The sequence below is a fragment of the Felis catus genome, chromosome X (genome assembly GCF_018350175.1).
Source record: "Felis catus isolate Fca126 chromosome X, F.catus_Fca126_mat1.0, whole genome shotgun sequence".
Taxonomy (NCBI): domain Eukaryota; kingdom Metazoa; phylum Chordata; class Mammalia; order Carnivora; family Felidae; genus Felis; species Felis catus.
In genome coordinates this window covers 98,081,144-98,224,486 of record NC_058386.1, presented here as the reverse complement: position 1 = coordinate 98,224,486, position 143,343 = coordinate 98,081,144, and the positions used below count along the sequence as shown (strand labels likewise).

At 45.8% G+C, this 143,343-nt stretch overlaps 3 protein-coding genes and 1 long non-coding RNA gene across 8 annotated transcripts in view; 2 read left to right on the top strand and 2 right to left on the bottom strand.

Annotated features, from left to right (window-relative positions):
• ATP1B4 (ATPase Na+/K+ transporting family member beta 4) overlaps positions 1–1,029 on the bottom strand; it is a 22,147-nt gene extending 21,118 nt beyond the window's left edge. For 2 of the 3 annotated variants that reach the window (XM_045050963.1, XM_006943972.5), the window contains exon 1: positions 843–1,028. In XM_045050963.1, the coding sequence (XP_044906898.1) occupies positions 843–905 (63 nt within the window). In that variant the 5' untranslated portion in view covers positions 906–1,028. Of the gene's footprint in view, positions 1–842 lie in introns of all 3 variants that reach the window. The other variant, XM_045050964.1, reaches the window with a different exon arrangement.
• Positions 1,030–49,922: 48,893 nt separating this feature from the next.
• TMEM255A (transmembrane protein 255A) lies at positions 49,923–106,346 on the top strand. Of its 2 annotated transcripts, XM_004000841.4 has the most exons (10): positions 49,923–50,117; positions 56,735–56,877; positions 66,783–66,845; positions 69,434–69,523; positions 75,336–75,404; positions 76,691–76,762; positions 77,180–77,268; positions 86,763–86,925; positions 94,392–94,535; positions 103,959–106,346. In XM_004000841.4, exons 1-10 carry the CDS (start codon positions 50,060–50,062, stop codon positions 104,115–104,117), a joined length of 1,050 nt encoding a protein of 349 aa, XP_004000890.1. In that variant the 5' UTR covers positions 49,923–50,059; the 3' UTR covers positions 104,118–106,346. The 2 variants fall into 2 exon arrangements, with proteins under 2 accessions (XP_004000890.1, XP_004000891.1); XM_004000842.4 differs by lacking the exon at positions 76,691–76,762 and having other exon boundaries at positions 49,925–50,117.
• Positions 106,347–107,205: 859 nt separating this feature from the next.
• ZBTB33 (zinc finger and BTB domain containing 33) lies at positions 107,206–114,789 on the bottom strand. The gene is made up of 2 exons (XM_023248941.2): positions 114,652–114,789; positions 107,206–112,184 (listed from the first exon to the last, which is right to left on the bottom strand). The coding sequence occupies exon 2, from the start codon at positions 112,180–112,182 to the stop codon at positions 110,164–110,166; it is 2,019 nt and encodes a 672-aa protein (XP_023104709.1). The 5' UTR covers positions 112,183–112,184; positions 114,652–114,789; the 3' UTR covers positions 107,206–110,163.
• A 5,580-nt stretch (positions 114,790–120,369) lies between these two features.
• LOC105259670 lies at positions 120,370–142,109 on the top strand. Of its 2 annotated transcripts, XR_002152741.3 has the most exons (4): positions 120,370–120,872; positions 125,370–125,471; positions 140,884–140,958; positions 141,974–142,109. It is a non-coding gene; the product is annotated as an uncharacterized LOC105259670 (long non-coding RNA). The 2 variants fall into 2 exon arrangements; XR_889850.4 differs by lacking the exon at positions 125,370–125,471 and having other exon boundaries at positions 120,374–120,872.
• Positions 142,110–143,343: the final 1,234 nt, after the last annotated feature.

Here is a 143,343-nt window from a genome sequence, read left to right as displayed (position 1 = left end):
TCTGGGTTCAAAGAACTCTGTAATGCACCCTGGAGATAAATGGCAACTAGAGGGAGGTGTGTGTGCACATGTGTGTGTGTGCCCGTGCATGGGCGCGCGTGTGTGTGTGTGTGTGTGTGTGTTGGGCAGGGTGGGGTGGCACGCAGGGTGGTGGCGGGTGGCGGAGGATCAGGGGGCTAGGGAGTTGCACACTGCACGTGTAACAGAGAGACCACAAGATTAGAAGTGGGGAAACTTGCATTCTCACTGTGGCTCTCCTGCTAACTTGTGAGTCACTCGTGCGCTCTGAGCCCCGGCAGCCTCCTTTCTACACCGAGGGCTTCTGGAGAGATGATGTCTGAGATTACTCCCAGCTTCTAGCAACGATTCTGTGATTTTAGCGCTAGTTTGGAATTTCTGCTCTAGGAAAAGAGCAGCCGGGTTCCTGAGAAGCTCCCACCCGAAGGGACCAAGACAGCTGGGTCTGTGGTTTCCTCTTTCCCCTTCCCTCTCCCCTGGCTGAATTTCCTGCTATGGGAATGAAATCTCTACTCTCAGACTCCAAAAGGTCTGTTTAAATTCTAGACTCCCCCCTTCCCCCAATGTTAGAAGGCCGCTTCTTCTCTGGCATCTTTCCCCTCCCTTATCTTTGTTCCCCAGGAAGAGGGGCTTCCTCCCTCAATGCAGCAATGTAGAGGGTTCAGTGGGGTGCCAGGAGTCGCTGCTCGATCTTGAAACTCTAGGCTTCCATAAACCTCACTGTTCCTGCCCATGCCGAGGAGAAGCAGCCATAAGCCAAGATCTACGCACACCACAACCCCACTAACAAGGGACAGCAAAATAGTCTGCTCCCTGGGACTCACAAGTCTGTAGCGATAACCGTAAGGAGAGGCCGGAGCCCTTCTGGACCGGAGCTGCCTTCTCATGGCTGGTCAGTGGGCAAAGACGCGGCAGAGGCAGGCAAGGGGGTGAGAGTTCCCGAGCTTCTGCTGGTACAGGAGACACTGGTTGCTGGGGACACTTGTCGCCTAGTAAAAGTGCACCCTCCTGGCACGAGCCCTTCCCCAAAATAATCTAACATGCCCCTTTCTCATTGGTTGGCCCATTCCCTGAATCAAAGGAAAGCCCTTCTGGAAAAGCAAGCTCATCATCACAGGGAGGGGGGGATATTCTGGGTCACGAGGATGAGTGACTCCCCATCCCCCTCACCTCATGCTCTACCCGCCCTCTGCTCTCCTCCAGCGCCCAAGATACTACGGGCCCAATGGAAAGCTCAAGTCTTGCTCTTCTCAATTGAGAGCTGAGTATCAGCGTGTGCAGGGGGTGGGCGTGGGTGGGAGTTGGGGGTGAGGGGACATGGCCAAGAATAACTTTCTTTTTTCATGAGGCTGATCTCATGCAAAAGGATCCAGGGTGTCAGGAAAGATTCTCTTTGCTCTGCCCACCCCCCCAACACACACCGAGCCACCTACAATATTCCTTATTTGTGTCGACCCATGAGCCCCTTGAAATGTGGGTTATGTGTTCTGATTTTAGGGGCCAGGCTCCTGCTTTGCCCCTCCCCTCCCCAAAGAGGGTCTGGGACATAAAGAAGCTTTTCTGTAGCCCACACGTCGGAATAGCCTGAACAGTCACTGCCCCTCACGCACACACCCCTTGGAATCCTGGCCACATTTCTGTAGTGGTTGAGATCTATATTTATCCCTTAGCATCAGGGCAGGGAACAAGCCAGAACTTTGCAGTGTCAGTTTCCCAGACATATATAACTCCTGAAGCCAATGTGAGATCCAACAAAAGGAAAATTAGTAGAAAGAGCCAAAAACATTGTATAGCAGTTTTGGTCTGTTCGGTCCACCCCACTGGAGCCTGGGTGGCTAAAAGGCCTGCGAGGAGTCTGTGATCCTTCATAAATCACACCCCCATTACACCCAGGTGGCTGAGAATGTTGGAGATAATGAGATTCTGGGCATATGCATAACCAAGAAAACTAGCACAATAGCTTAGAGAGATTGACTTATTCGTAATTCCAAGCCCAGGCTATTCTAATGAAGACAGCTTTAATAGTGGTTAATTAAAATTTTTTTAATGTTTATTTATTTTTGAGAGAAAGGGGGAGAGAGAGAGACAGCATGAGCAGGGGAGGGGCAGAGAGAGAGGGAGGCACAGAATCCGAAGCAGGCTCCAGGCTCTGAGCTGTCAGCAGAGAGCCCAATGTGGGGCTTTAACTCACAAACTGTGAGATCAGGAGCTGAGCTGAAGTTGGATACTTAACTGACCAAGCCGCCCAGGTGCCCCAATAGTGGTTAATTTAAAATAAAGATTCCATTTACCAGAATGTCACTAATTAGGACTCTTCCTTGACAAGAGTCCCCGACCCCGACCATACACTAATTTGAAGAGAGAGAGGCCACTGATGAAAAAAGGGAAGCTCACACCTCTAGGATTTTAATAAAAGCAAAATATATTCCAAGGGATAGATAATCTGGTCTCTTACACTTTCTCCAGTCGAGTACTTTGTGTGATTCCTTTTTTTAAAAAAATTTTAATGTTTACTTATTTGAGAAAGAGAGAGAGAGAGAGGGCTCATGCAAGTGGGGGAGGGGAAGAGAGAGAGGGAGACACAGAATCCCAAGCAGGCTCCAGGCTCTGAACTGTCAGCACAGAGCCCAACCCAGGGCTCGAACTCATGAACTGTGAGATCATGCCCTGAGCCGAAGTCAGATGCTTAACCAACTGAGTCACCCAGGTGCCCCTGATTCCTAGTGTTAAATATGGGAATCCTGAAATCCTTTGCAAGCCTCAAAAACCGGAAGATAGGTTAACGGGACAAGATTTCAAAAACAAGAGTGGGAGGCAGCATTATTCACAGTACGCAAGATATGGAAGCAAACAAAGTGTCTATCAGTGGATGAATAAGGAAATTGTGATACACACACACACACACACACAGAGGAATATTATTTAGCTATGACAAAGGAAATCCTGCCATTAGCAACAACATGGATGGACCTTGAAGGCATTATGCCAAGTGAAATAAGTCAGTGAAAGACAAATACCATGTGCTCTCATTTAAGTGGGATCTAAAAAAACTGAACTCGGGGCACCTGGATGGCTCAGTCAGTCAAGTGCCCGACTTCAGCTCGGGTCATGATCTTGCGGTTCGTGAGTTTGAGCCCCACATCGGACTCTGTGCTGACAGCTCAGAGCCCGGAGGCTGCTTCAGATTCCGTGTCTCCCTCTCTCTCTGCCCCTCCCCTGCTCACACACTTTCTCACACACAAAAATAAATAAACATTAAACAATGAATAAAATAAAACAAAAACTGAATTCATAGAAACACAGTGGAGTAGTGGTTGCCAGGGGCTGGGGTAGGGGGATTGGGGAGATGTTGGTCAAAGGGTACAAACTTGCAGTTATAGGGTGGATAAGTTCTGGGGATCTAATGCATAGCGTGGTGACGATAGTTAATAACACTGTATCATATGCTTGAAAGTTAAGAGAGTCGATCTTAAGTGTTCTCGCCATAGCAAAGAAATGGCAATCATGTGATGTGATGAAGGGTTTCTTGGCTAACACTCTGGTGATAATCATTTTCAAATATAGAAGTGGATTCACCTTGTTCACCTTAAACTTATACTATGTTATATGTCAGTATATCTCAATAAAGCTGGGGGAAAACCCCAAGAGTGGGAAGACAAAAGGAGATTTGGAGTAATGTGACCTCAGGCAACAAAATATTCCATTCTCCAGAATCTCTCACGCCCTAGCATTCTGGGTAACTTGGGGTTTGGTATATACTTTATATATTTGCGACATATTTGGACTATAGCTCAGGCTGCCTTCTGGAATGCCAGCTGTTGGGTGGGGTAAAATAACAAAATCCCATAGGGTCTCAAAGACAGAAATCGGTGTGAGTTCACACCCAGGAGACTCTAGCTACAGGAGAAACCATTCCTGCTGATTTGGGGGAGGAAAAAAGCAATCTGCTAAACGGTACCGCAGACTGGAGCCAGAAGTGGCTAATGGGCTGCAAAAGAACGGTGACTACAGATGCAAGAGAGGAGGGAGAAAGGAGAGGCTTTGACAGCAGATTCAACGGCAAATGACTCAAGTCTCTCAGACCGAATGCCCCGTCCTTGGGCGCAGGTGTTAGCACCTGCTTCTCTAAGCCTCCTTTCCTGCTTGCCTGCTCCGGTAAAACCACGTGGTTGCTGGGTTGCCGATGGGGAACAGAAGCCCATAGACTGGGTCCTCGTGTCCTCAAAGGAAGGAAGAGATGGTGGCATTCTTCAGAGAGGTTTTGCCTCTACCATGAGATGGGCTAGTTTATGACATCTGTTCCTGTGGGTCACTTCCCACAATTGTATGTGTGTGTGTGGGGGGGGGGAGGGTGGAGTGTGTCCCAGAGCCATCAAAGAGCGGTTGTGTGCTTTCCTTACCTATGGATTGGCTAAATCTCCAGGGATCCTCTGGGAGATCATGTGCATGGAGCTTAAGAGTTGTTTGCCACTGGAGTCACCCGGGCAGTGCTGGGCACACTCTAGAAGCCCAGACCCATCCAGCAGTAGTGACCTGTGGACTCTGAAGTCACGGGTGAGGAAGCTCCAGGCCAGCCTAGGGCCTGAAGATGCCCGTGAATACTGCCAGCACAAGGTGTCGTCTTCAGAGTGTGTGGAGGAGGGGGAACTTATTTGGGGCTGCAGAGATCAGGGAAGGCTTCCCAGAGTGGGCGGGGCTTGGGTTGGACCTTGAAGGGCAGTCCTTCAAGCTGGGACAGCTATTGCCCGACTCTGATGATGCCAGGATGGTCCCTGGTGCCCGAAATTCCCCCTCCCGAACAGCTAGCCTCTGAGTAGTGGCCAGCAAGCGTAGCCAGCAGGCTCACTGGCTAAGGCCAGAGGGTTTCCTTGACCTGAATGGTCCAGATAATGGCCCGAGATCCCTACTTTGCTGGGTTCCAGGAAGAACCCTTAGCGCATCACATTCCTGAGCAGAGTTTCCATCTGTCGAGTACAGTCCTACAGTGAGAGATGTTTTCATTTCGAGGGACTGAGGGCCATGGGTTTGTGACTGTATAAGTCTCGACCCCTAGGGGGAAGACACGAAGGCTGGGGAAATTGTGAGGTCCTTGTGGGGATTCCAGCCTATTTCCAGTGGCTAAAAGGCACTAATTGAGTATAATGCAGGCAAGAGACGTTGGTTCAAACAAACAACTAATTGGAATTAAGAGAAGAAGTGTGCAGAGGCCCCTAATGAATGGATATGCTAATTGGTCTTCTTTGCTAGCCCCGTGGGCTTTGGCTGTGACATAGACTAGCCTCTCAGATGCCTGGTCTGTAATAGCTGCTGAACGCTGGGGCCCTTGTTGCCATGGTAACATTGATGTCTAGAGTCTAGCTGAGCCCCGGATCTCTTAATTTACTACTCAGGCGGCTACAATTCTTTGCGTTTTATTATTCTTCGTGCCCCGGGTGCCAGAGTGGCAGTGAATCATGCTTATTCATCCTCTGCACCGCCCACGGTGTCTTTGAATAAGTCAGGGTGTCTCTTACTGTGTGTGATGAGCAGATTATTAAGTTAGAGCCTATTTCTGCCTTAGCTAGGCTGGTGCCGCTCAGAAACCCAATGCACCTCTCTAACTGCTCGCCTACCTGCTCCATCAAATGGCTTTTGGCAAGCAGAGTGATGGCATTGCGGTGGGCCCGCAGAGGCCCGGCTTCCCTGGAGCCCTGTGCGTGCTGGGTGGGCCGGGAGGAGCAGAGCGATGTAGGTCGGGCAGCACCAGCCAGGGAATGGGCCTCAGAGACACATGCCACCAAAGGGAGCCGTCGAAGGGGAAGAGTCATTGCGGACAGGGTTCTGGCTAGGGGGAAGGGCCTGGGTGCAAAAGGAGGTCCCTTGTTTTGAGGGGCCCCAGAGGAAGGAAGTCGGCCCCAACGGCTAGCAGGTAACGGGAGAATGGATTTCACCTTATTTTCTAAAAGACCTTTGTTGAAAAGCTGGTCACAGAGGCCGGCTGCCTCTGGAAGCTAGTGAGCAACCTGTCCCTGGAGTGGCCCAAACTTTGGTATCCCGGCCAGGGGGTGATGAGTAGGATGGAGGGCTTTGCTGGAGGGCCTCTCAGGATTCTTCCAACTTTGAAATCCTCTGGGTCTATATATGACGCCGCTTAATTTATCAGGACATACCCTGAACTTGGATGATACTTTATATGTACATGGGCTTGCTTCAACAGTGCAGAAGCTAAAATTGGGATGATACTCTATATGTGTTTGTCTGTGTCTATCTCCAGCCGCGGCTGAAACTTTGCAACAGGTGCAGAGATATTTGTCTGACACCTCGGTCGCTAGGAAATGGGCAGCCTGAAACTAAAGATAAATTGGGCAATAACCCCCCAAATTACAAGTGGCTGCAAGCAGGGGACAGTCTTGCTTTCCCGCGGGGCGGTTTGTGGGGTCGCTTTCCTTTCACTGCAGTGGTGGCGCGGGCGTTCTCCCGGAGAATTGATAGACTAGGGTAAACTGTGGGCCGCACGAACTTGGAGCACCTTTACAAGGCTTGTTTTCAGTTTATTGGGGATGGGGTGTGGAGGGGGGGCGGCGAGAGGTTTTCTTGAGCTAACTAGAATCTGAGAGGTAGCATTTTTCCCCGAGACAGGCTGGACAGAGAGCTGTAAACCTAAAGACAGTCCATCACGTGTGCCAAGCACAGAAGGGGCTGTGAGGCAACATTGGTCTTTTCCACCAAACCCTGCAAACCTGTTTATTATCGAGCAGCAGCATTCCCCCCCCCGACAAAGGACAGTGATATTAATCCAACCTGAACCCACTCTGGATTCAGCAAGCACCAGTCAGAAATCACAGTGGCTCTCAGCTGCCTCTTAAATCAAAATCAAATTCATAAGCAAGAGCTTAAGGTCTCTCCATCAACAGCCCCGCTCGGTTACTCACTTGCCGTAAGACCACAGGAGTGCCTATTGATTTCTGTGTTGCACCGTCTCTCCGCCTTGAAAGAGAATAAGTCCAGCGCCCCTGCTTCCTTACTCTTGGGAATGCTGAGGGCCTAGAAGGCTTCAGAAGACGATGGTGACGGAATTCTGCAGTCAGGTGAATTGAGGGCTCTTGAGGGAGGACAGCATAATACCTAAAGGCATGGGCTCTACAACTGAAACTGCATTTGAATCCAGTACCCACTCTATTTAATGGCTGTGGAAACTTAGGGAAGTTACCTCACCTCTCTGAACCTCAATTTTCCCATCTATACAGCCAGTGGATCGGTATAAGGATCAGATGATATCATTTATACAAGTGCTTTGCGTATTTCACTTAAAAAGGATTGTTACTGTTGATAGTAATACAAACCAGTGAGCCAACCAAACAAAAATACCTTGTCTTTTTTTTAATGTTTATTTATTTACTTTGAGAGAGACAGAGACAGACAGACAGAATGTGGGGGAGGGGCAGAGAGTGAGGAAGAGAGAATGCCAAGCAGGCTTTGTGCTATCAGCGTGCAGCCCAAAGCGGGGCTCGAACCCATGAACCATGAGATCATAATCTGAGGGAAATCAAGACTCTGATGCTTAACTGACTGAGCCATGAGAGGGCCCCTCATGGGTGAAGGCCCCAATGGGCCCTCATGGGCCCCAATGGTGAAGACATTCTAAGCCCGGGGTGAGTCCGTATTTGGGAAGTGGATAAGGCCTTTGAGGACCTTCTTTCACATCACGACATGGAAAACAGTGTTTCAAACTTCAGGGAACTCAAGAATCAACATAAGAGCTTGTTCAATATGCACATTCCTAATTACTCCACAGATCACTTGTTAATTTCAAAGAAAAAAAAAGTACCTTTACAATAAAGAGTTCTGGAAGACACACGTTATATAAGTGATCAAATTTAGCATCGCCAGTAATAGGGCAATGGCACGTGATGCAACGTGAAGTAGGCAATATTACTTCTGTAGTATTTTTGCCAAAGGTGTTGAATATGGGGGCGCCGGCGGGGGCCTCAGTCGGTTGAGCGTCTGACTCTTGATTTCGGCTCAGGTCATGATCTCATGGTTCATGGGATCGAGCCCTACATCAGGCTCTGAGCTGACGGCTCAGGGCCTGCTTGGGATTCTCCCTTTCCCTCTCCCTGTCCCTTTCCTCCTCGTACACATACTCTCTCTCAAAATAAATAAACTTTTTATTTATTTATTTTTTAAAAAGAGGGGTGCCTGGCTGGCTCAGCCCATTAAGTGTCCGACTTTGGCTCAGGTCATGATCTAGCAGTTCTTGAGTTCGAGCAGTGCATCCGGCTCAGAGCCCGGAGCCTCCTTCGGATTCCGTGTCTCCCTCTCTCTCTGCCCCTCCCCTGCTCGTGCTCTGTCTCTGTCTCTCTCAAAAATAAATACACATTAGAAAAATTTAAAAAAAGGAAAAGGTGTTGAATATGGATCTAATCATGAAGAAACAATCAGACAAATCCAGATTACAAATAGGACAGCTGACCTGGACTCTTCAAAAATATCAGTACCTTTAAGAAAAATAGCCAAGGTACTGTTCTAGGATCTAGATTACAGACTAAAACAAAACAACAACCAAAACCAAATTAAGTGAAATCCATGATTCTTTTTTTTTAATTTTAATTTATTTTTGAGAGACAGAGAGACAGAGCACAAGCAGGGGAGGGCCAGAGAGAGAGAGGGAGACACAGAATCCAAAGCAGGCTCCAGGCTCCGAGCTGTCAGCACAGAGCCCAACGTGGAGCTCGAACCCACGAACCGTGAGATCACGACCTGAGCCGAAGTCGGACGCTCAACTGACTGAGCCACCCAGGCACCTCCATGATTCTTTTTTTAAAATATATTTTTAAGCCCTAAGGTGAATCTGGTGCAGAGGTCTGAGGACCATGACTTGGGACACACTGACGTGAGCAGCTGCCTAGTTCACTTACATAGAGAACTGGCCCTGTCTGTCTCCCGGTCAGCTGAATCTGTCATAGGTGAATTGTCACTAAGGCTGACGTAAACCTTCGGAAGAAAGCCCTCTGTACTAGACCCGTGAGTCATGGCACCTGCCATGTCCAATACTCTGCTCACTGCTTCCCGCTCGGGAAGGCAAATCCAGCTAGTTGTGGCACATAACTGTACCAGGAATGGGCCCCACAATTTGGTGACAGATAACACAGCCAGGGACAAAGGGCTCTGCTCAATAGGATTATAGTAATAAGCTAAGGCGATGGGACCAGCACCCTGTGGAACTGTTTCTATAGAGTCTGGAGAGAATTTTCCAGAGTGCTGAGGGGAGAACAGAGCAGACTTCTAGTGTGAAGCAGGGACATTATACAAGAGAAAGGACACAAGATGCTGATACTGGAGGAGCTTTGGAATCTAGTTGTTTCCGGGCTATGTGTATCCTCACATAATGTTCCTTTTCTTGAGGCATCCTAAGTGGATTGATAACCTTAAGATAAAGGGGTTACATTAATGCACCTTCTGTGAGGTTCCCTGTTTTAGAGAATGCCTAATGCCCATACTAAGAAAAGAAAGTGTCCTTGGGGCATGTTGCGGCTCACCTGAGGAGCGGGCAGGACAGAAATAAGCCGATTGTTCCCTCGTTTCCTGTCTCTTGTCTCTTTAAGTAAACACGCAAGTCAAGAAAAGACACCCCGAGCCCACTTTCTCGAGACCCTTTCTATGTTATACATGCCTGTGTCTCAAGGCCTCCCTTTCCGATCCCCGGTCCTCCTTGCTCGGTTCAGGATGGTGGAAACCCCAACTTGTGTAGTCCTTTTATGCACCGGTTTCTTCCCACCACCTCTGGCTGCGATGCAAGCAGAGCTCAGCTTGGTAAATCTATGCCCAGAAGTCAAGAAGTGAAACAATCGTCCTCTGTTCGGACAAGGGCAACAGCTGCTGGGGGGGGAGGGGGGAGGGGAACGGGGGAGGGGGGGAAGGGCCAGCCGAAGGCCGTGGGGAGCTCATTTCCACTGCCAGAAACCCTGCCAGTGGGCCATTCGGCCAGAGGGACCAGCCACCGGGCTGGACTCCAGGAGGGAAAGACTAACCATCTCAGGCCACGAGACCCCTACCCATTGCAGATTTGGGACGCAGGGAAAAAGAAAAAGTCATGGTCCAGGCAGACGCGGGGGATTCTCGGTCCCTGGCTCTTTGCAGTACACCAGTGCCTTGTGCCAGTCTTCCACCCTGCCTTTGTGGGAGGAAGCGCCACTCGGCTTGGCATGGACTCTGCCCCGCCCTGCGTCTCCTGAGGTTCGGTCTTCCGGGCAGGATGACCGGATGCTGTCAAAAGGAAGGGATTCATCCCGATGTTCCTGCTCGTCCTCCTCTAGAAACCAGAGCACTCTCCTCTGAGCTCGCTAAGTATCTGCAGCAGGGAAAGGACTGCTGGCCCCAGACCGGCTATAAATGCACAGTCTGCTGTTGGAATAGACCCTTAAGACCCCGGTTTTCTCAAAGGGCTGTTAGGAGGAGAGCGGGCAATCGCTCTGGGGGAAGCGCTGGGCAAATCATCAGGCCTTCTGGTAGAGCCGTCCTCCGGGGACGTGCCGAGTAGGAGTGGCCTCACTCCTCCACAGCCTCCCGTTTCTCCTCTTCACCGCCCCGTGCTGGCAGCTGTTGCTTCAGTGAACAGAGAAAATGATTGCCTAACATCCCGACATTGCTGAAGATAAAGAGATTGTAAACGACGCCAGCAAAAGACCTGTATTAAACAAAAGGGCTACTTGAGATCCCTGAGATTAGAAGTCTTTACTGACACCACTTTATACAATATATCTGGGGGTTAGGAAGAGACAGGAATGAGCCTGGGTGGCTCAGTCGGTTGAGCATCTGACTCTTGATCTCCGGTCAGGTCACGAGTTCACGGTTCCTGGGATCCAGTCCCTCATCGGGCTCTGTGCTGTCGGCACAGAGCCCGCTTGGGATTCTCTCTCTCTCTCTCTCCCTCTCTCTCTCTCTGTCAAAATAAATAAACATTAAAAAAAAGAAATATACAAGAATGTGATATTGGGATCTCACCACTGTATGGTATCCTCCAAAGAGCTAAAACTAGCTGGTTATTTATGAAGTATCTAAGGTACTCCAGCTGTTATGTCCTCTGGGAATTCCTGCCCATCAATACGAATCTGCCTGACAAAAGCCTGACTCCGAGGTCAGTGATGAGGGACTTTATTTGTCACAGCAATAGTAGTAGCCAGAGTATAAAGATTTTCTTGGGTCAATTCCCTTTGTGTCCAGATTTCACAGGAGCTCCTCACAAAGGGCCAGGGGACACCCAACACCTGCTGTGACTTGTGCTGCAGGAGAGCAACACTGAGCTGCCTGAACCTGAGTCTTTCACGGTGGGTGATAAGTGTGCCTTTCCTTTGCTCCAGAGGGAGACCCCGGGTCTTCCAAAGCCGTTCAAGCCACAAATCCCCTTGAAAAGCTACTCCAGAACAGTGTCAGTCAGCTCAGAACTGCACAGGAGCATGAGAGATCCGTGGGAAACGACGGCCTCAACACTACTTAGTGATCATGAACAAGCTCCAACCTGAGTCTCATCTTGTTTTCATCAGTAACACGTACAGTAAGACCTCGGATTGGGAGTAACTTGCTCTGCGAGTGTTCCGCAAGACGAGCAAACATTTCTAATAAATTTTAACTTGATAAACGAGTGATGTCTTGCAATATGAGTAGCACAAGATGCCAAATATCATATGGTCACAACTGAGCCAATGGTTCTTCTCTCTCTCTCTCTCTCTCACTGCAGGATTATGGGTGATCACCTCTCATGCTCGGATGCTTGGTCTCAAGCCACGGTGTTTGGCAGAAATCAGTGATTTTTCAGAACGCTGGAAGGTGCCCATAACTGGCACTAGTGTAGTTTTTTGTACCTTCGAAGCACCTCTGGACAGTCCTTTGCTTCTCCAGACAAGAGGAAGCATCGGAATGCTTTGCTTCATTCTAGGTCAGGCTGCCGGCAGATATAGCCCTTTCCTCTGCTGCCTTATTGCCAGTTACATTAAATACAGCATAAGACAAGAGTATTAACACTGTACTGTAGTCAACATCCGTGTGAACGTCTACAATGGCCCTCATGCGGAACAAGATTCCATTGAGCCAACAGATAGCAGTGATTCCGTTAGTGATAGTGAAAGTCGTCCTACACAATAACCCTCTTCTCTCTGGTCTCCCTCACACCAGCCACGAAAGTTTTCAAAGTGCAGGTTAATTTATTTTTCTTTATATTTTGCATTTTCTTTATTATTCTGTATTACATTATAGTATTGTAATCATTTTTATATGAATATTTTTAGGATATGGAATGAATCATCTGAGTTTCCATTATTTCTTATGGGGAAATTTGCTTTGATATAAGTGCTTTGGATGACGGGCATGTTTCCGGAATGAATCATGCTCGCAAACCAAGGTTTTGCTGTATATTGAATGGTACCTCCGCCCTGGCGTGGTGAAGGGTAAATGAGTTCTGACGTGTTAAAGCACCAGACGCCTAGAAGATGCTCAACAAATGTTAGTTTCGTCGCCCTCGCCCTCACTTCCCAACCACTACCACTAGCCTGTCCTGCTGCTTGCCACGGTCACTTCTGTCCCCGCAGTCATCCCACGGCTGCCAGTGAAGACCTCAGTTGATTGCTCACCCCTTTTGCTAGTCTCCAGCCACATCCTGTCAGGATTTAGGTCTCAGTTAATTCATTAATTTTTCATTCATTTACAAACATTTATAGGACACTTACCATGTGTCAGATACGATGCTAGGGGCCAGGGATCTGGCAGAGCACGAACAAGGCATGGCCACCACTGTCATACAGCTTGCCCTTTAGTTGGGGAGATGGACATGAAACAAACAGATACAAAATTATTGGTCACCAGGAGAAGATAATATACGGAAGAGAGGATTTTCCCCATTTCCCTCATTCGACCTGCACTGCCTCACAGAGAGACGCTGTCCGCATAGGATCCTATCTCTTACCACTTTTCCTTGATGGAATCACACTTCACTCCTGGGCCCTAACTAGGTGAAAGGTCGACCTAAACTTGTGAACCGGCTAGGATGTAGAACGCCGTCCAAAGAGCGGAGTCCTATTACATTCCAAGACAGGCCGAGACACTGGTGATAGAAAGGAGGGTCAGGGAAATAAGGCTTCTAGAATCTGCTGAGAACTTGAAAGAACAGATCCCAGTTGACATCAGCAGAGCCGTTCTTTAAGACAAAACACAGCTGCCAAAAGAGCGTTTGTAAGCTAATCCGTTAGCCTTCACTCTTAAGGAACCTACGGAGTGCCCTCATTTTTCATGATTAATTAGCTACAAAACCTTCCTCCCTTTCTTCAAAGGTCAGCCTCACCTCTGGCGTGTAAAGAAATGATCACGGTCTCCAAACCAGTGAGGTGTTTCACGGGTTTGCCACCGCCCGTTCTCATCCTAGCTGAATGTTTTTTCTCTCCAATAAGGATGTAAGAACCTTGAAGGCGGAGCCCGCACCTTACTTATAACTCACCGCCACTCCTTCCCCTCCCAGCAAAGCTTGCATCTACTCAGGGACACAAACAATCTGTTCTCAAAAAGAAATACATGAATAAATACATAGCTAAAAAAAAAAAGAGAGAAGAAGAAGAAGAAGAAGAAATGACACTGTGGAATGGTGTGTTTACAAAGCAGATTCATGGTTGTTTTATTTATATTTTATTTTAATTTTTTTTCAACGTTTATTTATTTTTGGGACAGAGAGAGACAGAGCATGAACGGGGGAGGGGCAGAGAGAGAGGGAGACACAGAATCGGAAACAGGCTCCAGGCTCTGAGCCATCAGCCCAGAGCCCGACGCGGGGCTCGAACTCACAGACCGCGAGATCGTGACCTGGCTGAAGTCGGACGCTTAACCGACTGCGCCACCCAGGCGCCCCATGGTTGTTTTATTTATAAAAATTCTCAGACTTCTCTGGTCAGTCACTCTTACGGCATCAACAAAAATATTTTTCCCCAAGTATTTTGTGAGCCCAAACAGATTGGCCTCCCTAGTTTCACAAATCAGAAAGTCAGGCGTTTATCCAAACCAATCCCCTGCTGGTACCGTACTGCTAGGAATAGAAGCGAGAGAACTTCATCCCTAACTCTCCTTTTAATCATTAGCTCGGCCTCTTTCTTAGTCTAATCCCCTTGATCACGAGTCCGAGACCTTTCCAATGGTATGTCAAGTCTTCTGTCAATGTCCCTCCCCGGGGCAGGGGGCAAATGGCGATCAGCTTCAGGGGAAGGCACGAGGGAAGAGGTCATTACCTGTCAGCTATTGCAACAGGTCAAGGGAACAGAATAACCCTTTGGAGAGAGTGAGATTTGGAAGGAACTTTCAAACATGGCAGCAGGGAGACTCTCACAAGAAGGGAAGAGGAAGAAGCTATGACGACTGCGAACATGAGTCCAGGCACCGTATCTGGCTGTTCACTTCTCAGGACTGGATCCAGGAGGCCTTGGGAAGTCAACAATTCCTAACTTGATTCTAGAGGGGAAGGATGACGTAATGGAAAAGCATAGAATTTGGACTTTGGGGGCACCGGGGTGGCTCAGTCGGTTAAGTGTCTGACTTCGGTTCAGGTCATGACCTCGCAGTTTGTGGGTTCGAGCCCCACAGCAGGCTCTGCACTGACAACTCAGAGCCTGGAGCCTGCTTCAGATTCTGTGTCTCCCTCTCTGCCCCTCCACCACTTGTGTTCTCTCTCTCTCTCAAAAATAAATAAACATAAATAAGTAAATAAATAAAATTTAAAAAAGAATTTGGACATTGACAGTACAGTGTACTTAACTAAGTCTAAAATGAATATATTGACATGACTCCTAAAAACAGTGAGAAACTTAGAGCACTAGAACTACAGTCACTCCTTTCTAGATACTTCTCCATTTCTAAAAGTTGTGAAATATTCTTACAGATTTTTAAATAGATTATTTTTTAGGCTCACAGCAAAATTGGATGGAAAATACAGAAAGTTCCCATATATCCCCTGCCCACTCCCCCACTATCAACATCCCACACCACAGCGGTATGTTTGTCACAATCGGTGGACCTACACTGACATATCATTATCACCCAAAGTCCATGGTTCAGTTTACACTAGGGTTCACTTTTGGTGCTGGACATTCTATGCATTTTGACAAGTGTATAATGCTGTGTATCCACCATTAGCGAAATAATTTCACTGCCCTAAAAATCCTCTGTCTCCCTCTATTTATCCCCACCCCATCCCTAACACTTGGCAACCACTGACCTTTTCACTGTAGCCATAGTTTCACATTTTCCAGAATGTTACATAGTTGGAGTCATACAGTATATAACCTTTTCAGATTGGCATCTCTAAGCACATTCATTCATTTAAGGGTCCTCTCGTGGCATGAGAGCTTATTTCTTTTTAGTACTGATGACAAATTTGATGCATAGAATATTATTGTGTAGTCTAATGAAAAATGTTAAAAAGCTAACACCATAGGGAAACCACTGTGGTAGGGTCCCCTCCCTACATGGAAAGGAAAAAAAAAAAAAAAACCTCAAGGCAACCTGGTTTTATGCATACGTGACAACATCCCTCATGACCTTGTAACATGGGACCACTTAATCAGACTGCATGTTTGTATGTTACCATAAATGGGAGACAAGGAAGTAAAACATATATTTAAAAAAACTACGCCAAGTGGCGTTCGGGGCTCAGTTCTTCGGGTACAAATCCAACTGAGTGGTGCCGGCACGAATAAAGTTGCTTCCTGGAAAGAAAAGCCTCGGGGTCACGACTCTTTGTGCAAGAACCCTGCTACACCACTGCGGAGGTCAAGAAATAGAAGATTGACAGCACTCAAGAAATAACCTTCTCCCCATGTGAACTTCTAAAAGACACTAGCTGGAATCTTCAAAATATCAATAACAAGAAAAGAAAAGTTGGGAGGCGCCTGGGTAGCTCAGTTGGTTAGGCGTCCGACTCTTGGTTTCGGCTCAGGTCATGATCTCATGGTTTTGTGAGTTCGAGCCCCGAGTCGGGCTCTGCGCTGGTAGCATGGAGCCTGCTTGGGATTCTCTCTCTCTCTGCCCCTACCCCACTTGCACTGTCTCTGTCTCTCTCTAAATAAATAAATAAATAAAGTTGAAAGGTTTGTTTGAAAATTTTTTCATGTTTATTTATTTTTGGGAGACAGAGAGAGCAGGGGAGGGGCAGAGAGAGAGAGGGAGACACAGAATCCAAAGCAGGCTCCAGACTCTGAGCTCTCAGCCCAGAGTCCGACACGGGGCTTGAACTCACAAACTGTAAGTTTCGGTGCCCCGAAAGGTTTGTTTTAAATTAAAGAACTCTGGGGCACCTGGGTGGCTCAGTGGTTAAGCGTTCAACTTCAGCTCAGGTCGTGATCTTGCAGTCCGTGGTTTCGGAGCCCTTATGGGGCTCTGTGCTGACAGCTCAGAGCCTGGAGCCTGCTTCGGATTCTGTATCTCCTTTTCTCTCTCTGCCCCTCCTCCGCTCACACTTGGTCTCTGTCTCTCAAAAATAAACATTAAAAAATTTAAAAATAATAGTAAATTCAAGAAGTCTAAAGGGACAAAGCAACAAAATGCAACATGCGAACCTTGTTTTGTTATTGTCTCTACTCACCCCCCAAAAAAGATTAATAAAAGACATTCTTAGAGAAATTTGAATATGGCATGTTTATTAGGCGATACTATAGAATTATGTTAATTTATTCAAGAATGATAATAGTATTGTCATTATGTAGGAGAATGTCCTCAATTTGGGGAGACGCATGCTGAAGTATTTAGGGATAAAGCTTCCTGATGTCTGCAACTTATTTTGAGATGGCGCAGCAAAAAATATATATAGGCGTTCCACTTCCAGCATGACAATGTGAGGAGCTCTGTGGACCGGCTCTCTGATGAAACTGCGGAAAATTATGGAAAATATACATGCAGTCATTAAATCTCTCTAGAAATGATCCCAAGGACATACAACAAATTAAGAAGCATCTATTCAAGAAAGTCTACTAAAATTTGGTGAGAACATGGAGTATCTATAGTATTTGAGCCACGACCCATTCCCTCCATCTCCCTTTCTTTTTTTTTAAGTTTATTTATTTATTTTGAGAGAGACAGAGCACACGGTGGGGGAGGGGCAGAGAGAGAGAGGGAGAGAGAAAATCCCAAGCAGGCTCAGCGCTGTCGGCGCAGAGTCCGACGTAGGGCTCGAACTCACAAAAGGGTGAGATCATGACCTGAGCCCAAACCAAGAGTTAGAGCCTTAACTGACTGAGCCACCCAGGCGAACTTTCATCTCCCTTTGTTAGCTCCGTGAGGACAGAACTCCACCCCAGATTGGTGCAGCTGAGGACATAGGTCTCCCCCTTCTCCTAGTTCCCCGTTGGAGGGCTGTTTTCTCCGGAGGGGCAAGAGGTGAGTGTTTCTCATCTGGCCCTTAGCTACCTGTTTCTGAGGCTAGGATCCAACGAGTGTGGAAAGGTACAGGCTTCCTTCTTCCATCTACCCCCCACGTGTGGGGTGGAGGCCTCTATCTTGGGCATGGTACCACTGAGAAATATGGAGATCCCACTCACCCCTGCGCTGGCTTGTGAGGTGGTGCTTCTGTGCTGGGAAAAGCAAGCCTAGAAAACCTGAGGTTGTCGCTCCCTGTTCCACTGAACACTAAGCTTCTAGAATGGAGGTGCCACTCAGAGAAAAGTGCACCATTATCTCCACCCCCAGCTCCAGAGCCGTGGATCAGAGATTTTGCTCGGGGGAGAGAAGCAGGCCATAAACAGAGGGCTCTGAATGTCTTCCCAAAGGAACTGACTTCATTTGCAACAGTGTAGAGAAGTTCTAGTTTGAAGGAGCTCTCAAAGATAGTGGAGGTTGTTGGAGCGCCTAGATGGCTCAGGTTGAGACCAGAACAGGAAATGAAAGAAATACGAAACAAGGAACATATAAAGAACTCTTACAAGTCAATAATACAAAGACAAATAACCCAATTAAAAATTGGGCAAGGGGTTTGAATAAATATTTCTCCAAAGAACAAATACGAATAGCCAATAAACACATTAAAAAAGATGCTTGACATCATGATTGATCAAAGAAATACAAATCGAAACTACAATGAGATGTCACTCATAAAAATGAGGATGACTATACGGAAAACTCAGAGGGGCTCCTGTCGGTTGAGTGTCCAACTTCAGCTCAGGTCACCATCTCACAGTTTGTGAGTTTGAGCACCACAAAGGGCTCGCTGCTGTCAGCACAGAGCCTGTTTCGGATCCTCTGTCCCCTTCTCTCTCTGCCCCTCCCCTGCTTGCACGTTCTCTCTTTCAAAAATAAAATAAAGCAAAACATTTTAAAAAATTAAAAATAAAAAATAAAAGGGCACCTGGGTGGTTCAGTCAGTTAAGCATCTGTGAGGTCGTGAACTCCCGGCTTGTGAGTTCGAGCCCCGAGCTGGGCTCTGTGCTGACAGCTCAGAGCCTGGAGCCTGCTTCTGATTCTGTGTTTCTCTCTCTCTCTGCCCCTCCCCTGCTCACATTCTGTCTGTCTCTCTCTCAAAAATAAATAAACATTTAAAAATTTTTAAATAAAAGTTAACAAGTCAGATAACAATTGTCAAAGAATTGGTAAAACTGGAACACATGTGCATTGCTGGTGGGAATGTAAGAGGGTGCAGCCGCTTCAGAAAACAGTCTGACAAAAAAATGGAAAAAGATTCCATGCTCCTGGAGAGGAAGAACAAATATTGTTAAAATGTCAATACTATACAAAGCTATCTACATATTCAATGCAATCCCTATCAAAATAACACCAGCATTCTTCACAGAGCCAGAACAAACAATCTTAAAATTTGAAAAGACCCCAAATAGCCAAAGCAATCGTGAAAAAGAAAACCAAAGCTGGAGGCATCACAATCCTGGGCTTCGAGCTGTATTACAAAGTTGTAATCATCAAGACAGTATGGTACTGGCACAAGAACAGACACTCAGATCAACGGAACAGAATAGAGAACCCAGAAATGGACCCACAAATGTATGGCCAACTAATCCTTGACAAAGCAGAAAAGAATATCCAACGAAATAAAGGCAGTCTCTTCAGCAAGCGGTGCTGGGAAAACTGGACGGCAACATGCAGAAGAATGAACCTGGACCACTCTCTTACACCATACACAAAAATAAACTCAAAATGGATGAAAGACCTAAATGCAAGACAGGAAGCCATCAAAATCCTCAAGGAGAAAGCAGGCAAAAACCTCTTTGACCTTGACTGCAGCAACTTCTTACTCAACACGTCTCCAGAGGCAAGAGAAACAAAAGCAAAAATGAACTATTGGGACCTCCTCAAAATAAAAAGCTTCTGCACAGCGAAGGAAACAATCAGCAAAACTAAAATGTAACCAATGGAATGAGAGAAGATATTTTCAAATAACATATCAAAGGGTTAGTATCCAAAATCTATAAAGAACCTGTCAAACTCAACACCCAAAAAAACAAATAATCCAGTGAAGAAATGGGCAAAAGACATGAATAGACACTTCCAGATAAAGGGTCAGTATCCAAAATCTATAAAGAACTTATCAAACTCAACACTCAAAAAACCCCCAAATAATCCAGTGAAGAAATGGACAAAAGACATGAATAGACACTTCTCCAAAGAAGATATCCAGATGGCCGACCGACACATGAAAAAATATGCAACATCACTCATCATCAGGGAAGCACAGATCAAAACCACGATGAGATACCACCTCACACCTGTCAGAATGGCTAACATTCACAATTCAGGCAACAGCAGATGTTGGCGAGGATGGGGAGAGAGAGGATCTCTTTTGGTGTTGGTGGGAATGCAAACTGGTATAGCCACTCTGGAAAACAGTATGGAGGTTCCTCAAAAAGCTAAAAATAGAACTACCCTATGACTCAGCAATTGCACTACTAAGTATTTATCCACGGGATACAGGCAGCTGTTTCAAAGGGGCACATGCACCCCAATGTTTCCAGCGGCACTACCAACAATAGCCAAAGTATGGAAAGAGCCCAAATGTCCATCAACGAATGAATGGATAAAGAAGATGTGGTATATATACACAATAGAGTATTACTCGACAATCAAAAAAGAATGAAATCTTGCCATTTGCAACTACACGGATGGAACTAGAGGGTATTATGCTAAGGGAAATTAGTCAGAGAAAGACAAATATCATGACTTCACTCATATGAGGACTTTAAGAGACAAAACAGATGAACATAAGGGAAGGGAAGCAAAAATAATATAAAAACAGGGAGGGGGACAAAACATAAGAGACTTTTAAATATGGAGAACAAACAGAGGGTTACTGGGGGGGGTTGTGGGAGGGGGGATGGGGTAAATGGGTCAGGGGCACTAAGGAATCTACTCCTGAAATCATTGTTGCACTATATGCTAACTAACTTGGATGTAAATTAAAAAATAATTTTTTTAAAAAAGAAGAGAAAACAGTTTGTCAGTTCCTCAAATGGCTAAACATAGAGTTACCACATGAACCAGCCATTCAACTCCTAGGGATACACCCGGGAGAAATGAACACACATGTCGACACATGAACTTGTACACCACTGTTTATGGTAGCAGTATTCATAATAGATAAAAGGTGGAAAAAACCCAAATGTCTATCAACTGATGAATAGATACACAAAATGTGATATATCTATATAATGGAATATCATTCAGTCACAAATAGGAATGCTGTACTGTTACAGACTGAATTGTGTCCCCCCAAAAATGTGTATGTTGAAAACCCTGACCTCCAATGGGACTGTATTTGGACACAGAGCCTTTAAGGAGGTAATAAAGATTAAATAAGGTCAGAATGGTGGTGCCTTAGTCTGATAGGACTGGCAGCCTTATAAGAAGAGGAAGAGATACCAGAGAAACCTCTCTCTCTCTCTCTCTCTCTCTGCAGGCACGCAGAGCAAAGGCCATGTGAGGACCCAGCAAAAATGCAGCCATCTGCAAGCTGAGGAGAGAGGCCTCACCAGAAACCAAACCTGCTGGCACCTTGATCTTGGACCTCCAGTTTCCATAACTGTTTGAGCCACCCAGTGCGTGGCATTTTGTTATGGCAGCCCAAACAGACTAATGCAAGGTCTGACACATGCTACAACATATATGAAACTTGAAAACATTATTCTAAGTGAAAGAAGCTAATTGCAAAAACAACCATGTATATGATTCCATGTATATGAAATGTCCAGAATAGGCAAATCTACAGAGACAGAAAGTATATTCGTGCTTGCTTAGGGCTGGGAGGATGGAGGGATGGGGAGTTAATAGCTGAAAGTATGGAATTTATTTCTGACGTGATGAAAATGTTCGAAAATTGAATACGGTGATGGCTGCATGTATCTGTGACGATACTAGAAACCATCAGTTGTAGACTAAAAATGGGTAAACTGTATGGGCTGTTAATTGTGTGTCAATAAAGTTGTTAAAATATATATATGTAGGGGTGCCTGGGTGGCTCGGTCGGTTGAGTGTCCGACTCCTGATTTCGGCTTGGGTCGTGATTCCAGGGTTGTGGGTTTGAGCCCCACATTGGGCTCTGTGCTGAGCGTGGAGCCTGCTTGAGATTCTCTCTCTCTCTCTCTCTCTCTCTCTCTCTCTCTCTCTCTTTCTGTTTTGCCCTCTGGCCCTCTACCCACTCATGATCTCTCTCCCTCTCTCTCTTTAAAAATTAAAAAAAAATAGGGGTGCCTGGGTGGCTTAGTCAGTTAAGCTTCCAACTTCAGCTCAGGCCATGATCTCACGGTCCGTGAGTTTGAGCCCTGCGTTGGGCTCTGTGCTCAGTTTAGAGCCTGGAGCCTGCTTCAGATTCTGTGTCGCCCTCTCTCTCTGCCCCTCCCCCACTCACACTCTGTCTCTCTCTGTGTCTCAAAAAATGAATAAACGTTAACAAAATTTAAAAATTAAAAAAATATATATGCATGTATGTATACACAGAAGGATATAAAACAAATACCAAAATGTTACCAATTATTACATCTAACTGGAGAGTGCGTATTAATTGTGTTATTTTTTTTCAATTTTTCCTATGTCTGTGAAAATATCCATAATAAAAAATTGGAAAAAGTAGAAAAAGTCCTCCCATGTGTGCCTTCCTCATTGCTCCCACCTTTCCTCTTCCAAGAAATAACCAACATCCTAGCTTTTGGATTAATCATGCCCTTACTCTGCTTTATAGTTCTACCACCTATATATGATTCCTTAAACAATGTTTTTCAACTTTACTTGTTTTTCAACTATATATACGTGGGGTCATACGGTATGTAATATAATTGACCCTTCAACAACACAGGGGTTGGGATGCTGATCCCCTGTGCAGTCAAAAAATCCACCTGTAACTTTTGACTCCTCCAAAACTTAACTACTAATAGCCTACTGTTGGTTGGAAGCCTTATCAATAACCAGAACAGTCAATGAACACATATTTTGTATGTCATGTGAATGATATACTGTCTTCTCATAATTAAGGTAGAGAAAAGAAAATGTTATTAAGAAAGTCATAAGGAAGAGAAAATACACTCACAGTCCTATACTGTATTTATTGAAAAAATCTGCATAGAAGTGGACCCGTGCAGCTGAAACTCATGTTGTTCAGGGGTCGACTGTATTTGTTCTTGTCTTGTTTATATCATTCTTATGTTTGTAAGGTTCATTCATGTTGTTGAACGGAACTGTAGTTCGTTAATTTTCATTTCTGAATAGTATTCCATTGTATGGATATATTACAATTTTTCATCTTTTCTACTGCCTGCTGACCAACATTTTGGGTGACTCAAGTGTAAGGTCTGTTAATGCTGCCAAAAAACTCTCATACGTGCCTTTTTTAAAAATTTTTTTTTAACATTTATTTATTTTTGAGACAGAGAGAGACAGAGCATGAACGGGGGAGGGGCAGAGAGAGAGGGAGACACAGAATCGGAAGCAGGCTCCAGGCTCTGAGCCATCAGCCCAGAGCCCGACGCGGGGCTCAAACTCACGGACCGTGAGATCGTGACCTGAGCTGAAGTTGGAGGCTTAACCGACTGAGCTACCCAGGCGCCCCTCGTACGTGCCTTTTGATGAACACACGTACACATTTCTGTTGGGTGTATAACTAGAAGTGAAATTGCTGGGTCACAAAATGTATTCGCTTCAAATCTCCAAGATAGTGGCAAGCTTCTTCAAAGTGTTTCAATCAAATTATATGGCTCAGTCGGTTAAGTGGCTGAATCTTGGTTTCAGCTCAGTTCATGAACTCACGGTTCATTGTGTTTGAGCCCCATGTCGGCCTCTGCACTGCTTGGGATTCTCTCTCTCCCTCTTTCTCTCTTGCCCTCCCCTGTTTGTGTGCTCTCTCTCTGTCTCACTCAAAAAGTAAATAAATAAACTTAAAAAAAAACATATTTAAAATGTAGCCATTCTAGTGAATGTGTGGTAATGTCACATAATGGTTTTAATATGCATTTCCCTGAAAAAGTTGAGGACATTTTTATATGTTTATTGGTCATTTGGATTTCCACTTCTGCGGAATAACTGTCTGTGACTTTTGGCCCATTTTTCTCATTTTCTTATTGTTTTCCAGCAATTCTGTAAACGTTTTAGGTCCTCGAACTTTATTTGCTACATATATATCGCAAATACCTTCTGCTACCCTGCGGTTCAGTTTTTAATTCTCTTAATGGTGTCTTTTGATGAACTGTTTAATTTTATCGTGATCAAGTTATCAATCTTTTCCCTCTATGGCTAGCAGTTGTATGTATTGTGTAAGAAGTTCTTCACTATCCCAAAGTTGTCAACATAATCACGTACATTTTATTTTATTTTTTTGAGAGAGAGAGAGAGGGCGCAAGTGAGTGAGGGGCAGAGAGGGAATCTCAGGAGGGGCAGAGAGAGGTAGAGAGAGAGAGAGAAAGAGAAGCAGTGTTCACCCGAAGCAGGGCTCGAGCTCACCCGATTTGGGACTCGATCTCACGAGCCCTGAGATCATGACCTGAGCTGGAGTCAGATGCTTAACATCTGAGCCACCCAGGTGCCCCATCATGTACATTTTAAAAGCATAATTGTGCCCTTTAAATTTAGGTGTATAATCTACTTGTAACTAATTTGAGCATATTAATTGAAGGGCCCGATTTATTTCAGTGTTTCCATGCGGGTACCCAATCATCTCCCCGCCATTTTTGAAAATAACCATCTGTGCCTCTTGGCTATTCTTTGAAGAAGAACTCGCCATCCAGCTGCCAAGAGAGCAGTTAGCGGTCAGCCTCAAGCTGCAGCCCATTGGAGATCTGCTAAAGCATTTAAGCAGAAGCCAGGCTCCTCCCAGGCAGCCCCTGGCCAGTGACTGCGTGGGGAGGCGTACTAAGACCTGATCCCTTTCGCCCAGTGAGCAATTTCTCTAATGGGTTCTTCCAGATGCCAACACGTTCACAATTCGAGGTTCTCTATGCCCCATCCTCCTTTCTCTTCCTTTTTAAAAAATTTTTTTAAATGTTCATTTATTTTTGAGAGAGAGAGAGAGACAGAGCATGAGTGAGGGAGGGGCAGAGAGAGAGAGAGAGAGACGGAGGGAGGAAGACACAGAGCCCAATGCGGGGCTCGAACCCATGAACTGGGAGATCATGACCTGAGCCCAAGTTGGATGCTTAACCAACTGAACCACCCAGGTGCCCCTGGAAGCCAGAATTTTGAGCTCAGGGTGCCAGTATGGTCTGGGTGAGGGTCCTCTTCTGGGTTTCAGACATCTAGCTGTGTCCTCACCTGATAGGAGGGGCTCGGGAGCTCTGAGGGGTCTCTTTTATAAGAGCACCAACTCCATCATGACGGCTCCATTCTCATGACCTAATCACCCTAAAGACCCCACCTTCTAATATCATCACATTGGGCATGAGGATTTCAACATATGAATTGGGGTGGGGGTTATAAACGTTCAGATCGTAGCAGATCCCCAGACAAGCATTGCCAGATTTAGCAAATAAGGATGACAAATAAAAAAATGTTTTGGGGCAGGGTACCTGCGTGGCTCAGTCGGTTGAGCATCTGACTCTTGATTTCGTCTCAGGTCATGATCCCAGGGTCATGGGATCAAGCCCTGAGTTGGGCTCCATGCTGAGCGTGGAGCCTGCTTAAGATTCTCTCCATCTCTCTCTCTCTCTCTCTCTTTCTCTCCTTCTGCCCCTCTCCCCAACTCATATTCTCTCTCTCTCTAAAATAAAAATGAAAAAAGGTTTCATGGGATATACTTCCACTAACAATTTATCCGAAATTCTAATTTAACTGGGCATCCCACTGATTATCTATACCCCAACCCTGGACCTCTCTGCACCCTTAGAACCTGCACAAGTGCCCCACCCCTTCCCTGACTCGGGGAGTCAAGAGGATCAATACAGTATGGTCCCTAGGGCGCCTGGGTGGCTTGGCCAGTTAAGCATCTGACTCTTGATTCCTGCTCAGGTCATGACCTCACAGTCGTGAGACAGAGCCCCATGTTGGGCTTCGTGCTGGGTAGGGAGGCTGCTTAAGATTCTCTCTCTCCTTCTGCCATTCCCCTGTGCATGTGCTCGCTCTCTCTCAAAAGTAAAAAAATTAAAAGAAATGCAGTATGGTCCCTAGGGCCAAATAGATGGACAGCCAACAAAGAGATAAAAATATTATATATTTATATGTACACAGGAGTCTGAGCAAACTATGATCCCTTGCATCCCGGAGTTGAGTCCCTGGACCAGAGTCAGTTTTCAGAGCTAGAACCCCTTGTCCGCAGAGGTGGGAAGTTCCCCAGAAGGAAGGACCCTAAATCACTATGGATATTATACACCATGGTCTCAGCTCTTCACCAAAGGGATTAGGGCCATTTATGTGGGTGACTGTACACTGGGGAAAGGGGAGCCATTTCAAGGACTATTGGACACTAATACTCAGCTCCACTGGACCTGTAGACCTACCAGGTGGTCATTTCTCTGGTCACTGAGTCTTCATGAGGGTTGACATACTTAGCAGCTGGAGTAACCTCCACATTAGGTCTTTGTCCTGTGGCATAAGAGCTACGATAGTAAAAAGGCCAAGTCCATGACTCTGAAGCTGCAGCCTACAGCTGAGATAGTAAACCAAAATGAATGCTCCATCCCCTGCCCCGGAATGGGGTGTAGCATAGATTGGTGCCACCCTTAAGGATCTCAGTGATGAAGCGACGGTGTTCCCCATTTGATACACCAGTATAGACCCTGAAGAAACTGACTAGGACTTGAACGATAACTGGAGATGACTACAAGTTCAAGCAGGTAGAAGCCAATCACAGCTTCTATGACAGTCATGGTACCTTTACTAGAGCAAATGAATTTGGCTTCAGGTACACGATAGATGGCCATTGATGTGGCAAATGTGTTCTTTGCTATCTCAATCAAGAGAGAGAATCAGAGAGACCTCGCATTCACGCAGAATGTATAACAATATGCATTTACAGTTTTGTTTGGGAACATGTTATTTCTCCTGCCTTCTGTCATAACACAGTTCAAAAGAGATCTGGCCTCTCTGCACATCCGCAGAACATCACTCTGATCCATTGCATCAGTGACCTCACTGTGCTGATTGAGCGGGATGAGCGAGAGATGGCTAGCACTCTGGAGGCCTTGGTAAGACACATGTGCTCCAGGTTGTAGGAGATAAAGCCTATAAACATTTAATGAAGTTTTTAAGAATCCAGTGGTCAGGAGCACACAGGGAAATCCCTGCCAAAGTAGACGACAAATTGTGGGGTCTTGTAAAACAAAGCACAGCACTAGGACGGACCATTTGGATTTTAGAGCAAACCACTCCATACCTGGGAATACAGATCCACTCACTCGGCGCAGTCAGGGGCATGGAAGTCTACCACTTTTGAGTAAGTCACAGGGCGGTAAAAGCAGCCCTGATGCTTAACTCGCACGATCCAGCAGACCCCGTGGAGTGGGCAGAGTAAGGCGTGAGAACACACGCACTGGAGAGTTCCTGGCAAGTCCCGGGTACAAAACACGGACTGCTGTTACAGAATACGGACAGGGCGAGATAGGGAGGGAGCTTACGTAATCCATTTGGACCCTTCTTGGTACTCTTTTGCCTTGCTCCGTTTTAATTGTGAATAGGCGAGTACAGCAGCCCCAAACTGAGATATGTATGGTTGGTTACTGGGGCTCAGGTTTCTCAGCAATGAGGGTTTTACCCACTTCACCATGTAAGCCCCCGGGACCAGCAGAGGTGATAGCCGGGGGCAGGAGGAATTTAGGATGGAGACAATTAGGGAGGAGATAAGGGATTCCTGTTGTAGTTCTGAGACCACCTGCGGCAGTGGGAGCTGCAGTTTTTTTTTTTTCCCCACTAGCCTCTCCCTCTTCTGTCACTCGGGAAGAGAGGCCTATGGGAAAACGACAAAAACTTGTCCCCAAATATGCACAGAGAAACTGATGTGCTCAGCACAAGAGATGGATTGTGGCAGCCACGGAGGACCTCCCCGTGAGAAAAAACTCCCCATTCAACGCGGAGTGAGTGCTACATCCTGGCAATTCTGCCCGAGGTGGGACTTCTCTACCCGGTAATCTTTGCTCTAGAGCTCCCTGTTGCACTGGCCAAAAATTTAGCAAGTCTGAGGCTCCTACTACACAATCCTGCTTCCTTCCCTTTTATCTTTCACAGGTGATACCCACCCCACTCCCAATAAATCTCCTGCATTTCTAGCCCCATTTCAACTTCTGTTTATCAGAGGTCTTAAAACGACACACCATCCTCTCTCCATTTCCCCGCACCATCTCTGTCATACAACAAGTCTCCATATACATGGATTGTTCTAGGGCTCTCTTTTGTCTCTCTGTGCCAATATTATACCATCCTGTTTACTATAGCTTTATAATATGTCTGATATTTGGTTAAGTAAGTCCTCTCACTTCTGCCTCTGCTTCTTTATTTTGTTTATTTTTTTTTCAACGTTTATTTATTTTTGGGACAGAGAGAGAGCATGAACGGGCGAGGGGCAGAGAGAGAGGGAGACACAGAATCGGAAACAGGCTCCAGGCTCTGAGCCATCAGCCCAGAGCCAGACGCGGGGCTCGAACTCACCGACTGCGAGATCGTGACCTGGCTGAAGTCGGACGCTTAACCGACTGCGCCACCCAGGCGCCCCTGCCTCTGCTTCTTTAAAAGTGTCTACGATACCTCTTGTATTTTTCTACGCATTTAAAATTTAAGGCGTGCCTGGGTGGCTCAGTCGGTTGAGAGTCACTGCTGTCAGCACAGAGCCTGCTTCGGATCCTCTGTCTCCCTCTCTGCCCTCCCCTGCTTGTGCTCTCTCAAAAATAAACATTTTAGGGGCGCCTGGGTGGCTCAGTCGGTTAAACTCCAACTTTGTCTCAGGTCATGATCTCACTGTTTGTGGGTTCAAGCCCCATGTTGGCCTCTGTGCTGGCAGCTCGGAGCCTAAAGCCTGCTTCAGATTCTGTGTGTGTGTGTGTGTCTCTCTCTCTTTGCCCCTCCCCCGCTCGTGCTCTCTTTCAAAAATAAACATTAAAAAATAAAAAACAAAAATAAATATTTTAAATAAACATTATAAATAAATAAATAAATAAAATTTAGCTTTTAAGTCTCTCTCTCTCTCTGTCTCTCTTGTCTCTCTCTCTCTCTCTCTCTCTCTCAAACACATACACACACAACATTGGGGGGGTCGTGACTGCAATTTCATTGAGTCTGTATTTAAGCAAATTAACATCTTTACAATATAAGTTTTCTAATTTATGAATAATGTATATCCCTTCTATATATCTACGATGTCTCTCAGGAAAGTATTATAGTTTTCCATATAGAGGTCTTGCACACATTTATTAGATTTTTTCCTAGGAATTTTTAAAATGTTTTATTTTGAAATAATATCAGTCTTACAGAAAAATTGCACGGGTACACTCTGTACCCTTCACAGACACAGATTGCCCAACTGTTAACGATTTATAACATTTGCTTTCTGTTCCCCTATATATGTTGCTGAAACATTTAAAATTAAGTTGCGGGCTTGATGTTCCTTTACCTCAAAATAGGCATTTCTTATAAACAGAACTTCTCATATATAACTACAGAACAATTATCAAAATCAGAAATTAACATTAATAACAGACTATTATCAAATGTACTCATCTTAAATTTAAATTCACCAATTGTCACACTAGTTATCTTTAGGGCAAAAAGAAAAAAATCTGGTCCAGGATGCAACCTAGGATCACACATTGCATTTAATTGTCTTTTTAGTCTCCTTTTAGCCTTGCATAGTTCCTCATTCTTTTTCTGGACCTTGACTTGTTTTTAGAATTTATGTATTTATTTTGAGAGGGAGGGAGGGAGAGGGAGGAAGAGAAAAAGGGAGAGAGAGAGAGAGAGAACCAGTGGGGGAGGGGCAAAGAGAGAGGGGACAGAGGATCTGAAGCAGGCTTTTCACTGACAGCAGACAGCCGGATGCAGGGCTTGAACTCACGAACTGTGAGATCATGATCTGAGCTGAAGTCAGAGACTTAATGGACTGAGCCACCCAGGTGTCCCTGGACCTTGACTTTTTAGAGAGTACAGGCCATTTATCTTATAAAATGTCCCTTAATTTAGATTTTTCTGATGATTTCTCATTATTGGATTTAGGTTATTCATTTTTGGCAGGAATACCAAAGAGTGATGCTGTGTCTTTTATAGTGCATCACATCAGAGATACATGATATTGCTTTGTGCTTTCGCTCATAATGTTAATTAACTTCAACCATTTGGTGAAGGTGGTCCCTCACAGGCTTCTTTAATGTAAAGTTACATTTTACTCTCTGTAATTAATACAGATCTTATGGAAAGATACTTCAATACTATATAGATATTCTTTTTCTGATTATATTCTCATCCATTGATGATTCTTGCCTGAAATAAGCACAGAGCCTGCTTGGGATTCTCTCTCTTCCTCTCTCTATGCCCCTCCCCACTCATGCTCTCTCTCTTTCTCTGTCTCTATCTCAAAACAAATAAATAAACTTAATAAATTATAAAACAAATGAAATAGAAAGTACAAAGTTAAAAAGGACAATAAGAAAATGACAAATTCAACAAAGGGGCTTGACAACAGAATAGAGCAGGCAGAAGAAAGAATCCATGAATTTGAGAATAAGGTAGTTGAGATTTTTGAATCTGAGGGGCCGAAAGCAAAGTGATCAGAGCCTCTGGGACCCGTTGGACACAACCAAGCATAAACACAATGAGACACCCAGAAGGAGAGGAGAGAGTGAATGGGGCAAGAGGTACAGATGAAGAAATAATGTCAGAAACTTCCTACATTTCGTAAAAAAAGAAAACGTGAATCTACGCACCCAGAAGCCAAACAAAGGAGATTTTCCAAGTAGGAAAAACTCAAAAAAGATCCACACCTAAGACACATCATAATCAAACTGTCAAAAGACAAAGACAGAGAGATCATCTTGAAAGCAGCAAGAGAGAAGTGACTCATTAGATAAAAGCGTCACGCAAAGAAGATTAACAGCTAATTTCTCATCAGAAACCAGGGTGCCAGAAGGCAGTTAGATGACTCATTAAAAGTGATGAAAGAAAAAGACTGTCAACTAAGAATTCTATATCCAGCAAAAGTTTTCTTGAAAAATAAAGGAGAAACCAAGACATTCCCAGATAAACAAAAACTAAGAGAATTCATTGCTGGCAGCCCTGACCTATAAGAAATGCTACAGGGAACTTCTCAGGCTTAAGTGAAAGGACACTAACTTGAATCCACATTAAAAGAAAAAAACCTGATAAACTTAATTGCATAGGTAAATATAAAAGACAATGTAAGTGTGGTTTTTTTCTTTGTAACTCCTTGCTTTAATCACCTCCTCTTCAACGCTTTGGTGAAGAATAGATTCCCCAATGTAGAATGATGGGGATGGCCAAACACATGACATCTGACACTGCGTAGAAGAGAAAGCCAGTGGTCTACTAGTCACATACGCTCACAGGCCAGGGGAGGAGGGCACCACATGCCGTGCAGAGAAACAAGGTGTTTGCACTTGAGCACAGAGTGAACAAACAGGGTCTGTGGGAGGCAGACTTTCTAGTGTCAAAAGGGTGAGGTGAATCTTGGTTCCCACAGAAGGGTGTGATTGGCTTTTTTGAATAATTCTATAGGCTGGCAGGAAACTGAGGCCTGCTGGTCAGGGATGAGCAAGAACTAACTGTGCCAGGTCCCCATGATCAGAAGTTGTTTTGTTTTGTTTTGTTTTGTTTTGTTTTGTTGTTTTGTCTAGGGGAACTTATCCATGGAAGCAGAGTGGAGAGGTGAACTTGTGGTTAGTCTATTTGAGGCTCTCCTGATTTTACCAGCTGTCAAGGCAGCACTTAATATTAATTTTAGGACTGGCATCACACATGACCCCTTGAATGTCTTATCGGTTTCAATCTTGGTTATGACTGAGATTTTTAGAGAGTAGATGCCTCCCTAGGAAGTGAAGTAAGTACTTGACCAGGAGGAAAAGGGCCACATGGTGAAATGATAGTTTTCAAAAACTTGAACTTTAGAGATGCCCCCCTTTATGGCCAAAAAAGGCATTTGAGGGACCTGTGTGGCACTAATGCAGGGAGTGCATGTCTCCAGGGGCCATGAATTTAGACTAATCAATGCCTGTAGCAATAGTGACACCCAGTGGGGGGGCCCATTTGCCACTCTGTAACTTAAATAAGAGTTATCTGAGGAGCCCATTCATTATGCCTTTCAATTAAACCAACTTCCTGGATCCTAGAGGGAAAATTCCACTGAAAGTCTTCTTTTTTTAAATGTTTATTTACTTTTGAGAGAGGGAGAGAGAGAGAGAGACAGAGAGAGAGAGAGAGAGAATGAGCAGGAGAGGGGCAGAGAGAGAGGGAGACACAGAACCCGAAGCAGATCATGACCTGAGCTGAAGTTGGATGCTTAACCGACTAAGCCACCCAGATGCCTCTGAAAGCCTTCTTTAAGAGCCTTCATTGTGTATTCTGAGAAGTGAAATGAATGTCCTTGTCACTGGCAATAATGTAACTACAAAGGTGATCAGGAATATCCTGGTAGGGCCTTGTATTGTGTGTGGCCTTAGTATACGTAGAGACATGTGACCTTCATTCATATTTTGGATATCTGTGAGGCAAGAGATTCCCAGAGTTCTTCACTCCAAAAGGGGGCGACTCTTGGGCAATGGCCCAAGGGTTTCTTAAAAATGTGCAAATGATACTATTCGTTGGCCAGTTATCCAGTGTTAAAATGACTACCTAAAGTATGTCCAATTGTGCTGACTCTTCAGTGCCATGCTTTTCAGGGACATTCTGGTTAAGGGAGGAAACCCAGCAACATTCTACTGAACTCCATCATGTATGACGGTGCAACGCCATCTATAAAGTGTATGAACTCCCATTGTTGGTCACTCAGTTGATCCTAAAGGGGTCTCTAGGTAGCCAGGGGTCTGGGAGAGGGTTGACCTCCTCGAGCATCATGGCATCTGGCAAGTGACAGAGGATAGAGAAGGTCATCCTTCTGTATGTGGGATCTACTAAAGGGCCCAGGTTTAGCTCTATCCTGTAACAAGGAGGTCTCAGTGGCTGTAATGTGCTTATGGAGTGCTGCTTCCATGACCCAAAGCATAATGGGCAGCTGGGTATAGAAGGCCACAGGCTTAGGGACTGTGAGAGCCTTGATTTTCAGGCTCACTATGTGGCCAGCAGTTGTTGCCCTAATAGTACATAGTGCAGGGCTATGAAGGGCAATTTCTTATATTAGAGGCCTATAGACCACTTATGGTCATCATAGGTGGCCCAGAGATTCCAGGAAGCATGGAAGGATGTTGCTAAAGCTACAGTGACGGAGTCTCTGAGGACACTCTTAGAGTGCTTGTTGATTTCAATTTGGACAGATTCTGGAGCTTTGTGTTGGAGACCGATTCAAGGCAAAATGATTTGAATGTAACAGCATCAGTGAGATTAAGTAAAATCTGTGAATGAAGGCTATGGTCGGGGCACTTGGGTGGTTCAGTTGGTTAAGCATCCAACTCTTGGTTTTGGCTCAGGTCATGATCTCATGGTTTCGTGAGTTCGAGTCCTGCATTAGGCTCTGTGCTAACAGGGCGGAGCCTGCTTAGGATTCTCTCTGTCTCCCTCTCTCTCTGCCTTTCTCCCATTCTCTCTCTCTCTCTCTCTCTCTCTCTCAAAATAAATAAATAAATAAAGTTAAAAAAAAAAAAGAAGACTATGGTATTTCCAAAACAACAACAAAATACTAGAGGATGTTGGACTTGTATTAACATTGTGGGTGCCGAAAGGGTCAGCAGCTGTTTTCTTAACTGCCGGAGATGGAGTAGCCCTCAGTATACCAAAGAGTTTTCAGGAATGTAACAGAGGTGGTGGAGCCTTGACTACGTGTGTGGCAATGGTCTGTCCCCTTTTTGTGAGTTCCTTTATCAGTATTTGCGTGTCGTTAATAAATGTGTCACATGAATCTCCTTGGAGGAGGGTGTCATGCATGTCATGTCATATCTGTGTTTCTAGACAGAGGTGGATGCTGTTAGGATCCCGGATCTTGCCGGCAAAGATGGTGCATAATGGCAAGGCTGCTGAGGTATCCCATGGGTAGCCTGGTAAAAGATGTATTGTTTCCTTTCAGAGAGGAAAGCAAACAGCAGTTGAGAGACTGTTGAAACAGACACCGAGCAGGATATATTATTCAAATCTATAATAGCAAAATATCTGCCAGTTGCTGAGTGGATGGAGTCACTAATTCCAATAGTCAGTGTTGGATATGGGGGTCTTAATGGCTGGGACCACAGCACTGACGTACGGTGATTCACTGTGAGGCACCGATCATTCTCCTCAGGTTTAAGACCAGGCCAAACTGGGATGTTAAATGAAGAAGCAGTGGGGATACTCACCCCCTCACTAATTAGATCTCATATCATAACTTTGAATCCTTCAGGGCCCTGTTTTGAGTTACACTGGCCCATTAACTTTTTAAACTGGGGAATCCATGGCATCTCATTTAGTCAAGCCAATTTATAAGGGCTGAAGACTTTATATAATTTTAATTTATTACTCAATTGGGTCAGAATGTTTGTGCCCCCTGGAGGATAGTTTAGGGTCATGGGTGCAATGACCATGGGAAATTTTGGCAAAATACTAATTCTGATCGTTAAGGTGAGGCATACCTATCTGTCCTTTATTTTATATTCAGTAACTCCCTTAAGATTATAGAGAGTACCTTGTTTAAGTTTAATGGGTCCCCAGGTATAACTGTAATTTGAGTCCCACTATTGATCAAGTCCATGTAGGTTTGCCAATTGGTGCATTTAAGCAAATGTGGACGTTAATTCAGAACCTGGGTTGTAGAGGCTCAAAAGTCAATCAGTGCCCTTTAGTCTTTTTGCTGTATAAATTCTTTTAGGAAATTTTGGATTTCCAGTAGTATCAAAGTGCATGCCTTTGTCTTGATTTAAGTTTTTTCCTTGCAACCCTGAGGGGTGAGTTCTTTGTTGCAAAGGAGGCATAGCAGAATGGCATAGCAGGAGAGCACTGGGTCCACAATTCTGGTATGGCCCGACTTTTTTCCCCACAAGGGCTTTCCTTTCCCCCCCTATTTTTCTCTCTGTAAAAATTCTCTCACAGTAATTTAGATTTCCAGCCAAGCAAAGCCTCCAATTTTAGTTTCTGTTTCTGTCCAATCACCCGTGATATGGACCTTCTTGGTGGTTAGGGGGAAAGGTTCAGGGGCCCTGGGGCCTGCCTCATGGGCAGCTGTCTCTTCCTCCAGGGGATGCCAGTCAATCTTTCCAGGGTTGAGGTCCACAACCAATAAAATCATTCTGTCTGTGACCTGAATGGGATCCATCAAGTCCCATGACTGCAAGATTAGCCCTTGGGCCTCCTGGTGGGCGGCAGGGCTAGGCAAAGCTCAGGCACACTGGCTAGGGATTGTGCATGGGGAAAGCAATTAAGTACAAAATACTCCTTCCCATTTGTAAAAGTCATCAGTACCTGGGCCGTGGGTCACCATGGATGTGCACCTCGGTATCTTTGGGGGGGTCAGGAGATCATATGCTACAGTAGCAAGGGAGGTAGCAGCACAGGAGAGAGAAGCAAAGATACTACCCTTGTCTAAACAACAATGACTATTAGGCAACCGGGGTGCCATGCTTAGTTCTCCCCAGGACGGCAGTCTCCTTCCTTTCCACAAACCTCACAGAGAGGTGTCCCCAGGCCCATCCTGGCAGCGCACAATCATAAACAGGTTTGCACGGCTGCCCAAGCAGCCGGTGACAATAACCAGGCTAGACACAGTAACCAGAGAGCGATAGCTCCACTCTTGGTAGTCAAGTGCCAAGTGATTAGGATACTGTGTGTGCTGTCTTCACGGGCAGGAGGCCCAGCACCCACCTGCCAAACCCAGACCAAACCCAATGACACGTCAATTAGCAACAATTCTTGTTGTGAGGATTAGAGCATTTAAACTTTTTTAATGTTTATTTATTTTGAGAGAGTGAGAGAGCATGAGAGCGTGCACAAACGGGGGAGGGGCAGAGAGAAGGAGACACAGAATCCCAAGCAGGCTCCACACCATCAGTAGAGCCCGACGCAGGGCTCCAACCCATGAACTGTGAGATCATGACCTGAGCCGAGATCAAGAGTCAGACGCTTAACCCACTGAGCCACCCAGGTGCCCCAGGATTAGAACATTTAGAGTAAGAGCTACCGATACGTGGCAAAGACCACACAGTGCCCTGTAAGCCAAAGAGCAAGTCCATTAGCAACTGACAACTCGGTCCCAGACAGCATCCGCCATATCATGGAATCTGTTAATTAGCCATAAGCAGTGAATTAAAACTAACCAGGTGTCCTTGGTCATGGTTGGTCTATCCTCTTCATGATGCCAATTGTTTTGATCACCTCTTCTTCACCCTACTGATGAGGGAGGGATTCCTCCCTAGAATTATGGGGATGACTGAACACCCAACACCCAACACTGGACACGTGAGCTTGGCAGCAGTTTATTAGCCGCATATACTGACAGCCTGAGGGAGGAGGAGGACACTGCATGTCACATAGAGCCACAGGCGGTTTGCACTTGGGATCGGGATGTACAACCAAGCATTGTGAAGGGCAGGCTTTGTAGTATCAAGAAGATGGGGTGATCCCTGGTTCCCATAAGAGGATGTGATTGGCTTGTTGAAGTAATTCTATGGGCTGGCAGGGAACAGAAACCCACTACTCAGGGATAAGCAGGAACTGTGCCTGGTGTCCGTGATAAGGAGGGTTGTTCGGCGAGGGGACCTTATCCATGGAAGCAGAGTGGGGGAGGAGAATTTGCAGTTAGGTCACTGGAGGCCTTCCCAATTTTACCAGATGTCAAAGCAACATGTAATATTAATTTTAGACTGTGTGCCACGTTCCTTTTTTCCCTTTCTGACTCAAAAGACAACTGCATAAAACAATCATGATAAATCTGTGTACATGGACATACAGCATAAAGATGTAACTTGTATGATAATAACAGCACAAAGGATGGAGGAGGGAATGGAGCTATCTTGGAGCACAATTCTTACATAATATTGGCATTAATTTCAACTTGATTTTTATAGGTGAATGTATTAATTGCAGTCCTCAGGGAGACCACTAAGAAAATAACTGAAAATATGGTAAAAGAAATGATAAGGTAATCAAAATGGTAGACCAGAAAATAATGCATTTAATACAAAGTAAGGCAGTAGTGGAGGATTTGATGAACACAAAAGACATGAAATAGAAAAAACAAATAGCAAAAGAGCAGACGTAAAATTTACCTTTTTGGTAATTAAGTTAAATCCAAATAGATTAAACACTACTATCAAAGGGCAGAGATCGGAAGAATGGATAAAAAAGCATGATCCAATTATATGCTGTCTACAGGAGACATGCTTTGGATTCAAAGATACAATTAAGTTGAAAGTAAAAGGATGGAAAAGATGTATCATGAAAACGGTAACCAGACGAGAGTTGGAATGGATAAACTAATACCAGACAAATTAGACTTTAAGACAGAAGTTGTTAGTAGAGGCAAGGAAGAAGATTTGATAATAACAGTGAGGTCAGCAATTCAGGGGGATACGACAATTATAAATATATACACACCTAAAAACAGCCCAGCCCCATATATGTGAAGCAAACTCTGTCAGAATTGCAAGGAGAAATAGACAATTCAACAACAATAGTTGGGGACGTTACCGCCAACATTATAGAGATTTTTTTTTTTAAAGAAGTGCTATAAACAATTGCATGCCAACAAAATTAGACAAACCAGATGAAATGGAGAAATTTGTAGGAAGACACAAGCTGCCAACGCTGACTGAAGGGGAAATAGAAAGTCTGAAAAGACAGGTACAAGCAAAAACATAGAATCAGTGGTCAAAATTCCCACCAGAACAAAGCCCAGGACCAGAAAGCTTCGCTGGTGAATTCAACCAAAAGTTTAAAGAAGAATTAACACAATCCTCCTCTTCTCAAGCCAGAAACCTAGAAACCTTCCTTGATTCTTCCCTTTCCGTCACCCCTCCTCCAAGTCTCCCAAGTGCTTAGCACAATGCTTGGCACACAGTAGGCATGTATTCATCTATTCAATGAATACTGAGCTACCATGTTCCAGGTACTGTTCTAGGCATTGGACCTACAGCAGTGAACAAAATAAGTCCCTGACTTCACGGGCCTTACATCGTAGAGAATGGATGAAGGAGTCAATCTTGTAAAACTTAAATCAGGCACCACTTCCCCCATCTCTCCTGCTTGCGTTAGGAAACCCTTCCCAGTCCTTTCTCAGAATCCAGCATACACTTTTACCACTGCATTTAGTTTTCTGTGCTGAAATTATCTTTTCTTTCTTTCTTCCTTCCTTTTTCTCTTTCTTTCTTTTCTTTCTTTCTTTCTTTCTTTCTTTCTTTCTTTCTTTCTTTCTTTCTTTCTTTTGTTTCTCTTTCTTCCTTTCCAAATCTCTCCCCCCTACTTAGTTGTGACCTTCTTGAGAGCAGGATCTGAATTTTAATTATTTCTAGCATCTGGCGCATAGCAAGTATTCAACGATGGTTTGTTCTGTGCTATTCAAAGCGTCTTCTAACTTTGGATACCATCTCCACCTCCAGACATCGCCAAACACATACCAACTTAATGTGTCCAGGAACACTAGGCAGTGTTTTGTTTCTCCTGGATCCCAGATTCATTTCATACGTGGGGCCCCCGGGTGGCGCCTCAGGCAAAGTTTAGGAGTCTTTTTTTTTTTTTTTTTTTTTTTAAGAGCAGAAATCCTTGTTTTATTTTTTTGGCTTCCGTCTTTTTTATTCGAGATGCCCGTCTCTCTGTCCCTCTCTCATTTAATCGCCTGCACACACGGGAGTGTCCACTCCCCACCCTGCACATTGTCCCACTGGGGAAATCCTTCCCCAGAGCCAAGAGACGGAGGAGACAGGATGGCAGGTACACTGACCTACCACGAGGGCAGCTTTTAAAAAAACAATTTTTAATGTTCATTTATTTGTGGGAGAGAGAGACAGACAGAGAGACAGAGAGAGAGGGAGAGAGAGAGAACGAGTGGAGGAGGCGGGAGGGACAGAGAGAGGAGAGAGAATCTCAAGCAGGCTTCATGCTGCCAGCACAGAGCCCGATGCTCAGCTCAAACTCACAAACCATGGGAACATGACCTGAGCCGAAATCAAGAGTCAGACGCTCAACCTACTGAGCCACCCAGGCGCCCCAATGAGGGCAGCTTTCTACCCCAAACGTGGTGGCAGGGAGGTGGCGCTGACAGTGGCTGTATTTTTCCCACTGCTTCTCCCTTGACCTCTTCCGTTTCCCGTTTCTCGCTCTTCCATCAGGGCCTGGGAGTCATGAAGTACTCCTTTCAGCTGCCCACCGAGAAGAGATGGCTCAGCCCTTTCTCTGAGCTTAGAGAGGGTGGCTGGGGCACTGTCCTTTGGATCCTTTTGGTCCCGAAGGGTCACCCTTTCCAATGTAAGCTGGGACTTCCATGTTTCCAAGCACTGCCCTGGGTCGGATCCCCGTGGCGATGCTACAATACGCTTCGCAGGGGTTTCGTGGACGATTTTCAAGCTCGGGAACAAAGATCCACAAGAAATTGCGCCTGGCTCACCTAGCCTATCCCTACCACTGGGAAAACACCTCACATCACACATCCTGTTGAGGGAGGCCGGGTGCCCATCAGCTTGGGTGTAAAGCGCATTGGGTCATTTGTGGCGGCCGTGGTGACCGTGGCGTGACTGTGGCGGCCACCTCGGGCTCTGATTTCCTTACCTGTTAGAGAACGTAATACTGACTAGGGAATTTTCGCGGGTCGGTATAATAACCCCTGTGCTTCTGATGGAAAAGTAGGCCAAGAAGGGTTAATTAGACCAGGGGACTCCAGTCATTTTGTGAGGAGAGGCCATTTTTCATTCCATTGAAGCCTTGAGAACACCTCTGGGAGAGACGGGGAGCGGGAGGTGGGGGGGAGAGGTGCTTGTGCGTCGGTGTGAGTGTGTTGGAGGAGGCTGTCAGTGAAGGCCTTGAAGCCGGGGAGGGGCAGCTAAGAATGATGGGTCTGAGGGACTCCGGGAATGGGTACTCATGATAAGAGGGGGGGTTAAAGGAAAAGACCGGAAAGACCCTGGGGGTGAGAGGGAGGCTGACAGTAAAGGTCCTTGGGGTGGGGAGGAGCTGACGATCTGACAGTGATGACCCCACACAGGAGCCGTAGACGGGCTGCCGGTGTTTGCTGCACTCCATGACTAGCTCATCCAGTGTCCCACTCGGGGCCCCCTGGGCCAGACTAATAATGTACGTGCCCCACTACAATGCCAACACATCAAACAAGCCACCATTAGAACAGGATCATTTTCCTCCAGGCAGCTGCTTGCTGCAATCATTCTGCTGATTAAATTTCATTCTGGAAAGTACTGCACAGACATTAATCAGGTGTCACAGCCACTCCATCCTATAGAGCCAAAGCCTCTCTGACCTTTAAAAACACACCAAACAGTTGCTAGAACACATCTCCCTAGGGAGGACAGGTCCTCAGGCCGGCCCTCAGAAATACACGCTGTCCTCGCCCCTGTCCAACCCATCTTCTTCTCCCCTGGAGACAGAAAGGGGTAACCGGGACCTTGCTGACATGTTTGCCTGGGGGACTCTGGTCAGTCTTCAGCCTTGGTGGTGCCAGCAACCCCCTACATCTGTGGATTTGAAGTCTAGAAGGGCTTCCCCACCTCAGAATAGCTTCCCCACTGGCCTGCTCCGCGGCCTGACATTTTCACTGTAAGAAAGCATTCCTTCCAGTTAAAACACCGTCATCTCCAGAAATCCTCTGTTCAAACAAAAACAAAATAAAACTGGTTTATCCGGAAGAAAGAATCCATAAACAATAATGGCACCTTTTATAATCACGGAGCACTTTTCCTTGCTTTCCATGTATTTGGCCATATGCTATCTCATTTCACCATACATCAGCCCTGTAAGGAAGATACTCTTATTATCCCCATTTTGCAGCTGTCAAGATGGAGGCTCCGAGACATTAATTGATTTGGTCCAAGGGCCGGGGCTAGAAAATGGTCTTCTGATGCCGGGCCTTAAGCGCTCTCTCTCACCCTGACACAAATGACTCTTGGCAACGGAGAATTCTAAAAAGAGATGTGTTTTGACGGGGAGTGGGGGTGGGGGGGGGCAATGGTTGAGGTCACCACCAATAGGTCGTCAAAGGAAAAGTCTTCAGGGGCACCCGGGTGGCTCAGTCGGTTAAGCGTCCGACTCTTGATTTCAGCTCAGGTCATGATCTTAGGGTCGTCAGATTGAGTCCCGCGTGGGGCTCCACACTGGGCGTGGAGCGTGCTGGAGATTCTCTCCCTCTTTCTCTCTCTGAAAAAAGAAAGAAAGAAAAAAGAAGGAGCCAGAAGTCATGGTGGGGACAATGAGCCCTTGGATAAGAGGAGGCAGATTGGGGGGCAGGGGGTGAGAGGTGCAGAAATCAGCCCGGTCTCCTTCAGTTTGGATGTTAGTATTTGCGCCCCCTCGTTTCTTTCCCTCAAGCCCGTAGGTGGCAAATAAAGTGCCTTATCTCTAGTTGGCCCCTCCTGCCGGAAGTGGAGCGAGGCTGGAAGCAAGTGGAGGACGGTAAGTCATGTGTTTCGTTCCCTGGGTTGGGCTGCCCTTGGTGATGGTGATGTGTACCGGCAGTCTGCGGCCGCCCACTCTCTTCAGGCAGGGCTCATTCAAGTCCAGGACATTAGCATTAAGACGGAGCATTATAACACTGTATCAGTAATGTAAGACAGTGCCCTGTCCTTAACGCATAATGTCGTTGAAAATGCAGAGTGTGGCAGACTGCAACTTAATTGGAAAGGATGCCTTGGACCATTCGGGACGCTACAGAACATTTGGCATAGCCATTAAAAACTGTTCTCCAGAGCCCAGGAAACTAATTGCAAATGGTTAGGTAATGCACAGCTGATGGAAATAAGATTTCCCCTGAAATTGATTCCATGGTATATGTACGGGGATGTTTACTGCAGTATTGCTTGTAACCATGAAAAACCAGAACTAAATTAAATGTTCAACCATGGGGGGGAGGGGTTGGTTAAATAAGCCTGAGACATTCACACGATGGAATGTTAGGCAGCTTCGGGGAAAAAGAATGAGGTAAATCTATGTATACTGACATGGAAACATGCCCATGAAATAGAATTGTTTTTTTTTTTCTTTTAAAGTAAGTTGCAGAATAAGAGTTATAGTTTGGTTCCATTTTTGCTCACTACCTATGTGTGTAAATGTGTACGTGTGTACTTGTGGGTACTTGTATATGTGTAGGAAAAATGGAGAAGTCTGGGAAAATAATACACCAGATTTTTAACAGGTTACCTCTTTTAAAAAAAATTTTTTATGTTTATTTATTTTTGAGAGAGAGGGAGAGAGAGAGTGAGCAGGGGAGGGGCAGAGAGAGAGGGAGACACAGAATCCAAAACAGGCTCCAGGCTCTGAGCTGTCAGCACAGAGCCCGACGCGGGGCTCGAACTCACAAACCGCGAGATCATGACCTGAGCCGAAGTTGGACACTCAGCCGACTGAGCCACCCAGGCGCCCCAGCAGGTTACCTCTTAAGAGTGAAATTGGGAAAAGGGAAAATACTTTCACTTTTTAGTTTATACATTTCCGTGATTGAAATCGAGGCACGTGTTTCATTTCTGCAATTGTTGGCTGTTTGCTAAAGGAAGGCAGGCTTTCTTGGACAACACTTCCTCATTATAGCAGGATTCTGCGCTCCTGGCAGGGCTGAGAGGCAGGTCTAGAGTTAGGTGCGTTTCATCTTCGACAGAACTTACGGCTCCAGCTGAACCGCAAAGCTGTGTTTCTTCTAAACACGAAGACACTAAAATGCAACCTTACCAAAGGAATCCAACCTAATCAACAAAGACGCTCATTTTCTCTCTCTCTTTACTCTGTCTTTCCCTCAGATTCCACCCACCCACCCCACCCAGGGCTGAGTTCCTTTTATCTTCCCAGACAGGTCAGTGTCTCAGAAAAGCTGTTCCTTTCAGGCAATCCACAGAGTAGACAGCCCCCTACCGGTGTAATTTCAGGGGCATAGAAAGAGCTGGACCAGAAAGAGTACTTGCCCACCTGCCAGCACCAACAAGCTTTAATCACACAAAGAAAGAGAAGTACAAATTCCCTTGAAAGAGGTGACACATTGCCTGAAACTTGCACTCAGACAAGGAAGACTGAAAGCAGAGCTGTGTGTGTGTGTGTGTGTGTGTGTGTGTGTGTGTGTGAAAGAGAGAGACAGAGACAGAGACAGAGATAGAGAGACAGAGGAAACCAAAGCAAATGGGTCCTGAGCGGCCGAAGCACATGCTGCAGGGAGGACAGAGTGCAATTTACGAAGCATTCACATGTTTAGTTTGTTTATAAAATACAATTTGGAGGGACGCCTGGGTGGCTCAGTAGACTGAGCATCTGACTCTTGATGTTGGCTCAGGTCACGATCTTGAGGTTGGTGAGTTCGAGCCCGGCGTCTGGCTCTGTGCTGACAGTGCTAAGCCTGTTTGGGATTCTGTCTCTGTCTCTCTCTGCCTCTCCCCCACTCGTGCTCTGTCTCTCTCTCTCAAAAATACAATAAACACTAAAAAAATAATAATACATGCTAACTGAATATATTTGGAAGGTACAGAAAAATATACGAAAGAAGGTAGTCACTTGTAATTCTACTACCCAGCATTGACTACAGTAAATATCTTCACGGTTTTTCCTTCTGGTTATTTTTCTCTACATATATATGCAATTTCAAACAAAATTGGGATCAAACTATACAGCCTACTTTTTCACTCATCATTATGGATATTTCTATGTCCCTAATATTTGAAAACACAATTTTAATAGCTATACAACATATGCACCTTTTGGCTGTGGTACCATCTAGCTCATCATACCCTTAATTTGGGACATTTCAGGTTTTTTCCAATTTTTTCCTTATTATAAATGACATTGCCATGGACATCCTTGCACATAAATCTTAGTCCAGATTTCTCTTTCCTTAGTACAGATTCCCAGAAGTGGAATTACTGGGTCACAGAGCATCAACATTTTGAAAGGCTCTGTGGAGCAGTTTGAACTGGGAGCAAATCTATTGATTCCCAGAAACTACTGAACACAGAAATCCTCTCCAGGGCAAACCTGAACCAAACAGTTGGACACACACACCCCCGCCCGCGACGATGCCACATCTAATTAGGTGTTTAATGGATGTTTTTTGATGGGGATACAGGGAAAGGATGTACTGACCCATTCCTGTGGGCTTAAGGCCACTCACTCTCATCTCCTGCCCTTTCCCCGCCCTGATTAAAAAGAAATAAATGTGGTGATTTTTTCTGTATGGATTTTCCTCCAATAAATAGTTTACTGTATAAAATATGGTAATTATATTTACTCATCGACAGGTTTTGCTCTAACCTTAACATTTGGTGAATATTAACCTCTGTTAAATTTATTCTAAAATTCAAGCAAGCATTATTTAGCCTTTTTGAGCATCAGGATTTCCCTAGTGTATTCACTGATGCGCGCATTATTGTTCTCTGTTGCTGTTTTATGCCTTCAAATTAGGAACGTGTGAAAATCTGTGGAAAAACAGACTTTGATCTTAGAAAGAAACCCTCCTTTCTGTAGTAAGAAACAGATGTTTTTCTGAGCTTTCCTATCAAGAATTTATTAGAAGCAGGTATATATACCTGTAGCATTTGGACGTTTTTGTTACTGTTTCCAAACAATGTGCTTTGAAACCAGAACCATTTCTCTGTATTCATTTTCACAGAATTCTCCGGACGCTCTTCATCACACATTAGTGATCAGAAATGAGTTGTAATTTCCATTCCTTGCCCATAAGGGCTAAGTAGGTGTCGTAATATAAGTTGAGGGGAGTTTTATTGTGCAAGAATGAGCTACTGTTGGGTTTGATTGATTGAAGACGGACTTTGATGCAGTGTATTTGAAAGCTACTAAATGCAACTTACAAAGCTTAACAAAACACATTTTATTTTGTATTGCAAAAGTTCACTTTCAAAAAGGAGTATTTCATATTCGAAACAAACAAAAGTAGAAGTATGCATGGAGAAAAAAATCAAGAAAAAAACGCATTTCAACCCGTAAATTGTCATCTCTGGGGAGTAGAGTTGCGGGGGAGAGGGTAATTTGCTGCATCATGTGCCTCGGCAGTTTGGAGAATTTTTACAGTGTCAGGTTTTATTCCAGTAAGCAGGAAAAAAGCAACATATGAAAAGGGCCATCTATTCAACAGGTGTTTAAGCCCCTACTACGTGCGAAGCATAACTAAGTGACCATTATAGAAATTTTGAAAGCTACAAAAAAAGAAGACTTCAGGGCATGTGCAACAGGGAACAATAATGACTACAACAATGAAAACAACTAAGCAGTTGGAGGTTTCTCGGGTTCTTGTGGACTGTGAGGCAACACTGGGACTGCTCTCAGCCTCTGGCTCCTAGATCTGTGGTTCTCACCAGATGCCTAGTGCCCAGCTGACCTCCGATCCCGCTTCCTGACTGGTCCTTCCCCTAATGGGCTGTAACCGGGTGTGTCTCAAGTGCTAAAACATCTCCTTTGCAAGGTAAAGCCGAGAGAGTGTGAGGATCCAGGCATGTGCTGATATTGGGAAGGGACTTTGCTACAAATACTTTGGAGGACGATTTGGCCCTATGTATTAAAAGCCTGAAGAATATTCAGACTTGATGATAAAAATCAGGATAGTGGTTGCTTCTAGGAGGGTTATTGGCCAAGAGCAGGTTCAAGGGAGCCATCCAGGATGTTGGAAAGGTTCATCATCTTGATCTGGGTGGGGGCTACAAGAGTATGTATGTGAAAATTTATTGCTATGTGTACTTAATACCTGTGTATCTTACTGTATGCATGGTGCTAAAAATGTTTTGTTAGGAAATATATATGTGAAAAAAATTAAAAGGAGCGCCTGGGTGGCTCAGTCGGTTGAGCATCTGACTCTTGATTTAGGTTCAGGTTGTGATCCCAGGGTGGTGGGATTGAGCCCCATGTAGAGCTCTGCACCGACAGTGCAGAGCCTGCTTGGGATTCTCTCTCCTCTCTCTTTCTCTCTGCCCCTCCCCCCCCACTCCCACTCACTCGCACGCACTTGCTCTGTCTCTCTCTCTCTCCCAAAATAAATAAGTAAACATTAGGAGCATCTGGGTGGCTCAGTTGGGTAAGCATCTGACTTCGGTTCAGGTCATGATCTCGAGGTTTGTGAGTTCAAGCCCGGTGTCGGGCCCTCTGCTGTCAACACAGAGCCTGCTTCAGACAATCTGTCTCCCTCTCTCTCTGGCTCTCCCCTGATCGCTCATTGTCTCTCTCAAAATAAATAAATAAACTTTAAAAAATAAACATAAAACAATTAAAAATAACATAAATTTTAAAAACGAAAATATATATGTGAAACTTTCGAGCCAATGATTCTGCTATAACATTATATCCTACAGTAACAACAATGCAAATGTTTAGTTCATTGTGTTCCTTATAAATGTTAAAAAACTGGAAACCTCTGAAGGATCTGATAGCAGGGAGTGGTGAATAAGTGTTACTCCATTCATTTAAAATCATGTTATCAAAACGTTCTTACTAGTATTGAAAAACACTTTTAGTGTGTGGTAACTATTGTGTTTGGTCACTAGGATAGGAAGAAATCAATGGCAAAGTAAATACAGGTACCAGCGTTGTTCCCTGGTGCTGTGGTGATTGTCTTGGTACCCAAAGAAAATGACTAGCTGACGATGGGAACCGGTCAAGCTTCGGGGGCGAAATCACAACATCAACCATGGTTCTCCTCAGTGAAGATTCAGACAGCTGAACGCCAATACCTTAGGCATTGACCTAAGGTAGTCTGGTGGGTCCAACTCCAACCTCAGTTAAGGACGTTTGGACTCTCTGAGGTTCTCCATTATTCCGAAGCTTCTCTCTGCCCTTAGTCAACTCAAGTGTGGGAGCTGAGTGGTGGGTGGTGATAATCAGGGTGGAGAGAGAATGGCTGGGATGTATCTATGTCTGTGTGCATTTGTGAATACTTGTGTGGCCACCATTCCAAGTATGTGCGAATGCATTTATGTGTATGTAGCTGTGTGCACGTGACTCCTCTAGTTCACGTTTCCCAAATACGGAATCAGGAAGGCCCTACAGTAATTTAGTGAAACTGCTCATCAAAATAAGGAGGTGATAGAGTAATACGGCTATTCCCAGGGTAAATGTGTTAGAGACACAGAACCATCTGGTATTTTTCTAGTGGTCCAAAGGCTCCTGGGGAACGCTCTCACCATTGGTTTGAAGAAGATGGAAATAAGCAGGCTGCAGCCCCATCGGCAAACGTTTCCTCATGCTATGAAACAGTTTGCAACCTAGGGCAACTGTACGCTTGATTAAGCTTGCAGTGAAAAGGATTTATTTTAAACCATTTTAATGATCTCTTGTTTATCAGAAGCTAACCAAGCAGTTTTATGGTAGCCTTCGCTGCCATGAGAGACCCGTTCCTTCATCTAGGTGGCTTTCCTATTGGTAAATTTTACTGTGAGCCTATTACTGTATAAAATCTACACGTGTTTTGACATGAGAAAAATCAGGATGGAGCCCATGCAAAATTGCCTCTTGCTTTTGAATTGTCCAGCTCATTCTGAGTAAAATAAACTTTTTCTTTTTTGGCGGAAAGGGGGTCTTTGTGCCAGGCTTGGTTGAAATGTGGGTTGCTTTTTTTCTTTTCCAAGCTCCCATTCTAGTCCCTCCCCTTATCCCAGATCCTCTGTCCAAATAAGCACACCATCTCCAGGGACAAGACCGCTACTGCTCTCTGAGCTGTGGCGGCTGCCATTGTCACTGCTACTGGTCTCAAAGTCATCTTTAACTTGACTGAGAGCCTGCTGTGTTCCAAGTCCCATAAGGTTCCCCAAGAGACCGTATGAAGGAAATACACAGTGTGCAAGTTCTTTTAAGTAGCTACCTCCTCTAGTACTTTTTAAAATAGCTTTTAATTTTCACGCAGGCTTCGGGAATACAGATGTGGATAAAGCAAGCTCCCCCGCCTTAAGGGTACCTCACTCATTTCTGGCTTTGATGATAAAGGTCAATTGATGGGCAGTGCACTAAAGTGAAAAGGCCTCAGTCTGTCCATCGAAACCAGCAAGGTGACAAGTTTCTACTTGGCTTCTTTAGGGATCTCCAGCTGTGTGGTTGCCATAGGGGAGCCAAAATCTCTAGAGAATGTGCAAAGCCGTCTTTTCCAGCCCGTATAAACCCTCTTTCCTTCAAGGCTACTTTCACAGAAACAAAATCAGTTAGTTATGAAGTACTCCTGAGAAACCAATGCTGGTTGCAGGAGACCTTCACATGTAACGTATGAGATATTTAGAGCGAAGGGGGTGGGGAGAGGTAAGTAAACACAACTGAGGACAAACATGGCAAGAGTATAAACACAGGGCTTCTCCTCTCTCTGCCTTTGTGGAGCATATGGAGATTGACACAAGCCAAGCATGCCTAAGACACACACCTCTACACCAGTGGGCATCTTGTCTCTATCTGGGACATATCTCACACATTTCTAAACCACATCTATAGCCTAAGGCTGCTAATAATACCTGACACGGCATTCAGCCTGGCCCCTGGGGTGCCCAAGTTCTTTACAAAGGGCTTCCTTTTTAACCTTCAGGAAGTGTCTTTTCTTCCTTTGGAAGACGGGAAAGGGCAAGGGCCCTTGGTTCCATTTGGTGGGTAAGGAAAGAAGGCCTCGCAGTGGATTAGCAAGCCAGAGCTGGAAAGAACCAAGTTCTCTTCTTCATCCCATCTCTCAGGAAGAGTTTTTTACTTGTTTGTTTGTTTGTTTGTTTGTTTGTTTGTTTGTTTGTTTTGGTGGGAGGACCTGGAAAGAGTGTTGTCACAATCATCAGGGGAGGTGGTTGGAAGGAGGCCTGGCGATCAGAACCTGGGAGCTCTCACGGGGACAGAATGGATGCCTTCAAACGGGAAAACAGATAAATTCCATAAGAGGCCAGACCCACGGGGGCCTACTTGCCACTGTTACCGTCTTCTTCACTTTCTGGCCTCATTCTGTTCTGCTGCTGTTTTGAGACCTCAAAACCGCCCTCTGGGCTGACAACATAGTGACTGGGGTCTAGTGGGGTCTGGAAGGACTGGTTGGGAAGGATTTTGCTGTCCTCCAAGATCAGGGCCATTCACACTTCACCCTCAGTTTCCCTTAGCAACCCCCCCCAGTGGATTCTGGCAGGCATGGCTTGTTCATTCTTTCCAAAGTTCCTTGTGTTTTCATCCTGTTGCCCTTCTTAGGGCTAATGAGTTACTTAGGTTTCCAATATGCTATATAGAGTAATATTTCTTTTCAGCTGCCACCATAGGAAGAGCACTAACCTGGGAGTCCAACAGATCTATGTTCAAATCCCACCTCTGCCACTTACTGGCCTAGTGGCTGCAGGAAGTGTTCATCCCTTCTCGGAGATGCAGTTTCTTCATCTGTAGAATGGGAGTATTGATACTTCCTCTTCCTGCCTTGCATGGCTCTTGTGATGAGAAAATGAGATCATCGACATAAAAGCATCTTGACCAGAAGCACAAACCGGGGTGGTGCTGATGCCGAGTCATATTTGCTTTAGCTGCAACTCCTTCTAGCTCTTAGGGGGCTGTTGGTTCTAGAATTCTCAGATCTGGTGAATAAGGCTGTGTTCCCTCTCTCCATCTCTGCATAATTTTATACACGCTGGTCACATCCCTTCCCAGCCTTCATCTTTCTAGACTAAAGAGTCTGCGTTTGTTTAATCTATCTTCATATGGCAGCCCCCTCTACCCTCCCCCATCCCCTTGATTGTAGAGTGGCCCTTCTCTGGATCATCTCCAGCTCCATTATGTCATTCTGGAAGCACTAAGACCAAACCTGCACAAATGTGTGTGTGTGCGTGCGCGCGTGCGTGAATGTGTGTGTGTGTGTGTGTGTGTGTGTGTGTGTATTCATCAGCCCTGAACCTCTGACTCTGCCCCCTCCCCAGTTATAAATCCTAGAACAGGATGCTTGCCCAAGACCCTCTCTCCAAACTACAGAGAAGGCCGGTTGGCCCCAGGCTGTAGCCTCCCCCTCTTTCTCTGCGCAGCCCTGGCCCCAAGGGGCTAAAACGGCTCCCTGTCTGGCTTGGGAGGCTGGGAGGTGGATAACTAGGATGGGGGGGCCGAGGGGGAGGGGTGGGGGGGTCTTGCGCAAGCGCACGCCGCCGCTCGGACCGCCAATGCTGCTGCCTCCCGGAGCAGAGGGAGGCAGAAGAGGAGGGAGGGAGAAGAGGGGAAGGGAGGGGGAGGCGGCACTTGGGCTGCAGCTCGCAACCAGAGGCAGTCTCTCTCTGCTCTCTGGAGGGACGGGGAGCGGCAGCCGCGGAGTAGGATGCTCTGCGGGGCGCCCTGAGCCGGGGGCGCGTGAAGCAGCTTCGGGGGCCGGGGCCACAGGGCAGCTTTCACCATGCATCAGTCCCTGACTCAGCAGCGGTCCAGCGACATGTCCCTGCCCGATTCCATGGGTAAGTCCAGCCGCCCTTCCTAGGGGCGGCGGCAGCTTGGGGTGAGTGCGCTGCCCTCTGGACCACAAGCGCCCCGGCCGCCCCGGAGAGCCGGGGAGCGGGAAGCGGGGCCAGGTAGGGGGTCCGAGCTCCCCTGCGTCTGGGTCGCCGACCAGAGCCCCAGGGGAGCGGCCCAGCGGGGGCGGGGGCGACGCGCGGAGACTGGAGCGCCAAGCTTGCGTCGGAGTATCCCTGCCCCGGAGTGCGGGTGTGTGCGTGTTTGTGTGCGGGCGCCGACAGACTTGCAGCTGGTGGTAAATTCCAGCTGTCTGGAGATCCAAACACTTCCCTGCAACCTGCGCCCTCGCTTTCCATTCGACGCTCCCTCTTTGCAAAGTCCCCGTCACTTCTAAGAGCTCACGACTAACGACAATTAGGAGAAGCAGAGTCCTCGCCCCCTCCCAACTCTGTCGAAGCTGCCCAGAAATTCAGAGCTGCAGTGGTGGTGGTGGGGGCAGACTTGCACCTCGCTGGTGGGGGGGTTTGCGCAACCCTGGGGGATGGGCGGGGGGGGTGGAGGGGGGTTCGCGGGAGGGGAATTCCTAAGGAATCACTCAAGACAGCCCAGCCCTGCAGTCTGCAGCGGCAGGATCAACATTCCTTGAATTTGATTCCTGTTCTGCTCCAAATGCACGGAATGTGCGTGAGTGTGAAAAAAGAGGTTGGGGGGGGGGGGAGAGACGAGTGAGAGCGCGAGAAAGAAAGAGCGAGCGCGAGCCCGCGCATCTTCTGAAGTAGCGCTTTCCCTCTCGGGGTGGAGTGGAGGGGGGGAGACCCACTAGCCTGATTTGGTTCAACACTTTTCCTCATCAAACCTGGGGGACAGCTCATCAAATCAGGCACCAACTTGGCTGCCCCTCGAAGCTGCTTTTTGGTAGTTACAAGCAAAACACAAACCCAGTCCCCCTCAGCTGTTAGGCACCTTCCCAAGCCCTATGATTTCACTGGGCGGAGAAATTAATTTGGAGCCCAGGAGAACGGGAGGAGATTGTCAAACCATGATCCCACCTAATCTTAAAATTCGCCTCGGGTACACTTTAACATAATCGAATTATCTCTTGCCAACATACTTTACATTCTGCAAATTTCCTCCGTCCCGAATTCCTGCCATCCAATCTGCTCAGGTCTTCTCCGATGAATTTGCGGGAACATCTCAAAAGGAGGGGGCGGGGAGAGGGTTGAACCCCCTGTGTGAGCTCCTTACTGCCTGCAGAAGGCCCGGTCTCCACAGAATTCGTTCACCGGAGGGACCCCAGAAAGTGTCATCTCCTAGATGGTGAGAAGATTCGTATTTTCAATGGTTTTGCATATGCAGTATGAGAATTTGCTCTTTTTTATTTTTAAGGGTGTAGTCATTTGCAACGTGGTCCAAATGAGGCCAAGGACTTGGGTCCGAATCCAGAACCCAGCAGTACCAGACTCCCCCCAGCTGTCTTTCTAACACGACACACACACACACACACGCACACACACGCACACACACACGCACGCACGCGCACACAGGCACACAGAATGCACTCCTCACCTTGGCCAGCTGTGGCGCCAGCGCAGCCCCTGGCTCCCCGACGCCAGACTGTTGCGCCAGGGAGGGCCGGGTGGAAGAGTGCGAGGGCCCGCAGCGCCCATTCCCGCAGTGGGCCACAACCACCTGCAAAGCCCGCCCCCGCGTCTGGCCGTCTGCCAGTGGGGGAGTGGGCAGGTTAGGGGCCCGGGGCTTAAAACGTTGCTACTTGGCACATGGCTCTGTGGGCTGGGAAACAAGATGAAGAGAGTTCTTTCTTGGGCTCCCGGGGGCCCTCAGCCAATCTTGGCGTTTCCCGAAAGGTCTGCGCAACAAGAAGCTGAGTGGGCTTCTCCCAGCCCAGACTCTACACTGCGGGGAAAAGAATCCTAGATCCCTCATAGACGCGCGAGCCTGCTCCACGCATCCCGCTTTGTAAAGTCTGCAGACCCAGGCACTAGCAAATTCCTGAGTCGAGTGGTAACCCTGGATTTCCAGTTTGGACAGGGGAGTCTCCCCGGAGTTCCCTGGCTCGGGTCCCGCACAACCCAGGCCTGAATCAGCGTCTAGGCTATTTAGGAGCTACTCCCACTTAACTCAACTCTGGCAACGCCACCTTCCCTTGCATGGGGGGTGGGGGGGTGGAAGTGGGGGGGGTTGTGTTTCAGCCCCCAAGGGGCAGCATTTCTGAGGGGATTCCCTCTGCAGGCAAGACACAACTGCAGCCCAAACAGTAAAATTTAAGACACACACTGCACCAAGGTGCCTGCATGAACGTTTGCTGGCTGCCTGGGGATGAACGGTTAGTACAAGGCTTGGAGCAGAGCAGGCGCTTGGCAATATGAAGATGGTAATTTGACTCCCGCGCCCCTGCATCCCCTTCCAGCAAACCCCCTTCTCCTTTTTGGCAACACCGCCCCCAGGCGCTAAGGCACCTCTACTACAGCGGGCACTCCTCTCCCAAATAACACATTTGTAATTCACCAGTGACCTGGGACATCTCTGATCAAAGAACTGCCAGAGGCGGGGTGGGGGCGGGGGGGGGGGGACGCAGGATATCAGCACCCTTAAGAAAATGATTGAGAGATTGACGGCCTTGAGGCTCTTGCGTGGGCAGGCACCTGTTTCCACCGATGTGCAAGGCTGGGACTTCCTGGGACCCTCCCTGTGTGGCAAAGCTGACTCAGGTAAGCAAATCCTAACTGGTTCAAAAGATGAGCCCTCCAAATTAGCCAGTCATCAACAACATGGTGTATAGGACAGGCTACTGGGCCCCTGTCCTTGCTGCACGCCGATAGCGATTACACACCCTGTAATCAAGGGGGTCATCAAGAGCTCGTACAGGTAAAACAGGAGTAAGCAGAGACAATCATCCCACCTTCTGGCAACCCACATCTTCGTTCCTGTCATATACACCATCTTGGACCTGGATTTATCATATGACTTGTGTGCCAGACCCCCAATTTACAAGGGTAATCAATTTACCATTGATATATGTATTGAGTAAGGTATACAGGAATTCAGGGACATGAAATAATGAGCGATTAGAATAGAGTGAGCTTGGTAAGAAAACTTTTGGAGGAGGTTAGTTTTGAGCAGGTTTTAGGGGAAGGGAGGGACTCAGATTCAAAGACCGCAGTGCAGGTGGGGGATCTGACCGGGGGGAAACCAGGCTGTATCTGGAAAGGTGGAGGCAGCAAATAATTGGGCGCTTCTAGAGCTGAGTATCCTGGTCGTCACGAATCTGGGGTGGAGGTGGGGCACTGCAGAGAGGGAGGGCCGCAGTAGCTCTGCAGGGAAGCTGCTGGGGGCGGAAGGGGGGCAGGCAATGCCCATGACGGGATTTCAGACTCTCCCACTGCTCTTGGTTGCAGGGGTGGTTGTCGTTGTTCAAACAGAAATCTACTGGGCGCCAAGTCGTCGGGCTAGTGAGAGACATTGGGGTTTTGTGACATTAGTTGACCAGAGGCTTTTAGCTCTGGGGACCCATCAGGTATACCCTAATTTAAAAAATCAATCCTATGAACACAGCTTGTATTTATTCACACAATTCCCCGCATGCCTTTTTGATTAGAAGGGAAGACATTCTGATATGTTGCCTCTGGTTCATTCAACAAGTATTGACTGCTCTCTAAGTATCAACCACTACGATAGGCACTGTTTTCTGGTACCTCCTGCTTTATTTAAGTACCTCCTGGTATCCGAAGTTTTTTGATATGTTGATTAACTAAACAAAGTCGGAATCAGATGTTCCTGTGTTCGCGGGAACATCTAGGGCAGGCCCCAAAACTGTACCCTAATAAGAATAGGGCTTCCTTCTAAAATGAAACAACCACCAGGAACATGTCCTAAACGGAAACAGTTTACCTTTAGTAGCCTGGACCACACGTTCAGAGAACGCTCATCTGCTCTAAGCAGATGTGACTTTTAAGTCAAATTGACACTAAAGATAAAAGGAGAGGTGACCCTTCACTTTTCAAAAGCATTCACCCCGCAGTTCCTTATGATGGTCAACTCCCCAAGTACAACTAGAAATAATTTCATCTTCCACAATTATAGTCCTTATAGTGTAAAGTAGGGAGTGACTTGGGGGGGGGGACAGAGAATAGATATTCAACCTAGTGATGAGAGAGTTTTCATGGGACTTTTCAAAACAAATCCTATTTGGAGGCAAGGCCCCTGGAAATCTGTAGGATCTTTGCCTGGGTTTCTCAACCGACTGGATTTTCAATTCAGGTTCTCAAGCAGGAGAAAAAAAAAAATAGATTTTCAAATGACACCATGTGGTTTGCTGAGTCACTTTTCTGACCTGGCTCCTGTGCTTTTAAGAGCTAGAGTGATATTTGCAAAGGAGACCCAAGAGCTGTGAATAGGATTTAAAGCCACTTGGCAGGGAAGGAGTGGGCAGGCGAGTGATACCAAAAAAATTAGAAAGACCATACACACACTCCCTCAATTTAGTCTCTAAAGTTATATGTTTTCTGTGTGAGGTGTTGAGACACTTTTCGTGCGTCACAAAGATACCCCTGGCGGCTCCAGATGTTTCCTCACTGTGTTTTGCTAATTTGAGGCAGGGGAGGGCTCAGATGGGCTGAGCGACAAGAAGGCAGACAGAATGGAAGGCGAGGTAGGTAGGTTTATGTTAGAGCCCCTCTGTTCACCGGGAAGCATCTATCAACAAACAGACTCAAGGACCCTGGTTTAGACACTCATTTAAAGGAACCCCTCGAGATCCAGACGGAGGCTAACTAACCTCCGGGCGAACAGAAAATAAATCCTGCCCCCCTCACCCCCACCCCCCCACCCCCCGCAGTCCGCAGCTCTGCTCTCGGTGTTTCCACCAGTCAGCCCGCCATTTGCATCCCAAATAGCCCTCTCTCACGAAGGGCCCTGATGTCACAGGTGTCCCCAGTGGTCCTTCATGCTCTTCCCCGTGGAGGCTGGACTCGGGCCCCACTGGAGAGGAGCCTTCATCTCCCAAGTCTCCCTGCCTCGCCTCCCAGGGCGAGATCGGGGTGCCTACAAGCGCTCCAGCCCTTCTACATTGCAATGTGTCTTAGAGCGGGATCGCATTAGAAATGACCCTGATGAGTCACGTCGCTCACTTTCCAGGCTGACGTCAGGGGAGACCGCCGGCCCCTCCCACCTCCCTTGGAGCCCTCGGCGGGGACGGCCCCGGGGAAGACAAGATGGACGGTGGCGCGAACCCGGGGTGGCGCGCTCCGTCCACCCGGGAGGGCGGATCTGCTGGGGGCTGCGCGGGCCCGGCCGCAGCCCTGCCCTCTGCCCTCCTGGCCTCGGGGTCTCGCTGCTTGTCTCGCCTCCCTCCCCCGTCCTTCGTCCCCGCTCCTCTCCCTCCCAGTGGTGCGGTCTGGGCGGCTTCAGAGGCGGCTGCTGCCCTGAGGCCGAAGTGAGGCCTCCCGGGACGGTGGGGTCCTGGGAGCGGCTTCTGGGGGCCTCTTTGGGCCCCTAAACGCCAGCCAAGCCACATGGGTGGGTGACCCCCATCGTAAGGCTCCCCGCCGCTTCATCCGTCTCACTAGAGAACTGGACGCCCCTACCATTCCCCCCACTTGCTTGGTTTCCCGGAGCGCAGAGGTGAGAACTCATCCCCGGTGGTCCCCGTGGGGAGTCCCTTCCCCTCGCTGGGGAAACAAGGGCGGCGCGCGGAGCGGTGCTCGATTCCTTTCCCAAAAAATTATATTCAAAAGCGAGTCTCGATACCATTTTTCTATCTGACTTAATAAGCCTGTTTTCGGAAAAAAAAAAAAAATATTGGTTTGCGCTATCGTGTCTGATAAGCATTGAGTAGGAGAACGGGTTTCTTGTCATTTATAATATTTATGTCACCCTCACATAGGCCTAACTGTGTGTAAGTTATAATCTTCCCCATCTACCTCCCCCGATACATATCTTTGTGGACTAATGGCCTCCAAACACTTACTTTATTACACACATTTGTTATGTGACAAATCTTGCCAACACACCATTTTAAAGTTTATACGCGAGGTGGCAAATGTCAGAAATAAGTGAAAAAAAGAATCCCAGTACCTGGCTTGGTTGTGATATTTACACTGAAAATGAAATTTCATATCTCCGGCTTATAAAAAATAACCCTTCTTAGTTGCATTTTGGCTTTAAAATATTTTCATTTAATGCCTCCATGCGTACACTTCCCATTTATCATAGGCCTTGTAATTTGGCCTTAAAAAACACTCGACTAAGTGGGTACGACACATCTTTCATGGAATGGCAAAAGCACAAAATTTGTTGTGGGGTTTTTTTTTTTTAATGTAACTGCTAAGATGCCGTCTGTTCATTTTCAAACCGGATATATATATATATATATATATATATATATGTATATATATATATTTTTTTTTTCTTCTTGTAAACGTGGCACCTGATGATTGCAAAATACCGGAAGCTCCATCCCTTCCCCATAATTCCCCTCCCCAGAGATAACCCCAGCTACCAGTTGGGGTAGGAAAGGAAGACCTTCCAGTGATTTTTCCCTTTAAGTCCGTGCCCTTCTCCGGCCAAAATGAACCACTTCAGTTTCTCTGTGTGCTTTCAGGAGCCTTCAATCGAAGGAAACGAAACTCCATCTATGTCACCGTGACTCTGCTTATTGTGTCGGTGTTGATTCTCACGGTGGGCCTTGCCGCAACCACCAGGACCCAGAATGTGACCGTCGGAGGTTATTACCCGGGAGTTATTGTAAGTATAAAAGGCCTAGGTAGGTCTCAGGGGCTTGCTGGCTGCGGTCTTTCGGGTTCTACTCGGAGGGTTTTTGACTGTCTGAGTTTCCAGGGTTTGCTCAGGTTTCCTCCTGTATATTTCTCTGTATGTGTACAGAGAGGAAACTCTGGGCCCGTTAAGAAGAGCACTGGACTGAGAGTCAGAGGAATCCCAGCTGTGTCCCTAATTAGCAGTGTGCTGCTGAGGAAGTCACCTCGCCCTTTAGGCCCGTGGTTTTCTGGTCTACGAGGTGTCACCAACCAGCAGGGTTAGCTTTAGGCTAAGGTCCCTTTCTCTCTGGGCACCTGCTTTCCCACGTATAACAGGCGTCACCTGACCCTACCTGAAACCTGACGACGGCTTGACACTCTGACCCTCAGCGCTGACCTCCAAAGTGAGCCTGCATTCCTATCAGGAAACACATGTGGAACATTTACTTCTAAGATAGGTATATTTATCCATTTACAGGTTTTATACATGTTCCTAAAACATACAGACATGGAAATTCAAGAATTACATTCAAAAGAAATAACTTTTATTATCCTCATGCTAACTTCAAAGAATGACATACACTTCGCATGAAGTCGGTCATTAAAGGTAGTGGCTATGAACCCTTATTTCCAGTAGCCCGCTAGATCATTTTGAACAGTTTTGGCTGACTTATCAGGGACAATTAGGGTACCGTGGGCATCATTTTTGGAAATTTTCAAATTGGGGTAGAGTCGACACACAATATCACACTACTTTCTGGTGTACGACATGGTGAGTCCACATCTCTCCATGTTATGCTGTGCTCACCGCAAGCGTAGCTGCCGTCTGTCACCATACAGCGTGGCGTCATTGTTTTTTTAATGTCGATCCCACTGCGTGGCTGACAAAAAGCTCATCCCGAGACAAGTGTCAACTGTGCCGTTTTCTTGTGGCTCGCTTCTGCTTACTTACATTATTAGGGTCATCTTCAATTTGCGGTTTCTCAGCAGGAGCCTTTCCAAACCACCTGTCCATTTGATAGGGACCAGTTTAGTTAAAGCTAGATAATGCAATCCGGGCACACGTCAAAAGCCCCGCCATCAACTGGTTGCTGCTGGGATCTTGCCTTTTCCTCCCTGCAAGACGGGCTGACCTTGTTATCTGACATTCACACCGGGGGAGGGCGCCAGTGACAGTCTGTTTATTGAATATTTGTCCCGCTTAATTTCTCTTACTAGTTTAGATAAACAATAAATAGGAAATAAGAGTTCGAATAGTTTCTTAGTGTACATCAGTGGATTGTTGTATCCATCACCAGGGTGCGTGGGATCCGCTCTGGAAACCACTGAACTCTTGACATACAAAGCCTCATTTTATAGCAAATCATCATGTCGTATACGTGACATAGATACAATTTCTTTTGTCATTTATACTTCAATAAATCTGGGGAAAAGAAGAGGAAAGAGAAACAAAAACAAACATGAGCCTCATTTGGATCGACACACACACGGCTGCTGATCCCAAAAGCCTAACCCTAGAGGTAGGGTCATGTTTTCACCATCAATTATGTAACTTGTCAATTGTAAGTGATTGTAGAGAACAGGGAGGAAGTTTGGAAGTTTAGGATGGTTCTTTTATGTACAGTTAGTACAGCAAAGAGGTCAGATGTGTTTGTGTTGTTGTTGTTTTTCTTTTTTCTTTTTTTGAAGAGGTGGGGTTGGAGAGAGAAGTCAGGGAGAGGAAAGGATTAAAGATGGATGTCTTTGACAAGCCCAAGCTGCTGCGAGTGACCAAGCCTGACGAGGGTTGCCTAGGCCACGGATTCCACAGTCAGCCTCCTCAATAGCCCTAGCTGGCTGGCGCCAGACATGCCTCCCACCTCCCACAGGCTGCCTGGGAAGTTCCTTCGCCGCTCTTGGGCAGGCAGGGCTCCCTCCAGCCAAGGGCAGGTGTCCCACAGACACCCGTTTGGTGCCCTCTGTTAAATGTGTGATGTGAGAACTCGCCCGGTCCACTTCCTGTGGTGAGGCAAGAAAACCAGTTGTCAGCAGAATTGGGTTTTATTTTTAAGCACAAGCGAGGGGGGCGAGGAGGAAGGGGGAGGTAAGATTGCATTTTGGTGGCTTGGAAAAGCAATTTATAGGGTCTGTGTGACTTTGTGTGCTTCAGGTAGCTGCGTTTTGTAAAATATTTCTGACGGATGAACAGATGCTCAAAGCCAAGAGTCAGACTCCCCATGGGTGAGGAAAAGGTATTTTCCCTGTCATTTAAGAGTAGGAACTCCTATTCTAGAACAGTGGCTATGAACCTGCTCTGTAGAATAGCTGCCTGTGGGTGGCTAGGTTGGAATGCATTAACAAAGGAAGGAGGGCGCATGATTGTTGGTATTCGAGTACCTGATGTTCAGCAAGCTCGGGAAGTTGAAGGGGTGCGTGCCTGTGTGTGTGTGTGTGTGTGTGTGTGTGTGTGTGTGTGTTTCACTAAAAACTAATATGGAAATGTTAAGAGGAGAACCATCCCTAACAGACAGTGTGCCCCATGGTTTACCCTTTAAAAATGTGCTCTTAGAGTTCCTGTAGATTTGTTTCTTTAAAATGGGTTTTAATTATAGAAAGTGAATGGGGAAGATTGCAGATTGAAAGGCAGAAAAATCCATTTGGGTTTAAAGGTCAAATCGTGTTGTAACAAATACAGTGACGACTCAGGCCTCTGAAACAGCGTGTGCCTGACAATCCAGATTTATCCGGGAGTGGGATGCTTTCGCTCATTGACCCGTTTGGTTATTAGAGAGGTAGGTACTGTATAAACTCTAAGCCAGTGGTTTCCCTACTTCGGTGTGCAGAAGAATGACCAGATGAAGCTATGGGAAATGCAGACCTCAGGTCCCTACCCCCAGAGATTCTGGTTTGGTAGGTTCGGTATGGCCCAGGAACCTGAATTTCCTTTTGATGAGCTAATTTTGATTGGAAAAGTAATACAAATTGAATCTGCATTTTACTAAATACCCCAGGGGAGCCTAATTCAAATGAACCGGCAACCACTTGGAGGACTAAAACCCAATAAATAAAATATGCTCAGCATTAAACCCAGACATTTTAAGATTCCATACTGGCAAATTGGTCACTCTGAATATAAATGATCAGTGTATAGCAATGTGAAAAATTTCAGGCTACTTGGAACTCTGATGTTTTGGGGTTAGCTCTGCTGGTTAAATGCTTTAACAATAAATGAGAATTCAAAATTTCAAACCAGACAAATTAGGGAGCGGTTATTACATTAAAAGAAGGCTTATTATACATACAGCTCACTTAAATATAGAGACTCGGGCATTTTAAAATATAATTACATTTGTACAGCTCAAACTCACATGAAACTTTTCTGGGGCATATTCATTTTGCCAAGCGAGGTGCCCTTGTACAGCAAGGTGCATTATAATAGGTCATGAGCTACTTGATCTGAGCTAGAATGTGGTGCCAGCATCCTAAGACACACATGCATGTATGCATCTTTAAAGGTGCTAATCTGTCCAAGCGGAACTGCGCAGTTTTTTTAAAAACTTAAAACCGATGAAGAAAGACAAACTGGTTTAGGATTTTTACCATCCACGAATGTTCCAGACATTCCATTCCAGAAGAGTTCAGTGAGCTTTCTACACCGGAGGCCTAAAAAAGGCAAGAGGCTCACTTGTTGTATAAAGCTGAAAAGGGCAGGGGAGAGAGCGCGCTCCTTGTCTGCAACACTTTAACCTTCGATCCGGGAGAATGAAGCCTTTAAATGTGTTTCCCAAGCAACCCACAAGATGGGGTTGGCCACCTGATCAGCATGGAAATCTTTCATTCTTGTACCCTCTCCCCAGTTGTTGTACTGCTAAGACCCATGCCAGCCTGGGTTTTCTTTAGGAGAAAAAAAAATAGGAGTTTCAGCCCCGTTCACAAGGTGGGGGTGTGTGTGTGTGAGTTAATGGAAAAATTATATCAGAGTTACCGTGGGATAGTAGGAAACTGAGACAGCAGGGATCATTCAAAATAATGGCCCAGAAACTTTCTTTAGGCAGATGTGGCTTCAGCTTCACATGTAAAGACTCTTGATAAATCCAACAAAGTTTAGACTAAAGCATGCTAAGGAAACATACTGAGCTCTGGATGGTAGAAGTTTGTAGTTTATTGTGAATTAGGGAGAAATGTGTCCACCTCTTGTTGAGAATGTCTCAAAAATATAAAATCATTCTAAAATAAAGTTCCTACCCCTAAGGTACATTTCAAAGATGGCTCTTGAATCTGGATTTGCTAAGTAAGACTTGCAATGCCGTAAAGTTCTAACCTTCATTGGCTCCCTGTTCCCTCCTTAGTTTTGTCATTCACAGCACTCCAAAGATGCCTTTGGTCTGGTCTCCCATTCCCCCCTCTTTTGCCAAAACTGTCAGTTCATGGCCCTGAACGCAACTTGGATTTTTCTGCCTTGCTGCTGTCATTTTCATTGTTCCCCCGGTCTGGAATGTCCTCCCTGCCTTTCCTTTCTGTTTATCCAAATGCTCTGTTCTATCCCAACTTAAAGACAAGGCAGGACATTTTTCAACCGCGGGGGTCCACAGTGGCGTCTGCCATCTTTGAACTCCTTACCATAGATTTCTCCTACTCATGGTTCCTGGAAAATACATCCTGCTTTATGGCATCTGTAGGGCCATATTCTCATTTAGTTTTGTTTTTACATGTCCCCGATCCCTTATCTGAATCCTTGGGCCAGATGTGTTGGAGAATTTAGATTTCTTTCTTTCTTTTTTAAAATATTTTTTAAAAAAATTTTAACGTTTATTTATTATTGAGAGACAGAGAGACACAGAGCGTGAGCAGGGGAGGGGTGGGGGGGGGAGACAGAATCCGAAGCAGGCTCCAGGCTCTGAGCCGTCAGCACAGAGCCCTACGCGGGGCTCGAACTCACAGACTGAGAGATCATGACCTGAGCTGAAGTCGGATGCTCAGCCGACTGAGCCACCCAGGCGCCCCTCTTTTTTTAATATTTATTTTTTGGCGATGGAGAGCACAAGTGAGGGAGGGGCAGAGAGAGGGGGACAGAGGATCCGAAGCGGGACTTGCACTGACAGGCTGACAGCAGCGAGCCCGATGTGGGGCTCGAACCCATGAACCGTGAGATCATGACCTGAGCCGAAGTCAGATGCTCAATGGACTGAGCCATCCAGGTGCCCCTAGATTTCTTTTTTATTTTAGAAGGATAATACAGTGCATATATTATATTATCTAACATCCCAGGGGGGTTGAGAAAAACCCCATAATCAAGCACTTTCATATTCCTCTAATAAACTGAGTTTTTATACTAAGTGGATAAAGATTGTAAAATAATCTCACATCAGTTCAAGGTTTTGCCACCAAGTTAGTTACGAAAAAAAAACAACCTTTCGTTTTTAAGAGCTTTGTGGATTTCAGGATTATGGGAAGGAATTGTGGACCAGTTTACCTAATTATAGCTCCTTGAGGGTGAGTCTCATTGGTTGTAGTATCATATCCCCCGCCCCTACTTCTGGCCTCCAAATCACAGATATAGCACGGTGCCTGCCACAGAGTAATGTCCAATTAACATGTATTGAATGACTAATCCTTCTGAGCCTCGGTGCAGTGAATGGGAATCGGCCCAGTCCAAAAAGAGCCGTTAAATCTGACTTTGATGTCTAACGATTTGTGTTTTCCTTCAATGAGTGGAGGGCAGCCAAATCAAAGCAAATTGGTTATTTATTCAGGTAATGGGGAATCAAGATGTAGGTCCAAAGGCCTACACTTGCCATGATTCCCTGCAGTTCTCGAGGGATAGCCAAAGAGCTTACCTTTCTGGGGTCTCAGGAAAGTAAACAGTCGATTAGAAGTAGCTGCCCACTTTCAGGAAATTCTGTTGATTTTCCCCTTTTTATTTTCAACCCCTCAGCTCTTCCTCAGATAGGATTTTTCACTCCATCCTTGCAGGGAACCTCTTTCCTGGAGAGGGAGGGGAAGTGACGAAAGTCACTATTCTACTGACACACCACAAATGCAGCACAGTGTGGCTGAAAGAACACCAGCTGTTGGTCAGGGCACCTGCGGACTCCTGGCCCTGTCAGTAACTTGCTATAAGAGGGGATGAGTCCATACAATTCTCTAGGCCACCATTTTCTTATCTGTCAAATGGGAATCGTATCAGCTCCACCCAACTCCTTAGCGTTACTGTGACCAAAATGGAGGGCACATGTTGCTTTAAGTTAAAATGCTTTTCAAATGTACGGTAGTTTTTGCAACACTGGTGAGTTCATCAGCCTGTCATCCAGGTGAGTGAATTCTTCCAGCATGACTCAAAAGACAGTAGTTCCCTGCCTGGTGATCTCTACCTATCTTTGACCCCATGTTAAAATGTCTCCTCCTCTGTGAAATCTTAGACTTAACATTTATTTAGCATCCTACCTCATGCAAGTCACACCACGTACTTTGTTAAAAAAGGTTTTCTTTTATTTGAGTATAGTTGACACAATGCTGGGCTAGTTTCAGGTGTATGACATAGTGATTCAACCATTGTGCTGTGCTCACCACGAGGATAGCTACCATCTGTCACCGTACAACGTTATTATAATATTACTGACTGTATTCCCTATGCTGTGCATTTTGTTCCCATGATTTATTCATTCCATAACTGGAAGCCTGTGTCTCTCACTCCCCTGCACCTATTTTGCTCATCCTCCACCACCCCCCCCTTCCCTCTGGGAACCACCAGTTTGTTTTCTGTATCTATAGGTCTGACCCTGCTTTTTGTGTGTTTATTCAAGTGTTCTGTTTTTCAGATTTTGCATATGATGAAATCATATGGTATCTGTCTTTCTCTGACTTACTTCACTTAGCATAACACCCTCCAGGTCCGTCCAGGTTGTCACAAATGGCAAGATCTCACCCTTTCATGGCTGCGTATACATACCACATCTTCCCTTATCTCTTCGTCTATCAGGGGACACTTAGATTGCCTCCGTATCTTGGCTATTGTAAATAATGCTGCAATAAATGGAGGGGTGCATGTATCTTTTTGAATTAGTGTTTTTGTTTTCTTTGGGTATATACCTAGTAGAAGTCACACTACATACTTTATCTCATTTAATCCTCACAGCAGCCCTGTGTGGTAGTTACCATCATGGTTTGCATTTTATAAGTGAGGTACCTGAAGCACAGAGTGGTTAAGGGACTAGCCCAAGGTCACACAGTTTACAAATAGCAGAGCCAAGGATATAATACAAAATGAATGATTCTCTTCTCCTGTAGCACTATGTTTATATGTTGCCTGCGGTCCTTAACCCACAGTTTGTCTCTCCTTCCCTGGACTAGGAGCCCCTGGAGGGCAGGGACCACATCCTGTTTATCTGGCACAAGTGCTTAGTGAATATTGGAAAGTTGAATGAATCGGAGTGGATTAGAATGGAATGGAAAGAAAAGTAGGGAACTGGATAAAGTAACTGTCTAACCTGGGACTTCGGTCCCAAGTGCCTTGTCTTTCCAGTCAATTCCATAAGGCTTCAGCCCACCTCTTCCTGGCCACTACCATCAGAGTTATTTGAGAGTGCCAGGAATGACGAGGTTTTTTGCTTCCTGTCTGAAGGTCAAGACTGCTGTTGGGGTCCAGGAGACCATTAAGTGAATATCTGTGGAAACTGATAAGCTGCTCAAAGGACTTATTTTCCATGTAAGAGACTGCCTCTGATTTTCTCACAGTCTCCACAAGTGGTCCAGAGTGCCATGAACACAAACTATTCATGGAATTCTTCCTAAAAAATAAAAGCTGTGGAATATATTGCAGGTGTGAATAAGAGAAAACATGAAGCTGTGTTATGAAATACAGCAAGCAATGATAAGATTTTCCAGCTCAAATTGGGTTAGAGTTGCTCAGAAACTAAATGTCTTCAAAAATGATACTAATCAGGGGCGCCTGGGTGGCTCAGTCAGTTAAGCGTCCAACTTCGACTCAGGTCATGATCTCACAGCTCGTGAGATGGAGCCCCGTGTTGGGCTCTGTGCTGATAGCTCAGAGCCTGGAGCCTGCTTGGGATTCCAGGTCTCCCTCTCTCTGCCTCCCTGGCTCGTGCTCTGTCTCTCTCTCTTTCTCAAAAATAAATAAACATTAAAAAAAGTTTTTAATGGTAATAATCACTAGAACAATAATTAATATTTCCTGAGTACTTACTGTGTGCCAAGCACTGTGCTAAGTTCTTTCAATGTATCATCCTGGTTTGTGCTTGCAAAAGCCCTACGAGATAGCCACCACTCTAGTCCCCATTTTCCAGATTCGGAGACTGAGGTTTAGAGAAGCCAATCAGTTTGTTCAAGATCCCACAAACAAAGGTGGAAGAGCTGGGGCAGGAAGCCAGGCTGGTGTGAGAACCAGGTTTTAATCAGTATACTGTATAAAACAACACATTTCAATTACATTTAAACTAAGAACAGGTGTTGGGGCGCCTGGGTGGCTCAGTCAGTTAAGCGTCCAACTCTTGATTTCGGCTCAGGTCATGATCTCACGGTGGTTTGTGAGATCCAGCCCCGCATCGGGCTCTGTGCTGACCATGAGGAGCCTGCTTGAGAGTTTCTCTCTCTGCCTCTCCCCCACTCTCTCCCTCTCTAAACAAACAAACAAACAAACAAACAAACAAATAAGAACAGGTGGGAGATGGGCATAGTTTACCTGTTGAGTGAGGATGTTCTCAGTAGAGTCTTGGATGGCACATGATATACTCTTCATACACTTCGGCTTCTATTTTCCAAGAGGGGTTGCTGGCTGAGTGGCCCTGAAGAATGAGTCCTTGGAAACTTGTATTCATTCCTTCCCTTCATTCCGTTTCATCCTTGGGTTTCTGAGACAGCGACCCAGCCCCCCCAGGCAGCCCACCACATTCCTGCCTCGCCCTCCAGGCCATTAGATTTCCAACCACAGGTGTAAGGCTTGGGGGGGCCTCAGACTGAAATAGATGCCCCTGTTAGCCATGGTAAGGCTGCAGATGGAAACCGGGACCATTAGTGAGGTTAAGAGACTCGCAACTACATTGCTGAGCTTGTGTTAAGATTTATTGGCCCATGCTCACCACTCTTTACTTCTTCCGTTTTTACCCCTATCGGCGGCCTTCGTTAGTGATCGTGTTCAGCTGAGACGGGCCACCTCAGTCCGCTAATGGCAGAAGTGAGAGGAAAGTGGGACCCGCTACACTGAGCCATCATCCTATCCACTTAGACAGGGAAATTGTTTCGCAGGGTTTTACGCTGCCATTTCTGTTCACCCTCTAATGAATGCTTTCTGTCCATAAATGAAGCAGAGATGGAAGAAGAGGTGAATAAGTGCTAACATAAATTGCAGTGGGTCAGCCACAAATACAAGCTTTCAAAAAATAGGGTTGGTTTTTTTTTTTAAGTCTAGGTTAAGGTGCTTGCTGATTTCTAAAGTACTTCCTGGGTTTGATTAGTGTGCCGGATGCATCGAAAATTACTATTTCAAATCTTCATTTTGTAATCCATGCATCAGAGTAGAAGGCCTCTTTTCAAAAAAAAAAAAAAAAGATTCAGATCAGAATATAATGTGTGCTTTTCACCGTTACATGTCTCTTACTGACTCACCAGTCACGCGCTAGGTAATGGATATTGACATTGAGATAGGCAGGCTCTGAAACGCTCCAGTTGACCTTTACTCGTAGCTTTTAGGTATGATTTATTTCTATGAGGAAAAAATTTGCAAATAGTGGGGGAAGCACTTTTATTGAACACCTTGTATCTGTGTAACAATTGCATGTGGCTTTAGCATCTATACCCCAGTTCTTTTCCGTTGTCCTGAATCATATCCAGGAGCTGCAACGATTGTGTGGCCAGGCTGGCCACCTTCCCACATGCTATGTTTGCCATCTTGTTTTGCAGCTCGGCTTTGGATCATTCCTTGGAATCATCGGATCAAACCTTGTCGAGAACAAACGGCAGATGGTAAGTCTGCATCGCTATAGAATTACACTCTTTGTCTGAAAAAGCTGAATATATTTATGAATTAAATAACACACTTCTTAAGGTTGCCCACATTGGGCCACAAAAGTAACTGCTCCTTTGCCTTTTCTCCTCCGCCTCCGGGGAACTTGTTCGAAAGTGACCCTGTGGTATGGGACTTGTTCTCATCTTGCCCAATGCTCCCTCAGTGCCCTAGTTGGTCTCCTTAAGTGAAAGAGATAGAATATTTTGGATCTTGCCCTTTGCTCTCCTCCTCCCTCTCAGATGCATAACCTTTGGGGAAGGTTTTTGCAGAGGGCTCCTGCCTTTTAGGGTATTACAATCTAGGAGACTTAGATCAAGAGGACAAGTCACACTTGGGGCACACAAAAGACAAAATTATGAAGCCAACCTAAAGTATTCCCACGACTCATACTTCAAAGCTAAGTGTGTTGTAATGTTCAAAAGAAGAAGGAACATGTAACAGGAGGTAAAACTTAGAAAGTTCTATGTCCTAACAGGGGCCGCAAGGGCAAGCTGTTGGGTTTCCTGGTATGGACCGAATTGCAAGCATATTGTAGTTTTATTGGCTTGTAAATCAAGATGCCTGGTGAGTGGTCAGATGATGGACTGATTAGGCTCCCCTAGTACAAGACTCTGTGGCATCTAGACTTTGATAATGGGGTCTATTTAACAGCAAGTTTAATCAGATAACGTCATAGCTCCAGGGACAGAGAACTCTAACCATATGTTCTCATATGAATCGCCCTCAAGGGAGAGCTCATAGTTCTCTTCTTCCATTTCACCTGGACTCCCCGCCTCCCTTGCCAGTTGTGTTTGCACTTGGGGCTTACATTATTCAAAATAACGGGAGAGTTTTAATTGTAGAGCTGATCATAGCATAGCTGATAATGCCAATTTCATGACATCGTTCATCCATTATTTACCAATTCTCTGTAGCTCTGTGAAGTGAGATTTATGGGGAGAGGCTTCTGAACAACTCCTGAAGGAGATGAGTATTTCCTCCTGGCCTGTAGAGGAGGGAGAACCTTAGGGTGGCCTTGACTTTGATTTGATTTTGCCCGGGAGAGCAGTTTAATGCCATGCTATTTCCCCCCTCTTTGCCCCCAAACACCCGAAGAAAGCAAAACACTGATTCCATCTAGTTCTGAGGGTCAACACAGGCAGACGGTAGGCTTAGGCAGCGCCTGCTCCTGCCCCTGTAAGCACCTTCCCCCGCATTGGGTTGTAGTATCACCCTTGTAGTGGAAGACGAATTATTAGGAAAACTTGTCATTTAACATGATCATATAACATGATATAACATTTATATATACACTCATATACATATATATGCATATACATATGCATATATGCTCATCATATAACATGTTGAGTATAGGGCGGTCTGGTTCAAGCAAACATTTTCTTACTTAAAAATTTTGGGGGGTGCCTGGGTGGCTCAGTCGGTTCAGCGTCCGACTTTGGCTCAGGTCATGCTCTCCAGATTTGTGAATTCAAGCCCTGGGTCGGGCTGTATGCTGACGGCCCAGAGCCTGGAGCCCACTTCGGATTCTGTGTCTCCCTCTCTCTCCCTGCCCCTCCCCCTCTCGCACTCTGTCTCTCCCTCTCTCAAAAAGAAATAAGCATTTGAAAAATTTTTAAGAAAAAATAAATAAATGCTAAAAAGAAAAAAGAAAACTTTTTTTTTAATTTTTTTTTTCAACATTTATTTATTTTTGGGACAGAGAGAGACACAGCATGAACGGGGGAGGGGCAGAGAGAGAGGGAGACACAGAATCGGAAACAGGCTCCAGGCTCTGAGCCATCAGCCCAGAGCCCGACGCGGGGCTCGAACTCACCGACTGCGAGATCGTGACCTGGCTGAAGTCGGACGCTTAACCGACTGCGCCACCCAGGCGCCCCAAAAGAAAACTTTTTGTATATATTACACAGAGTTAGTTGATCAGTTCCAGAGACTTCAACCCTTGTCAAATGTCTTTGGTATTTACTTTGGTATTTGTCTTTGGTATTTACATCTTGCTAAGTTGACTGTTCTTTCTTCAACAATGCAGAAGGCCATGTAGGGTTGTGTGGGGCCTCAGAACCATCCCTGTCTTCATCAGTGCCCACTGCGAGGGGTTGAGAAGAACACTGGACTAGGAGTTGGTGGGCACCAGACCGGATGGTGACCCCGGGCACACCACTTCCCCTCCTTGAGCCTCCAATCCACCAGTAAATAAAATAGGGGGTTGGACCACATGATGTCAAAGGTCCGACATCTTCCTGAGTCTGAGCCTGGAAGAGCCACACGCGTTCCTCCTTGGACAATAGGCTGGATGTTCATTTGGTGCTGACAGACTCACTGAATGAGTTTCTTAGCTTGCCCTGAACATGGGGAACGTGCTTCAGTGGCCCCTTCCCTGCCTCCCTCGGCTCCCACTCATCCTGGATGATTGAAGAAAGCACCCTCATGGGGTGGCCGGCCAGAGTTCTGCATTGGCTGGCATTCTCTTGGGGACCATCTAGTCTCCAGAAGCAGCAAGAGTGGAAGGCTAACAGACACTTTCGTTTCCCCCTCACCCTCGCAGCTGGTGGCCTCCATCGTCTTTATCAGCTTTGGGGTGATTGCGGCCTTCTGTTGTGCCATCGTCGACGGGGTCTTTGCTGCGAGACACATTGTGAGTACTTTCAGTCCTGGGTTCAAGCCATTGTACGATACAGCAAAGTTGAGTGTGTGCTGAGATGTGTGCCGAGTGCTGTGAGGGGTACAGAAGAGGGAGAAAACAAGATCTGTGTCTCAGGTTGCCGACAGTCGAGGACACCACGGGACACACGGTCATCTAGAGAACAGGGGCTGAGCCGGGGTATAAACTCTAAGTACCAGAGCGGTTTATCCTGGACTCCAGTGGCCAGGACAGGATTCCCCGTGGTGGTGGGAGCTAAGCCTTTGACACGTAACTGAGATTTGGAAAGGCAGAGGGAAGGGCTTTGGGGCCGGGGGAATGACTCGGAGGTGACGTTGGGAGCGAGGAGGCAGGGAAGAGCAGGGAGGCCGATGACTTGAGAGCCTTGGAGGCTTCAGCAGCCACAAGAACAGACCATGAGGACAGAGTCACCTTTTCTCAGATACCTGAACTTTGCTGTCCCTACAACCATGGTTGGCGTTTAGTGATAGGATTGGGCTCCAGAGAAGGCCCCAGAGCTAGAAGCCTCCACTCAGAGCCCAGTCCTGGAGTGCGGGTGCCAAATCCTTCCTCCTCTGGAGAAGCTGCACCTTGAGAAAGGCCATTTTACTCCTGAAACCCGGACCTGTGCTCTTGTTTGAGGAAGCCTGGGATTCGGGGCATTCCTGTGTGGCTGTCTACAGGAGCCCTCGCCCCTCTTTCAGTACTTTCCATTCCATAGTGTTCCAGACTATTCTGCTAGGGCTGACTTCTCCATCAGGCACAATAGGCACAACGCCTGTGGCCCATAGGACTTTCAGGGTTTCAGTAAAATATTAGCATTTCTTTTCAAATCTGTAGAAACATGATAAGCTTTTAGGTCAAGAAAAAGTTTTCCCATATAATATAAATATATTTGTCTTTATACCAATGCAGTCATTAGATATAATTAAAATAAAGAAGGGGCGCCTGGGTGGCTCAGTCAGTTAAGCATTTGACTCTTGATTCAGCTCAGGTCATGATCTCACAGTTCGTGAGTTTGACCCCCGTGTCGGGCTCCATGCTGACAGTGCAGGGCCTGCTTGGGATTCTCTCTCTCCCTCTTTCTCTGCCCTTCCCCCACTAGCGCTCTCTCTCTCAAAATAAACCTTTAAAAAAATAAAGAAAATATAATTTTCAATATTTTTTAACAGGGAGACGGACCCACAAAAGCAAAAGTGCCTAGGTCCCAGGGAGGCTGTAACATAGCCCTGATCCAGCCCACAAACCCAAATCAAAAGCGAGCCACAGCAACTTACTGGGCCCCCACAACCAACACAAGTACTCCTTTCATTCCTACTGAATCAGCAGGGAGAATGAAAACACCTCGTGAACTAGTTGGAACTGTTTTGCTTTCCAAAACAACTGAATTGGAGCAAAATTGTATTACCAGAATCTTCTGTGGATCAATGGCACTTTATTCCATTTCAATCACTGGCTAATAGTGCAGGTCATGTTGAGGGAGCCTCATGGGTATGGTTGGATCTGGGGAAGGATGATCTGTGACATTATTATTTCAATTCCAACTTGCTCTTGGACCCTCCTCTCAGGAGTAAGAGTCAGTCCATCATTTGCCAAGATTGGAGGGACTCATGTGGTTGGTGCTTCCCCACAAGCAGTCTCCGAATTGGTGTCTCAGGAGAGGATTTCTGGGCAGAGGGCAGAGTAAGGGGTGAGAGAGAGAGGGTCTTTACCCGATTTTCTTTCCGGGCCGAGAATTTAAATGTAGGCCCCTCTATCAGACCCATCCCTTCTGATTTTAGATGAGAACAGCCATCTTCTTCATCTTTTTCTTCTTAAAAAGGCCAGTGATACATGGGGAACTTGTAACATCCACAAGCCCACCACCCTAACTTAGCAATCCTTATCATTTTTGCATATGACCCTCTGAGTAAGCACCCAGTTGTGTGGCTGTGTGTAGCGTGGTTGCAGCCAATCATGGCATGCGTGCTATTGGTATTCAACAGGAGCCATCTTAATAACAATAATGCCTTGTTTTTGTGTAGCGTATTTAGCTTTTAAATGTGCCTTCACATCTATTGTCTCATTGGAGGCCCACAGCAATCCTGTGAGATATGTAGGGCAAGCATTATTATCCCCATTTGACAAGCAGTATTCACTCTGAGGCAGTCTCCATGGTAACAGAGGCCTAGTGGCCAAGAAGCCTGCAGTAGATTTTGATGGCATCATGAGCTAAAATGGCTTCCTCTTTTTCCCTCCTCCTCCCACTCCTAGTGTGTTTTTTTTAACAGCCTTATTAAGATGTAGTTCACATCCCATATAATTCACCCACTTAAAGTGTACAATTCAGTGGTTTTCAGTATCCTTGCTGTTACGTGGAAACCACCACCACATCAATTTTAGAAGATTTTCATCATCCCCCAAAAGAATCCCCATGCTCTTGACTCTCACCTCCCTTTACCCCTAGTCGCCTCAGCCCTAGGCAGCTACTAGTCTACTTGTTTTTTTCTTGATAGATTTCCCTATGCTAATTAACCGTTCATATTAATGGAATCATAGAATATCATGGTCTTTTGAGACCTGACTTCTTTCACTTAGTGTGCTGTCCTCAGGGCTCACCCATGTCGTAGCATGTATCAGTGCTTCATAGCTTTTCATGGCCTAATAATATTCCACCGTATGGATATACCACATGTTGTTTGTCCATTCAGTGGCCGATGGGCATTTGGGTTGTTTCCAGCTTGTGGCTTTTATTAATAATGCTGCTCTAAACATGCATGTACCATGTGGTCATATGTTTTTGTTTTCCTTGGGTGTATACCTAGGAGTGGAATTGCCTGGCTATATGGTAACCACGTTTACCCTTTTGAGGACCTACTGGACAGTTTCCGAAAAGAGCCGCACCATTTTCCATTCCCACCAGAAGTGTATGTAGGAGAGTTCCAATTTCTCTGCATCCTTGCCGACTCTTATGGTCTGACTTTTTGATTCTAGTATCCCACTAACCATCCTAGTGGGAATCAAGTGGTATCTCAGTGTGGTTTTGATTTGCGTTTCCTTGACACTCTTAAATGTTTTTGAGCACTGGCCTCTGTCAAAGGCAATGGAGAAAAATCCAAGTTATACTTACTGGAAGTTTCCTCTAACGACCACCTACGTGTCTCTGACTCCAGGCCTTCTGTACTTCCTACAGTTAGTGGCCTGCAGCAAAGTGTTTGATTCGTGGATTTGGGTTAAGGCTGGATGAATCTTTTAGAAAACCTTTCTGCTTACACTGCACCTGTCCTAAGACATCTGCCAGCCCTCACTGACACCCAGAGAGTTTTGAGAAAGGAGGCTTTGTTAATGTATGGCAATATCCGTTGGCCAGTTTAACGAAAGGCCCTTTTGGATCCTAGCACTGCTTGGGTGGGCTAAAGCCAGGCTTTCTTTTTATAAACAATGAATTTTTTAAAAGATTTTATATTTAAGTCATCTCTACACCCAACGTGGGGCTCGAAGTCACAACCTCGAGATTAAGAGTCACGTGCTCCTCTGAGCCAGCCGGGTGCCCCTAAAGCCAGCCTTTCTTGTTGTTGAAATCTCTCAGCACTATCTTGCCCTGTCCTTTGGCTTGGGAATGTGTGAGCTACCTCTCAAGACCTACCTTCTTACACGCCCCTCTAAATATGTCTTCTTCCTTCTCTCTCATCTCCTAGTTCTTTCCTTCCCCGCCCCCAACATGGCCTTTAACCATCTGGGAAGGTCATTTTGCCTTCTTGTAACAGTTTCCCCCTCTTCCAAATGGATGTAAGAGTAACCTACCTCTCATGCTCAACCTGAGTGTGATATGAAGTAATGGGTGCAAACTGGGCCTGGCACAGAGTAGGCACTCAACATAAAGCAATATCCATTTCCATCTCTTCGCTCCAAAGTCGGAAGCCCTTCGGATTTGAAAGGTCACCGAGCCCTCATGAAGTGACTTTTTCCTACCTCCCAGTTGCCAGGGCTTATTCCTTCTCCGGGGTCTCAATGCACAATAGCAGCCAGAGGCAGCAAAGGGGCAACCGTCACACACGTCTGTCTTCATCTGGGGCAGTCGGCGGTTGAATGCTTTTTGCAGAACCAGGAGGTCGGGAGGGCTGTGACCAGCGTATCAAGCCTCCCTTTCCACAAGATAATAGTGGTCTCTGCTATTGTGCAAACACGGAAAATAAACCCTGCTGCGTGTGAACATGAGAACCCTCGCTCCTTTCCCCCCTAACTCCAGCCTCAGCCAACAGGGCAATGTACTTTCAGAACAGTGAACAAACAAGAGGTCCCTGTAGAAGCAGCTGATGGGAAGTCTTAGGTGTTCGATGGGGCTGGGAGGCAGGAGGCACTGGGGTGTCAGGATCAGGAGATGTGAAATCATCTGTGGGAAAAGCAGCCACTGGGATTTGAAAATGGCGAGTGGGGGCAGGAGGGAAGGTGCTTGGCCACGCCCCCAGGTCAGTTTGCATGAACTTCTTGTCCCGTCCTAACCTGCTTTTGGCCAGAGCTCCACCACCACTCAGGAGATGTTTAGCATCACCCCAGAAGTGAACAGCATCCCCTGCCTGCAAGTTTCCAGGCAGACCCCTGCCTGTCTGCTCTACCCAACCCCCGTGCCTGGGAGTTCCCTCAGCAGGAAGCTGGCCAAGCCAGGAAGGTAAACCAGCTGCCCTGGAGCCCCATGTTAGTTTTCTGGGCTTTAGCTGTGTGTTTGGAGTTCACTGTCTTTACCTAGTATCCCTAGTATCTGTGTAGTTGAGTGAAAACGGCTCATAGTGTAGTTGAGTTAAACTCTACAGCAGTCTCAGGACACCCGGGTGGCTCAGTCGGCTAAGTGTCCAGCTCTCGGTTTCAGCTCAGGTCACGATCTCATGGTTTTGTGAGTTCGAGCCCTGCATCAGGCTCTGTGTTGACAGTGCAGGGCCCTGCATGGGATTCTCTGTCTCCCTCTCTCTCTGCTCCTCCCCCACTCATGTTCTCTCTGTCTCTCTCAAAATAAATAAATAAACTTAAAGAATTTTTTAAAGAGGGCCACCTGGGTGGCTCAGTTGGTTGCGTGTCCGACTTCGGCTCAGGTCACGATCTCACGGTCTGCGAGTTTGAGCCCCGTGTCGGGCTCTGTGCTGACAGCCCAGAGCCTGGAGCCTGATTCGGATTCTGTGACTCCCTCTCTCTCTGCCCCTAACCCACTCGCATTCTGCCTCTGTCTCTCTCAAAAATAAATAAACATTAAAAAAATTTTTTTTTAAGAAATCTACAGTAGTCTCAGGAGCTGCTCAGCCCCCTGGGGCTTGCTTCCTGAGCTCTTCCTTCTGGAAAAGCTGTGGCAATGACAGCAGGGAGCACATGTCAGCCAGCCCGTGTCCTGTCCTCAGGTGATGATGAGAACTCATTGATGGAGTTGGGCTCCCTCCTTTTGAGAGTATGGTGTTGTAAGAATTTTGAATCTTGTTCCCCGGGGACTCTTTGGAAGAAGACAAAGACTGGAAATAAAAGAAAACCAGACAGGAAATTTCAAGAAACCCATTTCTTAGTCAGTTTCCGAATTTCTCATTAACCAAGTGGCCCAACAGAAAGCAGTTATTAGAACATCTTAATCTAATCCTCAGATTCTCAGGGTCCATAGAGCGGCCGCTTTCAGAAATTAACCCAACCCACTGCCTACTCGTATGTGTGTGTGTGTGTGTGTGTGTGTGTGTGTGTCTGTGTGTGTGTGTGTGCGTGTGTGTGTTCAAATCTTTTATTACCCATCAGAGCACTTGCTGCTTTATTTTCCAAAACCAACACTTCTTTGGTTTGGTGTTTCCCTTTCCAGGATCTGAAACCACTCTATGCTAACCGGTGCCACTATGTCCCCAAGACATCCCAGAAGGAGGCTGAGGAGGTGAGCCAGAATGAGGCTGCATGTCTTACTTTTGGGGAAAGTCTTCCGTTCTGCCTGAAACCCCCTTCCTTGTACTCCTTTTCACGGGCCTAAGGCTTGCTGTTAGGTGTCTGTAGCTGATTTGTTCAGTGGGTCAGAGCACAGTGCTAATGAGGCCACGGTCATAGGTTGGAGCCTCAAGAGGCCTAATCAGATTTACTTTGCTCTGTGGCCACAGGCTGCCCCTCTGACCCCAGCAGGCAGCCTCTCCGTGTGTGGCTTTGATCCCAAGAGGGACAGATGAGTACAGAGGCCACAGGGCAGGCCACTCCCCCAGCTCTGGGGATGGCGGTTTGGTCGCCCGGACTCGGTGCCCGCTGGAGGGAAAGCAGGAGCCTCACCAGAGCACTGGGCCTGGACCAGGGAGGCAGAGCCTGGGTCTCACACGCAGGAGGGGTCAGGAAGCCAAACGAGGGTGATCGAGAAGCCCGGTCCACTCTAAGGCTCTGAGAAGGCCTGGACTGTGGGCCTGGCCCCTCTCACGACACCCCAAGAGGCCAGTCAGCTAATGCACGACGACTTCTCTCGCTTGCCCTACGCAGCTCTCCTCGTGTTCCACGCCGCCTTGCGCGGAACTAGAGGCAGCGGGCAGTGAGGTGAAGCACGACTCCGGGCCACTTTCAGAAATTAACACAACCCCACTGCCTGCTTGTGTGTGTGCACAATAATTGCCCCCCAGCCCAGAGATTCCTTTGATATGAAACTACCATTCGACATAAAATACAATGCGAATGGTGCCCTTGGAGTTAGGCGGGGCGATGGCCCTCCTCCCAACGCATCAGGGCAGATATTTCTGTTGTGGCTCTGCCTTTCACTTCTCCCCCTACTTTGCACCCAATCCCAAATTTACTGGTTTTCTAACTACCCATGGGTTCAAAGGGAGGAGTAGAAACGTTCACGTGCCAACAGCTTATCAGAAAGGCAGTGAGCATTTGGATGGAGGACCCGATATAGAAAAAGCGCCTGTTTACTACAAATATTCTCTATAACACAGTGAAACACATTCACAAGCACTTCCTTGCATCCATAAAGGACGAGAGTCTGGAATATTTCTTCCCAACAGAAGACGGTAAATGGAAATGGATCTTTTACATGTTTTGCAAACTCGAGATGTGTGAAATGTCATTGCTGTTCTGATTTCGTGGCGATCGCTTTCTTGTGTTAACTTGGTGACTGTAAAAATATTAATGACTTCCATAGGTTCACTTGTAACCCTGGTCCCCCTAACCCTATTTTTCCTATATAAGGTCATAAGTTCCTCAACCAAAAATTCTCCTTCCGCGAGGGTTCTGAGGAACCTTACCCAGGCAGCTAGAGAGGTACTATTGTACTTCAAAGTGCATGTGACAGCCTTTCTGTCTTCCTCCCCATCTGATCCCCCGCCCCTTGTTCCCCCCCCCCCCCGCCATTCCCCTTCCCCACCTACTTTCATTTCCTGCTGTCATTTGTTCTTCCGCCTGTCCTTCCATCAGTCCTTCCTCCTCTGCATCTCCGCCCTTCAGGGATGGGGCACTGAGGGCTGTGGCTGAGGCTGGACGGACCCCAGCTACACGGTGGCTCGTGTCAGGCACAGGTCAGCCAGCCCTGTGCCCAGCCCCATCCCTCTCCTGCGTTGGTGTGTTCATTTCACAGCCATCCTTACCGTCTCCATCAGTCACTAACTCATATTTCCAGTCCCAGAGGGTCCTGCCTCCCATCCAGTGCCAGCCCATCTCTTCACTGTTGTGTGCCCTCAGGTGAACTGCCCTCACCTCAGCCGTGGATTCTGCACGCCTCGCATCAGGGGCAACACCTGCTTCTGCTGTGATCTCTACAACTGTGGCAAGTAAGTGCTGAGCGCCCCGGCACAGGAATGATGGTTTGACCACAGTGGGCACTAGGAGGGCTGAGGCGGGGCGGGGGGTGAGGGGAGTGCAAGGGCACACGGTAGGGATCAGAGAAATGGAAGATGTTGGTCTGTCAACAGATTTCAGCTAGTAAGCATTACCTCCCTTATCCGTGCCAGGCATCACGCTAAGTGCTTTGGAATACTTGATCTCATTTTGTTCTTACCTGTGATGTATGTAGGATTATTCTCTCCATTTTACAGATGGTGAGAGTGAGGCTCAGAGGAGGCAGACACCTGGCCCAAGGTCACCCAGAACTTGAAAACAGTAGAGGTAGAGTTCAAACCCAGTTCTGTCTTAAGTCCAAGTTCAACAACATTCAACAAATAGTTACTGAGCACTTTCTCTGGGCTTGGGCCTGTTCTAGACACTGCTGACTCAGCAGCAAACAAAAGTCCTTGCCCTTATGAAGCTTGTATTTTAATAGGGAAGACAGTCAATAATACATGGATATAAAATATGCCAGGTGTTGATCAGAGCTCTGAGAAAAAAATGAAGCAGGAGAGGTAGATAGGTAGGTGAGGGTGAGGGTGCTGTGTGAGACAGAGGAGCCAGGGAAGGTCTTTTTGAGGAGGTGACATTTGTGCAGAGACCGGAACAAAGCGAGAGAGCAACCCAAGTAGATACCTGGGGAAAGAGTGTTTTCAAGCAGCAAGAACAGCAAGTGCAAAGGCCCTGAGGCAGGAGCAGGCTCAGTGCTAGTCTTGTTTCGTCACTCGGCTCTCTGCCCTCTAATTGCAAAAACGTCACTTATTCTTTTTTTCAAAACATATTTAGGGGTGCCTGGGTGGCTCGGTCAGTTGAGCATCTGACATCAGCTCAGGTCATGATCTCACAGTTCATTGAGTTCTAGCCCTGCATCAGGCTCTGTGCTAACAGCTCAGGGCCTGGAGCCTGCTTCAGATTCTATGTCTCCCTCTCTCTCTGCCCTCCCCCTCTTGTGTTCTCTCTCTCTTTCTCAAAAATAAATAAACATTAAAATAATAAAAAAAAACATATTTAGGTGGTGGGAGTACAGAGTCTATACCTCTGAGGAACTCACAGACTCGTAAGGAAGACAGACATGAGAACAATTGATTACATACAACAGAGTGTGATAGGTACAGTGGGGACCAGTGGATATACTGGGGACCCTGATGACCCAAATGACTGAAAGTCAAAGCTTCTGGGGGAGTGTCAAGGAGGAGGTGACATGGGAGCTGAAATTTAAAGGGGAGGGAAGGAGTTGGGAAAGAAACCAGAAGGGGGTAGAGGTGGGGAAGGTATTCCCAGCAGTTGTGGGGGTGGGGAGAGTTCTACAGGAGGTAGGAGGTAAGGGCGGAGCTGTAGTCAGAAGCCAGATCATGGAGGGCTCACTGGCCACAGGAGTGACTTTGGACTTGACCCTGTAAGCAATTTGGACTTGACCCCATAAGCCACTGAATGGTATCGCATGAAAGATGGAGTGCTGAGGGCCTGGAGACAGAGGGGGAAGGGAGGAGTTGGCAGAGGGGGCCCGGAGGGAGCTGGATCCAGAGGAGTCAGATGGATGTAGCATCCTCCAGACCCCCACCCCCTACTCTTGGTATGGGGGGGCCCATTTCTGCCGTTTGAGGATTAAGACCTGACTGACTGGAGGTAGGGCGGAGAGGTAGGGCGGAGGAAGCCTTTTACCTTCTTCCCTTGCACCAGCCTCATTTCGTTCAAAGGTTTGGCGGCGGAGGAAGAGAAACTTAAAGACTCAAATGAGGTTTGGGGATTATCTGGGAGGTTCAATTATTCATGTTGTAATAATAACTAACACTTGTAAAGGACTTCCCTCCTCAGCAGCAGTGATGGCTATAATTATACTTCCTGAGCTCATCCTTCCAAAAATGATCAAAGGAATGTAAAATAGGTCCTAGGGGAATTGGGGTTATTTTGCTATCTTTCCTTTGGCCTCCCCTGATGCCCCCCTCCCTGCCGCTGTCCTTCCTTCTCCTTTTCCCCCCTCCCTCGCCCAGCTCGCTGCTCTCCTCCCTCCTCTGGCCTGCTCCCCCTCCTTTCTCACTTCCTGGCCTCCTGGTGGGGGGTGCTGGGAGCTGGCTCACACCTGCGGGCCCAGGATGGAGAGGAGCGGAGGCCCCCTGGGAGGCTGCGAAGCGATTCCTTGCAGGCGCGCCTTTCTCTCTGAATTTAGGTGTGTTTCTGGAACAGGTTTGAATAAACTAAATCCTACTTTAAATTCCATTCAGTTGAGTCCTTAGGTGCATTTTTTTTTTTCAAAAGTGGAGACTAAGCCCAGTTTATCTTCCTGTCAATCTGAACTTCATAATAACTGACTTTCTTACTTTTTTAAGAAAATATTTCTTTTATGTTTGAGAGAGGGAGAGAGAGCTTGAGCAGGGAAGGGGCAGAGGTGGGGGGGGACAGAGGATCCGAAGCGGGCTCTGGGCTGACAGCAGCGAGCCCGACGTGGGGCTCAAACTCACAAACTGAGTAAGTAGATTGTGACCTGAGCCAAAGTCAGATGCTTAACGGACTGAGCCACCCAGGCGCCCCTGACTTTCTTACTTTCTTAAAGCAAGTTATGCGGTATTGTCTTCAAGGCTGTCAAGGAACTTTATGAGGAGTGGTGCTAAACTCTGGGTTCTCTGGAGGCAGGGACCATGACTTCATCTTATCTCTATCCCCAGTCCCTGGCACAGGACCGGGCATGAGTAAAGGCCTAATGAAACAGGAGTGACATTTGTTGGAAAGTACCAAAAAGAAGAACGCCCTTTTCACCAGGAAGATAAAATATTGAACTAGGCAACGAAGAGGGGTCACGGGGACGTGGTCCTTAAGCCTGGAAATGGTTTTCGCCTACCTGGGGCCCGGACCCCAGCCCCGGGCATCAGTCAAGGCCCTGTCTGTGGTGCTAAGTTTCCAAGGGCAAAGCCACCAGGAAAAGACCTTACTGAACTTTCCATCAGGAAACAGTCCCACTAGGGTCATAAACCAGGGCCACGAGACTTAAGAGGTAATGATCCTACAATAGAGGGAAAAGGTTTTCCTTGACCTGAGGCTTTTTCCAGCCAGCGCCAAAGAGACCTGAACTCCAGGCCTAAATATAGCTAGCAGCAAGCATTCGGAGAGATGCGGGGACTTTAATTTTGCAGAGCCTGTATTTGTTTTCCTCACACAAAACCTATTTTTAATCAATTGCCAGCTCCTCCAGTCCATTTCCTGGAAAGGAGGCCAAGAAAAAAAAAAGTGGGAACAAAAACATCAGGCAGTCATTTGTACAGTGCTATGGAAACAGAGTTTCTACTGTCCCCTCAAACCCACAGACCTTCTTTGACGTCAAGGCAGTCAGGTTTTAATACCAAACATAGATGATTCCATTTAGCCTTATGCAGGAAGGTGGCTTTCTCTAGGACACAGCTCTTCAGCAGCTGCCTTTCAGAGCACTTCGCTCAGCTTTGGAGAGGTCAAGTCAATATCACTGGTTCTCAGTGTGTAACCTAAAGGAAATGGAAGGAAATGGGGGTGGTTTGGTGAACTGCTTCAGCTGGCGGTAACATGGAAGAAGACAGCTTACTTTCATTCGTTCCCCCGCTTCAACAAAGTTGTATTGAGCCCCTACTATGTGCCAGGGACTGTTCGAGAAGAATAGGTATGGGGAAAGCATAATCTTACCCTTCAGGAACTCGGCTTACCAGAGGGGCTGGGGGGAGGGCAGCTCAGACCCATACACAGAATACATGCAGTGAGAGATGCACAAGCTTGTCCATTGGCATTGCCCGTCCGCCGAGAGTTGGTGGATGGTTCCAGGCGCCTATGGAAGAGCAGAAGGAGGCCCTTCTGCTTTAGCCAAGATCTGTTGCCTCCTGCTTTGTTACATGGGGATGGAAACAGAGAGGTTATCTTTTTCTCCAGGCACACCCAGCAAGTTGAGAGCAAGAGGGTGAAAGCCCATATTGGGCAATCAACCTCATGATCAATGCCACAATCAGGCTTTGAACTCAGTTACTCATTCACAGACATTTATTGATGACTTGCGGTGTTTCTGCCACTGTGCTAGACAGCGAGGGAGACACAAAAGAAGTGTAAGAGATGCCCCTCGCCCTCAAGAGGTTACAATTGAGACGGAGGCGCTACGTCTACCTTGGTTGTAGCTTCAGCACCCAGCACCGTACTCGGCGCTGAGTAGGCTGTCAATAAACATTAGACGAAGTGACTAACTGAATTATTGACATACGCAAAGTGCCAAACTAAGAGGAACGGACTGTCTGAGGCTATGGGAGTCCAGGGGAAAAGCTAATGAATGGGCACCGGAGTCCTTGAAGAAGACACTAGAGACATGGCTGTAGAAGCTTTGAGCAGTGGGAAAGGCTAGGACAGGCAGAGAACAGAAGGCAGTACCTTCCGTGCAGGGAGACAAATCTGAGCACAGGTTCGGAAGAAGTACCCAGTATGGCCAGTTTGGGGTTTCTCAGGGCTCTGGCCTAGCTGGAGGTTGGACTCCATTTTGGAGCTGGGTTGTGGCCAACTGAGGCACTTGGATCCTTCTTCCTGAAGGTAATGGGGAGCCATGGGAGGATTTTGATTAAATGAATGATTTAGTTTTAAGAATGTTTGAGGAAGCTTAATGAAGCAGTGGTAGGGTCTGGTAGGCGGGCCTCGCAGGCATGGATGCTGAACCAAGTGGAATCATGAATCTCCAACAGCAACAAACCGCATGAATTTGTTAAACCCTGAACCAGACCTAAATATTAATGTTCTTTTGCTTCATGGTTAAGTAAAAAAAAAAAAAAAAAAAAAAAAAAAAAAATTTCAATAGCTGCCGAACCTGCTCAAACCGGAACCAAACATATAGTATCTAAAATAATTGAGTATTTTTAAACAGACTGGTACCCTGTGCACCATGGTGTGGTCTGTGCCTTTAAAGTGTCAATGCTTTTATTTTTTTCATTTTCAAAAACAGCTTATTTTTGAGAGAGAGAGACAGAGAGAGCACGCCCGCGCGCGAGTATGGGGGAGGGGCAGAGAGTGAGAGGGAGACACAGAATCCGAAGCAGGCTCCAGGCTCTGAACTGTCAGCACAGAGCCTGTCGTGGGGCTTGAACCCAGAACCCATGAACTGCGAGATCATGACCGGAGCCGAAGTCGGACGCTTAACCGACTGAGCCATCCAGGCGCCCCAAGGTGTCAATGCTTTTAAGAACAAGATTCAGGGGCGCCTGGGTGGCTCAGTCGGTTAAGCATCCGACTTCGGCTCCGGTCATGATCTCATGGTCCGTGAGTTCGGGCCCCACATCGGGCCCTGTGCTGACAGCTCAGAGCCCGGAGCTTGCTTTGGATTTCAGGTCTCCCTCTCTCTCTGCCCCTCCCCCACTTGCACTCTGTGTGTTTGTGTCTCTCTCTCTCAAAAATGAGATAAAAACATTTAAGACTTTTTTTAAAAAAAGAACAAGATTCAAAGGTTCCTTGCCCGAGGCTGGCTCTTAGAAGGGAAAAACAACAACAAAGCTACATGTTTTGTGGGGGCTCTTATTATGTGCTGGAGCGCTGCTTTCTTGCATTGTCTCCCGAAATCCCCCCAGGTTAAGAAAGTTGCTCAGCAAATAAGGGACAGAGCTGGGACCCAGATGCAGTTCGACTCCAGAGTGCTGCCTGTCTGTGCGCACTCCCGGCCCAGCCTGCCCTCCCTGTGTTGGGAGGTAGACAAAGATCACTCAGGAAAGTCAGAAGCTCACTGTGAAGCCCTCCAACCCCACACTCACCCTTACTCACAGGCCTGCCTTTGTACAGCTCTTGTACGGCTATGCCTTTTCGTGGCAGTAAGCAATTTTCTTCTCACTGCATAAATCTCTTTATTACTATATGATACTGATGAGAGTAATGCTTTAAAATCCCAATAAACATGGGATATGTTAATATTTTATATCCGAAGCGAGAATTTTTTTTAAAGGATAATGAAATATGTCTTCTTTCTTGATCCCTCTTTAATGGATCATTTCTTCATCCAGTGTCTAATATCCTGGGTGCCAATGTTATGGTTCATGGTTTTCTTCTAGGTTCAGTGAAGAATAAAAGATATGTGCAAGTAATCTGAAAAAATGTAGCATGAAATATAAATCTGATTTTTCGATTATAATTCATAATGATAGAGTAACAGAATTCAACAATGATTTATGTCAGTGGGGCTCCGCTTTGATTTTGAGAGGCAGGAAATTGTCATGGTAAAGTATAAACTCAAGGCCAGCGTGTCTGGGTTCAAAGCTCACCTCCACTACTTAATTAATTTCTTTCTCTGCTTTGATTTTCTCATCTGTAGGTAACAGGGATAAAAATAGCCCCTACCACATAGGGTTATTCTAAAGATTAAGTGAGTTCGTGTTTGCACACTGCTTCGAATAGTACCAGGTGGGGGTGTCTGGGTGGCTCAATCAGTTAAGCGTCTGTCTCTTGATTTCAGCTCAAGTCACGATCTCATGGTGGGATCGAGCCCCGGTCAGGCTCTGTGCTGACAGTGTGGAGCCTGCTTGAGATTCTCTCTCTCTCCCTCTCTCTCTGCCCTCTGCCGCTTGCATGCATGCACTCTTTCTCTCTCAAAATAAATAAATAAATTCAAAAACAAAGAATAGTACCAGGTAATAGTAAGTACTCTATAGAACTTTTTGTTATTATAATTGCATTAGTTTTTCAAAATCACAGATTTGACCTACATCTATGATGGTAGATAGCTATACATATTCTTAATATCAGAAAGAAAATATTCTACCTGCCAAGAGTAATAATTACTTGGGAGTTACTGTGTTCCCTGATGTATGCAGAGAGCCACTGGTAGTGGGATTAAGCTTTCTGTGTGTCCACCTTGCTTGTGGGTGGTCTTCAGTATCTTGAAAATACTGAAATCTGGTTCAAATTCGGACGAATTAAGACACCTTTAAAATTTCAGTATGGAAGCTTACTATTTAAAACCGTGGGTTTCACGGCGCCTGGCTGGCTCAGTCGGGTGGAGCATGTGACTCTTGGTCTCAGGGTTGTGACTTGGAGCCCCACGTTGGGGCAGAGTTTACCTAACACATAAAAAATAAATAAAACAGTGGCTTTCAAACATCAGCGAGCTCATGAACACAGATTCCCGAGGCTCACCCTAAGATTTTCTGCCGGATTCTGTGGGACTGGGGCTGGGCCTAGCAACCTGTGTGTTTAAGCATCTGTTTCTCAAAGACACATGCGCACACAGACACGCAAACAGCACGCTGATACACAGGCAGGCACATGCACACACAAACACACCAATGGTTCCGATGCAGTCTGTCCCGTAACCACACTGATTTCAGTTCCTCAGAAAAACACTGATTTTAAAGGATCCTGAGATAAAATAAAATCACCTGTAAAGTTTAAAAGTCTTTTCTTGTGTGAATAATCCCTCCCTGATTGCCTTTGGAGGTTAACCTTTCACTTTTGTCCTTTTTCACATCCAGTGTTCTTACAACAGGGGAGTCACACGTAATAACCATCCTGATGCCAGGGCACTTGGTTGTGATTTTAAGAACCACAATGTTGGAGATTCATTAGCGATTCCAGCGGCCAAGTTGTAAACTAGTCTGCAACATCCCAGAAGACAGGAACTTTCACTTAATCAATTCAACACAGATTTATGTAGCACCCACTAGGTGTCAGGGAGAGCAGCAAACAAAAGGAACTGAGTCCCTGCCATCACGGAGCTCACATTCAAGTTGAAGAGACAGACAGTAATGAGTGAGTGCTAGAGAGCAGCTCAAGAAGTCTAACGTGTCAGCTCTGCCTGCCATAATAAAATACCATAGACTAGGTGGCTTAAACAACAGACATTCACTCTCGCATAGACCTGGAAGCTCGGGGTCTGAGATCAGGAAGCCAGCATGGCCGGGTTCTGGTGGGGGCTCTCTTCCTGGCTTGCAGATGGCCACCTTCTCACTGTGTCCTCACGCAGCCTTTCCTCAGCGCCTACAGATGGAGAGAACTTGCTGTCTCTCTCTCTTCCTTTTTATAAAGCCATCAGTCCTATCGGATTAAGGCTCTGCCCTTCTGACTTCATTTAACCTTAATTACTTCTGAAAAGCCCTGTGTCCAAATACAATCATTTTGGGAGTTAGGTGTTCAACTTAGGAATTTTGGAGGGGGATACATTTCAGTCTGTAGCAACTAATGTGATAGACAGTGACTGAGCTGAGCGGGGGTGTCTTTGGACAGAGTGGTCAGGGAAGGCCTCCACAAGGAGGTGATTTCAGGTTTTGTGCAGCAACTTGGCTTTAGTTCTTTACTGGGACATTGTTTTGTGTTTGTTGATGTTTTGTTTTGAAAGAGGAGAAACGGTGAAATCTTTGAAGCTTGAATTCAGATCCCAGCTTTTTCACTTATGACTCGGGCGAGTTCCTGACTTCTCTCTGCTTTAGTTTGTTCGTCAGGAAAATGGGAATGGTGATAGTACCTACCTCAAAGAATATCGTAAGGATTTGCAGTGCTGTCTAATAGAACCTTCTGCAGTGACAGAAATGTAATCTGCTCTGTCCAGAGCAGTAGCCAGCCACTAGTGTGGCTCTTAGAAGTGTAGCTAGGGGGCCCCTGGGCGGCTCAGTCGGTTAAGCCTCTGACTCTTGATTTCGGCTCAGGTCATGGTCTCAAAGTTTGTGCGATCGAGCTCTGCATTGGTCTCTGCGCTACAGCGAGGAGCCAACTTGGGATTCCCTGTCTCCCCGTCTCTTTGCCCCTCCCTCCATCTCAGAACTAAATAAATGAATGTTTAAAAAAAACGTAAGAAGTGTGGCTATTGAGCACTTGAAATGTGGCTGGTGAGCCTGAAGAACTGAATTTTTAAAATTTTTTTTCATGTTTATTTATCTTTGAGAGAGAAAGAGACAGAGCTTGAGCGGGGGAGGGGCAGAGAGAGAGGGAGACACAGAATCCGAAGCAGGCTCTGGGCTCTGAGCTGTCAGCACAGAGCCCCATGCGGGGCTTGGACTCACGAACTGTAAGCTCATGACCTGAGCGGAAGTCAGACGCTTTACCAACTGAGGCCCCCGGGCGCCCTTGAATTTTTTGTTTTACTTAATTTTAACTCATTTGCATTTCAACAGTGACTAGTAGCTACCGTCTTAGACAGCACAGATTTAATGAATTCACGTATGTAAAATGCTTAGCGCTGTGCCTGGCACGTAGTAAACGTGAATGTGCGCTGTCTAGGATTCGTGTCGGTGACGGCAACAAGTGTTTGTCTGGTAGGTAGGAGGTGAGTTTTTCAATTTATTTTTTGCCTAAGCAGCACTCGCACTTCGATTTATTACGGTGCCTTGCTCCCCAGTGCGTTCATGGCTATGACGTCCCTTACCATAGCTCCCCACCTATTCACCTGTCTTTTCGCTGAGCTGCATAGTAGCCAAAGCCCTAGGGGACAGCCTGCTCCCGGGAGACTGACGGGTGTGTGCTTCTCCCTGTCCAGCCGGGTGGAGATCACCGGTGGGTACTACGAATACATCGACGTCAGCAGCTGCCAGGACATCATCCACCTCTACCACCTGCTCTGGTCCGCCACCATCCTCAACATCGTCGGCCTGTTCCTGGGCATCATCACTGCCGCTGTTCTTGGAGGCTTTAAGGACATGGTAAGGAAGGAAGCGGCTTCTTATCCCAGAGGCCCCTGTCAGGGGCCAGGGTGGAGGCTAGGAGGTTGGAGGCAAGGGGGACCCATGTTTCAAAGGGAGGACTCAGAAGCAATTGCTTCAAGGATATAGCTGCCTTCAAACATCTCAAACTGAAGGAGACAGGCGATGTCATTAGTGGGCAGAAATTTCTTGTTAACATGAGTTGCCTGTGTTCTTGAGGTACATCCTGGGGGCAGGGATGAAGAGCCAGTGTCCTCAATTCTCCCGTTCATGCTGGTTATATAAACACAGCCTTTCATGCTCACGCCCCCCCCCCCCCCCCCCCGCACACACACACACAAACACACACTTTTAGTAGAAACCTTTCTGGGCAGTTTTTCCCCTGACTTCGGGAGAAATAGAAGCAAAGAGGTTTTTAGCTCAGGTAAGAGTAATGCTGGTCTCCCCGTCCCCAGGAATTTCATCCTGGAGTTTCTCCAGAAAGAGCATCTGGGCTCTTCTCTTTCTCCATCTGAAGGGCCACCCCTGGGCTAAGCTGCTTGCCGGGTCTTGTCCTCAACCTCAGCCTCCCCAAGTTCCTTATCCTCCCTCTCAACTCCTTTCCATATTTGTGTGTGTGTGTGCGTGCGTGTGTGTGCACGCGCGCGCACGCGCCAAGTCACAGGGCACTCAACACTCAGTAAGTTCCCTGTAAGAGTGGGCTTCCTCCCTCCTTTGCTTTTAAAGCATTACTAAGCATTTATTTGCTTATTTAACAAACTTTGATCTCTAATTATGGAGAGAATAGTTTTAGAGCTATGGTTTTCAACCTGGCTTCCTTTTAGAATAGAATCACCTGAGGGGCTCAAGAAGCCCAGATGCCTGGGGGTGCCTGTGTGCACCCGGCTGGCTCAGTTGGTTAAACATCAAACTCTTGATCTCGGCTCAGGTCATGATCTCACAGTTTGTTGGTTCAAGCCCCACATCGGGCTCTGCGTTGATGGTATGGAGCCTGCTTGAGATTCTGTCTCTCCTCTCTGCCCTTCCCCTGCTTGTTCTCTGTCTCTCAATCTCTCTCAGAATTAAAAAAAACAAAACAAAACTTTAAAAAATAGCTTAGATGCCTGGACCTCTCCACCAAAGATTCTAAGTTAATCGGTCTAAACTGAAGCCCAGCCATCAATATTTTAAAAATTTGTTAATGTTTATTTATTTTTGAGAGAGCGTGCACAGGCAGGGGAGGGGCAGAGAGAGAGGGAGACACAGAATCCGAAGCAGGCTCCGGGCTCTGAGCTGTCAGCCCAGAGTCCAATGCGGGGCTTGAACCCACGAACCGTGAGATCATGACCTGAGCGAAGTCGGACACTCAACTTACTGAGCCACCCAGGCGCCCCAAGCATCAATGTATTTTTTTAATGCTTATTTATTTTTGAGACACAGAGAGAGTGTGAGCCAGAGAGGGGTAGAAAAAGAGGGAGAGAGAGGGTCCCAAGCAGTCTCCTCTCTATCAGCGCACAGAGCCCGATGTGGGGCTCGAACTTATGAACCATGAACTTATGCCCTGAGCTGAAACCAAGAGTCAGAGGCTTAACTGAGCCGCCCAGGCGCCCCAGGCCTCAGTGTTTTTTTAAAATTCCACAGGTGGTTCTGCTCCGCAGCCAGGATTGAGTGCCTCCGCTTTATTTTTTTTTTTAATTTTTTTTTCAACGTTTATTTATTTTTGGGACAGAGAGAGACAGAGCATGAGCGGGGGAGGGGCAGAGAGAGAGGGAGACACAGAATCGGAAACAGGCTCCAGGCTCCGAGCCATCAGCCCAGAGCCCGATGCGGGGCTCAAACTCACGGACCGCGAGATTGTGACCTGGCTGAAGTCGGATGCTTAACCGACTGCGCCACCCAGGAGCCCCGAGTGCCTCCGCTTTAAAGAAGCGTCCCACATATGTTTAGGGAATTATTTTGTGCTTAAAAGGGTTCTCCTTTGACCCCAGAAATGAGTCAGATAGCCCCTAAGCCCCTGGGTGTTTCCGTCCCATTCTGGGGTCCCTGATGAACGGGAACCTGAAAGATAGTTTGTAATTTGACCTTGGCCTGTCAAAAGGCTAAACAACGGAAAGGGAAAGGTAGGGTAAGACGGGAGGGGGGGTGGGGGGGGGGGGGGGGGGTGGGGAGAAAACACTGCAGCAGAAGCAGGTTGACAGGAAGTTATTGAGTGTTCCCGCTGGTGACTGGAAGTCAAGAGAATTCCATCCCTACTCACGTCCAGTCTGTCCATCTGTCTGTCTCTTTTTGTCTCTCCCTCTCTCATACACGCATTTCTCATTCCCACACCCCGCCCCCCACTGGGGAATGCCCAAGCACTAAGGAGTGGGGGGCACACCAGCAGAGGTGCGACCCTCAGAGGGAGGGGGCCCTGTAGGTTTGGGCCTGAGGGAACTTTGGGGCGGGAGGGCTTCAGAAAAGCTGTTTGTGGGCTGAACAAAGGATGCTCTGTGTTCTTGGAGACCTTCCCCAGGGGGCCGGTGAAAGTGGAGGCGCTGAGTAGAATGGGAGCCGCTCTTGCTGGAAGGGAAGCTCCGGGTCGGGGGTTCAGGAGATCGCACATCAGGATGGATGTTAAGGGTTATCTGGATCGTTCCTAGTGCTCTCAGACCCAGGGGACCGAGCTACCCTGATGCGCAAATGCAGTGGGTGGTGGGCGACTACTCAGTAGGCTCCGTGGGGTTCCTGCAAGGAATCAGTGGATCGTTGATGTACAGGTTTATTTTTGGACTCTTCATTTCACTGTGACCTTTGATCTTTAGGGGAAAGGGGGGTTTGTTGAGGGTCTGTCCTGACAGGTAGAATCACGAGCCTCTACTTTCCACAGAGGGCTTTTGCGCAATTAACTTCCTTCGCTCCTCCCCGCTGTTACTACCTTATGAGGTATTACTGCCCCCATTTAACAGATGAGGAAATAGGCCAACAGAGGTCAAGTGACTTGCCCAGAACTAAATAGCAGAGCTGGGACTGGAGCCCAGGTTTGTCAGATGCCAGAGCTTTGCTCTTTCTACTGCGTCCCAGCTGCCCGCACCGACATTTGGATAGCCCTTTCCGGTTCTCCAAGTGTTTTACCACACATTACCTCCTTTGTTTAGTTGCTTTAATTTAGAACAATTAAAAGCGAGTTGTGTCCAACTGTCCGGAGCTTCTTTAAGAGGAAACGAGGAGGAGGGCAAGGGAAATACAAATGCCGGGCCTGGGAACTCAAATGGAGGACCAATGGGGAAAACGAAAGATGAAAGCAAAGATCAGGGGCAGGGCATCCGATTCATGAGATGGGAGAGTAAGTGGGAATGTTCAGATGGGGTGCCAAGAAGGAGCCATTACTTCGATCGCTTTATTTTTTTTAAGTTTATTTCTTTATTTTGAGAGAGAACAGGGGAGGGGCAGAGAGAGAGGGGGAGACAGAGAAGCTCAAGCAGGCTCCGCACTGTCATCGCAGAGCTTGATGCGGGGCTCAGGGAGATCATGACCTGAGCTGAAATCAAGAGTCGGACGCTTAACCGCTTAACTGACTGAGCCACCCAGGTGCCCCACTTCAGTCACTCTGAGACGTGGTGTAGACAAACCTGGAACATCAACAGGTGAACCTCAATAAAATCCTCGACCTGGGTCCAAACGCAGTTGGTCACTTGTGGTGTGCCCCGCCCTGCCCCCGTGAGTGGAATGCCCTGGGATCCGCAGGGAGGCCCAGGGGTGCTGGCTGGTGAAAGCCATTCCCAGGGAGTGAGGACAGGAGCCAAGGGCTAGCTGGCAGCTGTCAACGGGATTAGCCAGGAGCTGCCATTTGCAGAATGTGGTGCCTTGAGAGGAACAAGGATGTCTTCATTCCCTGACCAGAGGAGGCTTGGGGCAAAGGAGCTTTTTTTTTTTTTTTTTAATGTTTTTAATTTATTTTTGAGAGAGAGAGAACAAGTGGGGGTCGGGGGCAGAGGGAGAGACACACACACAGAATCCAAAGCAGGCTCCAGGCTCTGAGCTGTCAGCACAGAGCCCGACATGGGACTCGGACCCAGGAGCCTCGAGATCATGACCTGAGCGGAAGTCGGACGCTTAACCGACTGAGCCACCCAGGTGCCCCGGGGCAAAGGAGCTTTGAGAAATGTTTGATGAAGTGTTTGTTGACCAAAGATACAAGAATTTGAGATGAGTCTTTCAAAAGTGACTATATCTTGCCATTTTCTCCTAATTGGTGTCTATGGTTTGGAGTAAAGTGGGGAGGAATGAAAGTGGCCCTCTTTAAAAAGTCCACAATCATTGCCTCAGAATAAAGTCAGTTTTGTCCAGGCAAGATTGCTTTCACCATTTCCTGTGCTTCCTAGTAACCTTTTGTTTCCCCGGAGCTCAGAATGTTACTGATCAGTAATGGGGGTGTCATAACTTCCGAGCCCCAGAATTTTATTTATTTATTTTTTAAAGTTTATTTATTTTTGAGAAAGAAAGGGGAGAGAGAGAGAGAGCACACACAGGTGGGGGAGGGTCCGAGAGAGAGAGGGAGAGAGAGAATCCCAGGCAGACTCCACATGGTCGGCGAGGGGCCCAAGGCAGGGCTGGAACTCACGAACCGCGAGATCATGACCTGAGCCGAAGTGGGTCGCTTAACCGACTGAGCCCCCCAGGTGCACCGGGAGCCCCAGAATTTTAACGGAAACACACACCGTTCTCTCTGCACCCTCTACCCTTGACTCTCCTGTCTTCTGTGGCTTTCCTGGGCTTATTCAATCTTCCTCTTGTGTTGCTTTCTCTGTAATAGTGAACTTCCTTTCAGAGATTAGCCTGGGCCCCCAGCCTCGCTGAGCACACAACAATTTTTATAGATAACGTTTACATTGCGTGATTGTTTCTCTATAGCTAGGCTTAGTTTATTTGCATAGATGAACTGATTTCATCTTGCGAGAGCTGGAGGGCGTGTTTTTAACTAACAGAAGGCCAAGGGAACATGACTTCTGGGACCTCCTCAGGCATGAGATTTCTTCTTAGAATTCTGGTGGCGAAGTCAAGGCGTTTCTGAGCACTCTTTCTCTAGAAAGCGAGCCAGCCCTTGGAGTTGGTCAAGGACCTCAGCCCCCTCCCACCCATGGGAGGGGCTGACAGACATTTCTCTCTGCTTGTCCGTGAGCTGCATTGTGATGCCTGAGGTTTGTAGCTCTTCAAAGCTCCCAGAGATGTAAACAGTAACCCACTCCAAGGAAGAGAGCAGTAGAACTGTGTTGAAACTTGCTATAAGGGAAGAGTCCTCTGCCAACACCCCAACGTGGCTGCCCGTGGCCACTGCCAAAGCCTGCCCACACATTTTCATCGCTTGAGAGGAAGCGTCTGCTCTCCCTTCACGTGGAGTAGATACGTACCAGAACGAAGACACTGATTTTGCAGACAGCCCTTGGCTACCCACACGAATGGAAGCCGTGTCAATGCCATGGAACACGGGAAAAACATTTACCCCGCGCCTTGACCCACGCGGCACGTCAGGTCCTGCTTGGGACAGCCCTACTTGGGCACTAATGAACTGTGACTTCCTTTAGCAGTGTTTCGGCCCTGTTGAGAGCAGGAACTCCCCATCCTGGACAAGATCAGCTTTAACCCTCGAAGGGCTACACGCACCATCATGTTATCAAAATGGCATTAAATTGTTTCAGCGCCGTTTTGTGTGCCAAAAACAAAAGGGGATCGATATACTCTGCTTGGTCCTTCATGGGTGTTTGTACTGCTAGGGTGTTGCCTTCCGCCGGCAGGGCCGGTGAGAAACACAGAAACACGTACCCTTCACGTGTGCGTGAGAGCTCCTTAGCAAGCTTGCAACCTGCAGGAATCCTCACGACTTTTACAAATCCTTTGTGATTCGTCACATTTCCGTCACAGCAAGCGCAGTAGCCTGCTCAGCCTTGTCGATGTGACATGTTGCATTTTGGGCCTTATTCTTGTCTTTGTCTCTTTGGTTTTTGAAAACCACATAAATAAGTGATTCCAACTTTTCTATAGGTTTGGATGTTTCAAAATAATAAATGGGGGGGGGGAATGACACAAGTAATATACTATAAAAAAAAATAGAAGGGTGCCTGGGTGGCTCAGTCGGTTAAGTGCCCGACTCTGGATTTCAGCTCAGGTCATGATCTCACGGTTTGTGAGCCTGCTTGGCTCCCAAAACCTGCTTGGGATTCTCTCTCCCTCTCTCTGCCCCTCCCCAGCTCATGATCTCAAGGGGGTGCACTCTCTCCCAAAATAAATAAATAAAAAAAAAACTCAAAAACAAATAGAGTGAAGGGTCCCCATATACCTCCTGATACTACTCCCCTCCCTAGAGATAACCACAGTTGACAGTCTATTTTGAATCTTTCCAGATGAATTTCTTTTCATTTACAAATGCACATGGGTACATAGTTGTTTGGGTCTTTGTTTTTACATAAGTTGGGAATCATGCTATATTAATATAATAGTGGTTTTTTGAAGACTTGTTTTTTTCTGAGCAGTTTTAGGTTCACAACAAAATTAAGAGGAAGGTCCTCCCTGCCCCACCCCCCGCATAGCCTCCCCCATTAACTACATCCCCAGCAGAGTGGTACATTTGTTATCAAGGACGAACTTCCCTACATTGACAAGTCATTATCACCCAAAGCCCATAGTTTCCCTTAGGGTTCACTCTTGGCGTGCTAATGCTATGGGTTTGGACATACGTATAATGACATGTATCCATAATTGTAATATCATACAGACTGGCTTCACTGCCCTAAAAATCCTCTGTGCTCTGCCTATTCATCCCCCCAACCACAACCCCTGGCAACCACTGATCTTCCTACTGTGACCTTAGTTTTGCCAGTGACTTTTAAAAAAATTTTTTTGACATTTGTTCATTTTTGAGAGGACAGAGTGCGAGTGGGGGAGGGGCAGAGAGAGAGGGAGACACAGCATTCGAAGCAGGCTCCAGGCTCTGAGCTGTCAGCACAGAGCCCGACGTGGGGCTCGAACTCACTAACTGTGAGATCATGACCTGAGCAAAACTCAGAGGCTTAACCAACTGAGCCACCCAGGCGCCCCTGCCAGTGACTTTTTTTAATGTTTATTTTTTATTTTTGAGAGAGAGAGAGAGAGAGAGAGAGAGCGCTAGTGGGGGAGGGGCATGGAGAGAAGGAGACACAGAATCCGAAGCAGGCTCCAGGCTCTGAGCTGTCAGCACAGAGCCCGACTTGGGGTTTGAACCCATGAACCTTGAGATCATGACCCGAGGTTAACCGACTGAGCCACTCAGGCGCCCCGCCAGTGTTTTGTTTTGTTTTGTTTTTTTAATTTAACAATATACCCTGGACAACTTTCTCTGTCACTAAACATAGGTCCACATCATTGTCTGTTTATCAATAGCTGCATGTTATTCCACGGGCTAGATGTGCCAGTTTATTTAATCACTCTCCTGCTAACGAACGTTTATGTTGTTTCTAATTTGTGTTTTTCTACAGAACCCAACTCTGCCAGCACTGAACTGTTCTGTTGAAAATGCCCATCCAACTGTTTCTTACTATGCTCGTCCTCAAGTAGCATCGTATAATACCTACTACCATAGCCCTCCTCACCTGCCACCATACTCTGCGTATGACTTTCAGGTATGCTTGGAGAGAAAAAGAACTCTCCATTATTCTTGCTGCCGTTCATGCTCTCTTGTGGTCTCCCTAATTATGGAAGCTCCTTAATATGTACGAGGTAGCCGGGCTCTGACCCTGATGGCCTTCAGCAGCCTGTGGGGTACCAGCTTAAAGACAGCGGCAAGGTGAGATGGGAAAGACGGGGAGAGGAGGAGCTGGGATCAAGGTGTCCCAGATTGCCTTGACCGGCACCCAGGAGAAGATGATACTCATTAATGTGTCCATATGGACCCCGGTCCAGCCACGCATGGCTCTTCTCATTCCTCTGCCAGATAGAGAGACCTAGTCTGTTCTTTAGCACAAGGGACTCTGGCCACACAAGGGATTGAATGAAATCTGTAATGAGGAAGAAGTTCCTTGTTTTTCTCCAGACTTCCTAACTAGGACTATACAGAGAAAGGTTTTGTTTTGGGGTTTTTTGTTGTTGTTGTTGTTGTTGTTTTAATAACACTCCTCGCCCCTTTTTTGCCTTGTTATTACATGGGTCAGAAATAGAGTTACCAAATTTGCGCTTTCCCCTTTCCCATTTGAGCTGAGGCTAAGCACAGAAGAACAGAACCAAGAAAGGCACTTAATTAAAAGGGATTCATTATGTGCTGAGCACTGGACTAGGCACTTCAGGAAAACAAGCAAAATGGTCTTTTAAACATTTACAGTGATTGTAAACCCTTGACCATAGAAGAAGGGGATTACATTGAAATCTGGTTAATTAAAAATTTGAGGACCAAAGGAAATACCTTTGAAAGGAGAGAAGCCCGTAATGAATTTGCTTCCACTGACTAAGGGTCCCTGAATGCTCCAAGGGGACATAAAAGCATGAATGTTTGGGGGTGCTTCCAATTAAGCAGCCAGTTTGCAAATACAAAGCCCTCGGGCAACCTAATTTCAGCTTTCGATTAACAAAATAATTGAAACTAGAAAACCCCATTTTGTTGAATAAAGTGTACTTTTGTTTGGTTTAGATACTGTCGTGGGGGTCTAGGACTCTATTGCAATAGTAATAGATAATGTGAGCCTCGATGTGTTCGCTGTTACAAAACGCGGTACCAGAACAAGGTGGTGTCCCTTAAAGCTTGCGAAAAAAATTATGTTAGAACTTGTTCTAAAGCCTATTTACAGGTTAGTATTTACAGGTTAGACAACTGAGGGCACTTGTTACCCAGATAGGATACAGACTGGGAAACACAAATATGTTCAAAAAGGGCAGTGGGGCCCCTGGGTGGCTAAGTCGGTTAAGCGTCCAACTTGTGCTCGGGTCATGATCTCCAGGTTCATGAGTTTGAGCCCTGCATGGGGCTCTCTGCTGTCAGCACGGAGCCCGCTTCAGACCTTCAGTCTCCCTCTCTCTCTGCCCCTCCCCCGCTTGCGTGCACTTGCACTCTCTCTCTCAAAAATAAACTTAAAAAAAATGTTAAGGGTATAGATCATTTCAGTAGTGATGGAGGCAAAAAGAGTCTTTTAAGAGAATACAGGGATGTGGACATTAACGCAGGAAGAAAAAGTAATAAAAAGTCATCCCAGGGGGTGCCCAGCTGCTCAGTCGGTACAGTGCGCAAGTCTTGATCCCAAGGTTGTGAGTTCAAGCCTCACGTTGGGCGTAGAGCATACTTTAAAAAAAAAAAAAAGTCATCCTGGCATAGAGGGGCCACAGACACATAAGTTCAGCCCAAGAGGCTGCCTCCATTTATTTTATATCGAGGTAAATTTATGTTCATTACATTGACTTTAAGAATTTTCACTTTATAACGTACCCCTGAAGTAGGAACATTAATCTCCCTGGTTATGGTTGCTGCAAAAAAACAAGAGAGAGAGAGAGAGAGAGAGAGAGAGAGATGGGAAGACTCTCTTTAGGGTATGGAGACATTTCTCTGTCCCTCCTTCCTTATTCAAATACTACCCCAGGGATGAAAACAAGATCGACAATGCCAGTGGTGACTCAGGCTGTTGGCTTCATTTCAATCAGGGTTTACTCTGTGTTCCCATGTGCCAGGCACTGTGCTAGGAGCTGTGGATATAAAGATTGATTGCATTAAGAGATCAGTTTTGGGGGGGGAGCGCCTGGGTGGCTCAGTCTGTTAGGCGTCCGACTTCAGCTCAGGTCATGATCTCAGGGTTCATGAGTTCAAGCCCTGTGTTGGGCTCTTTGCTGCTAGCGAGGAGGCTGGAGCCTGCTTCACATTCTGTGTCTCCCTCTCTCTCTGCCCCTCCCCTGCTCATGTTCCCTTGCTCTCAAAAATAAAATAAACATTTTTTTTAATCTTAAAAAAAAGAGATCAGTCTAGGGACTTGATGGGGGGGGTCAGGGGACAGCAGTGGAGACAAAAAATGTAAATAGACTGTTACCCAGAGTGCGATGGAAACCCAGAAACAGGGTCCCTAACTCAGCGAAGGGATCCAAATCTAGCCACCTAAGCCAAACCTACACGTGGGCTTATAGCACAGACGTCAGGGATTTGTGGAAGCCTCTGCTTTTTTATTTTTAATTTTTTAAAGTTGATTTATTTATTTTTGACAGACAGAGCAAGCAGGGCAGGGGCAGAGAGAGAGAGGAAGAGAGGGGATTTCAAGCAGGCGCCACACTGTCAGCACGGAGCCTGATGTGGGGCTCGAACACACACACTGTGAGCTCATGACCTGAGCTGAAACCAAGAGTCGGACGCTTAACCGACTGAGCCACCCGGGTGCCCCACGAAGCCTCTGCTTTTTAGTAACAGCTCCTATTCATTGAGCACTGGTTATGCACCAAGCATTGTGTTGAGTGCTTTACAAGGGTCATCTTATTTAATCCTTTGAGGGAAAGACTTTTGTCATTACCAGTGTCTTGTCCTTGGAGTCTGTCTGACTCTACAATTGGCTTCAAGAATTCTTTGGAGAAGCTATATATCTGAGCACAGCATAGATCTTTTCCCTGGTTAATTTTAGGATATTTATATTTTTTACTGACTTAAATTATGGGCTTCCTAATCATGACTCAGAAAGGGTCTCTAAAGAGTAAACTCTCTCTGATTAATTATGAAATTGCTCCTCCCTCCAGGGGCTGCTGGAATACCTCTTACACCTCTCTCGGTTCTTTTTCTAGTTTCGAGCTGTCTTCGTGTTTCCTTTTTGGAGACCGTAGAGTTGTGTGGTGTGGGTTCTGAATGATGTGTTTTTAAGCGATTTGTTTCCCTCTAGAACTTTTTAAAAAAATGATGGGGCACGTGGGTGGCTCAGTTGATTAAGCGTCCAAGTGTGGCTCAGGTCATGATCTCACTGCTCATGGGTTCAAGTCCCGCATAGGGTTCTGTGCTGACAGCTCAGAGCCTGGAGCCTGCTTCTGATTCTGTGTCTCCCTCTCTCTCTGTCCCTCCTCTACTCACTCTCTCTCTCTCAAAAAAAAGGAGACATTTTTAAAATGTTTATTTATTTATTTTAAGAAAGAAAGAGAGCGAGCAGGGGAGGGGCAGAGAGAGAATCCCAAGCAGGCTCCACACTGTCAGCGTATATCCCGACTTCGGGCTCAATCTCATGACCGTGAGATCATGACCTGAGCCGAGGTGGAGTTGGATGCTTAACCTACTGGGCCACCCAGGTGCCCCTCCCTCTAGAACTTAAATGGTGTGTTGGGATTGAGTTTTCTTTTGTTCACCAAGTTTAATTCCCTTATAGTTTCATAGGAGGAAATGCCAGTCTCTACCCAGGAAGGCCAAGAGGATGGGGGAACATCTGCTTGGGCTCCCAGATAAATAGAAAGCAGCCAGCAAAACGCACACCGGCTCTGCCGGTAAAACCATCAGCAGCACGGACCCCCCCCCCCCCCACCACACGCCAGAACACCAGAGCTCCCTTCTGATCTTCTCAGATTGGAAAAGGGCCCAGAGTACAGCAGGAAAAGTGAACTTCCTAGACGTTTCTTCTGAATGACTTCCCTATTCTGGTCGTTTCCAAATAGGACTATATGTGACTTTGCGTTTGTTCCTTTTCACCCCAAGGCTGATGGAAGGGAGAGGAAAGAGACTCATAGGGTTTTGTTTTAACCCCTCAAAGTCATACCCTTATGAGGTGGCTGTCCAGTTAGAAAGCTTGGGAAACATTCCTTGTGGTCAGATGACTTCGCTCTGGTCGGATGGCCCCGAGGATGCTGTGAGTGCTGAGCTTGCAGAAGCAGGACTCTTGCAAACATTGGCCTCCAAGGTGTCCTTGCCGCTGCTTCTTTCTTCCTTCTCCCCCTCCTCCTCCTCCTCCTCCTCCTTCTTCGTCTTCTTTTTGAGAGAGAGAGAGAGAGAGAGAGAGAGAGAAAGCATGAGCAGGGGAGGGGCAGGGAGAGAGAAGGAGAGAGAGGATCAAAAGCGGGCTCTGTGCTGACAGTTGCGAGTCTGATGAGGGGCTTAAACTCACGAACCCTGAGATCATGACCTGAGCCGAAGTCGGACGCTCAACCGACTGAGCCACCCAGGCGCCCCTAAGTTGTCCTGGCTTCTAATGAACTCCCCATCCCCCAAGGCAGGAAGGATAGAAGTTGAAACTACCTTTGCCTCTTAGCTAATCTTCCCAATACTCACTTCTGTTGTCCGCCCCCCCCCCGCCCCAGTTCATTTCCCTACTACGCGTAACCTCAGTTTCAGCCAAGTAGTCCACATTCCATAGGGTGTAAAGCATCAGTTTCTACTCCTGCTGGGAAATTCAACCCAGCGTAGCTTTATGTAAACCCTTAAGGATTCCAGCCATACTTCCCAGCCTGGCCTACTGGGCCAGCCCCCCTGCTTCACTCTAACCGTGGACTGGTTCCTCTCCCGTCCACTTGTGTGTTGCCAAGTTTAGCCCAAAACAAAAGTCTCAGCCTGTGCAAAATGCAAATGCCTCTGTTTCTGCTCTTTATGAAATCACATGGGGGTCCATGAGATTTCATCTCAGCCACCAAACTGACCCACTAGGAATTGGGCCCGTTTAGTTTTTTTATTTTTAGAGAGAGAGAGAGTGTGCAAGTGTGTGTGTGGGGGGTGGGGGAGAGACACAGAGAGACAGAGAGAGAGACAGAGAGAGAGAGACAGAATCTTAAGCAGGTTCCACACTCAGAGAGGAGCCCGATGTGGGGCTCGATCCCACAACCCCAGCATCACTACCTGAGCTGAAATCAAGAGTCGGACACTCAACTGACTGAGCCACCCAGGCACCCCAAAACTAGGCCCATTTGCTGAAAGGATTGCTTGGTCCAGGGGGAGGGGGGACAGCGTACGGCCCAGGTGGCCGAGAGCCTCAGAAGGTGGTAGCGGCTGCCACTCAACTGTTCTCTTTATTTCCCCTCTCCTACCAACTTTGTCTCTCTCTCTCTCTCTCTCTCTCTCTCTCTCTCTCTCTCTCTCGTTTCTGACCCATCCCCTTTATTCTTCCTCTTGCTTTTATCCACTCTTCTCTCCATCTCCCCTGGCCTCGCTTTCTGGGGCAGCAACAGAAACCTAGGGGGCACGTAAAGAATCAAGAAAGCCTGGATTTTACCCTGGGACACAGCATCTTCCGCTGTGACCTTGGTCACCTGGCCCAGGTACAGGGCTCTCTTCAGAGTCACTGCCTCCCAGTGCTCCCGAAGAGAGAGAAGCACGCGCGACAGAAGGGCACGCTCGTCCTGGAGAGTGTGGGTCCGCCGCCCGGCAGACAGGGGGCAGGCTAGGGTGGGAGAGGAGAGCCGTGTGTGTGTCCTGACAGGGTGGCCCTCCTCTGGAAGCACCACCAGCCCGTGCCTCGCCTCCCCTGCTTCGGGAAGCTTGAATGCACCGACGTAGGCCCCGCAGTAGGCTATTTAGATGCTTTTCATGCTTTGTGGCTACAAGGGCTCAGAGCTCTGTTCTTCTGAGCTGCCCGTCCCATTAGTGGAGTCGACTCCTAGGCAGGAGCCCAAATGCACCAGGCCGGCTCCCCAGCTGCAACAGAGCCAAATCCTTCCCAAGGTGCCTGCCTGTTGCTAGGAAACGACGCGCTGGTACTGTGGGCCCCACCCCCAGCCCCAAGGGTGTGTGGACTGCAGCCAGTTAGCTCCCCGGTCCTCCCATGTTATCCTTAAGAAGACTCCCGGCGCCGCCGCCAAAGCCAAGCGAGAATCATCCCACCCCCGTCCGCTTGAATACTTCCCAGCCGCGAAAGTGAGAAGTGAAAACCAAAGGCTGTCGTGCCGCCCCCTTCTACTACCACCGCGTGCAACTGCCGCCCGCGGTGGCCTGTGCCTACCTCCCGGGACACAGCCGCCTCCTAGCCGCGCGGTGGGGAGCTTGCGCCTCCCGCCTGGGGCTGGCAGCGCCTAAAACCGGCCTGTAGCGGCATCCAGAAGGGCAGAGGACCGCGTCCCCGCGCGTGGGGACTCTTGTCCCCGCTGGGTTTTGCCCTCCTCTCCGGCTGAGAGGACAGTGCTCTTGGTTGAAGATGAGGGAGGGGGAAAAGGAGAGAGTTCTGTAGCGCAGAATGGAAGACGAGGCAGTCACCATACGAATGTCTTGTTGTTTTTTTAAGTTTATTTGTTTGGAAAGAGGGACAGGGCACACGGTTGGGAGAGGGGCAGAGACAGAGGGAGAGAGAGAGCATCCCAGGCAGCCTCCACGCTCAGCACAGAGCCCGACATAGGGCTCCGAACCCACGAACTGTGAGATCATGACCTGAGCTGAAATCAAGAGTCAGGCCCTTGGGGCGCCTGGGTGGCTCAGTCCGTTAAGCGTCCGACTTCGGCTCAGGTCATGATCTCGCGGTTTGTGAGTTCGAACCCTGTGTCCGACTCTGTGCTGACAGCTCAGAGCCTGGAGCCTGCTTCGGATTCTGTGTCCCCCTCTCTCTCTGCCCCCTGCTTGCGCTGTCTCTCTCTCTCTCTCTCTCTCTCTCTCTCTCTCGAAAAATGAATAAACATTAAAAGAAGAAAAAATTTAAAAAAATAGATGCTTAGCTGGCTGAGCCACCCAGGTGCCCCAAGTTGTTTTGTCTTTAAAGGCTCTGCAGTTTCTATGACCTTTGACGTTCCTTCACTCAGGGTGAAATAATAGATGGGGTGGGGGAGGTGGAGGGAATAATGACACCTACATCTCTTGTCGGTCCCAGCGTTATGTGGACAGGTATTTCGGTGTCTCAAGCAACACCTAGAAACCTGGACATCCCTTTCTAAGGAGTGCAGGGGTGAGGACTGGGGATAAGGAGACTCACCCAGATGGTCTCAGGCTCCAGATTTCTCATGTCAGCGGGGCGCCTCAGGGGCCCAGTCGGTTAAGCGTCTGACTCTTGATCTCCTCTCAGGTCATGATCTCACGGTTCGTCAGTTCGAGCCCCGAATCAGGCTCTGCGCTGAGAGTGCGGAGACTGCTTGGGATTCTGTCTCTCCATGTCTCTGTCCCTCACCTGCTTGTGCTCTCTGTCAAAATAAATAAATAAACTTTAAAAAAGAAAAAGAGGGGCGCCTGGGTGGCTCGGTCGGATGACCATCCGACTTCAGCTCAGGTTATGATCTTGTCGTTCATGAGTTTGAGCCCCGCGTCGGGCCCTGTGCTGACAGCTCAGAGCCTGGAGCCTGCTTCGGATTCTGGGTCTCCCTCGCTCTCTGCCCCTCCCCCACTCATGCTCTGTGTCTGTCTCTCAAAAATGAATAAACATTAACAAAATTTTAAAAAAGAAATAAATAAAAAGAAATCTCATGTGGAGGCTGACTCTAGATTGCCCCAGGCCTGGAAAAATGACATGATCCACTCAGACTCTGGCCAGGTGAACAAAGTAAAGGAACGACCGTCCCAAACTGCACTTGAACTCGAGAAATTTTGGTGTAAGTGGGTCTTCCTAGAGCTAAGCCGCGCCCAAAAACTGCAGTTCTCCACCCTGTCCATTGGTTTATTATGTGCACTCTTCCTGGGAGCCTAGAACTGACCTCTGGCCTCCCGCCATCCCCGTACCCCCCTCCGGCCTTCACGCCTCAGCCACGTCCCGCCGCTGGAGCAAGGCGGCGATACCTCCAAGATGTGACTGTATTCTTTGAAAATGGATTTTATTTTTAAAACACATGCCAAGCTCATCTTCTGTAGTCCTGAGGTTACAGTCACTCATTCAACATTTATTGAGCAGCTGCTACTTGCCAAGCACTGTTGTCAGCTCTGGGGGATACAGCAATGAACAAAACAGGCCAACTCTCCTTGAGCAGGAAAACCGTTCGGGTCAGGGGTCTATATATACATGGGCCAGGGAAAGAGAAGTAGCAAACGACTCATGAGTTAATTCACTGTTTGTTTTTTAACATTTATTCATTTTTGAGAATGAGAGAGACAGAGCATGAGCGGGGGAGGGGCAGAGAGCGAGGGAGACACAGAATCCGAAACAGGCTCCAGGCTCTGAGCGGTCAGCACAGAGCCCGACGTGGGGCTCGAACTCACAGACCGCGAGCTCATGACCTGAGCCGAAGTCAGATGCTCAACCGACTGAGCCACCCAGGCGCCCCACTGTGTGTGTTTTTTTTTAATCTATATCCTCTCTCTTCCCAAAGACAACACAAAGTCACATTGAATCCTGTGTCTCTGCAACCTGACAAATCGTTCCTTGTGCTCGCCGTTGGTATTCTCACCTCCATGCCCGTGTTCCTCTGCCCTCCCCTGAATTTGGGGTGGTGGGCCACGAGTAAGATGAAAGAGAAATTGCTGGACTTAAAAGAGCCCAGGTCCAAGACACCATTTAACCTCTCTGACCTTAGTTTCTGTTTTGGGTTTTGGTCTGCGGGATGGGTTCCGTGATATATTCTGGTAGCAAAGACTTTCCCAGGTATTACTGGCTTAACCTCAGATGTTCTTTTAAGTTTTCTTTGTTTTTAAAATTATCTCTGAGAGAGTGAGAGAGCATGGGAGGGGCAGAGGGAGAGGGAGAGAGAGTGAATCCCAAGCAGGCTCTGCACTGGCATTGTGGAGCCCCATGCCGGGCTTGAACTGAGATCGTGACCTGAGCCGAAATCAAGAGTCGGACGCTCAACCGGCTGAGCCGCCCAGGCGTACCACCTCAGATGTGCTTAAGGCCCGGAGCACCTTTGTTTCGGAGACTTAGCTGGGATGCTGTTGCCATAGCTCGAGGGAGGGGTAGCGAAGGCTTGGGTTGTGAACGTGGAAAAGGGAGTGGCGGGTTGGAGGGACGACACAGAAGCAGGAGCGACAAGAATCGGGAACTGGATGCAGGGCTCAAGGGGCCGGGAAGGAGGATGCCGTGCTGTCTGTGCGGGAGCTTTGTAGCGTGACTGGGAGAGAGTGGGACCAGCCCCCGCCCCTCGTGATCTTTGCGAGGTTTGGGAGCGCTCTGTGCTTCCAAACAGAAGCAAACGCGGTCCAAATGCGTTTTTAAATAACATGCACTTAGGAGGACTTGCCACCTGGCTGCCTAACCTGATGTTCTGTTTTTATCACACAGCATTCGGGTGTCTTTCCGTCCTCCCCTCCCTCCGGACTTTCTGATGAGCCCCAGTCCGCCTCGCCTTCGCCCAGCTACATGTGGTCCTCCAGCGCACCACCTCGCTACTCTCCACCCTATTACCCGCCTTTTGAAAAACCACCACCTTACAGCCCCTAAAGAGGAATGCCTGTTGGCTATCGAGATTATTGTGGCTTTTGTATTTCTGCTTTAGTGGAAGTGTGTAGGGTACAACGTTTAAGGTGTGATTCTTACGCGTACGGTTTTACAGAGGCTTGCCAAGCCAGGGAAAGATAGGGATGAAGCTTCTGCGTCATCAGTGCAGAGCAGGGGTGGCTAGGCTGAACCCAGTGCTTCCAAGAAGGGCAGCAACACACTCTTTAAGCAAGGCTGCGGAGCCGTCCCAGCAAGAGGCGTGTGTCCCGCGCGGACCTGCATTTCCCACAGGCTTGGCGTCTGCGCTCTGCAGAAGCGCGGTCACCGCCTGTTTCACTCTGTGTAAATGCAGGGGCCTCCTCGGACGCTTGTAGATTGCCACCCTAGCACCTTGGTTGAAGCACCTGGCTTACGGGCCCTATCTTTCCCTACCGCCAACGTCGGTCCCTAAGGAAAATTTCCCAGATGATGGAGCTACGCAGTGGTTCCAACACAGAGCGTTCCGGCTAAGATTTTGTTTGCTTTTGTCTGGATGTTGAAAAACGCTGCCCGTATCTTGTACTCCTTTTCTTCTCCGTGAGTATTGTAAAAATGGCTGTTGTGATCATTCAGCTCAAGCTTTTGTTATCAGTACCTCCCAAAGGGAAAAGTGCAATATTCCCTCGACTAGCGGGAACAGGGTTGATTGTTTAGGAAGCACTGAAATACAAAGAGCGACATGTGAAGTGCTGTGAGTAGATCTCAGTTCTACATCCGGTAACTTAGGAGACCGCGGTTCCACTGCAGGACGCGGTACTACAAAAGACATTTGCTACGGGAGATAGAAATCTGACGGTTAAAAATGCCAGATTAGGTTCTTGGGTGGTGATAGGAATTGTTACTAATCTTTGTGACTATTTAATCTCCAAATATTGTGCTTCGATCCCAGCAGACCGCACGTATCCTGCACCCCACCCCGAAAGAATCATCCTTTTTTGTGTGGAGACCAATCACGACAGTGTTCGAGATTATGAAAGTGTCACAATGCCGCTTTAAGTCTGCAAAACCTCAAAAGTCGCCAACCTGACAAATTCTTAAGTGTTACCGTAGATTTAAAAATCCATCTGGCACATTGTGGTAGGTGTTTGTACAGTTCTTTTAATTACACATAGCTTTAAACCATCAACCTGACGAATTTAACACTCTGGCACCCATGCCTTCAACTTCAGAATGAACACTTTCACTGCGATCTTACGCTAACCTGAGGATTGACTGATTTAAAGGCAGGCTGCTAATCCTACACTTGTATAATGTAAAAATACAGGGGCTACAGGAGGGTACCTAATTAGACAGTTCTGCAAACACAGAACACACACTGGAAAATTTTCCAGCCAATTTCGCTACCTCCCGACTTGATGGATTCGAGGTAGCAGGCAAATGCTGGTGCTCCCATCTACCTTGTAGACACCCAGCCATCGAGAATTAGCAAGGCACGACAAGTGCACCCATTGTTCACAAATCAATGTTTGCAAAGCATTCGGTTTAACTTCCGGCACCATGAATGATGTCTCATCCAGAGTTCAAATCGGGGAAAACGAAAATGATCCTTTTGTGTTACGTAGAATTACTATTGTTTTCTACACTTCTGAGCATATTAAATTCTATTGGATTTCAAAAAGGGACTAGTAACCAATTGACTTACTATACAAATACCAACTTGTAATACTCAATGACATTTTTTTGCCATTTACACTTTACCTTTTGCTTTAGTGAACGTGTATGAGTATTTGATTTTTTAAAAGGCACCAGTACACAGTATATCCTACATTTATCACATTTCTTAAAGTGTTAAGACTCTGACTCATTTCTATGTATTTTTCTTACTTTACAAAATAACTTGAAACAGAATAGATTTTGTAACACTTAATTTGAGCAGCTTCTTTTTTTATTACATTGAATTCTATACAGTGCATGTTACCTTAGAAAAATTAATATTTGCTGCTTTACTCTTTTGCAATACATTTGCTGTAATGAAGGAATTTCTATTTCCAATATGGACCTTGACTGCATTTTGTAATATTTACTGCTTTATTCCTAATTCTGCTTTAAAGTATTGAACTGGGCATGAGACATTAAAATATTAATCCAGAACCTGTATAAACTGGATGTTGCTTAAAATCTGTATCACTGCCATGTTGGGAACCCAGACTGCTTTTGTGATGTTTCAGATTAATAAAACCGTCCTCCTCCTTATTCACTTACGTGCGTCTTCATGGAACGTACAAAAGTATCACAGACACCCCAAAGCCAGTGACAGACAACAGCCTACTCACTTCGGACTAATGTGGCTCAAGATACCACAAGGATGCAATTAACCCAAGCGAAACCTGTTAGAAGGTGGGGGGGGGGGGGGGGGCGGGTGGCAGTAAAGTGTCATCCAGACTGAGAAGGCATCTTGAGACCAAACCAGGAAGCAGCAAGCCACTCCATTCGGTTTGGCTTCCAGAGTTTCCCTCCGGGCAACTTACTGGCTGGGGTGGGGGTGGGGGATGGAGCGGACGACAACCCAGGAGCTGCGAAGCTATTCTCCACAAAGCGCGGGCCTTAATCCACAGATTTTACAGAGCGTGGTGGTGGGGTCAAAGTGTAGTTTTATCTAAAGTGGTGCCATCTGTGTGCCAGAGGGGAGGGGAAGAAATGGTCAGCTCTGCTAGGTGTTTAAACAAGTTTAGGAAAGATCAAAACATGCCTTCCTGCATTCTGGTCAGGACATACATTAACCTCCAAGGGGCCTGGCCCATGTAGCCCCAAGGGAGGTCATCGCACAGACATGACTAAGATGGAGAGCCAAAGATGGAGTCGGTTTTGTCAGCACTCCTACAAACCTAGTAGTTTTGTTATGCTGCCGTCAGAAATACCCCCAGTCTCCTACTACAAAAACTGAAAAACAACAGAAGAGTAAAGTCTATACAATTTCCTTCTCTTAAGTAAGCTCTATGGCCAATGTGGGGCTTGAAGACCCCCGGCATGCTCTACCGACTGAAGCCAGCCAGGCGCCCCAAGTCTACGTAATTTCTGAAAGATAATCTCGTAAAAAATACGCTCAAAAAAATCAGAATTATAACATTTTATTTTTGCCATAAGAAGCTCTATGAACTAATACCAGGTAATGGTTAATGAAAAGAACTTAAAGTCATATGACAGGGAAGATTGTACAAGTATGAACATTACAGTATTGGGTAGAGTCAGATGATGGACAGGTGAGGAAGCCAGTGCTGTTGAATTAACATTTAATCCTTTAGAATATGCATGCCTTGACAATACAAAATACCTTGACCATTTTTAACCATTTATCTTTTTGGTACAATGGAAAAAAATACAACATCAATTCCTCATAGTAGTTGTATGGGGGGATCATTACCACCGAAACGATAATGATCATTTCAAATACATTTTAAAGTAAATCTTGCAAGATTCTTATGGCATTTTAAAATCTTTGCTTACTTTGAGCATTTCATTTTCTATCTCTTTTAACAAAATGCTATTTCAAACAGTTTCTATCCAGAACATTTACAGGTAATTTAGCACAGGAGCAAACTTGAAGCCAACTTAAAAGAAAAAAAGAAGGGATCTAATAGCCAGAAAACTAAATATTAAATAGGAAAACACCATGTTAAGTTTTAAACAGAATCTTGCTACAGATTTCCAACCCAATGAATCCTGGGGGTGAATGGTTTCAGCCCCGAACGAGTATGCCACACGAATTCTGAACTTTGGATATAGAAACTTCTTGAAGACCCTGACATACATCGCAGGGAAGAGTCTTCTGGCAAAAATACAAGTTAATTTTCCAGTTTTCCTTCTCCCAAGAAACTCTAGAAGATACCTTCATTAGGCACAGAGTTTAAGTTTTATATTCAGAATTTACATAGAGCACAGCAGCAGCAAATAGTTAGATCCGTATTACTCAAAATGGAGAGTTTTCCATTACAGAACTGGTTTGTCATAATAGCCTTGTAGAAACTCTCAAGTTTTGTTACGATCAACTCGTTTTCTTAGCAGTTGAGTTTGAAAGTTCTGGAAGTTCTGCTGGCATCGGTATCATTCACACTTGCTGAAGTAATTATGTCTAACTGGTAAAACAACATTAATGAAACTCAAACAAATTTCCACTGAAAATATTTCCGAGTGCACCGTATAGTCAAAGAGTAATGTTGTCAATATCCACACAGAAATTAAACAGATATTGTGATTCCGGAGATCACAGTCTTAAATTGTAAGGTAACTTAAAAATCTTCCAAGGATTAGCTTACAAAATGGTTTGAAGGTCTAGACTCACAGAACAGGAAACAGTCAGATGCACATCACTCTAGCCCTCTGTAAGCAAACCATTATAATATTTTTCTTTCTTCTTGTATTATTGCAAATACGGAGGCCTGAGACCCTCCACTGCCAACTGAAACACTGAAACCATTATCTTCAAATCTAGCTCGCCATCAGAAGAATGATGCATACATGAGAAATTATGATTAAAGCTTTAAGTTCCGAGTCAAGAAATAGACTATTTTTAAAAATACGTGGTTAAAGAGAAGAAAATATCTATGTTGAATTAAGAAATATTTAAGCAAGGTTACAAATGACTAACAACTATGCACAACAATCTTTTTTAGTATCTATTAATTTTTTTCCTTTGCAAAAAGTAATTTACAGAAGTTCAACAAGTTAATCCTGTTACAAAGGCTAGGCTATACATTTGTTCCAACCTGCTTCCTTTTAGTACTAGCACTTCAGTGAGTTTTGACTTTATTTTCTAAGTGTTTAAATAGGTGTCATTTTAAAAGGAAGAAAGGTATACTTATTGTTCTCAAGAGAAATGGGAATCAACAAGCCTCTAGAACATTCCATATACAGTTTCTGATTGCTATAATATTGCAGCACTTTGCAGATGGAATGGAACTTAACTTCAGAAGGGGTAACAACCTAAAAGGTCTTGCCGAAAGGAAAATACTAGATCACGGATTCAACTATTTCAAACAAAAACTTCCTATTAGAAATTCTAAGTAATATGAACATTTAAAAATATATACCAGTAGCCTCCCGCCTAAAATATGTAGGAGTCTCATTTATGGAATCTATCATTTATAAAGATTTATACATAATGAAAGATTTATTTGGTGGCTTTCAAATTCAAACTTTGAAATTTCCCAAGGGAATATTTTTAACCATAGGGACAAAAAGGAAATCACCATTCACCTCCGCTCTCTATCACGTAAGAACACAGAATTCAAAACAAACCAACAGAACTCTTCCTCTCCTCCAGTCTGCAATACAGAGATTTGTTTTCCGTGAACACTTTCGCCCACGGAGACCACACTGCAAAGGTATATATATACAGTAGTCCAGCCACCAAAGTCCTTTCCAGACAATGGCAAGAAAAGTGAAACTTACAACTTAACTCTAATGAACTAAAAACTCTTTCTTCAGATGAGACACTTGTCTGCATGGCCATCTTCATGGCGGGAGGGAGGCAGGAGGTTGCTATCCATTTGGACTAGCAGAATACACAACCAAGCAGAGACTTATTCTGAAATTTTCCAGAACAACTTTAGAAGTTCTTGTTTACTTTTTATGCCATATCCAAAACACAACACACATTTATAGTCTCAATATTAACAAAATTGAGAATTCAGCAGTAAAGTGCTAACATGGAAGGGGAAAGTTGGAAGATATACTAGGGTAAGCTAATAACTCCAGTTATTTTTAAAGAACATTCAGACTGCTTCAAAATTCTATTCAGGAAACTATCTCTCCAAGCTTTTGTTGTTTGCCTCTTAAAAATGAGCTGAAAGAGAACTATATAAACAGATACTTGGGAGGGGGGGAAACTTCTCAATCTCTACTCAAACTTTCGGAACGATTTGCTTCTAAAAATTATCAACAAATAATCCAAGTAGACTGCCTTCAGATGGCGTGGCAGATCAAATTAACTCGTTTTCACCTTAATTTGTGTTACAGGTTTTCTGAAACCCTTGCCCCTTAATGCAAACCAGAGTTTCTGATACTTCCAAATTCAGTAAGATTCAGGTATTATAAATTCAAACTCAGTACTGCCATCTGTTACATTCTGTTTAAAAATGGAATCATTTTCCTGCTGAATAAAAATATCTTCCCAGGTCATTGGCTTGTTCTGAGGAGTAGATGCGGCCCCTACGGCAGGTTCTTTCCCATCATCAACCTTATACCCAATACCGTCATCCTTCATTACAGGCATAGAGCCTGACCTATCAGAAAGATACGCATATTGTCTGATCTGTAAGGACCTGCACGGATGTAAACGATAAAGCTTTGCGTCCCCGGAAGGGTCCTGACTATGAACTGACTTTATGTGTGAAGACATAAACTGATAGTTGATGAAAGATTTGCCACAGGCCAAACACTGATACCTTCGCTCCCCCGTGTGATGGATTTCATGTTTTGTGCGATATTCTGCCAGAGGAAATACCTTCTCACAGTAACGGCAAGGATACTTCTTCTCCCAAGAATGAATGTTAAAATGTCTCCGCAAGCTTGTCAGACAGACATAGGACCTCTTGCACACAATACAGATATAATAGACCCTCCCATCTACTATTAACTCATAGTGATCATCGTGTTTTACTTTCATACGCTTGTTTGCCGTCTCACCGCTAGATGTTTTTGGTATCTCATTCTCAAGTCTGGCCTCCCCTTCATCAGGGTCATCTTTGACTGGGATCACTATGTCATAAGTATCTTCACCGATATTTGCATAAACCTTGCAACCCGTTGACAAGCCTTCAATCTCAGTGGCTGTATCTAAAGTAATGATCTTCTGACCCTCCATTAGATGCTTTGATCCTAAACCTGCATCGTTAGTGTTTCTGGTAATTATATCTGAAATCTTTAAAGAATTAGAAAGTGGCTCTTGCAGAAGTGTAGGAACCTGCATCTTCTGTATCAATGGTCCATCAAAAGTGGCATTCGGGGGGATTTCAGCCTGTGGGACCAAAGATGTGTTACTGACGGCCGAATCTGGACTGGAGCTAATAGTGTCATCATCATCATCTATAATTTCCTCCTCCTCCTCTTCATTGGCCTTGCTTCCTGTTAAAATAGCACTGTTTGGTGTCTGCGGATTCTGCACAAGTAAATTGATCGAAGGAGACATATGATTTGGAAGTGAAGAACTGACATTTGGTGGTGTAGTAAGTGGTGTCTGATTTAACAGAATAATGTTGGGAGTCAGATGTGTCGGGGCTGAAGACACCAGCAATTTTTCACTTCCTTGTGTCTGGCTCAGAGTTGCCTGATTCACAGCAGTAGGAAGTTTCTGAGTAGGTGTGACATTTGGTAAAGGGGGAGAGTTATTACTAGCACCGGGAGCAACATCTGAAATAGCAACGGAACCTGGGTTAGGCTGGACCTGTGTCACTGCATTGGTACTCGGCAAAGTCTCCTTTGCGGGCAGAATCTCAGAGCAGAAAATGACATCATCGTCATCATCGTCTGAATCGGTAACAATAATCTTTTTTGTCTCATAATCTTCAGCAGATAAGGAAAAAGACTCTGTTATAATAGGCATTATAGTGGCCCCGTTATCTTGGGCTTCATCTTTTGATTTTGGCATTTCAAGGTTCTTGTCACCAGAACCAGGTGGTAAGGTCTCTGCATTACCATCCTGAGCTGTACCTGAGATGCTTTTAACCTGTGACAATGGGACACCAAGCTCTGCTATAAATTTAACCCCTAACAACTGTCCTGATTTAATCAGCTCATCGAGTAAATCTGATCTAACACGAACGATTTTAGAACTATAGATATAATTGAGAATTTCTGCAAAGATCTCTGCTCTTATAAAGCTCAGTTCAACAACTTGCCCAGCAACCGAGAAGAGCTGATGGAAGTAAGTACTAGAAGCTGAGAGAATATTCCTGTGGGCCCGGAATTTTCGGTCTTCCACGATGACGGTAACATCACAGAAGAGTCCACGGCCACGCTGCTCATTCAAGGAGTTCAGCAGACTGCCAGAGTATTGAATGTCTGTAGCCGAAATCAGTTTTCTACTCTCCATGCCTATAAGAGAAAGGGAGGAGGAGGGGGTGGGAGAAGATTAGAAAAGAAAAACAAAAGTACTTTATCATTCCGAATGTAAGCTACAGCATGGCGTCGCCGGGCATCAGGTTTTAACTGAAGGTTGGCCTAACTTTTTGGCTTGTACATAAATTGTTCACGCAGGCTGGTTTCTGGACCACGCAACAAATCTCATGACTTCCCCCCGAGAAGAGACAAGCAAGTTTTTAACTGATCGACAGATTTGAATAGGAGTATCTCTTCCTCTGAATCTCAGATACGTGCATCACCACTGAGAATTTCTGAAGATTAGAATGAATTTTCTTGGTTCCAGTTTTTGGGTTTTGTCCTCAAGAAGAGTTAAGAGTTCATTTTTAACGGTCTTAAAACTTTATGAAGTCTTCGTCGTGAACACACAGAAGTTATTTCACCTGTAAATGAATGACTTCAGTGTCAGAGGAGCTTGGTGTGTGCAATATCCATTCTATACTTTCTAAATTTTAACTCATCTTTAAGAACATATTCAAGAGCCACTCCCTGCAGCCAGAAACTGAATTAGTGTTTATCAACCCTGACAATCATTACCTCTAGACTGCCCATTATTTTTCTGTTCTTCTTTAAATTGGAGTGCCACATCTAGATAAACTATGAAACACTATTTTTTCTACCTTCTCCCCTCTCCTCATCCTCCCTGCCCCTTCCCCTCACCTCTCTACTCTTACAATCTCCAGAGGTGACTTGTAAAGAGTTTCAAGTGAAGTCAACAGATGCCTCTGTGAAAAAATAAGACTAAGGACAAGTCACCATTTCTTAATGCTTATTTGCATGAAAACACCAAACATTTCAATTTGTTGGTAAAGAATTATGGGCAGCGGTAGGAGAACTTTTTTATACCTGATGTGTTAGTGACAATGAAAACATAAACTTACTGGAACAGAGCGGACAAGGTTACTCTAGAAAAAGGGAGCGGGATGTCAGTAAAGAGCAATGCTGTGTACCACCGCCCAAACATTCTTTTTTTGCATGTTCCAGAACATACTCCTGGTAATAAGGATGCGGAGTTGTTTAAAATGCATACGTGTATTAAATATATTATGTAGCTTTTATGTATTTATCTTTCATATATTTTATGTATGTACAATTAGCTGATAAGCACTTTAGGTAAACACACACACACACACACACACACACACACACACACTTTTATTGCTAATATTCTTTCCCTTTAAAGTTACCAAAACACTACCACTGTCATCACAGTGCTTAAGTTATATACACGTGGAGGGCAGGGCATCTCAAGCCTCTTCGAAATTTTCAAAATTACAGCTTAAAAACAAAAAGTAGGCAAAAAGCCTAGAAATGAGGATTTCAAACACCATCCGTTATAAGGCGTTGCTCGTTTAACAGTACCAAGGATTTCCAGGTGACCATAAAGGCATTCATCAGAGAGGGTGACCTTTGGACAGCGAGCCAGCAACCAGGGCTTCCGAAATATGGGGATTTCGACAGAAGTCGCTGCTAAGTGGGTAGACTGGTTTTTCGGAATCCGATTTTTGTCGTTTGCAAACGGGTTCCTGGAACGGGGTAATGCATCGAACGTACGTGTCCAGGTGACACTGGGGACTGGTTTCATTTTGTGTGGCTTTCCTCCCGCTTCTCCCCGTCAGGGTGGGCCCGGGAACCGCACAAATCGCTCTGAACCCTCCCCACGAGCTGCGAGCTGCCCAAGGAAAAGCCATTCCGCGTCACTGTGAGGCAAACCCCGGACCGAGGGCAGGTGAAGGTGGAAAAGCGAGAAACGCCATCCGCGAGGGAGTCAAGCCGACACGCGGCTCCCTGCGGCAGCTGCACCCCATCTTCCTTACTCCACCCCCTCTTCCCCATTTGCGCCCGGCCGGCTGCAACCGACGTTTTTCACCCCAATTCACGCGAAAAGGCAGCGTCCCGGAAATCCAGGAGGAGCTACGACCGGCACGGCGAGGGCAGGGGTCCTCCGGCGAGCCGGGGAAAGTGGAAGGTGGCGAACGCGAGGGTGGGGTGTTGGGAGGGGATGAGGCCAAGCGGGCGGCATTGTTATGCCCCGGGAAGGGGACGGAAGGGGAGGATGGGCCGGGCAGAAAAGCTCTAAATCAAAGTAGGGGCTAGGAGGAGAAAAAGCAGGCACAAAAAGCCAGGCGGAGGGCGAGGGAAAAGCCAAGTGGGTCCCCGCGGCGGGCTCCCCACGCGCCGGGCCTACCCGGGGAACCGGCAGCCCCCCGGCCCCTGACGGCGGAGGGGACCGCGCCGCGGCCCTCCGGGCTCGTCCCCTCCTTCACTCCCGGGCCCACACAAAGAAAGGGCCGGAGGAGCGGAGCCTCCGACTCCGCCGCTTCCTGGTTCAAGTGAGGAGAATGCAAACGCAGGCGCGGCCCGGCGACGGAGGCAGCGGGCGCGCTCCCTCGCCTCTCCCGGCGCCCGGCCGGGTCCTCACCTGCTTCCCGGCGCCGCCGCTTCTCCTCGTCGGGCCGCGCGGACGGGTGGGAACCCTCCAACAACCAGAAGCCGGACTCCGTGGCGATTCGGCTGCTTCTTCAAACGTCGCTCCAGTCTTGGTCGACGTCGACGCGGCTGCCGCCACCGCTGCTACAGCTGCCCCACGCCGCCGACAGAGGGCACAGCGCGGGGGCGCCTTCCACTTCGGCGCCCTCCTCCTCCGAACGCGGTTCGGGCCTTTCCGGAAGGGCCCGAGCTCCCGGCGGCCGCGCTTCGGCGGCCGCGCGTCGGCGTCCCGCTCCGCCTTCGGCTCCTTCCGCAGGGGGCGGAGTGAGACTGGGAAGCTCTGGGAGCGTTCGGCCCTTTCCGGAGGGCGAAAGGGTGGGAAAAAAGGAAGGGAAAGATGGGGTCATGCCGGCACCCGCGTGGGATGGGAGGGAAGCGAGTCGCTTTCACCTAAATTCGGCGCCAGCCTCTAGGGCGTAAAAACTTTTAGAGACTGTACGAGTTTGCGAGTTGGAAGCTGCTCGATCAGCCCGTTTCTTGGATGCTAAGCCACCTTGAAATACAATCTGAATAAATATGATAAAATCAAATGGATCGACTCAGGATGATTCAGGTTTCTAGGATAACAAGTTGATAACGACATCACAGTACTATTTTTAAGAAATAAATCTAGTGTTTGGACCCCAGGCTGTCTTCGTAATTTAATACTAAATGAAGCAGTACTATCTTAAATTCCTTCGTTTCAGCTCTCGTTTACTGACCACCTGTCTGAGCTATACCAAACCTCAGGTTGCGTGGAATACAAAAATGAGTAGGCCAAGGTCTCCCTTTCCAAAGAGCTCAGTAGATGGGTACACAAACATCGACAGAAGTATTTGTGCAACGTACAGAACACAGAGAAGGAAACAGCAACTAAATATTCCTGTTTGAGCTGTATATCTTGAAAGACGAATAAATTAATACTTGCATTGTTAATTTATTATTTTTATTTCCATAGCATTTCCTCCTCAGAGGGTTTTAGTGTCTGACACATAGTCGGGTGTTCAATAATTGTTTAATGAATAAATGCATGAATGAGTTGTAATTTTTTAAAACTCTCCGGTAATACATTTCTGAGTACCATGATGAATGAAGAAACAGAATGGGTGTTTGTAGAGCAAAATATTTCCCTTTAGGCTGATTATTGATCGTATCCAACTAAGGAGCCAAAATAGTGGCTTTTTGCTTCAACAATTAAGGCCATTCACTACCTTCATTTTCTTTTTTAAAAAATATGTATAGGAGGGGGGCCTGGGTGGCTCAGTCGGTTAGTCCAACTTCCACTCAGGTCGTGATCTCACTGTTGGTGATCTCTCTGATGGTGCGGAGCCATATATGTTTATTTTTGAGGGATATATATATATATATATATATATATATATATATATATGTATATGGTAACATTGTAACCATTCCTCAAAACTTGAATTTGCACCTATTTACCTTTCAGTCAGAATCCCTGTGCTTCCTTGCTACAAATTGCCTTGCTGAAAATGTCAGCATATTCCAGGATGAAAACAAATCTAACTGTATCTAATTTTCTTTAACATGAAATTGGACAAGAATGTCACCATCGATCCATCCCTAATCTATTCTAAATTCTCCTCAATAAAGTAAAGCCACATAGTAAAATATAAAAGTGGTGTATCAAAAAAAACCCCTAAGTGGTGTATTAGAGTTGTATTTTCGCATGGAAACAAGAAATTCACATGAAATTCCTTAGGCTCTTCCAGATTTTGAAATGTGAGAAACTAATGTGAGAATTACTGCATTGTTGGTTTTTTATTTTAATTAGGACTTAAAATTATGAGTTCCATTGTTTAATATAAAGACATTTCACAGGAAATAGGAGTCCACTGTTATAAAGGAAACTAAAGCAGAAGGTAGTATTTTCCTGGAATTGAGTACTTAACAAAATGAGTTAGCAGATTTAACAAACTAGTTAGCAGATTAATGACCATTTTCCTGAGTCATCCTCTCCCAAAATTCAGTAGCAAAAAAAAAAAAAAAAAGTTTTTAGGAACTAGGACAAAGTACTTCTTGAAAATTTAGGACCTATTTACCTTTCAGTAGCTTAGTTGACAAAAAACTAAAATGAGACATATATATTTGAAATACGGATCACAGTGGCAGTAGCTGCCGTCTTCATACCAAGTGTCGGTTGGTTACCTCTCAGTAAACTGGAAGATGCAACGTAGTTTCTTTTGCAACAGCATTAATAGCACCAAGGCCACCAGAAGAACTGCCTTGCCTTTCCCCCTTTCCTGAAAGGGCTTTAAAAATGTGGAGCCCACATAGGAAACCTCTTCTCTTCTGGCCGTGTCCCTCACCACACACCCCTCACCAGCCCAGAAAAAAAAGCTAAACTAAAATTTAAAAGCTACTGGGGTGACTTGGTGGCTACCTCGGCTAGGTGTCCGATGTTAGCTCAGGTCATGATCTCATGGTTTGTGAGCCCAAGCCCCTTATTGGGCTCTATGCTGACAGTGCAGAGCCTGCTTGGGATTCTGTCTCTCTCCTTCTCTCTCTGCCCCTCCTGCACTCTCTCTTAAAATAAAATAAAATAAAATAAAATAAAATAAAATAAAATAAAGCAAAACAAAATCTACCTATAACTAAAGGGGTTTCAATGATCAGGAAAGGAAGTTCCTTGTAGGAAAGCAGAGCAGACCAAGAAATTTGAGTGCCCTTAATAATTGCGTTTCAGACAAGGTAATTGGAAAGTTTAGTTAATTTTCTGTTTCTTGACAAGTTATTTCACCTTTCACTTCCTTTATATCTGCAGGCTTAATCCTGCTTGAAATGACCCAGGAGATTTTAAAGAACAGATTTGGAGGTCATCAACTGCTTCACATTCCAGAAAGGTTTTTGATTGGCTGATTATGGACTCAGTTAGGGTGTATACCCACATTGTCAGTGTTTGCCTTGTTTGAACTTGATTAGGAATTCCACGAGGACAGCAACTGTCCTCTCCTGTGTCAAAATGCCGAGAATCTTGTGGGTGCTTAATATATATTCTGTTGATGATGCTAAAAGATTTTTAAAATGGCATTCATCAAGTCCTAGAGCCTTTCCTCGGAGTTTGCTTAGCTTCACAGAGTTAGAAAGCTCACTGCACAAGTAGAAGAAACCACAGTAAGGTAGAGCAGGAAAACGAAGGCTAGAGGAGCAGATGTGAATGGGTTAGGATTCTGATACGGCCACTCAATAGCTGTGTGACCTTGAGCCTGATTATTCATCTGTAAAACCGAGATAATAATACCTTCCCACAGAATTGTTTTGAGTTTCAGTTTCCAAAATATGACATGCTGTTTACCGCTTCCATGTCTGTGCCTAGAACCCTGCACTTGGAGTAACCATGCCTTTCATAGCCACACACTTTGCCTCTCCTGTTATTTGGCAAGTGCCTGGTCTTCCAGAAAGATGCAACTCAAGCAGTAACTTTCTTGTGGAGCCGGCCTGGATCTAATAAATGGTATATAGATATGGCTACTTAATGTTGAATGAAGGAGTGTCAGGTACCCAGTAAGTGCTAAATATACATTTGCTTGTTCATCTGTATCCCCTTTTCTGCTTAATCCTAACAATTTTCTCTTTAAGTGACATGTTTGATATTGCTGGTTCTCTCATTCTTCTTAAAACCTCTTAAAGTCAATTGGATAGGGATAGATAACCCTCCTACTCAGAAAGAGGAAGTGGACAATTGCTGACAATAATACAATCTACCAAAACAAAACAACCATCACCACCACCAGGTAGCATATTTCAAATACGAAAAAAAAAAATTGAGGGAATATACTCCCCATGAGTTCTTTGTGAAAAATTACTCAGCAACATGAAATCAAATCAAGTAAGACATGCGTCAAAATAAAAAAATTAAGAACAGACATTTTGCAGCAAGCCAATCTAAACGGAGGACTAAGACCAAACGACAAGGTTGATGATGAATATGTGACAAAATGAAACCGTTCTAAACCCTGACACAATAAAAATCCATTCGTTCATATGTTCATTCAATACATATCATTTAATACCCACTCTGTGCCAGGCAATGTGGTAGGCAGTGTGGATATAGTCTTCAAGACGAAGTCCCAGTCTTCATGAAACTTAGATTCTAATGGGAAAGACATACCATAGATGTTTGTGTCTGTATCATCTAAATGTATAATATCAGATAGCAATGTGACATGTGAGGAAAAATAAACAGCATAAAGGGATGGAGAACTCTGAGGGCGCTATTGTAAATAGTGTGGTCGGGGAAGACTTCTCTGAAAAGATGATGTATGAGCAAACAATAGAATGAACTAAGGGGAAAGAGCTATGAAAATATCCGAGGAAGAACATTCTAGGCAGTGGAATGCGTCAATGCCCTTCAATCAAAGATCACTGGGCACATGCCCATAGTTGACAAGTTGAGTTCATTATTCTTTTTGCAGGGAGGGAGAAGGCACACCATAGGCAAGTGTGGGGTGTTTCAGTAAGAGGACATTAGAAAGAACCTATTGTATTATTTGGGCGACTTAGGGGGATGATCTAAGGAAGAGGGAGTTCACTCTAGATCAGTTGCTGTCAGGATGCAGGGGCAATTGTACCATTGGGCCCTTCAGTGCATCTTAACTCTAGGGAGGGCAGAAGAGAACAGGAATAAAGCTGTAATTGATAAAGTAGCAGTCACCCATTTTGGCTAAGAGAGGGGGGTGTTTGGTGTTTTCTGAGTGACACAGTGACCTTTTCTAGCTATGATTAGACAAAATTATCAATTGGCTTTGTTTTGTCTCACTTCATCAATCTCCTAGTGACTTCTTCTTAAGTTAATGCTGTGTGAGTTTATGTCCAACAGAAGATCATGGCCTGAGCGTTCTGCTACCTTGCAGATACCAGGGGCGGCCTCCCCCTTCCCCTTCTGAAACAGAAAATGAAAAACTTATAAGGAATAAAATTAAGAGGTGGTGGCGGAGGTACAATAATGACCTTCTCTGCAACAAAACTTAGCCATTTAATACTGTATTATTATTGTATGGGACATACTTAAACTAAAACATTGTTCGTTGTTTATCTGAAATTCAAATGTAAGTGGGCCTACTGTATTTTTTCTCTTTGCTAAATATGACAAGACTAAGATAAACACACTGTCAGCTGCGTAGAAATACTTTGAATACTTTGTGCTTTTTCTTCCCATTCCCCATTTAGTTTTGTTTTGTTTTGTTTTTAATTCAGGATATCCTCAGGGAAAAAATATGTAATTCCATTTGAGCCATTCCGAAATATTATACATGCATATGTATACACACATATCTATGCATATATTATGTATACATCCATATATACACTTGCACATATGAGACACACTAAGCGCCCAGTATTATAAAATGTTACATACACGTATGCACAGAAAGCATCTGAAACAAGCAGAATCGACTGTGTTGTTGATACGGCCATTCTGTGAAATGTATCCTGTGGTCCGTCATCCTCCCCTTCGGTTATTTCAAGTATAAGGCTGAGGAAGACTTGGTCTCCTAACCAAATGAGACGAGGTGCGGGGGAGGGGGTTCGGGGTCGGGGGAGAGAGACTGCTGCGGAACTGGAAAGATGGGCGCTCGGAGCCGGTGGCAGCGGCGGCTTATTTACACGGATACACCACCCCTTTCACTTAGGCTGGACGCCACGTAGCCCTGGGGAAGGGTTTTGCCGACGTACCCGGAACGAATTCTAAGTTTTTCTCAGCTTTGGGAGGTTGCGCAGGTGGCTTCTGGGAGCCAAGGCAACTGAGGTTTTCCCAGGCTCCTTGAGAGAGTGCCCTATTTCCCCGGCAGCAGTAGCTCCAGGGTCTCGCAGTCCGTAATGAGAGGCCTCGGGCTCCGCGGGGAAGCGTCGCAGTTGGTGGAAGAGTCCCGAGCAGCAGCAAATCCGCTCGCTCCCCGCGGGGCCGCCGCTCTCGCTCGCACTCTTGCTCTCGGTCCGGGAACCGCAATGGCCTGGGCCCCCAGCGGAGTGGCCTCAGCCTGGCCTCCCGGAACCAGCCCTGCCGACCCGTTCGCGGTCACGTTCTCCGGAGCGGCCCCCTGCGCCGCGGAGGACCCCCTTCGCCTCTGCCTCCTCGTCCGCCTGTCGCGGCCGCTCCCCGCGCCCCTCCGGGACCGATAAGCCGTGGGTCTCTGGGACAAGGAGAGGGAGGTGAGTGAGACGGACCCACCTCCGCGGTGAGGAGCCACCTGTGTTGAGAGTCCCTTCATCGTTCATCTCGCTTCTTAGCGTTTGCGCTTTTCTCCCTTCTCCCATCCTTGCGCCCGTTTTCTTCTTCAGTCTGTCCACGGCCGCCCCTTATTCGCCCCTTTCCTCCCTTAATTCTCACTCATCCTTGGGCCCCCTCCTGCAGTGCCCTGGTCTCCCACCACCTCCTTCCACCTCTGGTCTGGTAGCGGACATGGCCAAAGGTCGCAGACTTCTGTGCTCAGCATTGATTTGTGTTGTGTTATCATTCATGTGCATGTTTTTATTCTACACTAGACTGAGTTCGTGGAAAGGAGGATTTTATTCATTACAGAATTCAGTGTTTAGCACTTAGTAAGAGCACAGCCATTGTGTGTTGAATGAGCAGATCGGTTTGAGATGGTAACAGGATATGTAAATAGAAATTCTTTGTGGGGACTTGGGAAGGGTTGCGCTTTTTTTTTTTTTTTAAGTAATCTCTATGCCCAATGTAGGGCTCCAACTCACAACCCCAAGATCAAGAGTTGCATGCTTTACCGACTGAGCCAGCCAGGCGCCTGGAGATTACAGGTTTAAATTGGAAAGTAGAAAAACCTTCCTCCCAAGACATGATTGGATGAATGTAGAAAAAGTAGTGTGCTAACCTGAGATGAGGCTACCTAAAAGGCCTTGTTAAAAGTGGTCTTGGGGGCGCCTGGATGGCTCAGGCACTTAAGTGTAGGACTTTGGCTCAGGTCATGATCTCGCTGTTTGTGGGTTGGAGCCCCGCCTCCGGCTCTGTGCTGACAGCTGGAGCCTGGAGCCTGCTTCCGATTCTGTGTCTCCCTCTCTCTCTGCCCCTCCCCTGCTCGTGCTTTCTCACTCTCTCAAAAATAAATAAACATTAAAAAAATTAAAAAGTAATAAAAGTGGTCTTGGTCTTGACCTTGAGAAATGATGGGAGGGTGAGATGAGTTTTCCTTTAATGAAAGTGAGTGGAAAAGTAGTTTAAGAAGGAGAAGGAAAAGAGTTTTCATTATTGCCGTGTAAATATTCATATCTAATGTTTATGGAATGTGTCAGGTACCATACTAAGGGCTAAATGTGTTAAAAAAATTAAAAATTTGGGGTACCTGGGTGGCTCAGTGGGTTAAGCCTCCAACTTCTGCTCAGGTCATGATCTCACGGTCCTTGGGTTTGAACTCTGTGCTGACAGCCTGGAGCCTGCTTCGGATTCTGTGTCACCGTCGCTCTCTGCCCCTCCCCCACTCGTGCTCTGTCTCTCTCAAAAATAAATAAACTTAAAAATTTTTAAATTGAATTAAAAAATTTAAAAACATTACAGACATTGAGAGCTAGGTTGACATTACAACAGTTGGGCAATGTCTTGATGATTCTTTTTCTTCCAGCAGTGGGAGGTGAGTGAGGGTAGTCCCTGGATTCAGACTGCCTGGGTTTGAAGCCCTGCTTTGCCACTTAATACCTGTGTGGCCTTGAGTGTCTAGAGTTTAGCTAAGCTACTCCATGGTACTGCTGCCTGGGCATCCGTTTGGTTTGGCCAGGTGGCCTCTAGGCACTTTAAACTTATACCAGCCCCCTCTTGCAAGCACATGCCCTGGGTAGCCCACAGAGAGTCACAAGAAAATAAGTTCCTGATAGGACTTCCCCAGTAGCCCTTGTGATCAACTATCTCTGCCTCCCAGTGCCTGTAGGCCCTACAGGTCCTTTAGATAAGATCCCTGTGGGGCTTACCCAAACCCCACTCTTCTGGTTTAAATGACCGATCTGGTCCTAACCTGGGAACTCCAAAGCAATACAGACCCTAATAAAAGCACATGCCCCAGGTCCTGTCTCTCCATCTGTACTCTGCCTTGACTGCCTTGTGTGGCCTCTGGAGGCATGCTGTGTGTACTTCCTCCAGGCCTTATGAGTAATTAACTGTTCTATTTGAATTTCTCTTGTGGTCTGTTGTTGAACTTTGGCTCACCATCCTGGGGAGTCCTATGCTCCACTTAACAAATGTTAATTTAACAATGTCAAAACATCAGGCAAGTTACTTAACCTCTCTACCTTCATTTATTCACCTGTAGAAAGGGGATAAAAATAGTGCCGATATTTTTAGGGCTGTTGTAATGACTGAGTGCCTGGAACATAATGTACCTTCCTGTTAGCTATTAGGGTTTCATGCCTGGGAGCAGAAAGAGTAAAAACAGTCCTGAGTACACTAGAGACCTGCCTCTAGGGGTTAAATGTTTCAGAAAGGTGCCCCCGGTCTGTGCCAGTCAAACCAGCTTCTTTTTTTTTTTTAATTTTTCTTTAATGTTTTTATCTTATTTTTGAGACAGAGAGAGACAGAGCATGAGCAGGGGAGGGGCAGAGAGGGAGACACAGAATCCAAAGCAGGCTCCAGGCTCTGAGCTGTCAGCACAGAACCTGACGCGGGGCTTGAACTCACGGGCTGTGAGATCATGACCTGAGCTGAAGTCGGATGCCCAACCGACTGAGCCACCCAGGCACCCCAGACCAGCTTCTTATTTTAGAATTCTAAGTAAGAGATATAAGAACAGCTTGGATGAAATTTGCATTTGTGCGTGTGGAAGATAAATAATTTATCTTACTAGTACAGATGCAACCAGACAGCAGTTATGGACTGTTTTGATGGTGTCCTATTCACCGTGTTGGTGAAGGAGGGATTTCCTTCCCAGGATTATGGGGAGGTGGAACACAGAATACCTGTTCATTGGACAGATGAACTCCATTGGCTGGCAGAGTACTGAGACCCACTCAGGGATACTCAGGGATAATCTGGAACTGGGCCTGTTCCCTTGTCCTAGAGATGGTTGTTTGGCTAGGGGACCTTACCTGCAGAAGCAGAGTGGGGAGGGGAATTTGCAGTTAGAACATTGGAGGCCCTACTGGTTTTCCCAGATGTCAAGGCAGTACCTAATAATGAGCCTTAATTTTAGGCTTTATAGCACAAGAACTGTGTGTCTTTGCATTGGCCCCTATCCTCATATATTCCAAGAACTGTTATTTGTATGTTTATTTTTAGATTGTCTGCTTCTTGAAGTGGGAGAACATCTGAGTCCAACTCTGCATAGTAACAATACCTTTTCCACTGAATAAAGAAATAAAAATTTATTCAAACAATGAAACCAAATATATTAATTTTGTAAGGATTTTTTTGAAAAATCAAATAGAGACATAAACACTAAATTTTGGGGAATTGCACCCCTGTTATTCTTTTCAGTTTATGCAAAACAGCAAAAATCAAAACAGAAGAAATGACAAACATTATAATAAAATTAAAAGTGTTTTTACTGTCCTCCAAAGAGCAGACAGTGTACTCCTTTTCCAAAAAGGGACTAAAGGGAAAACATAGAGTTGGAAGAAACTCTGAATCTCCTTGAGTACAATGTTTGTGACATGGAACTTTCAGGGCTCCCTTTAGTGTCATCTATTTCTAATGCTTCCTTTTTTTATTTAAAAAAATTTTTTTAACGTTTTATTTATTTTTGAGAGAGAGAGAGACAGAGCATGAACGGGGGAGGGGCAGAGAGAGAGGGAGACACAGAATCGGAAGCAGGCTCCAGGCTCCGAGCCATCAGCCCAGAGCCCGACTCGGGGCTCGAACTCACGGACCGTGAGATCGTGACCTGAGCCGAAGTCGGACGCCCAACTGACTGAGCCACCCAGGCGCCCCATAATGCTTCCTTTTTTTAAATTGTCTTCACTGATTCTCAGGTTTCTGCAAACTAAAGTTTTAACCAAGTTGAAACAGACTTCTTTTTCTTTTCATAAATATGTATAAACAAATGAAGCTATTTCTGAATGTAAAACTGTTTGTGTCACATATTGCAGAAGATCAAATGAGCAGTGAGGAGCTATGTCATGCATGAGGCAGAAGGGATGCACTTGACAGCCTCCCAGGCTGCATTTCTAGCCCGGCTGCTCAGGCTGGCTGTTGTCTGTACCATTTGAACTTTCAGAACATCAGCTCCTAAGTGTTGAGTTTACATTTATGCCGAGTTTTTGTCAATTTAAAGTTTAAAATGTAAAGGGAAAATAGGACTTAACTGGACCTCTCGAATTTGAGATACACACACACACACACACACACACACACACACACACACCTATACATACATACATACATATAACACAATTTAGTCATTGAGTTGTAATTTGCATGCCTATATCTTCTGGGAGATTAAAGTGAGGGAGGATTGCAGATTTGGGAGCTAAGTATGAAGACTTTCTCCAGAGAATCCTTGTTATAGACTGAATTGTGTCCCGCCCTACCCCCAATTCAAATGTTGAAGCCCTAATTCTCAAAGTGACTATATTTAGCAGTAAAGCCTTTAAGAGGGTAATTAAGGTTAAATGAGGTCATCAGGATGGAGCCCTGATTCTGTAGGACTGGTATCCTTAGAAGAGGAAGTGACACCAGATATCTCCACCCCCCTTCTCTTGTGTGCACAGAGGAAAGGCCATGTAAGGACACAGGGAGAAGTCACCAGTCTGCAAGCCAGGAAATTTCTACCAGAAATCAGTCCTGATCTTGGACTACTAACCTCCAGTATGGTGAGAAAATAAATTTCTGTTGTTAATCTACGCACTATGTGATATTTTATCATGGTAGCCACAGCTGACTAATACAATCCTGAAGCAGGTTGTTTAAAAATATAATTTTAAAATAAGTATAACATTTGTTAAATCTGGAGTCTGTTGTCAATTTTTTAAAAAAAATTTCTTAATGTTTTATTTATTTTTGAAAGAGAGAGAGAGAGAGACAGAGCATGAGCAGGGGAGGGGCAGAGAAAGAGGGAGATACAAAATCTGAAGCAGGCTCGAGGCTCTGAGCTGTCATCACAGAGCCTGACATGGGTCTCGAACCCACGAACCACAGGATCATGACCTGGGCTGAAGTCGGATGCTTAACCGACTGAGCCACCCAGGCACCCCGTCAAATTTTTTTGAAGATAGTATTTACCCATTTTTATTTTAATATCTTATTATTTATTTATTCATTTATTTTGTAGGCTCCATACCCAAAGTGGGGCTTGAGCTCATAATCCTAAAATCAAGATTTGCATGCTGTCCTCACTGAGCCAGCCAGGCACCCCTGTTGTCAAGTTTTTTATTAAGGAAAGAACTTTAAATACGTTTTAAATTTTTCTTCTTTCTTGTGATTTATCCTCTTATATCCTTTATGTTTTAAAAACGCCTGGCTGGCTCAGTTGGTGAAGTGTGTGACTCTTAATCTTGGGGTCATGAGTTCAAGTCCCATGTTGGGCATAGAGATTACTTTATAAAAAATAGAAAAAATAGTTTTAAAAATAAAAACATGGAACATATGTAAGAATTAAAACATGTTGCCAGTATATTTTAGGATGCTAAATGTTCTCTTTAAATTATAATTCGGGGGGGGGGGCACCTGGGTGGCTCAGTCGGTGAAGTATCTGACTCTTGATTTTGGCTCAGGTCACGATCTCAGTTTGTGAGATCAAGCCCATCGTTGCTTGGGATTCTCTCTCTCCCTTTCCCTCTCTGCCCCTCCCCAACTCATGCGTGTGCTCACATGCTCTCTCTCAAAATAATAAACTTAAAATTATAATTCATTATAATTATAATTTATAATGCTAATCTCTTATTCATAGAAGGGTTCAGTGTAATGATACGTTTATATTATTTTGAATTTCTGTTCTCAGCTAACCCAGTAGCAGATTGCTTGCCAGATTTTAGCATTACAAAGGGATTTAAAAATGAATATACTAGCATGGTTTGGTTTAGTTCAATTTCCTAAAGTCAGTACTCTCTGAAGGCTTACTGCTTCTTTTTCCTTATTTCTTTCCTCTTTGGTGCTATTCATAAGCAGCTTCTTCCCTCTCATCTCTTTCTTTTTTTTCCCCCAGTGATCTCTACACCCACCATGGGGCTCAAACTCACAACCCTGAGATCAAGAGGCATGTGCTGTACCAATTGAGCCAGCCAGGCACCCCACCTCTCATCTGCTTCCATGTTTACTTTAGGTTGAGTTCAGACAATGTGCTTTGGTGGGTAAACTTTGTAATTGTGACAGGGTGATAAAGTGTTATCAGAAACTTGTTCTTAAGGGACGCCTCAGTCAGTGGAGCTTGCGACTCTTGATCTCTGGGTCGTGAGTTCAAGCCCCATACTGGGCATAGAACTAACTTAAAAATAAAATCTTTAAAAACAAACAAAACAGATACTTGTTCTTAATAGAAATGCTTACAAGAATCGGAAATCATAGAATTAGGGTTGGAAGGAACCCTAAAAATAATATTCTAGGCAATACCTTAAGTTATTCCAGACGTCATCTCCAGAGGAAAAGATTATATGATATGGAAATTCCCCTTTTAACCTATTGTAGGATTTTAACAATATTCAGTTTCAGAATTCTCTACCACAGAATGAAATCTCTTTATATTGTAGTGTGTTAGGTTCTTCTTGCTTTGGGGACAGAGAGTCGTTGCTGCTCTACCGTATGTCCTTTATATACATAGAATCAAATCATGAGGTCTTTCCTCAGCCTTCTTGTCTCTAGTTTTTTCTTCTTATAGTTCCCTACATTTGCCCTGTGGTTTCTTCTGAAAATATAAATCACATCAGTGAGCCTACACCAATACATCATAATCACCCACAGTCCATAGTTTACATTAGGATTCGCTCTTGGTGTTGCACATTCTGTGGGGTTGGAACAGACATATCATGACGTGTACTCACCATTATACTGTCATACGCAGGAGTTTCATTGCCCTAAAAAATGTTCCGTGCTCTGCCTGTTCATTTCTCCCTCCCCTCCAACCACTGATCTTTTCACTGTCTTCATAGTTTTGCCTTTAGTAGGATGCCATATAGTAGGTATGTAGCCTTTTCAGATTGGCTTCTTTTACTTAGCAATATGTATTTTGCTAAACAAGATTCTTCGGTGTGTTTTTTAACTCAAGTGTAATTAACATGGTATTATGTTAGTTTCAGGTGTGCACTCTAATGATTCAACAATTCTATACATTATTCAGTGCTCATGTCAATGAATGTACTCCTAATCCTCTTTATCTATTTCATCCATTTCCTCCCCTACCTCCCCTCTGGCAACTACCATTTCTGTGTAATTTTTTTAAGATTTTATTTTTAAGTAATTTCTACATCCAGTGTGCATCTCGGACTTACAACCCTGAGATCCAGAGTCGGATGCTCTACTGACTGGGCCAGCCAGGCAGCCTTGTTCTCTGTATTTAAGAGTCTAGTTTTTTGGTCTCTTTTTTCCTTTGTTCACTTTATGGTATTTGTCTTTCTCTGACTTAATTTCACTTAGCATTATATACTCTAGGTCAGTCCATGTTGCAAATGGCAAGATTTCATTCTCTCTTGGGGTGCCTGGGTGGCTCAGTTGGTTGAGTGTCTGACTCTTGATTTTGGCTCAAAAATTTCTATTTGGGTCCTGTGCCCATTTTTAAAATGTTTATTTATTTTTGAGAGTGACAGAGCACGACGAGCAGGGGAGGGACTGAGAGAGAGAGAGAGAGAGAGGAGACGAGACACAGACTCTGAAGCAGTCTCCAGGCTCCGAGCTGTCAGCACAGCCTGATGTGGGGCTTGAACTCACAAACTGCGAGATCATGACCTGAGCTGAAGTCGGACACTTAACTGAGTCACCCAGGTGCTCTGCTTTGCCCATTTTTTAATTGGATTATTTGATTTTTTTGGTGTTGAGTTGTATGAGTTCTTTTGTTTTTAAAGATTTTATTTTTTTACTTTTGTTATTTTAAGTTTATTCATTTTGAGAGAGAGAGCACATAAGCAGGGGAGGGGCAGACAGAGAGGGAGGGATAGAGAGAGAGAATCCCAAGCAGGCTCTGCACTGACAGTGTGGAGCTTGACACGTGGCTCCAACTACCGAACCATGAGATCATGACCTGAGCCGAAATGAAGAGTTGGACACTTAACTGACAGCCACCCAGGTGCCCCAAGATTTTATTTTATTTTAAAAAACTTTTTTTAAGTTTTATTTATTTATTTTTGAGAGAGACAGAGCATGAGCAGGGGAGGGGCAGCAAGAGAGAGAGAGACAGAATCCCAAGCAGGCTTCACCCCATCAGCACAGAGCCTGGTGTAGGGCTAGAACCCACGAAACTGTGAGAGCATGACCTGAGCCAAAATCAAGAGTCAGACGCTTAACCCACTGAGCCACCCAGGTGCCCCCCGCTCCAAGATTTTATTTTTAAGTAACCTCTACACCCAGTTTGGAGTTCAGACTTACAACCCCTGAGATGAAGAGTCGCATGCTGTACTGACTGAGCCAGCCAGGTGCCCCGAGTTGTGTGAGTTCTTTATATATTTTGGATAATTTTTAAGTTTATTTATTTATTTTGAGAGAGAGCATGAGCAGGGTAGGGGCAGAGAGAGAGAGAGAATATGAATCTGAAGCAGGCTCTGCACTGTCAGCACAGAGCCGGATGCAGGGCCTGACTCCATGGACCGTGAGATCATGATCTGAGCCAAAACCAAGAGTAGGACACTTAACCGACTGAGCCACCCAAGTGCCCCTATTTTGGGTACTTTTTAAAGTTTATTTATTTATTTTGAGAGAGAGTGCGCATGCGTGAGTTAGGGAGGGGCAGAGAGAAGGAGAGAGAATCCCAAGCAGGCTCCACACTGTCAGCACAGAGCCGGAGGTGGGGCCCAATCCCATGAATTGGGAGATCATGTCCTGAGCTGAAATCAAGAGTTAGACACATAACTGACTGAACCACACAGGCACCTGTATAAATTTCGGATATTAACCTCTTATCAGATATATCATTTGCTGATGTCAAAGAGGTTCCTACCTGTGTTCTCTGCTAGGATTTTTATGGTTTCAGAAAGGTCTCCCATTTAGGTCCTTAATCCATTTTGAGTTTACTTTTGTGTATGGTGTAAGAAAGTGGTCCAGTTTTGTTGTTTTGCATGCAGCTAACCAGTTTTCCCAAGACCATTTCTTGAAGAAACTGTCATTCCCCATTGTATATTTTTGCCCACTTTGTCATAGACTAATTGACCATCGAAGTGTATGTAGGTTTATTTCTGGACTCTCTATCCTCTTCTATTGATCCGTGTGTCTGTTTTTGTGTCAGTACCATACTATTTTGATTACTGTATCCTTGTAGTATATTTTGAAATATGGGATTGTGATACCTCTGGCTTTGTTCTTTTTCAAGGTTGCTTTGCCTGTTTGGGATTTTTTTGTGGTTCCCTACAAATTTTAGGATTACTTGTTCTAGTTTTGTGAAAAATGCTGTTGATATTTTGATTGGGATGGCATTAAATCTGTAGATTGCTTTGGGTACTATGGACATTTTAACACTGTTTCTTCTTCCAGTCCATGAGCATGGAATATCTTTCCATTTATTTGTGTCTTCTTTAATTTCTTTTATCAGTGTTTTATAGTTTTCAGAGGACAGGTCTTTCACCTCCTTGGTAAAGTTTATTATTAGGTATTTTATTCTTATTTTCTTAATTTCTCTTTCTACTGCTTCATTGTTAGTGTATAGGCATGTAACACATTTCTGTATATTAATTTTTTAAGTATATTTATGTTGAGGGAGAGAGAGAGTGTGTGTGTGTGCACACCAGCCAGGGAGAGGCAGAGAGAGAGGGAGAGAGAATCCCAAGTAGGCTCTATGCAGAGCCTGATGCAGGGCTCAGACTCACAAACTGTGAGCTCATGACCTGAGCTGAAACCAAGAGTCAGACACTTAACTGACTGAGCCACCCAGGTGCCCCTGTAAATTAATTTTGCATCCGGCAGCATTACTGAGTTCATGTATCAGTTCTAGTAGTTTTTTGGTGGAGTCTTTAGGGTTTTCTATATATACTATCTTGTCATCTGGAAATAGTGAAAATTTTACTTCTTCCTTACCAGTTTGGATGCCTTTATTTCTTTTTGTTGTCTGCTGAGGCTAGGACTTCCAGTACTATGTTGAATAAAGTGATGAGAATGGACATCCTTGTCTCATTCCTGACCCTAGGGTAAAAGCTCTCAGTTTTCCACCATTGAGTACTATGTTAGCTGTGGGTTTTTCATATAAGGCTGTTATTGTGTTGGGGTATGTTCCCTCTAAACCTATTTTGTTGAGGGCTTTTATCATGCTGTACTTTGTCCAATGCTTTTTCTGAATCTATTAGAATGATCATATTGTTTTATTCCTTTCTCTTGTTAATGCATTGTGTTCATTGGTTTGCAAATTTTGAAACACCTTTGCATCCCTGAAATAAATCCCACTTGACCATGGTGAATGACTTTTTTTTAATGTATTGTTGGATTTAGTTTGCTAGTATTTTGTTGAGGATTTTTGCATCTGTGTTCATGAGAGATATTGGCCTGTCATTTTTTTTTCTTTTTTCTTTTCTTTTTTTTTTTTTTTTTTTTTTTAAGAGAGCGAGAGCACGTGAAGAGGGAGAGGGACAGAGGGAGAAAGAGAATCTCGAGGAGGTTCCATGCTGAGTGTGGAGCCTGATACAAGACTTGATCCCAGGACCCTGGGATCATGACTTGAGCTGAAGTCAGGAGTCAGATGCACCACCAACTGAGCCACCCAGGAGCCTCTGTAGTTTTCTTTTTTTGTAGTGTCTTTATCCGATTTTGGTATCAGAGTAATGCTGGCCTCAGAATGAGTTTGGAAGCTTTCCTTCCTTTTCTGTTTTTTGGAATAGTTTGAGAAGAAGAGGGGTTAACTCTTCTTTAAATGTTTGGTAGAATTCACGTCTGAAGCCATCAGGTCCTGGACTTTATTGGGAGATTTGTTTGTTTGTTTGTTTGTTTGTTTACTGGGAGTTTTTGAGTATTGATTCAGTTTCATTACTAGTGATCAGTGTGTTCAGGTTTTCTTTTTTTAATGTTTATTCATTAGAGAGAGAGAGAGAGAGAGCGCGTGCGAGCAGGGGAGGGGCAGAGGGAGGGAGACAGAAAAATCCCAAGCAGGCTACTGTGGAGCCCAACAGGGGGCTCAATCCCACAAACCATGAGATCGTGACCTGAGCTGAAATCAAGAGTTGGACACTTAACTGACTGCACCACTCAGGTGCCCCAGTCTGTTCAGATTTTCTACTCCTGATTCAGTTTTGGAAGGTTATGTTTCTAAGAATTTATCCATTTCTTCTAGGATGTTCAATTTGTTGGCATAAAATTTTTCATAATATTCTTATAATCCTTTGTATTTCTGTGATACTGGTTATTTCTCCTTCTTCATTTCTGAATTTGAGTCCCCCTCCCCCCTCTTTTAATGAGCCTGGCTAAAGGTTTATAAATTCTGTTGATTTTTCCAAAGAACTAGCTCCTGGTTTCATTGATCTGTTCTATCGTGTGTTTTTGTTTTTTTGTTTTTTGGGGGTTTTTTTTAGTTTCTGTAAGATTTATTTCTGCTATACTCTTTTTTTTTTATGATTTCACAAATTTTCTCCTTTTATTTATTTTTTTAATTTTTTTTCTTCAATATATGAAATTTATTGTCAAATTGGTTTCTATACAACACCCAGTGCTCATCCCAACAGGTGCCCTCCTCAGTACCCATCCCCCACCCTCCCCTCCCTCCCACCCCCCATCAGCCCTCAGTTTGTTTTCAGTTTTTAAGAGTCTCTTATGCTTTGGTTCTCTCCCACTCTAACCTCTTTTTTTTTTTTTTTCCTTTCCCTCCCTCATGGGTTTCTGTTAAGTTTCTCAGGATCCACATAAGAGTGAAGCCATATGGTATCTGTCTTTCTCTGTATGGCTTATTTCACTTAGCATCACACTCTCCAGTTCCATCCACGTTGCTACAAAGGGCCACATTTCGTTCTTTCTCATTGCCACGTAGTACTCCATTGTGTATATAAACCACAATTTCTTTATCCATTCATCAGTTGATGGACATTTAGGCTCTTTCCATAATTTGGCTATTGTTGAGAGTGCTGCTATAAACATTGGGGTACAAGTGCCCCTATGCATCAGTACTCCTGTATCCCTTGGGTAAATTCCTAGCAGTGCTATTGCTGGGTCATAGGGTAGGTCTATTTTTAATTTTTTGAGGAACCTCCACATGGTTTTCCAGAGTGGCTGCACCAATTTGCATTCCCACCAACAGTGCAAGAGGGTTCCCGTTTCTCCACATCCTCTCCAGCATCTGTAGTCTCCTGATTTGTTCTTTTGGCCACTCTGACTGGCGTGAGGTGATATCTGAGTGTGGTTTTGATTTGTATTTCCCTGATGAGGAGCGACGTTGAGCATCTTTTCATGTGCCTGTTGGCCATCTGGATGTCTTCTTTAGAGAAGTGTCTATTCATGTTTTCTGCCTATTTCTTCACTGGGTTATTTGTTTTTCAGGTGTGGAGTTTGGTGAGCTCTTTATAGATTTTGGATACTAGCCCTTTGTCCGATATGTCACTTGCAAATATCTTTTCCCATTCTGTTGGTTGCCTTTTAGTTTTGTTGGTTGTTTCCTTTGCTGTGCAGAAGCTTTTTTATCCTCATAAGGTCCCAGTAATTCACTTTTGCTTTTAATTCCCTTGCCTTTGGGGATGTGTCGAGTAAGAGATTGCTACGGCTGAGGTCAGAGAGGTCTTTTCCTGCTTTCTCCGCTAGGGTTTTGATGGTTTCCTGTCTCACATTCAGGTCCTTTATCCATTTTGAGTTTATTTTTGTGAATGGTGTGAGAAAGTGGTCTAGTTTCAATCTTCTGCATGTTGCTGTCCAGTTCTCCCAGCATCATTTGTTAAAGATACTGTCTTTTTTCCATTGGATGTTCTTTCCTGCTTTGTCAAAGATGAGTTGGCCATACATTTGTGGGTCTAGTTCTGGGGTTTCTATTCTATTCCATTGGTCTATGTGTCTGTTTTTGTGCCAATACCATGCTGTCTTGATGATTACAGCTTTGAAGTAGAGGCTAAAGTCTGGGATTGTGATGCCTCCTGCTTTGGTCTTCTTCTTCAAAATTACTTTGGCTATTCGGGGCCTTTTGTGGTTCCATATGAATTTTAGATTGCTTGTTCTAGCTTTGAGATGAATGCTGGTGCAATTTTGATTGGGATTTCATTGAATATGTAGATAGCTTTGGGTAGTATTGACATTTTGACAATATTTATTCTTCCAATCCATGAGCATGGAATGTTTTTCCATTTCTTTATATCTTCTTCAATTTCCTTCATAAGCTTTCTATAGTTTTCAGCATACAGATCTTTTACATCTTTGGTTAGGTTTATTCCTAGGTATTTTATGCTTCTGGTGCAATTGTGAAGGGGATCAGTTTCTTTATTTGTCCTTCTGTTGCTTCATTATTAGTGTATAAGAATGCAACTGATTTCTGTACATTGATTTTATATCCTGCAACTTTGCTGAACTCATGTATCAGTTCTAGCAGACTTTTGGTGGAGTCTATCGGATTTTCCATGGATAATATCATGTCATCTGCAAAAAGTGAAAGCTTAACTTCATCTTTGCCAATTTTAATGCCTTTGATTTCCTTTTGTTGTCTGATTGCTGATGCTAGAAACTTCCAACACTATGTTAAATAACAGCGGTGAGAGTGGGCATCCCTGTCGTGTTCCTGATCTCAGGGAAAAAGCTCTCAGTTTTTCCCCATTGAGGATGATGTTAGCTGTGGGCTTTTCATAAGTGGCTTTTATGATCTTTAAGTATGTTCCTTCTATCCCGACTTTCTTGAGGGTTTTTATTAAGAAAGGTTGCTGAATTTTGTCAAAGGCCTTTTCTGCATCGATTGACAGGATCATATGGTTCTTCTCTTTTCTTTTATTAATGTGATGTATCACGTTGATTGATTTGCAAATGTTGAACCAGCCCTGCATCCCAGGAATGAATCCCACTTGATCATGGTGAATAATTCTTTTTATATGCTGTTGAATTCGATTTGCTAGTATCTTATTGAGAATTTTTGCATCCATATTCATCAGGGATATTGGCCTGTAGTTCTCTTTTTTATTGGGTCTCTGTCTGGTTTAGGAATCAAAGTAATACTGGCTTCCTAGAATGAATCTGGAAGTTTTCCTTCCCTTTCTATTTTTTGGAATAGCTTGAGAAGGATAGGTTTTATCTCTGCTTTAAATGTCTGGTAGAACTTCCCTGGGAAGCCATCTGGTCCTGGACTCTTATTTGTTGGGAGATTTTTGATAACCGATTCAATTTCTTCGCTGGTTACGGGTCTGTTCAAGCTTTCTATTTCCTCCTGATTGAGTTTTGGAAGCATGTGGGTGTTTAGGAATTTGTCCATTTCTTCCAGGTTGTCCAGTTTGTTGGCATATAATTTTTCATAGTATTCCCTGATAATTGCTTGTATCTCTGAGGGATTGGTTGTAATCATTCCATTTTCATTCATGATTTTATCTACTTGGGTCATCTCCCTTTTCTTTTTGAGAAGCCTGGCTAGAGGTTTGTCAATTTTGTTTATTTTTTCAAAAAACCAACTCTTGGTTTCGTTGATCTGCTCTACAGTTTTTTTAGATTCTATATTGTTTATTTCTGCTCTGATCTTTATTATTTCTCTTCTTCTGCTGGGTTTAGGCTGCCTTTGCTCTTCTGCTTCTACTCCCTTTAGGTGTGCTGTTAGATTTTGTATTTGGGATTTTTCTTGTTTCTTGAGATAGGCCTGGATTGCAATGTATTTTCCTCTCAGGACTGCCTTCGCTGCGTCCCAAAGCGTTTGGATTGTTGTATTTTCATTTTCGTTTGTTTCCATATATTTTTTGATTTCTTCTCTAATTGCCTGGTTGACCCATTCCTTCTTTAGTAGGGTGTTCTTTAACCTCCATGCTTTTGGAGGTTTTCCAGACTTTTTCCTGTGGTTGATTTTAAGCTTCATAGCATTGTGGTCTGAAAGTATGCATGATATGATTTCAATTCTTGTATACTTATGAAGGGCTGTTTTGTGACCTAGTATGTGATCTATCTTGGTGAATGTTCCATGTACACTCGAGAAGAAAGTATATTCTGTTGCTTTGGGATGCAGAGTTCTAAATATATCTGTCAAGTCCATCTGATCCAATGTATCATTCAGGGCCCTTGTTTCTTTATTGACCATGTGTCTAGATGATCTATCCATTTCTGTAAGTGGAGTGTTAAAGTCCCCTGCAATTACCACATTTTTATCAATAAGGTTGCTTATGTTTGTGAGTAATTGTTTTATATATTTGGGGGCTCCCGTATTTGGTGCATAGACATTTATAATTGTTAGCTCTTCCTGATGGATAGACCCTGTGATTATCATATAATGCTCTTCTTCATCTCTTGTTACAGCCTTTAATTTAAAGTCTAGTTTGTCTGATATAAGTATGGCTACTCCAGCTTTCTTTTCACTTCCAGTGGCATGATAAATAGTTCTCCATCCCCTCACTCTCAATCTGAAGGTGTCCTCAGGTCTAAAATGAGTCTCTTGTAGACAGCAAATAGATGGGTCTTGTTTTTTTATCCATTCTGATACCCTATGTCTTTTGGTTGGCGTATTTAGTCCGTTTACATTCAGTGTTATTATAGAAAGATATGGGTTTAGAGTCATTGTGATGTCCGTAGGTTTCATGCTTGTAGCGATGTCTCTGGTACTTTGTCTCACAGGATCCCCCTTAGGATCTCTTGTAGGGCTGGTTTAGTGGTGACAAATTCCTGCAGTTTTTGTTTGTTTGGGAAGACCTTTATCTCTCCTTCTATTCTAAATGACAGACTTGCTGGATAAAGGATTCTCGGCTGCATATTTTTCCGGGACATTACATTGAAGATCTCCTGCCATTCCTTTCTGGCCTGCCATGTTTCAGTAGAGAGATCGGTCACGAGTCTTATAGGTCTTCCTTTATATGTTAGAGCACGTTTATCTCTAGCCACTTTCAGAATTTTCTCTTTATCCTTGTATTTTGCCAGTTTCACTATGATATGTCGTGCAGAAGATCGATTCAAGTTACATCTGAAGGGAGTTCTCTGTGCCTCTTGGATTTCAATGCCTTTTTCCTTCCCCAGATCAGGGAAGTTCTCAGCTATTATTTCTTCAAGTACACCTTCAGCACCTTTCCCTCTCTCTTCCTCCTCTGGAATACCAATTATGTGTATATTACTTCTCTTTAGTGCATCACTTAGTTCTCTAATTTTCCCCTCACACTCCTGGATTTTTTTTATCTCTCTTTTTCTCAGCTTCTTCTTTTTCCATACTTTTATCTTCTAGTTCACCTATTGTCTCCTCTGCCTCTTCAGTCCGAGCCGTGGTCATCTCCATTTTATTTTGCAGTTCATTAATAGCATTTTTTAGCTCCTCCTGACTGTTCCTTAGTCCCTTGATCTCTGTAGCAATAGATTCTCTGCTGTCCTCTATACTGTTTTCAAGCCCAGCGATTAATTTTATGACTATTATTCTAAATTCACTTTCTGTTATATTGTTTAAATCGTTTTTGATCAGTTCGTTAGCTGTTGTTATTTCCTGGACGTTTTTCTGAGGGGAATTCTTCCGTTTCGTCATTTTGGATAGTCCCTGGAGTGGTGCGGAACTGCGGGGCACTTCCCCTGTGCTGTCTTGAATAACTTGCGTTGGTGGGCGGGGCCGCATTCAGACCTGGTGTCTGCCCCCAGCCCACCGCTGGGGCCACAGTCAGACTGGTGTGTGCCTTCTCTTCCCCTCTCGTAGGGGAGGGATTCACTGTGGGGTGACGTGGCCCATCTGGGCTACTTGCACACTGCCAGGCTTGTGGTGCTGAGGATCTGGTGTAATAGCTGGGGTGGATCGGCAAGGTGCACAGGGGTGGGAGGGGCAGACTCAGCTCACTTTTCCTTCGGTGATCCGCTTTGGGAGGAGCCCCTCTTCCGTGGGCTTCTTGTCTACGCTTGGCTCTGGAGAATCCGTTCTGCTAGTCTTCTGGCGGTTTTCTGGGCTATTTAGGCAGGTGTGGGTGGAATCTAAGTGATCAACAGGACGCAGTGAGCCCAGCATCCTCCTATGCCTCCGTCCGCTACTTGGCTTCTTCAGAGGGTGGTGTTTGCCCGGCCCCTGCAGGTCGAAAGTGTGGAGGAGCCACCGGGCTGGGAGGGAAGGAGAGACAGCGCCTGACCTCCCTGAGGTTTCGTCTTCAATCTGCTATAATCTTTATTATATCCTTCCTTCTGCTGGCTTCAGGCTTCAGGCTTGATTTGTTGTTCTTTTTCTAGCTCCTTTAGGTGTAAAGTTCAGTTGTTTATTTGAGATTTTTCTTGCATCTTAAGGTAGGCCTGTATCGCTAAAATAATCTTAGATACAGCCTTTGCTGTATCCCAAAGATGTGTTGTGTTTTCATTTTCATTGTGTTTTCATTTTCATTTGTGTCCATGTATTTTTTTTTTAATTTTTTTTTCTTTTTTTTTTTTTTCAACGTTTTTATTTATTTTTGGGACAGAGAGAGACAGAGCATGAACGGGGGAGGGGCAGAGAGAGAGGGAGACGCAGAATCGGAAACAGGCTCCAGGCTCCGAGCCATCAGCCCAGAGCCTGACGCGGGGCTCGAACTCACGGACCGTGAGATCGTGACCTGGCTGAAGTCGGACGCTTAACCGACTGCGCCACCCAGGCGCCCCTTTTTTTTTATTTCCCTTTTGATTTCTTGGTTGACCCATTCATTGTTTAGTAGCTTGGTATTTAGTCTCCATGTATTTGTGTTCTTTCCAAATTTTTTCTTGTGATTGATCTTTAGTTTTATAATGTGGTTAGAAAAGGTGCATGATATGGTTTCAGTCTTTTTGACTTTATTGAGACTTGTGTTGTGGCCTAACATATGATCTGTTCTAAAGAATGTTCTGTGTGCACTTGAAAAGAATACGTATTCTGGGGCACCTGGGTGGCTCAGTTGGTTAAGCGTCCGACTTTGGCCCAGGTCATGATCTCATAGTCTGTGGGTTTGAGCCCCGTGTTGGGCTCTGTGCTGACGGCTCAGAGCCTGGAGCCTGCTTCAGATTCTGTGTTTCCCCCTCTCTCTCTCTGCCCCTCCCATGCTCATGCTCTGTCTCTCTCTGTCTCAAAAATAAATAAAAACATTAAAAAAATTTAAAAATAAAGAATATGTATTCTGTTTGGGGATGGAATGTTCTGAATATATCGGTTAGGTCCACCTGATCCATCTGTCTGTCAAAGCCACTGTTTTCCTTGTTGATTTTCTGTCTGGATGATCTATCCATTGATGTTAGTGGGGTGTTAATGCCCCCTACTATTACTATATTATTGTCAATTTCTTCCTTTGTGTCTGTTAATAGGTAGTATAGTATTCACTATTAGGTGCTTCCATGTTGAGTGCATAAATATTTACAGTTGTAATATCCTCTTGTTGGATTATTACCTTTATCATTATGTAGTATCCTTCTTTGTGTCTTGTTAGTCTTTTTTTTTAAGTAATCTCTATTCCTAATGTGGGGCTCAAACTTATGATCCCAAGATCAAGAGTTGCACACTCTACCGACTAAGCCAGGCGCTCCAGACAAAATAGACTTTTTTTTAAGTTTATTTATTTTGATAGAGATTGAGCAAACTGGGGAGGGGCACTTTAAAAAAAAATTTTTTTTTTATTTTTTTTTCAACGTTTATTTATTTTTGGGACAGAGAGAGACAGAGCATGAACGGGGGAGGGGCAGAGAGAGAGGGAGACACAGAATCGGAAACAGGCTCCAGGCTCCGAGCCATCAGCCCAGAGCCTGATGTGGGGCTCGAACTTAGGGACCGCGAGATCGTGACCTGGCTGAAGTCGGACGCTTAACCGACTGCGCCACCCAGGCGCCCCTAAAAAAATTTTTTTTAATGTTTATTTTTTTGAGAGAGACAGAGACGGAATGCAAGTGGGTTAGGGGCAGAGAGAGAGGGAGACACAGAATCTGAAGCAGGCTCCAGGCTCCAAGCTGTTAGCACAGACCCCGACACAGGGCTTGAATTCATGAGCTGTGTGAGATCATGACCTGAGCCGGAGTCAGACACTCAACTGACTGAACCACCCAGGTGGCGGAGGGGCACTTTTTAAAAAATAGACTTTTTAAAAAAAATTTTTTTTTCAATGTTTATTTATTTTTGGGACAGAGAGAGACAGAGCATGAACGGGGGAGGGGCAGAGAGAGAGGGAGACACAGAATCGGAAACAGGCTCCAGGCTCTGAGCCATCAGCCCAGAGCCCGACGCGGGGCTCGAACTCACGGACCGCGAGATCGTGACCTGGCTGAAGTCGGACGCTTAACCGACTGCGCCACCCAGGCGCCCCTAAAAAATAGACTTTAAAATGATAACTAACAGGGGCCCTGGCTGGCTCAGTCCATAGGCCATGTGACTCTTGATCTCGGGGTGATGAGTTCAAGCCCCATGTTGGGCATATAGATCACTAAAAATAAAAAATAAATGAAAATAAAACAATAAAGTCTGTTTTGTCTGGTAGAATTATTGCTATCCCAGCTTTCTTTTCGCTTCCATTTTCATGATACAGGTTTTTCCATCCCTTCAGTTTCAGTGTGGATGGCTTTAGGTCTGACGTGAGTATCTTGTAGGCAGCATTGAAAGTATAAATCTTACATGTTGCTTTCAGTTTGAATAGCACTTTGTAAACTCCAAGGGTTTATGCAAACCTAAGTGATTATTATATTATTATGAAGATGGTAGACCGTTGAACAAAATTTTTTCAGTGTTTGCTTTTAAAAAAATTTTTTTTAAGTTTATTTATTTTGAAAGAGAGTGGGAGCATGTGCATACAAGTGGGGGGGGGCAGAGGGAAGGAGAGACAGAATCCCAAGCAGGCTCCGCACCATCAGCACAGAGCCTGATGAACTGTGAGATCATGACCTGAGCCAAGATCAAGAGTCGGATGCTTAGCTAAATGCACCAGCCAGCCCCCATTCCCCACCTCCCCCCGTTTGCTTTTAGTGGTTCTTGGACAATCAGTGTCATTACTGAAAATTTTTAATTCCATATTTTTAATACTCTATGGTTCATATTTTATCACTTTTCTGATTGTTACAACCATCTTCTTTCAGTTCAGCTTTGATGAACACACACCAGTAGAGATGAAGAGCTGAAGAAAAGCACCACTTCTGTTTCTACTTCAAAAGGTACATATTTTTGTAGTATGAGCCAAATGCAGGAGATATGGGGCTTTTATTTGGCTCTTTTTTTATGTTTATTTATTTTTGAGAGAGAGAGAGAGAGAGAGCATGCAAGCAGGGGAAGGGCAGAGAGAGGGCGGACAGAGGATCTGAAGCAGGCTCTGCGTGCTGACAGCAAAGAGCCTGATGTGGGGCTTGAACTCACAAATGTGAGATCATGACCTGAGCCGGTCAGACACTGACCCAGCTGAGCCACCCAGGTACCACCAAAAGGTATTTTAAAAATACTACAGAGCTTTTTTTATTAAGAAGTTGAAAAAAAATGTTCATAAGTTGTTGAACAATAGACTTTACCTTTACTCAAATTGCTTGTCCTCTGTTCTTTTTCAGTATTTCAAATACAATAAAACTGATACTCAGAAATCTTGTTTAGAAGTTAATTTTGTGGGGCACTTGCACGGTTCAATCAGTTGAACATATCTGACACTTAGTTTTGGCTCAGGTCATGATCTTCGTGGGTTGAGCCCCACATCAGGCTCCGCTCTGACATGTAGAGTCTGCTTGGTATTCTCTCTCTCCCTCTCTCTCTGCCCCTCCCCTGCTTGCTCTGTCTCCCTCAAAATAAATAAACTTTAAAAAAAGTTAATTTTGTATATTAAAAAGTTTTTTTAAGTCTATTTACTTTGAGAGAAAGTGGGTGAGGGGCAGAGAGAGAGAGAGAGAGAGAGAGGGAGAGAGAGAATCCCAAGCAAGCTCTGTGCTCAGCACTGTCTGCAGAGCCCAACATGGAGTTCTATCCCATGAACAAAATCTGAACCAAAATCAGGAGTCAGACGTTTAACTGACTGAGCCACCCGGGTGCCCCAGAAGATAATTTTATATTTAAAAAAAATTTTTAAGTAATCTCTACAGCCACAATTTGTGGGGCTCAAACTCACAACCTGAGGTCGAGTTGCATGCTCCACTGACTGACCCAGCCAGTTGCCCTGAAGTTAATTTTATATTTGTATTTTATGTCAAGAAGAAGAAGAGGAACTCTAGTCATTCAAAAGAAAGGTCCAAGAAAAAGAGAAAGAAAAAATCATCTAAAAGAAAACGCAAGAAGTATTCTGACAGCGACAGTGACTCTGACTCTGAAACGGACTCCAGTGGTAAGAAGGCCGGCATCGCTCTGCAAGCCTGGCTTCACGACTCATTCTACTTAGAATTTATTTCCGAAGAAGGTTCTTAAACGCGATAACGGCAGCCAAGAGTTGTGGAACGCTCGCTGCCTCCGTGCCAGGCACCCTGCCAAGCGCTCGGTGTTCGTTGTCGCTGCTTGCCCCGCGCGATAACTGTAGAATGTGTCCTAGAGCCGGGGACGCGCGGCACTCAGGGTCGCACAGCTGGGATTCAAGCCTGAGCAGCGTGGCTCCCGACTGGCTGTGTGTGGCTGCACAAGGCGTGTGGCAGCGAACCGGGGCGAGGTTGGGCTGGGAGACGTGTGGCAGCGAGCAAGCCATAGGGCCGCGTCAGCCCCGAGGAGCGGCCCTTGTGTGTCATCCTCACGCTCGGTGGGCACCTCGGTGCCGTTTTCAAAAAGGCACATCATAGAGGCGCCTGGGGGGCTCAGTCGGTTAAGCGTCTGACTTCGGCTCAGGTCATGATCTTGGGGTTCATGAGTTCAAGCCCCACGTCGGGCTCTATGCTAATAGCTCGGAGCCCGGAGCCTGCTTCAGATTCCGTGTCTCCTTCTCTCTCTGCCCCTCCTCCGCTCACAATCCATATCTCTCTCTCTCTCTCTCTCTCTCAAATATAAATAAACATTAAAAAAATTAAAAATAAATAAATAAATAAATAAATAAATAAATAAATAAATAAATAAAAAGGCACATCATAAAGGACCCTTTCGGGTCAGCAGCTGGTTTATGGAAGACACCCCCTGTGGGGTGGTGCCTCTCAAAAAGCCACCTTTTTGTGCCCTCTCCTGGCTGATGATTGACAGAGGGTGCCACCTCTGGGGACACATGACATGAAGGTGTCTTTTCCTCTGATGTCACCTGGGTTTCCTGGCCCCCGTTGTCACTTTTCTTCCTCACTGCTGGAAGAGCGAACTTCCTTAGAGCACAAGTGTGAGCGTGTCTGTCCCCTACTTACAATCCTTCAGTGGCTCTCTGTGGCCTTCAGGGTAAAGTTTGGACCCTGCTGGCTCCCTGTCTAATCACACGTGCCCTGTCACTCTTGCAGCGTCCTCTGTAGCCTGAGACGTGCTTTCCGTGTCCTCAGTAGTCCGTGTTCTTTCTCTCGCTTCTGTTACTTGGTACAGAAGTCCATCTGCCTGGGATGCCAGTCTCTCCTTGCGTGCGGCGTGCCCTCCTCACTTCAACAGCGGGCATGCAGTGCTTTTGTAAT

Coding starts and splice junctions, on each gene's coding strand:
- TMEM255A (XM_004000841.4), top strand. CDS start 50,060: ATGCATCAGTCCCTGACTCAGCAGCGGTCCAGCGACATGTCCCTGCCC. Junction 66,846..69,433: donor TCGAGAACAAACGGCAGATG/GTAAGTCTGCAT, acceptor TCACCCTCGCAG/CTGGTGGCCTCCATCGTCTT. Junction 77,269..86,762: donor GATCTCTACAACTGTGGCAA/GTAAGTGCTGAG, acceptor CTCCCTGTCCAG/CCGGGTGGAGATCACCGGTG.
- ZBTB33 (XM_023248941.2), bottom strand. CDS start 112,182: ATGGAGAGTAGAAAACTGATTTCGGCTACAGACATTCAATACTCTGGC.